Source organism: Trichogramma pretiosum, unplaced genomic scaffold, assembly GCF_000599845.2.
Source record: "Trichogramma pretiosum strain Unisexual culture from Peru unplaced genomic scaffold, Tpre_2.0 scaffold79, whole genome shotgun sequence".
Classification (NCBI taxonomy): domain Eukaryota; kingdom Metazoa; phylum Arthropoda; class Insecta; order Hymenoptera; family Trichogrammatidae; genus Trichogramma; species Trichogramma pretiosum.
In genome coordinates this window covers 460171-582066 of record NW_019641700.1, presented here as the reverse complement: position 1 = coordinate 582066, position 121896 = coordinate 460171, and the positions used below count along the sequence as shown (strand labels likewise).

Genomic DNA, 121896 nt, shown 5'->3' with positions numbered 1-121896 from the left:
GCTTGTGTGAGCTGTACCGGCTGTGATAGTTTAATACATAAATACACACTACGTGTAAAACCGGGCACTCTCTGCTCACAGTGTAAGAAGGGGTCGGCGCCCGAGAATCGATCATCACCAATATCACATTCGTCTGCTCCAGTTTCACGCGCTTCATCGCCATCTCATTTCACCTGCTCTACTGAGCGTTCGGCCTCACTCGAATCTCTCTCGCTTAAACGCCCGCGTGATTCACCTCCGACTGCATTTTGCGTCAAGAGGTCCAACCTTCAACTATCCGAGAGCGTTCCCCCCGTCAGTCCGTGTCTGCCCGAACCTCCGAGCGAGATGTCCGACGACGGCGCGACTCCCCCATGGGTTGAGACTCTGCTCTCTCGATTCGACCGCCTTGAGACCAGAATGGATGGCCGTCTCACCGCCATCGAGGCCGGTCTGCTTGAGCTTTCACGCACACAACATCAGCACACCGCATCCATCGAGCACAACACAAACTGCATTGCCGGCCTCGACGAGCGAGTCACTGCTGAGATCGTTGCTATCAGGTCAGACAATGATCGCGCTTTTGCGGCTATGCGAGCGGAGATTGGGCATGCTTGCGTCCAGTCGCGTGCCGCCGCCGTTGCACCTGTGGCGGATCACGACACCTGCGAGGTTCGCGTGTCGGGCATTCCCCTCTCTGTGGACGTGACCAGCAATGCGACACCCGAGCGCATCGTCTCTGCCTTGGAGCTGGATAGGTTGCTTCCGCACATACTATCAGTACGCGAGTGGGCTCCGCGTCGCCGTATGCCTGTCACTGCACCGAGTGCTGGCAATGCAGCGCTCGATCTCGAGTTGAAGACCATAGTCATTCGCTTTTCATCAGCGAACGCCCGCGAGACCTTTCTCGCTGCCACCCCGAAATTTCAGCGATTATCCATGCGCACCATTTTTGGTATCGCAGACGACGGGCGCTCGAATCATCTCAGAGCTAACGTCATCTTACCACCCGACCGTCACCGCCTGTATCGTAGGTGTGCAGCGGCTGCTGAGACTCATGGCTATCCGCGCCCGTTCGTGCGCAATTTATGCATTTACATACGGCGTGCGCGCGATTCAGCCCCAATACGTATCACCTGTGATGAAGACCTCGCTTCATTGGTATCTCGTCCCAGCGTGACTCCAGACTCAGCCCCATCTAACAGTTTGTGACCAACTGTTGGTCTGCCCAAAAATGCTCCAATTTCATCTTTTTCAAAATTAAAGGTTGGTCTCATAAATATCAATAGATTATCTACAAATTTTTCCCTTCTTGAATACGCCACTTGCATTAATAATTTCCATTTAATAGCCATAACTGAGACATTTTTAAAGCCTACACACAACACCAATCCACTTTCACTACCCGGTTTCAATTTTTATCGACATGACAGACTCAAACGCAAGGGTGGAGGCGTTGGCCTCTACGCCAGCTCTTGTTTTAAAGTATCTGTCATTTTTACCTCTGATCAACGCTATCTCAATAGACCTGAATATGCTGTTTACTCTGTCACGCACCAATCGATCAAGCTGCTCGTTGCCGTTGTCTATCGACGCCCAAAAGCAGCTTATCCATTCACATTTTTTGACCCTATATCTGAGATTCTGCACCAGTTCAAAAATGTACTTATTCTCGGTGATTTCAACGTCGATATGAGTAAATATCGCAATCGTCATGCACGTTACATGCGTAATCTGATCGGAGCCTATAATTTACATCTCGTCAGCAATAGCCCAACACATCAAGTTTCTTACACAGATGGATCTCACCACATATCTTGCTTGGACCTTATAATTACAGACGACCTCACCTCTATCAATAACTTCACTATCTCAGATACACCTTTCGCTGCCGGTCATCACTTCATCTCATTTGCTCTCAACATCACACCTCCAATTATTCAGCCCAAAACCCTTTTACTCCGCAAAATAGCACACATTGATCATACTTCTTTCAACTCCGATTTACAGGCCAAGCTTCGAGATGGCATGGCAGGAGCAGACCTTACATCCCTCAACGCATCGCATATCGACCACATCCAATCAATCATTTCATCCAGCATATTATCAGTTCTCGATTCACACGCGCCTCAGAGAATCTCTGTGCTTAAACCCAAAGCTAAGCCATGGATTACTGCTGAGCTTCGCTCTCTCATGCATGCTCGCGATCGAGCGTATCGCATATACAAAAGGCGTCGTACTACTGAAGCTCTGACGGCCTACAGACTTCATCGGCGCATCCTCAAAAATCGTCTCGACACTGCCAAAAACGACTACATCTCACATGAGCTAGCCTCAGCTGCATCGCCTAACAGATATTGGTCTGTGCTCAAAAGAATTGGCGTCACTGCCAAGAGAAGCCCATCGCCGCTCACATACTTCACACCAGAGACTCTTTGTCAACACTTTGCGCGTGTCTCATCTGCTTCACCTCCACTCACGAGCGAGATCGTTAAAAACCTGCTAAGTGTACCATTGCCTCGCACTACACCATGCTTCTCATTTGAGCGTGTCACTGCGGCAGACGTTTTGTCGGCTATGGCAAAGTGCACTTCCTCTAGCACTGGACCCGATGGCATACCCCTGACGGTTCTCAAGCTCGCCTCTCCCACCCTGGCGGAGCACATTGCCAATCTGGCCAATAGCTCATTTGAGACAGGCACCTTTCCATCTGCCTGGAAGTTTTCATCGGTCGTTGCTCTCTCCAAGTGCTCCACGCCATCGTCCCCGTCTGATACGCGGCCTATATCGCTCTTGACAGAGCTCTCAAAAATCGTGGAGCGACTCGCTCACGCCCAGCTCTCTACCCATCTCTCTCGACACAATTTGCTCGATCCACAGCAGCATGGCTTTCGGCCGGGCCACTCCACGCAGACAGCTCTCCTCGACCTCACTGAGTCGGTTCGAATGGCTGTGGACAAGCGTAAGATCACCGCTTTAGTGTCTTTCGACTTTTCCAAGGCGTTCGACTCGATAGACCATGGCTTGCTCATCTCGAAGCTTCGCCGCCTTGGCTGCGACGCACTCGCCGTGGAATGGTTTTCGAGCTACCTGAGCAATCGTAGTATGTCGGTCAAGAGCGAGAATGGCGCTCTTTCCGAGCCACTGTTCACCACCTCTGGTATACCGCAAGGAAGCAGTCTTGGGCCGCTGCTGTTTGCCGTGTTTATAAATGACCTCCATACTGTACTACGCCACTCTAAGCATATCATCTATGCCGACGACACGGCCATTTTTCAGCACCACTTTCCATCCAAGATTCACGAGCTCATAGCCGATTTGAACTCAGACGCCAACGCCGTCGCAGCTTGGGCTGCCGAGAACAAGCTCCACCTGAACCCGACTAAAACCACGGTCATGATTCTCGGTAGTCTAGCTTATGTCTCTTCCATTGACAAAGCTGCTTTGCCCAAGATCACGCTGAATGGTACAGGCATTGCGTACTCATCAAGCGTCAAATGCCTCGGCGTCACTATCAGCCCCACGCTGCTATGGACGAGCCATATTAACTCACTCAGGTCAAAATGCCACTTTGCTCTGTACTCATTGCGCTTTTACAGGCACGCGCTGAATCGTCAGCTAAGAGCGAGGCTCGCAGTGGCCCTGGTCTTGCCTCATCTTGACTACGCGGCCGCTGTCTACAATGACATATCGGCCACGTCCGATCTCAAATTGCAGCGTCTTCAAAATGCGTGTGTTCGCTTTATTTTTGCCTCCATACCAGCTCGTGAACACGTGACACCTTATCGCTTGGCCCTTGGTTGGCTATCGGTCAAAAGACGTCGCCAATACCTGCTCGTCCTGCTCGCACTCAACATACTGCGGAGCGGTGAACCTAGCCCACTTCGCAATCTCTNATACCTTTGAACAAAGCTAAATGCATTTATGGAGTTACACAGGTGCAGTTTTTAGGACATGAACTGTCATCAAAGGGTATAAAACCAATGGACAAGTACACTACTGCGATAGCCAGTTTTAGATCGCCGTCGACAATCGAAGAGCTTCAAAGTTTTATTGGATTAGCGACATACCTGGGCAAGTGGATACCAAAATTTTCAACACTTACTGATCCGTTGCGTCAACTACTAAAACTAAAATTTGGAAAATCAGCAAGTATAAAACAACACTGGACCACTGACAAGCAGCAGGCTTTTCAGCAGCTGAAAGATGAGTTGACAAATATTCGGACACTTGGATATTACAATCCCGAAGACAAAACTCAAGTCATCGCCGATGCGAGTCCAGTGGGACTCGGAGCTATTCTCATTCAAATTGACAACAACGGGCCGCGTGCTATTGCTTACGGAAGTAAGAGCCTTACAGATTGTGAAAAAAGATACTGTCAGACCGAAAAAGAGGCACTCGCACTGGTGTGGGCGGTCGAACATTTCGATATATACTTACGAGGTAAAGATTCGTTCGACTTGATCAGCGATCATAAGCCACTTGAGGTAATTTTTGGACGGAAATCAAAACCATGCGCAAGAATCGAAAGATGGGTCCTGAGACTGCAATCATATAATTTCAGAATAAAATACAAACCTGGAAAAACCAATATTGCAGATCCGTTGTCTAGGCTGTATTTGAATGCAAATACAGTACCGTTCGAAATGACTAATTACGTTAATCTTATTGTAGGAAGCTCATGCCCAACAGCTTTATCGCTAGCCGAAATCAAGCAAGCTAGTAAAACCGATAAAGAAATGAATTTAGTCAGAGAAGGTCTATACAACAACCATTGGATTCAGGATGTTAACAGCTACAGGATTTTTGAGTCAGAGCTCTGTTTTGAAGATAAAATTCTACTTCGCGGACACAAAATTGTTATCCCAGAGGCATTGCGATCCAGAGTTTTGGAAGCAGCACATGAAGGGCACCCAGGAATTGTGTCAATGAAAGCTCGACTGCGCATCAAAGTATGGTGGCCTAAAATTGACCGAGACGCCGAAAATTTTGTCAAGTGTTGGAAGGGATGCACTTTAGTATCAGCTCCAAATTTACCACACCCAATGAAGAGACGTTCATTACCAACAAAAGCGTGGACTGAAGTAGCAATCGACTATTTGGGACCATTGTCTAGCAAACACTACCTATTCGTGATTGTCGATTATTTCAGTAGATACAAAGAAATCAAAGTGATGACAAGCATCACAGCCAGCGAAACCATTAAGGTATTGAGAGAGATCTTTTCTAGACTAGGAACACCTTGGTCTATAACTGCAGATAATGCAAAGCAGCTCAAAGACTGCAGAGAATTTGATGCATTTTGTCTAGAATATGATATACATCTGGAGCACACAATTCCCTACTGGCCACAAATGAATGGTGAGGTAGAAAGGCAGAATCGTGATTTACTGAAAAGACTAAAAATTAGTCAACTTCAAAAAACTGACTGGAAAGACGACTTGTTTAAATATTTAATGATGTATAATAGTACACCTTACTCTACAACAGGAAAATTGCCGTCCGAGATGTTTTACAACAGGTTATTTCGAGATAAACTACCATCAGCTATGAATATTGAAAATGATCGTGTAATGGTAGATCTAGAAGTACAGGACAAAGATTTTGAAATGAAAATGAAAGGAAAAGAATTCGGAGATAAAAAAAGGCGAGCAAAAGAAAATGATCTGAGAATAGGAGAAAAAGTATACGTAAAAAATATGATCAAACAAGATAAGCTCACTAGCGAATTCAATGAAGTACCGCATACTGTAATTCAGGTAAAAGGAGGAGATGTCAGAGTACAAAATGACGAGACAGGATTGCAGCAAAGAAGGAATGTTGTTCATCTCAAAAGAGTAGAAGGAAAATGGACTGTGTGTGAGAAAGAAAACCAAGAAAATCAAAATTAAAAATAAACAATCATTCAAAAAATCATTACACCTAAATTAAATTAAAATGTTAACATCATGTTTGAGTTGAGTTTCTAAGTTTCATTTATTTAAATTATAATTATCATACTATGGTTATCTTAAATTAAAATTTTGTAACAAGGGAGATGTAGCATGTAGTAACAATAAAGACGTGCGCGCGAGGCAGCGGCGCGAGGGCTGGCGCGAGAGTCAGTCTAGCGACAGCAGTCGAGCCGAAGCCCAAGCCACGAGTAGTCAGTAAAAGTGCATCATTCGTCTCATTAATTGTTTACCCTTTATTACCCCGAAGCTTGGATGCTACACATTATTCAGCTTTTCAGGTTTATCTTATCAATGTAGTAGATATTTTGCAAGAATTTACATATTTATGGACAGAGCATGAAGAAAATGCACACTTAAATGTTGGTGGAGGTATTGAGAGCGTATAGAGTAGGTTTATTATTATTTATTATTTGGTATACTTTGAGCAACAAATCAGAATATGTTTTTTCTAAAATTAAGATGATAAAGGTTCATCAAACATAAATTTTGTAACATAAACTTTTTGTAACATAAATAGTAATGAACTGAAAATATTATTCATCTTTCACTCTCTATTTATAGGCTTTGACATTTTCATAATTAAAATTGTACAAAATCATGAATGAAAGTAACAGTAATTGTATTATAAATGTTTCATACTCAAAAATTGTATAAAATACCTGATTAGATATATATTTATAATAAGCTTTTATGTATTATCAAGATTACACTGATGAATAACAACGGTACGTCACAAACAAACCAATGTTCAATAATTAATAACTTTTCCTTCCTATTGAAATTGTTGCTCATCGCTTTATTTTACCATCTAATCTTTATAACACTAATCCTACCAAATACTTTTGTTTTTTTCATTTTTATATTATTTGTTTTTGTTAATATTCTTTTCAACAAAAAATTAAATCTGGAAACAAAATTAGTAGTGGTTCATTCAGTAATTAAAGTTGCACAAATTATAAATGTAACAAAAAAAATACACGCACAAAGTTATCTTGAAATAACAATTTTTATTAAAATGAGTAAACATTCCATTATATAAAATTAAGATTTTTTTTATGATTTTAATGCAGCAAACCTGAAAAAAATTTACGCACTAAATTAATCTTTCTTACCTACAGATCTCGATATTTCACTAGTTTTTTGTAACCGCGCATCACAAATTGCGCAGGCAACCTCATTACGTTATATTTGCGTTTTTTTTTGGGAAACGAATCGTTTTACACATAGTGTACTATAACGTACCAAAATTTCAGGAAAATTCGTAGACCTCATCCACAGATTTATTTTAAAAATTCTTAATCAGGCCCATATATGCTCGACAGCGCATTTCAGCTCTGCACTACCGCTGGCTTCTCGATGCTTTTCGGTCACAGACTATATGAGCGTGAAGCTCACTAAAACCAACATTTATGATGAGTTTACTTACTCCAAAGCAACTCTTATATGAACAAACGATATCAATGATAAAAATATCCACTTTCAATTGATGAAAAAAAAGGTTTTTATTTTTTCACTAAGTCTGCATCTAGTTATAATTGGTTGTTACATATTTTTTGTTGAAAATAGCTTTTATAAATGAAACTGCATCAAATTACTAAATTATGTGTTCCAAAAATAATTCAACATCATCAAATGATCAAGAATCGAACAAAGAAATTAACTTGACAGTTATTACACACTCTTATCAGAAATACTACTTTTAATGCTACTTCTACTTTCATTTCTTCTTAAATTCGGCTCATTATTCATGTGTGAACCAGCTCGATTTCTTGTTATTCCCTTCAGGCTGTAATTACGTTCCGGCTTACGACCTGTTGCTTCCTTAGGCCCTCGAATGTTTGAATAGATGATATAAACTGCACAGAATCCGAAAGCAAACATAGCAACACCAATACCAGTCACTGTACCTATCTGCAATAAAAAAATAATAGTAACGTATGTGTATATAATTGATAATTCATTTTGTGCGATTAGGCTCAGCTAATTGTTACATTGTTTATGTGTCATTCAATGCTAAAAATCCTAATGCGGGCGCCACGTGGCAGTGTGTACTAATATCGCTTAAATTCTAAGCCCACTGTAAAAGTACCTAATATTTAGCTTTCCATTGGTGAGGTCAGAATTTTTCAGCATTTTGCGTTTTTCCTCGTTGCGATTTGATGGAAAACTTTGAATGCTGATTTTTTATATTTCCACCAGATATATAGAGAGAAAGAAGGAAAATAAGGTTTTTGCGAGCCTGTCTTTCTGTAGTAATTCCAAGTTTTTATGTGCGTATGTGCTCATCAATAATTATTTAATTATCCCTTTGTGTTTAAACATTAACACGACACTGCGAAAAAATTTTTTTTACCTTTTAACATGAAAAATGAAATTTCTGAAAAACTAAGGCCATCATCAGAAAGAACAGACTTAAATTTATCAATTACATTCACTAATAAGTTGATTAGTTAAGAGGTGTCGATCGATGCAAAATACCATCTGTAAAAGTTAGATTGTACGCGGTCATATGTGATCGATGACATTTTTCTTTAACCCAAATCAGAAAAAAGTTTCCCTGCAACACTTATACGATACTAAAAATCCAATTTTACATCAAAACGCTGTCAAAAAGCTGCAGTGGAAGTCATATAATTTGAAACTCATTAATTTACCACTTATTTTGAATTATGCGATCAAATAATTCAAATTTTTGATAAATACTAATCAAGTCCTCGAAATACATTGAATACGGATGTATCGATGATCATTTAGCTAACAGCAGGTGTTTCATTTGTCAAAACATTGTTTTAATCGTAATTTTGAGTGTCTTATACATATTTTTTGAGACAATCAGTCGATTTTACTCTGTCCTGATGAAAAAGTATTTATGCTTCAGTTTGGGAAAAAACAGAAATTATTACTACAGTTAAAAAAAGTGAAAAATAAAAAAATTATTGCAAGTAAATACAGTATTCAAAAATGAATACTGTCAATAATTTTAATTTGAGACAAAGAATGAAGATAATGACATCGATTTCAAAAACGTATGTGGAGAAAGCAATTCTGTCAATTTAAAAGAATCTGAGGATTAGAAAATATTATTAAAGAATATGATTTCACACCACAAAGTAAAAGATATTTTCAACGTCGATAAAGGCGCTTTATTTTACCAATGTGTTCCTAATAATACATTGGCATTCAAAAAAATCTATAATTATTGTGCAATTCAAAAAATTAGAATTATATGGCTGCTAAATAATTCGAATTATCGCATAATTCGAAATCGAGAGGCAGTCCCCAGGACTTCGAATTATGTGATTTCCACTATATTTGGTAACACTAAATTGTGACCTTTTATTTTGTCGTGTATTTTAAATTGAGTTCTACGTCGTTTTCAATAAAAATGTCTCGAAGCATGTATATGAACTATGAAGGTTTTTCGTGGTGTTTCATTTTCTACCATACGTTTCATCAAGTCGTAATAAAACTTTATAGCACTGCGGGGCATAAGTTCACATTTATGACACGCTTTTCGTTGCTTAAATCGCACGTTCTGGCACCGCGTCGCTCCTATTACACTTCAATTGGAATATCGTAAGTGATATACATAACCAATGCGAAATCCAAAAACGATTGACTTCTCCCACTCATTAACAGGAACTTGACTGGGAGCCACGAAGTTAATGTATTTTTGTAAACGAATGAAATATTTTTACGAATATCTGAAAAACGTCTATCTCTTCGTTAAAGTTAAATTAAATGTTATCACTAAATTAAGTTTTTCAACCCTATATCTGACGTTAATTTTGCCTGCTACAGCTCTACCATAACCTCACTTAGCTGTATCTCCCGTCCACCTGATGAGTTATACCGCTCATTGTAAACAAGTACACATACACTTGAGCTGCTATATAAAAAACGGAATCCCGACAAAATCTCCGGGACATAATCTCCGCACGACTAAATCTCCGCGACAAAATCTTCGCCACATTTTTTAAATTTATCTCATGTTTTTACGTATCTATAAATACTACTTTATTACTTTACTGGGTTATTTTGGGTTATTTTGGGTTATTTTGTGATATTTTTTAATATTTTGTCTCCGAAGATTATGTCGGTAACCCGTAAAATAGTGTGACTGAGCGTTTCTGGTCAGTTTCTTTCTAATTAATAACGTAGAAGGAGCTCCACTCCTAAACTACAAGTGATCATACCTGTAAAACTGAGTTTCAAAAAGACTTTAAATAAATATTTTATTTCAAACGATTGCATCGTAATTTTTTTCTACCTTATTATTGATTTCAGTCTGTAACATGGTGGCGCGTTATCGCGATCCGGTGGGTGACTAAAAAGACTTCTTTCCTTTCATTATGCGAAAGTACGCGAGTCAACGCGTAGAACGAGTATACGCGAGAGAGAGATAGATAGATAGATAGATAGATAGATTCTTTATTGGGCTTAGGGCGAACCCCGTGTGCACTTTTGAAATAAAATTGTCATAAAAAAAATTATTTACAAATTTTAGCAACATTTTAGATATAAAAATTGAAATGTCGATGTACAATATTAGAATTAATACTTGAAACGCATTTGATTGACATAACAAGACTTATATTAAACTTAAATTTGGCATTGAAAAAAAAAATGATTGAATGCTGCAGTGATGAATAGATGTTGGCATGAATATATTGCAATGAAGAGTTTGGCGGTGAGGAGAAAGAGTCGTCGAAATATTATGTATTGCAGTTTAATAGGTGGGTGAGAGCTTCTTCTGTTCTAATTGGTAGTAATTTAGAATTTGTGGTTTTGCGCATGAAGACGGTGAGATTACGGACAATTGGTGTGGCAAAATTGATCTGATGGGATATCGAGCGAGCTTTATTAAGAAAAAGATGGATTTCTTTGGGCCATAATGGGCGAAGAGAAAGCTTAGTTGCATCACCGGAATTGAAAAGGGTTTGAAAATTAGTGGTTGAAAGTTTGTGTGCTTGAGATATGATGTGTTCACGGATATTTGGGGATGCGCATTTAAAAACAAGTGATCGAGTTTTAAGAATACTATTGCTGTTTGTGGGGTTTGTCTTTTTGTGTGTCCAGTTTCATGTTGATGCTATGAAATGTGTGTGGTTATTGAGGCCAATGGCAGAGAACATTTTATTGAGTATCTCTCTGTCTGGAATATTGAGGTTTGTTGGCAGACCTGACAATAAAACCTCGCAGTCGTCTCTCAAATGAGAGGTTGTAGGAAGAGTGTTTATCTGCGAAGGCTCAAGTGACTTGATGGAGCTTTTAACCACCTCAATCTCGACAATAATGTCCGATATCGCTCCCGCATTTAGACGAGAAGCCTCTTCTAGTTCCGTCACACGATCTAGAGAGAGAGAGAGAGAGAGAGAGTTGAGTTGAGTTGAGTTGAATAAATTTATTCGGCCACAGGGCAAGCCCCATCTGGCACATTTGTATTTACATTTATGTATAAAGTTGCTGATATTAACAATAACAGCAACATTAATAATAAGTTATGCTTATGTAACGTGGTGTAATAAACAGTAATAGTAGTAGCAATAGTAGTAGTAGCAGTAGTAGTAGTAGCAATACTAGTAGTAGCAGTAGTAGTAGTACATAGTGTCTATGTAGTATATATATAAATATGCACAATAAAATATAGTAGTAATAGTAGTAGTAACATGCAGTAGAGTAGTATCCAGTAGTGGTTGCGTAGATGAGTGTGTCATGGTAGAACGTTGCGTGGATGTCATTAACTCGGTCTCGGTTCAAGTGCCCTGATGTCATGTTCAGTTGAAATGGGGATAGGTTTCGATTCATCGGCTTTGCGCATGAAAACTGTGAGATTTCGCACAATTGGTGGAGCAAAGTTCAGCTTTTGAGCTGCATCGTAGGCTTTCTGGAGCAGACTATAGATCTCGCTTGGCCACAAAGGACGGAGTCTCACTTTGCCATCACCTACGCCGAAAAGTGCATTTGTGTTTACTGAGGCTAGCTTGGTCGCATTCACTATGCAGTGGTCTCGAGTAATTGGAGAGGACAGTTTAAAAACAAAAGCTCTGGTGTTATCAGGTGCGGGCTTGCGTTTATTTTTGGGGTTCCATGCTCGAGTTTGAACCAAGAATTTGCTGTAGTCTTTTAGTCCGATGGTAGTGAAGACTCTGTCGAGCGCCTCTCTGTCAGTCAAATTCGCATCTGCCGGGAGTCCAGTGAGTAGAATCTCACACGGGTCCAACAGATGCGAGCCTGCCAGTGAAGGCAGTAAGCTGGACGAGACAGAAGCAGGGGCAGAGGCAGGAACAGAGTTGGCAGTCTTCTTCATTTTGACGATGTCGGCGCGAATTTCCGCAATTTCGGCGGCCTGTTGCCCTGACTGAGTTTCAAGTGCCCCAATACGGCCCTCAAGTCGAGACACCGACGCTTCGATGGTCAGAACGTGCTTTGTGAGGTTGTCAAGCTTCGTGTCAAGACGTTGAAGAAAGGCAACCAGTTGAGATGAAACCTCGTGTTGCAGTGATGCTCCGGTACTTGCCATGATAGTAAGAATAAGCTGCCGCAATTATGTATCTGTAGGCCTCACAGCAGACGGCACGGTCGGATCAGTTGGTATACTAGATCTCCACACACTTCACGACACAGATTACTATAGATTAAGGTAGATAGCGCGTTGTCCCTCTCTGGCGTACACAAACACAAGAATGCGCGGCTTGCTCCAATTTTGATGCAAAAATCGACGCAGTCGATCAGGGATTATAAGCTAACCTCACTTATGACGTCCAAGGTAGATGCACTAAAATTGCAGATATTTGGTCACGGCGTCCAGTTGGAGAGAATGCAAGCACCGAATTAGAATGCTTGCATTTTTTAGCGTGCAAGATCTGTAATCAAAGACGCCCGAAGGCAGCGCAACAGCAGTAAAAGGCTTAAAACAGGGAGCAGAATTTATGTACGTGTTCACTGTACTCACCAGAGAGAGAGAGAGAGAGAGAGAGAGAGAGAGAGAGAGAGATAAACAGGGCTATGTGATGCATATGGAGCAGCTGAATATCGATCAGGTGATTGATCGCGAGAATGTGGATCAAGTAGACAGCGCCATCGGCTACCGATAGGCATAATTATCAATGAGCGAGGCAGAGTTTGTCACTTTGTACGAGACCACCGACGAATACACGAGGGAAGCTAAAAGTACCATTGAGCTGGGTGTGTGTGAGAAACTAGTGTGGCCGTCCTCTGCCTGCCCAGATCGTCGCCGTGTCTACCCAGGTCCAGCCATTGTCAAACAGCCGATTCTCCGACGAGTAAGTCGAAATTTACAACGATAGAAATCTGTCAAGTGTGCTCTCTTTCGTATCGTGTCGTGATCAACCTCCATCGAACCCATACCTGCACCCACCGTAAAGGGTCATGTAAAGCCGCTTAGTATCAAGTTGAGTTGTAGAATTAAGTATTCTTATTAATTGTATAGTTAATTTAATATTGTATCAATTTGGCTACTGATATGGCGCACCTTTGTTACTGGCGCTTGAATAAATACCTTATTATTATTTTTAATTAATTAAGAATATCTAATACTTATTTCGATACTCCTCGACAACATTGCAACCGATATGGACCATAGCTTGCCCGGAGAGGCACCCGTTACAAGTCATAAATAAAAAATAAATCATTAACTATTCATTTAAACTAGCGGTATACCTCACTCACTAACGCTTTCTTGGTTTGTTAGAGTTTTGTAAGCATTTTAAGGAAGCAAGAAATTCAAAACTAGTTTTTACAAAATGCTATTAAAGCTATAATTTTGGATCGATCCTTAAGTTATTCGTAAAATAATATACCTCTGTTTTATTTAAAAAACAATAAGCCTGATTTTTTAATTGGGAAATAATAAGCCTGCTGTTTGATTTAGGAAATAATAAATTCATTGGGTAATTTGAAAAGTAATAATCGCCTTGCGTTATACATTGAGTAGTAAATACTAAAAGTTTTTGTATATTTCTCGCTGCCAGATTTTTTTGAGTGGCTTTTTCGAAATTTCTTTAACGCGTAATATATAAGATTTGAAAAAAATTTAACTCTAACTTACCATTTTCCACCACTCTGAATTTGAGATCTCCGTGGTAAAATAAGTTTCAACAGCTTTGTTCATGGAGTTTTCTATATCAAATAATTTACCATCACACGAATCGATTGAATCATTCTCCATCACAAATTGTGTCAGGGGCCATTGAGAATTAATGTTCAAATCTGTTAGTTTATTTTTCTTCCAAAATAATTCAATTTTTTCATCATGGATTTTCATTTCACCTACATTTTGGAGTTCATTACGTTTATCAATAACTTTAAAATGTATATTTGCGTCAGTGCTGCTAATCTTCGATTTTATAGTTTCATCAATAAGTTGATTCCATTCATCATAATTTGCATGACAGTTGCTTTTTTGACTGAAAATCAGAAAAAAAAATCATTAGGTGAATAATTATGAGGCAAATGTGAAATATTTATTGACTTTTGGATTTCTAATGACTTGCTATTAAGAAATAGAGATTTAAAAAAATCGCCGCCAATTTATTGACAAGGAGCTTCCTCCAAAGATGGTTTTTACTTTTTGTTAAAAATTAAAAAAAATAAAATTTTTTCATTATGGCTGGAAAGTAAGCCATTACAGCCGCATATTCTGATGCGTAAACTAGTGCACATTGCTCTTTTTCAAGAAATATATTCTTTATGCCGTTTTAAAATAAGAAAGACGGACATATAAATACATGTCATAGTCGCTAATACTCCAGTCTTAGTATCTGTAATGAAATAATAATTTTTTGTTCCTTATGATGACAAGTGATCGCATTGACCGCAGCAAGTGATTTTTGTGAAATAAATGAAAATATAATTGTATATAGAATTTCACAAAATTGTTTGACATGACGGTAAGATGAAGTATTAAAATTTTTACCGATTCTTCTGATACTACAGAGTAAACTTTGTGAATCATAAATAGAAATTAACCTGAGCTAAATATCATAAACTTTTGTTTAAAGTTCTATGGCAGTATACTTTAACAGCGGAGGGTTGTGGCCCCTGGCCCCCCCAGCGGGGGCTTCGCCCCTTGCACCCCCCACCAGAGCTACCGCCTGGACCCGCAACCCTCCCACTACCGCACAGCACACTAAAATTAAACACAACACAACTACTATACCTCTTACAATATGATAAATTCATACGATAGAATGCATTTTGGGTAGTACGCACTTTCGGATATGTCACCGGTAAACGAAGTGGTTATTCAGGGGAAATTAGTGTTTTCTCGGGTTATTTGGAGTTTTGTTTACCAATTTTAAAATTTCGTAGAAGAAAATGAAAAATTTCGTATACGAATTTACCCTAAATAGCCAGACCCACCAGTAACATACCATAAGTTCACATGATAATAGTTTTGGGGGGGGGGCGAACTTTCGGCCGTCTATAATGAAAAATAGTATACGCACCACGGCTGGGAGTGGGACATCATAGCCGTGTGCTTGCTACCCTCGGCTAGCACTCGCGCGCGGATGTAATGACCCACTGCCCAGCGTAGGTACGTAATATACTATTACATACCAGCGACCCGAAAGTAACATTTCCCTGCCGCTACTCTAAACGGGATATTGCTATTTTTTGACCCGGGGTATGTAAAATCGTATACTGGCCTACACCGAGAAAAATAAAAAAGTCCCAGGGCACGTGAAATAAGCGACCGAGGAGAAGCTGAGGTAATATACTACTTTTTCTGCCTTGCAATTGAGTAAGAGCGAAGAAGTAAGAACGAAGAAGGAATTAAGAAACGGCTTGTTTACATATTTTGTTATGGTATCAAGACCGGAAAAAAAAATTTTTTTGGAAAGAAAGTAAAAAAGTGTGTAAAGTACTTTATCAATTTGTCAATGATTTTACGAGAAATTTAGCCAGGGATTCTTGATTCTCCTATGAGCCATTTGGAAATACCACAAAAATATTCATTTTTAGGCCAAGCTTGATGAGAACCTTTCCTTAAGGGGACACACCTGTGCTTATGCCTATAAATGTAAAACATGAAAATTAAGGATTACTATTAAAATTTTTTGTTTCTGATGTTAAAATATGTTTTTATAGGTCCTTTTACAACAAAAAATATGTCTCTAGTTCCTCTTGTTATGAAAAATCATCCATTATTCATGTATATGGGTAAAAACGCCCCAGAGCCACGCACGGGCAGCGAAAACGGCCGGATTGCTCAGTTTTCAACTTGCTCGCAAAGGGTGAAATAAAATTAAAATAAATCAACCAACATAGGTTTACTTACCTCAGCTTTTTCTAGTGAGGTCGAAAATGCAAAAATATGCATCCATAACCTCAGAATGTGGACTTGAAAATAAAACACGTTGTAACTTCCAGAGTTCAACTCCGATCAACTTTCTGAGAAGCTAGATCAAAAGATCTCGCGATTTCATATCAGAAATAACTCTAAAAAAATAGTATATTTTGCACCTGGGGAGTGAAAAACTGGAAAGTCTCTTCTTTGTTCGCTACATAGGTGCAAATACAATTTTTTGTCAATCCCCCAGCCTAAAGTAACATTTTAGTTTTGCTCAGCGGGAGTAAAATGTTACTTTAGGTTGGGGTAGCAAAAAAATGGACTTTTTAGATTTCCTCGAGCGGTGAAAAGGGAAAGAGTGCACGGTCGGCCGTTTTCGAGCGCCGTGGCCTGTTCTTTCGCTACACTTTACGTTTCTTTATCTTTTACGCATTAGGCTTTAGCCATGAAAACAAACAAATACATGGTTTTTGTGAATTTTTTTCTTATCTTTCCAATGGTGCAATTGGTTTTTGGAAAATTTGTTTTGTTTTGCAAATAAAACGAAAATAATGAAACTATTAATCAAAAAAGTTAATTTATCTGTTCAAATAAGCCAATTTTCCAAAAACTAATTGCATCATTGAAAAGATGAGGAAAAAATTCATAAAAAGCATGTATTTGTTAATTTTTATGGTGAAAGCTTTACGCGTGATAAATAAAGAAACGTAGCGAAAAAGAGGCCACGACGCTCGAAAGCGGCCGACCGCTCACTCTTTCCCTCTTCACCCCTCGAGAAAATCGAAAAATCCCTTTATTCTGATATAAAATCGCGAGATCTTTTGATCTAGCTACTCAGAAAGCCGATCGGAGTTGAACTCTGGAAGTTACAACGTGTTTTATCTTCAAGCCCATTTTTGAGGTTATGGAGGCATATTTTTGCACTTTCGACCTCACCAATAGAAAGCTTAGGTAAAAACCTATCGAAAACCTATTTTGGTCTATTTTTCTGAATTTTAGTCAACCCTTTGCAAGCGAGTTGAAAACTGAGCAATTCGGCTGTTTTCTGCCCGTGCGTGGCGCTGGGGCATTACTCGCGTTCTTACCCATATTGACTTGTGATTTCTAAGTCATTGACCGCATGATTTTGAATGCAATTTTTTCCAATCCTGATCCTTGGAGTCTCAAAAGTTTTGAAATTAAGTTATTTTCCACTTAAGTGTAGCAGATTTTTTATTGAGTTATTTTTTTAATCTACTAATCTTCAAATATAGCAATAAGCATTATTAAAATAGCTATTTTCATCCCTTTTTCGTACTTCAGTATGAAAAAAACTTTCCTAGTCTTTTGTTTAAATTTTGTTACACTTAAGTTGAAAAGAATTTTATTACAAAACTTTTGAGACCCCAAGGACCCCAAAGACCTCAAGGTCACTAATCGATTCCTCGTCAAAAAATACATAAAATAGATGGGTTTGTGAATTTTTTCAACAATTTTGATCATTTTTATCGCTAAGAATCAAAGTTTTTCCCATTTTAAAGTACATGTGAACTTCAAGCTGCTTGGGGGCCACCGTAAAATCATTTTTTCTAACTCTATATACCGGCTTTCTCATTGTCCAATCAAATAGAAAACATCTAGTTGGGGGGAGAAGCAATACAAAAAAGTCGGGAAATAACAAATACCCTACACGGAAAAACTTTTGACCATGTTTCACGCTCGAATACATAGAGATACATTCACGCTCTGAGTCGAGCACAATTCATGCTCAGTCCTGAGCGCGAAACGCCCTCGAGTTCTGTCGAGTGCGAATTATGACTGACGCTGAACAGGATATTACCTCAACTCAATCTGGAAAGGTATTGGCGCTCGAAGTCGATCACAGTTCATGCTCAGACCCGAGCACGAAATGCTCTCGGGTTCTGATGCAAGCGAAATAGTCCTGAATCTTGAATTTGAAAGATGAATGTGTCAAGTTTCAAAAACTTGAACAAAAATCTTTCTTTGATCGTTAATTTAGGCATCTGCGTACAATGATCTTATGCCTGGTGTTTAACATCTTTATAAAAATACCTTTATGATGAACAGTAATCAAGACCAACTCTATAACGCTGTATGCGCAAGGCTATATGCGTTACGCAGCACACAGCATTAGCATGACAGAACACAGGGGAAATGTGTTGGATTCTTAATATCTTTTGGAAATGGGTGGCAACGCCCATTTATAATAATATCATTTGAAAGCGAATAAGATTTTCTTTAACATGTATTAATTTCATTAACTTGTAAAGCGATTTGAGCTCACGTAGTACACTAAAAACGGCCACTTCCCATAAGATCTAATGTTAAATGGCCAAAACTTTGAATCTCATTATTTCCCAAGTTTGCATGATAACCCCACATTTTTTTCCAAAAACTTGTAATTTCATAAACTATCATTGGTTAAAATTTCACTTCGATCTAAAGTTTTTTTCATTTTCGCTAGTCACCTTGTTTTGTATTTGCATTGATTTATTTTGAAAAACACTTTGTAAAACCAAAGTGACAGTCATTTCATAGTAATTCAAACGACTATAACTTTTAATTCATTGTAAAATTGACCAAGTATTGCATTGTGGACGGATGTTGCGAGAGTCACCATCCCATATATATTTCTTACATTCAATATTTATTTATTGTTTGTTAAATCTATTCAGTAGTTGTGACTGAGTTACGGAATACACTGAGAAAAATTCGAATGCTATTCACTTTCGAGTCAAGTCGAAATCTGTCTAAGCGCTATGGTATGATATAAGCTCAGAAGGTCTTGAGCGCAAATCGCACTCACCGCAACACTGAAACAAACTCAGCCGAACTCGAGCGTGATTCACGCTCAGCCTCGAGCGTCAATCGCGTTCAGTGCTGATGACGAAACGAGCTCAGCAGAACTTGTGTGAGGTTCATTTTCAGCATTCGAGCGTGAAACATGGTCAAAAGTTTTTCCATGTAGTCGGCAGCTATGAACTCCCGACTCTTGCAGATTTTGCGACCGGGAGCCATGAAGAGAAAATGAATATGAAATAAGGGACTTGTGAAGCGTCTTGCCGATTTTCTGATTGGCAGAAACAACGTCCACAAGAAGGTGATCAAGATTTCTGATTTCGAATTTAAAAAAAAAGGAACTTTAAAAGTACTATTGTAGATATGATATCGTTGTGATAAAAAACGAACAAACAAAAAATAGGAATATAAACTTACAACCATATGGGTAATATGAATCTAAATATTAAATTACGTCGGTTTTTAAAAGAACCACTTTTAGTGCACCTCCATTACGTATAAAAATTACTAGAATATTTCATAAAATTATAACTTACCAAATACCTTGTAAGGATGTTATATAAATATTGAGAGCATCTAATACTTCATTTGAATTTTCTAAATTTTTTATGGCAGATTGTAATTTATTTTCTAGTTGATTCATTTCTGAGCCGCTGTAGAGTTTACTGGAAATTTAAAACCAAAAATTTAATATCAAAGTACATTTAAGTCATTTTAAGTAGGCTTATTGACGAGTAGCGTCATTTAGTCAGATTGAACGTTTTTATTAGTTATTTATGTTATAAGTGCTTAAAAAGTGTTTTTAAGACTGCGTGCGCGAAACACAGGTTTTTTAAACTTGAATCGTCAGAAAACTCTAGTTTCTCGCAAGCACGGTTAAAAATTTTTGTTTGCAACTAGTCCACGAGGATTTTGAATCACCCACGAGTCTTTGCACCCTCGCTGCGCACGGGTGAACAAAAATCCCGAATGAGTCAATATCTTAGCGCACTTGTTACAAAATATACTATTTTACGCTTAGTGTATGCATGAGTCTTGGATACGTCAGAAACGAGTTACGCGCGTTGCATATAAAATTGTATAATATAAGGAGTCAGTAATGCTTAAATAACAAGTATGATGTTTCACACCAATGTGAAAAATTTTACAGTGACAAAAGTCTAAAAGCGTTTTTTATGCTATACTATTGCTTATAAGCTCTCTTGTTAGAAGTAAAAAATAATTTCCGTGTGAGAAATTCTAAAATTTTATAAATAAATTGAGTAAACGAAGACTTAATTTTAAGGTGACTCTTTACTTAAATAGTTTTTCATACGAGGTCATGAAATTATGGGACAAGGTTAATTAGTGATCTAATTATCTCCCTGCAAAATTTCAGACCCTGTTGTCATGCTAATTTTCCAGAAAAGGCCATCAAAAATTGACTTTTTAACACGGCGTATATACGCGCACATTTACTTTTGGACCCTTCTTATTGAATGTCTCACAAAATATATCATACAGCTCTTCCAAAAATTGATAATATAAAGTTGAAAGTTAAAACTTTCGATTGGTATATTAAAAAGTGAATACTTTCATGCTCATTATTGTAATATATGTCCGAAAAAGTGAATTTTTATGGTCCGATTGAAGTTTTGTCGTCTGCTGAAGAGGAGAGCAGACGCTTAGAACACTACAGCATAGGGTCCTCGGGCACCACAAGAGTCAAAACAAACTAACTGCACTCGTATTGACTAGCCGAATAAATAAAGAGTCACCTTAAAAAACGTTAATCGGACAGACTTTTTTCAAGTCAGTCTTTAACACAGGAACACAAAATAATCTTCGGATCCAGAGACCGGACCTAGGGGAATTTTTGTTTTTTCGTTCGCTGAATCCGCACCCGGTGTTGGTTTTTCAAAAACAGATCGATTTAAGGTCATTTGAAGGTCACTTAAAGGTCAAATCATGAAAAAAGGTAAAAAAATCTGAAACATTTCCTATATAGGTTTTCAAGGATGCTGAATTCAAATCTGAAGTCAAATGACCTTTAGTAGAGGTCCTATACGACCTTATTTTCACGGTTATTTGAAGGTCAAACCTAGTGAATTCAATGAAAAACCATAAAAATCACATGTACCTTTTGAGGATCGCAATAGTACTTTATGCAACTTTTATATCGGGGTTTTTTTCGTCCGTCCAATATATTTATTATTGGCTTATTAAAGGCAGGCAGGTCGATTGAAAATAAAAGAACACCAGTGTGTTGCATGAATCATGAACTTTTATTTTTATAATTAGTAATACCTTACGAACTATGGTATAACAGCTTGACTTTACTGGCGTCCGACGAAAGAGTTACAAAGGTGATAAGAACCGCAGGCGACTCCGGCGGAAGCTGATAGTAGACGGTCGAGCTCGCGATGACGTAGTAGGTGAGGCCTTGTTGATTATCCCTGAACTTGGTCGGCAGAGGTCGACGAAACTGCCGGTGACTGCTTGTAGAGGTGGCGGCTAAGTTCACTCGGGCAGCCGACGGCTAAGTCCAACTCAGCGTCCCGAGACTAAGTCCAAGTAGGCTTTCAGAGACTGAGTCCCCTTAAGCTATCAGAGACTAAGTTCGAATAAACCTTCAGAGACTAAGTCCTATTTGTATAAAAATGGCTCGCGAACTGGACAGAGCTTCGCCATATGAACGAGTAGAGAACACTGGTCCCTCGTGGTGTGTTTTCGCCCCGTATTTGTACTGTTCTCCGTGGGAAACGAACTGATACTTTCATAAGCTCTGCGTGCCGCAAGGAACACTCAAGCTATTTTTACCTTTTTGCAGAACATGCAACATACATATATACTCCGTGCAGCGTACAATATACAAATATACTCCGCACAGCTCATACATACTCTTCGTAGAACAGTTGAAGATATGTATACTTTTCGTGGAACGTACAGCATACATATACCTCGCATGTAGCATATTCAGTGTATGCCTATTGCCGTGTTATAAGTTCTTGCGTCGTATGTTTTTGTCGAATGTGCAGAACGTACAATATATAGACTTCACATGCAGCCTACGCTGTGTATAGTGTGCGCTCGGCGCTGTATTATAAGTTCTTGGTTAGTCTCGTGCTTGCATTCGAGCTTATTACTGCGTTCGTTACGTTATATTCTTGGGATATAATACAACGGATGTTGTTATGTAGTCAATAATTACACATACACTGTAGTTTCAAGTATATATTTATTATTAAGGTAAGTAAATAAAGTACGGTGTACATTGTTACTCTGGTCCTCTTTGATGTCCGCTTACGAATGCACTCTGACTACAGAGTCGGGCATCGGCTCGTTATCGGAGCTCCGAAACGCTGCACGCATACCTTTGGCTAATACCAATACATCACAGGTGTGGATATGCATTTTCATAACGCGTGTGAAAAAGTTTATTTACACAAGTTGTATACAATATTTTATATCACAAGATCCTAAAACTAGCGGCAAAGTTGCGTTTTTTTGGTTAGAGTTCTATAAAGTTCATTTGGGTATAATATACCCAGGTGAAAATAGTATGTAAGATCTGACTCCAGATCTGGCTTCAGATATGGTTTAAGATCTGACAAATGTACGCCAGATCTGACAAATGTACGCCAGATCTGCAATCAGATCTGATACCAGATTTTGTATTCGATAATCGACATCAGAACTTATATCAGATCTGACATCAGATCTAATGTCAGATCTGAAGTGACTGTATTGCCTCTAATTAATTAAACAATAAGTTTATTAATAATTAAAATTTTATAATGAATCTTAATAATAAAAGTTGTTGAATCAATTTAAATTCACATTATCAGAAACCTAAATATTGTAGGAATTTTTCTTAAAGATATTATCGATGTGTCTATTAAAATATAACTAAATTTGTTATATTATTTTAATTATTAATAAACTTATTGTTTAATTAATTAGAGTCAATACAGTCACTTCTAATGTCAGATCTGATATAAGTTTTGATGTCGATTATCGAATACAAGATCTGGTATCAAATCTGATGTCAGATCTGGCGTACATTTGTCAGATCTTACATACTATTTTCACCTGGGTAAGATCAATTCAAAGACATCGAAAGGTCATTTTAAGGGTAAATATAGTAAACGCGATAAAATAATGGAAAAATATTGCGTATAGGTTTTTGGAGCCCACGAATTCAGCTTTTTTATTGAGTGACCTGTAGAAAGTCAAGGTTAACCGATTAACGCGAAAAAGTGCAAGTTTTTGCATGAATTTTCCATTGTAAAAAAATCATAGATAAAGCTAAAACCTTTCGCTCAGTGGGAGTAAAACGTTACTTTTGGTTGGGGTAACACAAAAAATTTTTTTCCAAAGTCGATTTTCTACCTATCCCTGCCTTCCTATAACCCCAGCAATCGTCCATTTTTTCTCTAAACCTTCAAGAAACGCGTTGCTGCCATTTATATTTAGCCCTATATTTCTAAAATGGCGGATTTATATCGAGCAGCAATATATAAATTAACTCATTTTTTACTCGGAAACTATTTAACATGCGCTAAATATTAACTAAAAAGTACGATTTTGAGGGCAAAGAGGTATTTGAAATTGTTCAGAGAATACGTGTGAATTTTTTTAGAATTTTTCAGACCTCTTTGAAAATTTTGCAAAATGACCGGAATTGAAAAAATCCAAAATGTTCTAAAAAAATTCTGAAAAAATCCACGCGTATCCTTCAAACGAATTCAAATACTTTTCATTCTATAACTTTTTTTTATAAAGTCAATAATTTCTGAGTAAAAATGAGTGAATTCATATATTGCTGCTCGGTATAAATCCGCTATTTTATAGGGGCTAGATAGAAATAGCAGCAACGCGTTTCTTGAAGGTTACGAGAAAAAGTGCACGATTGCTGGTATTATGGGAATCCTCTAAAGACAGGACAAGGTAAAAAATCGACTCTGAAATAAAATTTCAAGTCAAAAAATCTCTTTTTTTAAGTGCAAAATGAACGATGATAATTTTTATTTATTACAAAAATAACCCCGGATTCTTAAACAGCATCCGGGCTATCGCGCGTTCAAACACCTTTGCCAGATTTGATATCAACGCTATTGGGCGGTAGTTTCCAACATCCGTTTTGGCTCCTTTCTTATGAACTGGACCGATTTCAGCCGTCTCAAATTGATTGGTCACTGTTCCTTGATTGTTAATATCATTCATAATGTGTGTCAGCGGGGCTACAATATGACCAGCAGCAAGTTTCAGCACCGATGCATGAATATTATCATGTCCTCCAGCTTTATCTTTTAGATGCTGTATTATGTCGAGTACTTCCAATTGAATTGTTGGGTACTTATAAATTGTATGATCATAAATCCTTACTTCCGGTGGAGGCTGTGTACTTATCGGAGTGGCAATTGAAACACCCAGATTGCCAGCTGCATTGAAAAAATATTTACTAAAAGTATTCGACGAAGTCATTCTGTGTCAAAACATCATCGACAGTTATTCCTTCAATGTTTTGCTTTTTAGACTTTGACTCAAGTTTCTTGTGTACGTATTGCCAAAGATTTCTGGGGTCAGCTTTTAGCATTTGTTTCTTTTCAAAGTGATTTTTAGCATTGCGCAATAAAGACTTGAGTGCCTTACTGTATTTCATATACTGATCTTTTTTAGCAACATTAAATGGTTCCAATTTCCATTGCTTGTAAAGTTTGTCTTTCTTGTTGACAGAGTTAATTAGTGCCTGTGTAATCCAGTTTTTTCTTGATTTCATTCTTGCGGTAACTGGCAGCGGAGACCTAGTGTATATACTCGGTATTTTGCCAATTAAGGAGGCACACCTGTGTTTATACCTATAAATGAAAAACATGAAAATTAAGGATTACTATCAAGATTTTTTGTTTCTTATGTAAAATTATGTTTTTACAGGTCCTTTACAACAAAAAATATGTCTGCAGTTCCTTTTATTATTAAAATTCATCCAGAATTCATATATATTGACTTGTCATTTTTAAGTCCTTGACCGCATGATTTTGTATGCAACAGTTATTCAATTATATTCCTTTAGGTCTCAAAAGTTTTGTAATTAAATTCTTTTCCATTTAAGTGTTGCAGATTTTTTATTTAGTTATTTATTTAATCTACTTCTCTCCAAATATAGCAATAAGCGTTATTAAAATAGTTATTTTTGTCATTTTCTTTGTACTTTTATATGAAAAAAAATTTCCAAGCCATTTCTTGAAATTCTGCTACACTTAAGTGGAAAAGAATTTAATTATAAAACTTTTGAGACCTAAAGGAATACAATTGAATAACTGTTGCATTCAAAATCATGCGGTCAAGGACTTGAAAATCACAAGTCAATATATATGAATTCTGGATGAATTTTAATAATAAAAGGAACTGCAGACATATTTTTTGTTGTAAAGGACCTGTAAAAACATAATTTTACATAAGAAACAAAAAATCTTGATAGTAATCCTTAATTTTCATGTTTTTCATTTATAGGTATAAACACAGGTGTGTCCCCTTAAGAGGTCCAAGGCTTCCTCAATGTTATTAATATTGTATACATCATGTCATGTCCTAACATTGCATCCATTTAGAAATTTCTTCACAGATAGCTTGGTCGGTCTGCTTCCTCCAACATCATCATTTCTTCGGTCACTTGCGAGCATGATAGGGTAATGATCCGTAAGCATGTTCATGCATTTCGCAGAGAACGTATCTATCTTGCTTTTAACAATTCATATGATCTATACATGTACCTGTCCCTTGTATAGCAGCAGGATGCGTAATGGAGTTTTTTTCGATTGATAGCCATTACTACTTAGAATATCGAAATATTCCTGTGCTCTGGTATCAATTGCTATAAGATCAATGTTCACGTCACCAGATATAATGTGATTTTCCGTGTTTTTATTACCATTCAAGAAGCCGGTTACATCACGAGTGAATTCCATATCATCATAGTCGTGACACCTGTAGAGGCCCGACACAGTAAAAGTACAATCCTTGAGTAGTCGTATAGTAACACTTAAGGTAGTTCCTTCAAAAAAATGACTATACATAAAGGGTCTTAAAATTTTAACCACATATTATTGACAGTACTTTTCATATGTGTGAGAAATTTCAGGAACTTTAACCAAACCATTTCCGAATTATAATTATTCAAAGTTCGGTACTTTAACGTGGGATCCCTATGCTAGCGTGTCGAAAAGACGCTATTTGTGTGATTTTAAAAAAACGCATCGATAAAATCTTTTCAAAAACTAGCAGATGATTATTCAGTATGTCCTGAAACATAACTAAAAAACTGGAAAAACTTGACCATACAGTTCTTGAGAACAATTAATGTAAAAACTTTGCAAAAATAAAAATTCAAACTTTTGGACCTGAAACCCATTCTTAAAGATTTTCAGGGTCATTTTAAACAAAAAAGTAATCTTGCAAATTTTCCCTAAAATCTATCGTTCACGAGCTATAAACGATTCAAATTTAAACAATTTCAAGCAAGCTATTGGGGAGCTATTGGGTTGAGGGTGGGATATTATTTCTCGTAATAATGTCAGCAGCGATTTCTTTAAGATTTTCGTTAGCAATAATATTAGTAATTTTTATGAGAGGGTTATTTTTTTCACACTTGTTTGCATAAATCTCCTTTTTATTCTCATTGTTCAAAACTTCCAAGTTGTCTTGGGAATCCTTATCACTCTGACACTTAACATAGACGTTACCGTTTGAATCTTAATATTTAATCTTAATATTTTAATCTTAATTTTTTCGCGTGTGCTTTACAGGCTACCTGCTGTTGTATAAGCTTCAATGTGTCACCTTTGAAGTTCTTTTTTACTTTAACGATCAATTGTACTGTATAAGTTTCACTGATACATTTGATAGAACATTTGAATACGAACGCTCCTTTTGCTTTGTAATGTTATTATTATCAGCAATCGATCGTAGGTAACTATTGTGTTCTCTGAGCTCCTTGTTTTTGTATAGAAAGTTCTCTATTCAATTCTTGTTTGTGCTCAAGCACACTCATATAGTAAACACAATTTTGACAATCATTACTAGAATCATCCGGCACACGTCTCCTTTTTTTGCTACGCTCACTCAAGGCAGAGCTCCTATCATCATCATATTGAGAGGCTGAATCCATATCTTTATCCACCTCAGCTGCTTTAGCATCATTTGAGACACTGTTAATTTGATTATGTATTAACACAAGCTTCAATTTCAAACTACGCAACTCATTATTGTTTTGATCACATGAAAGGTCGGTGGGATACGTTAGATTTTTGTGCTCTGGGCACACACTAATATGTCTTGTAATGAAGAAAGCCTTGCCATCGTCCTTCGTAAAGTCCGATTCGTCACTTTCTTCGTAAAGTCCGATTTGCAGTAGACTACATCACACAACAAGCACGCCACACTTCGCACTTCCACCGATTTATGACATGCTTGTTTCATACACTTATCCGGCGGAATATCCTGCGGGTCTACACTTATCCAATCCATGTTTATTAACAAGAACAATCACTATACAGAGAACGGCTTTTAGAGATGTTTACACTTTGAACGTCAAACATCGAATACTCTTACCTTTTTTGGATATGCAATTAAAGTAACTGGATGGTGAATTAAAAAATAAATATATCCTTTTTAAAATTTAAGGGGTTGTTCTTCATGACTTCCTTGATATTTACCCGAAATTTCAGCCCCGGTTGTCGAACTAACTTTCGAAAACGATTAATGTAAAAGTCGCGTTTTCAACGTGGGCTCTTATGGGCGTACTGCCAGAAATTACCTTTATTAACTGTATTTTGGTTATCTACGAACAGATATGAATGAAAAATATATAAATATATATTCAATATTGAAGATGAACTTTGTTGTAATTGCGCTACGTAGCGGTGCCTCATCTGTTTATTAATAACAACACAGATGCGCTAAATCTTTACTATTATTATTAAAATCACCCAGCTGCGTTAAATAGTAATAAATTTTTGTAATATTATTCTATTTTTTCCCTTTCCCCTCAAGTAACAGTTTACCCACGTATCAGTATACATTATCAATTTTGTATGTTTTAATTAACTTTATTATAATAGTTATTTATAAATTAATATTTTCAATCAAACAGACTTTTAGAAAATTTTATTATTAATGAAACATACTACTCACCCAATATTATCTACAATTAAAAAAGTATTTTTCAAATTCGAACTTTGGAGTTTTTCATTAGAGATATTTTCAGAAGTTATAACAATTATAAAAGCATTGTTCACTGAATTGAAAAATTCTTCATTCCATTCTCCAAAATAAATGATATGCGATGTTTGCTCTGTCAAGAATACGAACGTTGAATTAAAAGTTATTGTAACTAGTTGATAAAATTAATTAACAAGCTGCTGTACAGAAACTTTAACAATCGAAAATATGTGCATATAGTTTATTTTATATATTATATAATATAACGAATATATTGTTCGTTATTATCTTTCCCGCCTATTGGGCAAGAGCCTTTACTAATGTTATACATTATTTATACTTAATAATGAAATATTTATTAATTAATATTTATCTATTGCTAATTTGATAATGGTCGATTATTGTGTGACGGACTGAAGCGGGACGAGCGAGCACTAGCAGAAGAGAGGTAAAAAGAGAATAACTTTTGACGCTCGTAGTCTAATGACGAAGGCATACGAGCGGATTCCTATTTCGACAACAATCGTGACATATACAGCAGAGTCAATTCAAATTGCTCTCTGTAAGCAATATTTTTACCTCTTCAAAGTCAAATTCATGTTGGTATTTTAACTAGTGAGCTAGAAGAACTAAAACAGGATTTTTATTTTTGATGTGCTCATTCATCCATTTTTGAGAGCTTTGTTAGTTTGACCGATGTACGTCGCATTACAAAATTTACTGTCAAACTTATAAACCGTATTGACACAGTCTACAGTTGCCGTTATATCTTATCCGCATCTGACGATATGGTCAATCTTGCTGTTGATTCAAGGAAAGAATCTTACATTATGTTTTCATTCTATGTGTTTCATTGTCAATATCAAACGCGGATCTATGGAAAATGTAATGCAGTCTTTTGTCGATGTATTTTTGGTAGAAATGGATGGGGTAGGCATTTTGCTGGAGAATCTTATAAACGATTTGGATGGCACGTATATGGTGAATATCGTCCAAAAGTAAAATAGCTCTATCAACTAAGTTGAAGGTGTTATTAAATTTGAATTCCAATAGGTGGTTAGATTTGAAATTGATTGTTATTTGAGAAGCAATCTCTTTTCTATATTTTTTTTATATTTTTTTTATATTTTTTACACATATATTTTTTTCTATACCACTTAGTGATGACGTGAAACTTGTTCCTTGAGAAAGTAACATCCAGGAAATTCAAAGCTCCATTGGTTTCTATTTCATGAGTAAACTTGATGCGGGTGTTGTGACTGTTGAACACATCAAGAATGGTATCGACACGTTCCAAGTTTACACATGCAAAGCTATCATCCACATATCGCTTATTCTTTAACCTACTCCAACAGCTCGATTCCAAATCTGAGAGTACAAGATCTGCAAACATACGCGATATGGAAAAGTCCATAGGACTTCCTGCTATCGGTCTATAAAATTTGCTGTTAAAAGAAAAATAAACGTTGTTGAATAAAAATCTAGTGTATTTAATGATCTCAGCAAAGGGAAAGAATTTGACTTTTAAGGGGTAAAAATATTGCATACAGAGAGCAATTTGCAAAAAAGATTGTTAGCTGAAATGTTTTACATTAAAAAATGCCATAATGCAATTTATTAAACAAGAAGACACAAAAAAACCTCACCTCTGTATATGGAAATGTTTCGAAAAGACTTGAAATTGCAATTATTATTACTTGTTTGTATTGTTGACATTTGTATATGTCTCATATACATGGCATGTATTTTTGTATATATGGCGATCCCTCCTACATGTTGTATTAATTTCACTCACAATTCCAATAAATCAAGGAGTGTATTTGTAGACGACGATATTTGCTATAATTTATTTTATATTGTTTTTGACATAATTATTAATTTTTTGATCCTATTGTCATAATTTTCTGTAAAGCTTGATGAGGTCGAGAAAATCGACGTCACACTTGATAAAGTTTGACTGCAACATGATTGTGTTGCTCAACACGGAGAATGATTTGACTATTATTTCTTCACCTCCTGCTTAAACTGTTCGTTTAGCCGAGGCTAAAAAATCCTGACATAAGTTTTAGTTTAACTTCAAACGATTGGTTCTATATTTCCGCCCGACCTTCCAGCATGCAACTGTGTGGGGTTGTATGATTTTTTTAGTCGTGACTTGCGTGACCTTTCACGAATCCTCGAGAATTCTAGCATTACAATAAATATGTACATTTATTTTTTATTTTCTTTGCCTCTAAACTGATGTATGATATTTGAAAACTCGAGCAGATTTTGAGAAGAGATTGAATTTATGTTTAATGTCTTATATTATCTATGTTCAAATAAAGTAGGCGTACCTCTCGAATAACGCTTTTTCAGAATAATCAGGGTACTTTTCGTGGGTTATTGACTTTCAAAAATCAAGAACGGAGAACTTGGGGAAGTGTAAGATACCACATGGGTACGAATTAAAAATAGCGAAAAATTCAAGATAAAAACAATAGCCACCAATGAAACAAAAATACAGTTGTAGCATTTGCAGTACAGCATCCGAACCAAGTAACGATCAAGGTGCTTATAAAAATAAGAGATGAGTACTAAAAATTTCAAGTAAAGCAAGAAGAACTTTATTATGTAGTAGTTAAAAATTTACACTCGATCAGAAAAACTTGGAAGACAATCATCAGGATCATAAACCTCAAGCAGAAAATTTCACGAGTGACTCTTCCAATTTTTCTCAAAGAATTAATAGCAGCAACATTCGATAAAAAACCACTGCCAATTCATTGGCTAAGAGCTTCCTCATAAAAGAATATTTGTTCATCCTCCAAGAGGAAACTTTGTGATCAAAACGAGGTCTTGAACTGAAGTCATAAGAAAATTTGGTTCTGATAATTGAAAACTTGTAATGTCACAACTCCACAATGTCATCTGCGTGAACGGAAATGCATCGACTACACGGTACATAACAATATGATTATTGAAAATATAATCATTTCGCATTTGTAATAATAAAATAGTTTTATTGAAAATGAACAAGAGGACATAGACCCCTTAAACCAAAAAATAGACATATCAATGAATTTTTTTAATTTTTCGAAGAAACTGTATGAATTTTTTAGAATTTTGAAGAACTCACGCTTGCAATGGAATAACCCATTCATAACAGTAGTATAAGCATCCATTTTGCATAAACATAGCCTTGGGGAGGTTTGGGTTGGATTTACTTACATGTCACCCCTCTTATAGGTAAGAAAGTCATCATGTGTCAAACATATTCCAGGCCAGTTTCACCTTGGCAGTTCAATATTCACTGTTTTTTTGTACCCATTCTTACTGGCTCTCATTTACTACATATGACAATAATAGGTTATCTATTCTTTGACTGCTACTCTTCTCTATTATTGCAGGCCGCGATTGAAAGTACTTGACAATTCATAATTTTTGATACTATGTTCTGAGTACATTTTCATTAACTTAATTCTCATAAAAACTTCTACGAAACGTTATCCCGTTTATTTTGTTGAACGAGTTTGTTCCGCTCATTTGCTCGTGTGAGTAAATCTCTCAGGTGTGTATGAGATGCGCCGAGCGGTCATCAGTCAATCCAAACCGGCTCGCGTAGCTGTGCTGACAAAAGCTCCTTTCGATTTACTCGAGTACTCATTTCAATAGGCTAAGGGCCCAGCCAGTGAAAGTTTTTAAAAAATCGCTTGTTTTTCCCGACATTATGCTCTGTATTCCACAAAGATTGTGAAGTAGTGAAAAGTGTTATTGCTAGAATTTGAGACATCATGTCGGACGAGTTGCACGCAATGAGGATGCGCTGGTTCAATGGAGAAAATTCTAAGTCTGGAAATTTCACATGCGCCAGGTTTTGGTGGCTAACGCCTACCAATCTGAATAGGACCGAGGGTGTAAAGTGGACCAGATAAGATGCAAAAGCAGTCTACTCCCTGCCATCAGCCATGAACGACGAGCTAGTTGAAAATTGTCTGACTTGCGAAAGTGCGAAGGAAGTCTGGAATAGAAAAAAATTGATTCACGAGTAAAATTCTGCAACCAATAAGTCGTCCATGCTTCAAAAATTCTACTCGTGTCGCGTGGAAGCATGTGAGTCAGTAGTACAATACATCACGAGATCGAAAATTTGGCTCGGCAGTTGAGAGACTTCGAAGAAAAAATATCAAGTACTGCCACAATATCGAAAATTCTCGGCAGTCTACCATCAAAATATAACGGCTTCTTAGATGTGATAGCGTTGACCCTGCCAATCAAACGTTGAAAATATTACAAGAAAGGCTTCTCATTGAAGAAAAGCGACTCACAGAGCAAGATAATCAAAACAGTGCTTTCGTCGACTCGTATAATGGAAATCGTGGGGCTAGAAACAAAATAAATAATCATCAACTACAAAAACAGTCTAACAGCAGTGGGAGCCGAGACACAAAGCCTTCATGTTACTATTGTAAAGGCAAAGGCCATTACGCCCGAGATTGCCGTAAGAAGCAGATAAATCAGCAGCGATTTGTTGAAGAAATCAATGACGAAGACAACAACAACAACCACTACGCTCATGGTTTCATAGCCACTTTAAATGTAGATAACTTACTGAGTCTTTGTTGCGCTACGATCTCTGCGATTGATGAAAATATTGAAGCTGTGTTAAAGCTCGGTATTAATGACTGCTGGCTTGCCGACAGTGTAGCGAGCGGATCTTGTGCTTTCAGCGCGAGTGGTTTTTGGACTTCGAGTCAGACGGTAGAATCTGCCTTGGTGATGATTATGTTTTGAGCGTCAGTGGATCGGGCACGATTGTGGTGCAGAAATATATCAACGGTATCTGGATACTTGGAGAGATCAAAAATATGCTTTTTGTGCCAAATTTAAGAAAGAACCTGTTCGCAATCGGAGTATGCACCTCAAAGGGTTTTCGTGCTCTTTTTGAAGATACGAGGTATGATATTTCAAAGTTTAAAAAGGCATTTAATTGCCAGTGTCATCAAGCAGTCCAAAAAAATTTGGAGATTACTTTTTAGAGTCGTTGTGCCATGCGAGGCAACTGTGGCCAGCGTGGACCTACGCTTTCTCCAGAGCGCGCAGAACATGTCAATACGAAGAAATTGACCGAGATCAACAATACAGGAAAACTCAAGGGCATACATGCAAGAAAAGGATCAAACGCATGTTGTGAAGCATGTCAAGCAGTAAAGGCGTGCACTTCCATTCAAGAACAAGCCTCAATGCCTTTGGAAACTGGGCAAATTCTTTTACAGCTGCGGGCCGATGTCACCATGCTCTTATGCCCTCCAGTATGCTTTTATGCACTCTTGTAGATGTTTTGTATAAACTCTTGTTTCTTATGTTTTAATCCTTCTAATTTTATGTATAAGATTGTATGTTTGAAAGGTGTGCTGATGCTACGAAAATTTGCGAATGAGCGAGAGTGCGTCGATTATGTTCCTATGCAAATGCTTGTCAAGCGGGAGTATTGAGCGAGTTTGTTCGTGCATTTATTTATGTGAGTGAGTCTGTCAGGTGCGTATGAGACGCGCTGAGCGGTGACCAGTCAGTCGGAACCGGCCCGCATAGCTGTGATGACAAGTGCTCCTTTCACGTACTTCCACGTAATAATGAATCCATCTCCTATTCAATTCGACTTACTCGAGAACTTATTTCAATATATTCACTTAACGGGACACACAAAGGCAGGTCTATTTTTGATTCCATTTTTTATCAAACGATTATTTTAGATTGTATAGTTACCTTTACTTTTAATGAATAATTGAATAAATGAAAATTTATGAAAGATTACCATTAGAAGAATGTTACCACCGCCCATAGACGATCTTATTGACCAATGAATAAAAAATGTTACTATTTAGTCTTTGAACCAAATTAGACATAAAGAATTTCTATTTTTCGATGTACATAAGTAAAAAAAATTACTATTAAGTAGTTAATTTATTATTACCTGATGTTAAACATATTTTGTTTTTCAGTGAAGCTCTTATAAAATTATCAGCTATTTTCATTATGTTATCATTTCGAGTATTCTTCTTAATAGTTATCGCTTTCCATCGCAAAGTATCAGTAAGTTTAAGAAGAGCCTGAAATAAATGCATTAAAGAATATATTTTACGGGACAAAGAAAAATATCAAATTATTTTTAAAAAATGCAAGGAATCTACGTTCTTCGTGGAAATGAAAAAAGTTGATTTCGATAAATATTTTAAAAGGTATAAGGGTTGGCCTAGGGGAGGCCGCGTTATATATCCAAGTGCAACCTCGGAAAATTAATTTGTACCGTGGAGGCCGCGTAGGTACTTGTTCTTAATATTGTAGGCAAGTATAGTCACCCAGCTGGAGAAGTGACAACGCATTCAAGTAAAATATAGGATAATGTACCTCGAAAGATAATTTAAACTAGAAATTAAAGTGAATGATGATCATAATAATCAATTCAAGGTAATTATCCCGACCGCGAGTAGCGTAGCAGCAACAGAGGGAGAGCGAAAGGGGACCCCACGGAAAGTTACAGCGTGAAAGAAAAATTTGGTACTTACAAGATAGACGAAGGATTGCTGTCCAAGTATATCACCCGGTCGCACCGCTGTACAACAATTCCAACTCATAAGGATAGCGCGTCGTCGAATATCTCCCGAATTGGCCTTATAAAACACGGGTCTCGCAAGTGTACGCTGCACGATGCTAATTCCGCGATAGCCAAAACAGATCTACGCAGTTCTTGAGTTTACAGGGGACAATTTCTCTACAATAAATCCGTACGTGCTGCCATCATACGCATATCGAACGAGTGTTACAATTAAGAGTCTGTTTATTCAGTATCGTTTGCATACGTGAACTGAGGTACGAAAAAATGAATTTTAATTTTTTCTAAATTTTTTTATTTTAAAATTTTATCATTCCGAAATATTGTTCTTCAGAATTTGCACGAGCTGAAGGCAAAATTTTGGCTCGTACAATTTTTAAATATAAAAAAAATTTATACCCGAGAAACCTATAATAACCCAATCGACCCAACTCGTGTATTTAGCACCAGGGTCGCGTAGACTAGACCCAATCTAATTCTGTCCGGTCCACAGAGTGGTGTAACGTGTATAAGATCAATAGCTCAACTCAATGTACAGCAATATTTTGAATTATTCTAACCGTTGAATTTGCGTGATGTGTGTATCCATGTGTGCTTGTCATGTTGTTTGTGTCGCCATGTGGTCGATATACTGTTAACATTACTTGTATGAGTTAGTTTACCTGAAGAGGTCGACGTTGTTCGGCGAAACGTCGCACGAATTGTTAATAAAATATTAATTATTTCGGTTAGATTTACCTTTCTAACCAACGGTGAAGCCTTCATCGCCGATAAAATTCTTAAAATAAAATATAGAAGGCATGACTTTGATAAATTAAAAATAGCTTATTTTTGCTATTTTAGCAGTTTGACACTGTGCGCAAGGTTCAGATCAGAGTTTTTGAGGTTGTCACTTTTGGTATAGTTCAAAATTTTTAGAATAGTATGTAGCGTTAGGTTAGGTGGGGAGGAATAAATAAAAACAGAAAACTGAAATAACTAAATAAGTTCAACTATGATTATTTATCAAAATATTTGATGTTATTGAATAAAAGGCACCACTGCATGATACGGCAATGCAGACCGTCGTACTAATTTCATCTATTCGTTCGCGAGTTCGCATCGACCGGCTCGGCTCGTCGGCGAGATGTGATTCCCGGGTGCGAGTAATTACGTACGCGACGGACGCGGTGACTCGAAGGTAAAGTTACGGCTTAAAGCTACCTTAACGCTAAAATCTTCGGCACGTCGTTGGGTTGTCGTCGTCGTCTCGTCTCGGTGTTGTTGACAATGGCGGCTGATGGTGTCGAGGGTCGATGACCGCGCTCGCTGTCTCTGCGATGCAAAAAAACTTCACTTGGGCTCGTCAGTCCAACTGGAGGTTTGGCAGTTCGTCGAGCACACACACACATACAGTAGATTTAACAGAACGTTGACACTTTCTCTCGAAAATAAACTTCGTGTTCTTCGTTTTTTCTGTTTCACTCGAGGTTAGTAGCCTCATCTCGTTTTCGTGGCACGAGAGATTCTGCGATCTTTTTCGCTGGTTGATAGATCGCAGCATCGCGCGCGCCTCGCTTGGCGCTGCGTACGTAATTCGGAGGCACGTGACGCTGCAGGCTCATCTCGTCGTGTATGTGCGCTCGTGTGTGTCCATTCTGTAACCTACTGTGTACGCGCGAATATCGACTCGCGGGCCTCGTAAGTCGCCACTTGTAGACAGTACATTAGATGTACTGCTACAAGTACCTTTTATGGACTCAGTTTTCTGGAATTTTGATTTAGACCTTCATATCAGTTTTTTTGTTTAATATGTGCTCAAAAACGTTAATAAATTTTCTTATTTTTGGCTTTTTTCCCATCAGCTGGTGCACAAACTTTTGTACAGCTTTAATCACTGCTAAAATAGCAAAAATAAGCTATTTTGTGATGCAAAGGCACATTCTGCCAATTTTTCGACATTTTTTAAGGCTCAAAGATGTTAAGATACCAAAAATAGTATCGTATGTGTGTGCTCTCGTATTTTCGTTATCGCCAACTTACCGACCGGCATGGTATGTCGTGTGCGTGTGGTGGGGAAAAACGACTGCGATTGAGTACAGCACTGCGCCGGAGCCTGTGAGGCTCTCACTTATATTTCTGTACGCTTACGAGTAAGGACCTACGTCCCATATTTATATTTTTTCACATATCATTAATAAATCAGTTTTATATTAAAGTGTCATCGTGTTCATTCACCACTTCACTCGCTACAGGTTATGGGCCCAGCGAGATTCGTATAGAGTAAAACGTGGTGCAGTGTACTGTTTTATTTGTTTCACCTGTGAAATAGTTTTTTGCTATGTTTTTTCTACCTTCCGAATTGGCGGAGCACAGTACGTCTGACTATAAGAACATCCCTAAGTTCAATGGGCAGAATTTCCAGTTATGAAAATTTCAAATTAAAGTCATACTGGTGGCCCAAGATCTCCTGGAAATTGTCGAAGGGACAACAACAAAACCCGAGCCCGGTAACGCGAACGCTAACGCAGCCGCGGTCAAGTCATGGGTGAAGTCCAAGGCGAAAGCCATGTTTGTAATATCATCGGCAGTGGAGTACAGTCAGCTCAACTACCTGGTTAATTGTACAACCGCCTCTGAAATGTGGACCAAGCTATCAAACATCCACGAGCAAAAGAGTACTTCGAACAAGCTCGCTTTGACGACAAGGTTCCACGAGTACAAAAAGTCATCGAGCGACACCGCCTCGCAGTACATAGCAAAAATTGAAAACTTGGCAAGTCAACTCAAGGACATCAGCCAACCGGTACACGAAGTCATGTTTATGGCTAAAATTATCAGCACCTTGCCAGCGAAGTATAACGCCTTCATCTCAGCATGGGACAGCGTACCCGAGGAGGACCAATCCCTCGACAGACTACGTGAAAGGCTACTGCGAGAGGAGACCCGGATGACGAGCGACCACAACGTCGACAGGGCCTTCGCAACGACCACGAATCACGATCGCCCAAGGAGCAACGGAAATCATCATCAAGCCAATGGTAAAGAGAAGAGCGAGAAGAGAAATTCGGTATGCAACTTTTGTAAAAAACCAGGGCACGTTGCTAAATATTGTTTCGCGAAAAAACGCGCTAATAAAGCGAAAAAAGAGAGCTCAAACGACGACTGTTCGCGTACCGCGGCATTTGTAGTTGCGCAACGAGCCGGAAGCTGTAATAAATCCTCCTGCGCGCATTATCCTACGACTGCGATGAGAAAGATGGCTGGTATCTCGATAGCGGAGCGTCGCGTCACATATGCTGCCGGCGCGAGTGGTTTTCAAATTTCTTGCCGACACTCGATGACTCTGTTTATCTCGGCGACGTAGCAGAGCTTAGAGTCGAAGGACAAGGCAATGTTGCCATTAAGCGATGCGCGAATAATGTATGGATGGATGGAATAATATGTAACGCACTGTATGTTCCCGCAATGAACAAAAGTTTGGTCGCTACCGGTGTGTTGACATCAGATGGATTCAAGTGTAAAATGTCGAGAGAAAAATTAAAAGGCGAAAAGTCGTTGGTAAAAAACATATTTTATTGGACCAAAACAAGAACAAATATTATGTGTTCGCTCGTCGAAAGTAATCTAAAGAATTAACTTAAAACTAGAAAAAACCAGATAACAGACAAAACAATTCGTTGCTTAGTAACCTGCATTTGAAGATGCTCCCGTAGCCTATCGAAATACAAACGTCTCTGTAGCCAAGCGAGCGTAATTTGTCATCATACATACCACCCCGCGTGTTCCTTTTGACGCATCAGCGTCGAACACCAGCGCTCACCGACATCGCTCACGACTCGGCAGCGTGGCTGACGAAAAACGTAAAAATCAAATGAATTGGCGATCGGGAACAACAAGGTCGTACTGATGGACGATGACGCGAGCATTTATTCTAAAGATAATGTGCCTCAAGCTTGCGGAACAAAATTGAGCAATAATTTAATCGCAATGCATTTTGTACCAGAAACTCGTTTTAATCGCCACGACGTAAACTATACATCGAACGCGCCGATAGCTTTGTTGCACGAGCGCCTCGGACACGTCAATCACGAAAATATGTGGACTGTCTGTGCAAAATAAAATAGAATTCTTCTGCGAGAAATTCCCGCTCGGAAAGCAACGTAGAGATTCGTTTGTTAAAAATGTGAAAATTGTATGTAAAACGCCCGGCGAAGTAATACACACTGACCTCTGCGGCCCAATGCAGACTCCGTCCGTCGGAGGTGCAAAGTTTTTTCTTCTCTTTAAAGACGAGGCCATAGGGTATCGTACAGTGTACTTCCTGCAGCATAAAAGCGATACATTCGAGGCACTGCAAAATTATATCGAGTTGTTAAAAAATCAATTTGGAAGCCATGCCAAGGTTCTTCGCGCAGATAACGGTACCGAGTACACTAATCGAAATGTCGCGATCTTCCTTGAAAAACGTGGTATTAAACTACTCACATCAGCTCCATATACGCCGGAGCAAAATGGCCATGCTGAGCGCGAGATGCGCACGATTGTCGAATCCGCGCGAACAATGCTCATAGCAAAGAATTTATCGACGCGTCTGTGTGCCGAAGCCGTAAATACGGCTGTTTACATTTTGAACAGAACGCTTGGAGCACGATCTAATACAGCTACGCCGTTCGAGCTGTGGTTCAAGAAAAAGCCCGATGTCGAACACTTTCGAATTTTTGGCTGTGATACATTGGCACACATCCCAGACATTTTCCAGAAATGGGATAAAAAATCCAAAAAACTGATTTTCGTCGGTTACGAAAAAGACTCCAAAAATTATCGCTTATTTGACTCGGAAACCGGGCGTGTTGTAGTGTCAAGACACGTTAAATTCCACGAGCAATCGCGCGACTGCACAGAAACGTCAACAATAGATATTTCTTTCGGTAACGACGATACACGAAACGACGACCCCTATGAACCCGAGAATATCGAGCCGCGTGAAGAGTCAAAACACGAATCCGACCTCGAAGATTTTGTTGACGCGCGCGATGGAGCTTTAATGCGAGATCTGCCGTCTCTGGCAAACGAAGCACAGAAGGCCGCCGATTCGCCTGCCCACAATTTACGTCCGCGAGACACTATGCACGCGCCAGAGCGATATCAGGCAAACATTACAGTTTATCATGAGCCGAAAAACTACCGAGAAGCCCTCACTTGTGCAGACGCCAAACTCTGGAAACACGCGATCGACGAGGAGATGCGCGAGCTTGAAAATAATAACGCATGGGATATTGTGAATGCACCGCTCAATCGAATCTTGGTAGGCTACAAATGGGTTTTTAAAATAAAAAACCAGAACGGCGACAAACCTCCCCTCTACAAAGCTCGTCTTTGCTCACAGGGCTTCACGCAAGAAGCTGGGATCGACTACCAAGAGACCTTCTCACCGGTAGTAAGGTACAAGTCCATACGCGTACTTCTTGCGATAGCGGTCCGCGACGACCTCAAATGTACGCAATTCGATGTAAGTTCCGCCTATTTAAATAGAAAATTCCAGATGGGCTTGCTCCAGTAAAACACAAATCAGCATTAAATCTTAACCAGGCATTATACGGCCTAAAGCAGTCCGGACGCTGCTGGAATCAAAAATTCAACGACTTTGTTTTGAATTTGGGATTTACTCGCAGCAAAGCCGACAAGTGCGTCTACACAGGCGTCTTAGATAATAATAAAGTTTATCTCGCGTTGTACGTCGACGACGGAATTGTTTTCTGTAAAAACGTCAATACATTGACAAAAGTTGTAAAAGCGCTTGAAGATAAGTTTCCTATACTTACTAGTGATCTGAACTACTTTGTCGGTATGGAAATAATTCGTGACAAGGGCAGTATTTTTGTAAAACGGGAACTCTACATCAATAAACTGTTACAGAGGTTTCGAATGGAAGATGCTAACCCCGTCAAAGCCCCTACCGACCCTGGTTCAAAATTAACCAAGCCAACCGGGCCCACCAACCTCCAAGTCCCGTATTGCGAAGCTGTTGGGTCGCTTCTATTCTTAGCCATAGTATCGCGTCCTGATATCGCGTAAGCTGTAGGCGTCGTGAGTAGATACCTTGACTGCCACAGCGACATGCACTGGGCCGCTGTGAAGCGAATTTCTCGCTATCTTAAAGGTACGCGCGATTATGGCATCTTAATCTGCCAGAACGCAGTATCGCTCGAACTCGTTGGTTTCTCGGACGCCGACTATGCTGCCGGTGCTGACACGCGAAGATCGACAAGCGGTTACGTTTGCATGATGAGTGATGGGTGTGTTGCATGGTCATCAAAACGACAATCAATTGTAAGCCTCAGTACCACTGAGGTGGAATTCATAGAGGCAGCAAAAGAAATAATATGGCTACGTAAATTAATGAATGATCTCGGGCATGGTTGTGTTGGGCCGACTACGCTTAATATCGACAATCAAAGTACAATTAAATTAACTAAAGACCAAGAATTTCATCGAAGGTCAAAACCAATTGATGTTCGTTTTCACTTTATCTGCGAAAGTGTTCAAAATAAAATTCTATCGACTAACTATGTAAATACTCACGAACAATACGCAGATATTTTCACAAAAGCATTGTCATACGAACAATTTAGCATTCTCCGCCATAAAATGAAAATTGTAAGTTACGATTCTATCGAAAAAACTCAAGCAGTGGGGGTGTTAAGATACCAAAAATAGTATCGTATGTGTGTGCTCTCGTATTTTCGTTATCGCCAACTTACCGACTGGCATGGTATATCGTGTGCGTGTGGTGGGGAAAAACGACTGCGGCTGAGTACAGCACTGCGCCGGAGCCTGTGAGGCTCTCACTTATATTTCTGTACGCTTACGAGCAAGGACCTACGTCCCATATTTATATTTTTTCACATATCATTAATAAATCAGTTTTATATTAAAGTGCCATCGTGTTCATTCACCGCTCCACTCGCTAAAAAAGATGTCAATTTTATGTTGAAAATGTAGATTAACATTAAACTGTTATTTACATCACAAAATGCCAAGAGGAATGAATTGGTGTGTGACTTCCCTTAATCATTTAGGTTAGATTTGTATTTGTTTCATTGAGTCTAACTACAGGTGTGTCGCCTTATTTATTGCCAAGTAAAATTAATTAAATAAAATACAGAATTTTTGATAAGTTTTTTGTTTTACTGTTCATAACCTTTTAACTTTAATTTTTATCTCAATTCCGATGCCAGATATCTAAAGGAGTATTAAATTTTACCTTTAAAATATGAATTGCATAATTTCTAAATAAATTCTAAAAAATACCTGTTATGTAAAATATTTTTTCATGTTACTCCATCCGAAAGTAACCTTTTTCGTCCCGGCGGTCAAAACTAAAAAGTTAATTTCTGCTGGGGGATTCATGAAAAATAGTATACGCACCTACGAAGCGAAAAAGAAAGCCTCAGAGCACATGTTTATCGGTCTCGGCTTCGCCTCGGACGATAATTACACGTGCTCTGAGGCTTTTCAGTTTTTCGCTCTCTAGGCACGTAATATACTATCTTTATACTTGTGCAGAACGCAATTAATTGATAGAAATTAATTCGTGTAACTCACCTGTGGTATTAAATTTTTTTTTTCTTGAGGCAAAAAATGTGAATAAGTTGAAGATTTAGGGGCAGATAAACTTGAAATATGTGGAAGCTTTAAGGCTGAAGTTACTTTTAAAGCTGTCTCTATTTCTTCAGGCTCATCAGGTCCAATAAATCCTAAAAAATATATTTTTAATATTGATTCATTGCAGTTATCATTATTTAATTTGAACAAAGAATAGTTTTGTAAATAAGAATTGACATTTGTTGCTTCTGTTATGAGAAAACTGTATGCTAAGCTCAAAAATAAGTTTTTCAGTATGCCATGTTGGGTAATTTATTTAACATATTTGTGTAACTTGATTCTTAATAAATGTAAGATCGTATGTAAGCGGGTTTGGAAGTGTGTACATATGTTCCAATCAATAGAGTGATTTTGAGGATGAGTTAGTGGTTTTCAGACTATCTTTTCTGTCGTAGATGTAACTTTGTCCCATTCCGATAATTTTTAAGTAATGTAACAGTTCCCGTGTCCGTCAAAGCAAATAATTGTTTTCAAACATTTTTATTTTTAATGTTACTATCTGTGCAATTTGGACAATAAGTTCATGTTTTCTTTCTTTAAACAATTAACGATAACAGCATGAAGATGTAATAACGACCTACAGTGACAACCCAATGGTTGTACTAGTAGGGGAGATAGTAGGGACACACCGTACAGTTTCGACGATGATTCAAACCTCAATCTGCTTGCTTCTTGACAATCAATATTTTTTCTTGTTTGGAGTCCTCGTGCTAGGTTATTAGGGTGGAATGGTAGTCTAAGATCATAACATTTATAGAATTTTTTATACATCCTAACGCCTTCCGGGTTTATAATAAGGGTTAAAAAATGAAACGGCAGTAAAGGATGTGCCAAGGTAAAATTTTCAATTAAACCAAAAAAATACATGAAAGTGAGTATGGCTCACTTTCCATGCCTGAGTCAACCTTTCGCCGACCACTTTGCCAGATTTTCCGAAATTTTCCGCTTTACCCGGGAAAATCTCTGGGAAAACTTTAAAGTAGATTATCTCAAAAACTTCATTTTTAAGATTTTTTTAAATAGTCTAGATCGAAAGATCAGGAAATTTTCCATCGATATAGACCTTTTCCAAAGAGGCGTTTTTTGATTTTAGCGAGATGCAGCGAGAGAAAGAAGAAAAAACGTGGTTTTTTCGCGAGCGCGGGCGGTCGGACGCCCCCAACCGAACAAAAAACCACGTTTTTTCTTCTTTCTCTCGCTGCATCTCGCTAAAATCAAAAAACGCCTCTCTGGAAAAGGTCTATATCGATGGAAAATTTCCTGATCTTTCGATCTAGACAATTAAAAAAAATCTTAAAAATGAAGTTTTTGAGATAATCTACTTTAAAGTTTTCCCAGAGATTTTCCTGGGTAAAGCGGAAAATTTTGGAAAATCTGACCTCACCATCGGAAAGCTGAGGCGATTTCCCAAATCATCGAAATCATGGGCTCGTTTTTTCTCTAGGTGCATTTTAGTACTTTTACAGAGATTCACAAATTTAGTGATTTGACTTGATTCTGCCGCGCCGCGCGGCACTGGGAGAGTTGACGTGAAATGCCACATATACACCTTTGGATTTGTCATAAAAAATCCTAAATTTTGGCAGTATCAAAAAATTTTCTAAATTTTTTCTGTTCATTTACTGCGCCCTCGAAAATGAACTTTTTGAAGTTTATGAAAAAAAATATCGAAAAAAGGCATTTTTTTCAATGCTATCTCAGTTTTAGGTCAAAACTAACTATGGAATTCGATTCTACGAAAAAAATTACTCAAGAAAACGTTTAGTATGTATAGATTTTACCCTCAGAGCACAGTAGGCAATCTATAATCTTATTTAGCGAAGCTATCCAATTTTTGCACCACGTTTTTTAACTTAAAAATGCTATCGACAGCTAATCAGAACATCTAGCGACATCAGGTAGAAGGCAAACTTCATGTATTTAGTTTAACTAACAGATTCTGCCAGTGCTCATAATATTACAAAAAAATTTTCAAATTGAACCGGTCTAGTGGACATGTGTTTTTACATAGGATAAAGGTGATGTTAGTTGATTTCTCTTCATTAATTTTTATTCTCCATTTTTTAAACTAATACTTGGCCAGATTCATGCAGCTTTTCATCGTTTAAGAGACTGCATAATGATCTTTATTGGAGTGCATGAGGGCTGCTTCATCCGCACGGGTAGCTATGGTGATAATCTGCATCACTGGGAAGTCTGCTGTGTACAGTAAATATAATTTAGGTCTAAGGATACTACGTTGAGGCACCCTAGTCTAGTCTTGATTGGGCAAAACGAAGAGTAGTGACTGTCATATTCCACTCTCAATGTTCTATCTTGTAAATATGTTGTTAAGGGCTCTGTTATATTCCAATGACCCAGCGTTGGGTATAGTAAAATTTAAATATAATAATTAAAACAAGACCGTCAAATCAACACGTATGACGCCTGATCTCGCGGGTAAAGAGGCATGTGTGTAAGATGAACACAGAGACAGGCAAGCGCTGTCGCATGAATGTGTGTGTGTGTAAGCGGCCAACACACATCGGCGCATTAGATCGAACCCGCGCGCATATGTGTATCAGCCGAACACAGAGCAAGGCAAAGGCTGAAGGTATGTACGGACGTGCGCGAGCAACATTACCGACGCATTAGATCAAGTCCCCGCACGCGTATATATTCCGTGTGTGTGTACTCGCGTGTGTGTGTAAGTCGAACACAAAGAAGGCATAACACACACATGCGAGACGAGACTCGTGGAATGATTCGAATTGGTACAAAGGGGCGAAGCAAGTTCGCACGCGCACTCGCAAGTCCCATATCTCCCCCAAGTTTGACCTTTGACCTCAGATAACCATTGGGCACATCCTGGTCTAGCGGAAACTGAGTCAACAAGTGACGAAATAGCTGGTAGATTTGCGACTTGTGGAAAAAACCCAAGACGTACCCCCTCCAAAAGGTCCATGATTTAATTAGTATATAACGTGCATAAAAATTAGGCCTCGGGGCAGATCATTTTATACTGTCGAGCAGGGCGAAGCTCTGGGCAGATCATTTTATACTGTCGAGCAGGGCGAAGCTCTGGGCAGATCATCTTAGAGAGTCGAGTAAGGCGAAGCTCTGTGCGCGCGAATAATCAAATCATTATAATAGCGACTTTGCAATATTTAACGGACTTGTAATACAACGCGAATTGCACATATTGTACTTAGTGAGAACCAAGCGCGAGTCAATAACAGCGACTAACTTGTACTTGTACTTATACGCCGCGACCGTCGAAATTATTAATTGTATTCGCGAACGATAAAGCTCGAGTGAGTGCTTCACCCAGCCTAGCAGCGCAACAGCCCAACAGCAGCCACGACCGTCACTGCAACAGCCACCGCCACCACCGAGGCAGCCGCGACCGGCGGCCAAGCAGCATCAGCGCAGCGCACCAGCAACAGCGACAACCGTAGCGTCCCGACGGCGTTTGCAGCCCTACAGATCGACGAGCATCGGCCACACTTATTTTGTAAGCTTGTTTAATAGTAATTAGTTTCTTGTAATAAAGTCTTGTGTGTAAATCTCACTTGAGCGTTATACACTTTATTTCATGTTCCCTCCCCACTCAGACACAACAGAAAATAATATTTAATATTCAAATAATAAAGTTATTACCCGGTGTCAAAGGGTATATAACAGCTCATAGGGGGCTTGAATAATTTTATATTTCTATTTATAGTATTAAGCTGAAATGGTAGAAAAATTTTTTTTAGAAAACAGGCATAAGAAACTTTTCCAATACTCCATTTGAAAGTACTTTGTCCAGTTAGATACTTATAAACAGTTAAATACACTTGTATGAGTCTATAAACCTTCAGCCATAAGCATTTGCCACCTCTGAGCTGCCTGTCATAGGTTTCCAAGTGTTCAAATGATACAATTGAGTTGTATGTTGTTTCATTTTGTTCAATCGACCATTGTCCATCAACGGAACCTCAAGCTTAGCGTAATATTAACTTTGACAACTTTCACATACAATTTAATAGAATATTTTATTAAAAATGATCATTTCACACGATTCGTGAAATGAAGAACAGGCATCGATTATGCGTTTTCGGAGAAATTCGTAAGCACACACCGGGCCAGCAGCCCGCGCACAAGTCAACTGCGTATTACGCTATTGACTTAGGTGAAGAGCAAGCCATGAGATTCCTGGAAGCTGCAATCAGCGAGGAAATTCCCGATCATCGGCCCCCGCACGAATCAATAGAGGGTAGATAAGAAATTCGGTTATATACGGCCCGAAAAAGGAGGGCATCAGCTAGTTCAGTTCGAGACCTCCAACACGGCGGAGCTACGCCGGGACTAGTCGAGTATAGTTGACCGGTTAAAGTGAAAAGTGAAGTGTATCGTAAGCCACTAACAGCAGTCAGCTAGCAAGCCAGCAACACCGCCAGCAGCCAGCAGCTAGCAGCCAGCAGCAATAATTGTAAGAGTAGATCAATAAAAAAAGTCTTGTGTAATCGAAGTATGTTGCACACATTTATTCCTCTCCTACACCCTGCCCTCTTGTACTCATGACAAGCGAAGATGAATGCAAGAAATAATAGCGATAAATAAACAAATAATTAATAAATGTTGGGCAAACGAGCCATAACATTATGACACGAGGGTAAGTCGTTCCTTGAATGGAAAGGGGAGTTATCAGAATAAAAGAATACAAGAATTTATCAGTTAATTGCAGGAGATCGAAAAAAGGTTAGTCACAAATTCATAGATAAAAAGTAAAAATGAACTACAATAATTTTTTCAACTATATAATCTATAGAATACTTCAATTAGAAAACTTACCCAAAAAATTAGGAATACTCAAACAATTTATATTCACCCATTCTAAAGTATCGAAAACAGCTTTTAAAGTACGATCATTATCACCACAAGAATCGTACAAAATGATTGCTGCAATTGAAAATTTTAAGTTAGTTTAAATCATTACAAATCGTTTATTTCTAAACATCAGTTAAAATTACGTAGGTTATTTAAAGCTAGAAAAATTGTTATTCCCTCTTCCTGAGCCATGAAAAAACTTTTCTCTTAGCCACTATTGTCAGTCGTACCACTATCAATTGAATTTCTAAAAGTTGATTTTATTATGGGTCTTCAATTTTGTTTTTACATAATAAGAGATTGTATTTTTTAAATATTGTTCCTTTTTGTTATAGTTATAACTGCATAATGGCATAACTCTGGCTCTAATTGGTTTGCTTATTTGAATTTGGATAGTGAGCCGATAGAGCTGGTGTGCCGAACTTTTCTACAAGTGTTCAGGACATGGAAAAGTACAAGTCCAAGCGCTTTCAAGGTGCTTGGACTTGATTTAATGAGTATTAAGTCATCAGGTGATGATAAAGGGAGATCATCAAATCAAATCAAATCATCAAAATCAAAATCAAATCAAATCAAATCAAATCAAATCATCAAAATCATCAAATCAAATCAAATCATTACAAATCGTTTATTTCTAAACATCAGTTAAAATTACGTAGGTTATTTAAAGCTAGAAAAATTGTTCTTTCAACACTGGTACGTCGATATATTTTTGGGTCAAAGGTGGTCATAAGTTTTTGGCAACTTCAACATTTTGAATAAATCGAAAATAATTCATTTAAAAGAAAATGCCAGGTAACTTTTTCTCGTAAGAATAATCAAATTAACTTGAATTAAGTGTTACCAGGATAAAACATAAATTTTGACTATTTTGAAAAAATAGTAAGAAGCATTAGTATGGAAAAACAGAAAAAAAATTGAAAAAAGCGAAGAAAATGTGATTTTAAATCAGTTGACACTAAAATGGACTCTAAAACGAACCTGATTCCAGATAACCATATTTTAAACGTTTTCCCATGAGACAAGGGTTTTCATATTCGTGGTTTTCGTATTTACGGTACTTTTTGAGTAAGCATTAGCCCATTAATGCGTAAAAGTGCAATTTTGTGCATGAATTTTCTATTGTAAAAAAATTATAAATAAAGTTAAAATCTTATCTTGAAAATCTATATCTACAGGTTTTTGGGTATGCTCTTTCAGAATCCGGCGTTATTTTTGCGATAAATAAAAATTATCATCGTTAATTTGGCGAATAAGAATAAAAAACGTGATTTTTTGATTTTAATTTTTTTTTTCAAAGTCGATTTTCTACCTTGCCATGCCTTCTGAGGGTTTCCATAACCCCAGCAATCGTCCACTTCTTCTCTGAACCTTCAAGAAACGCGTTGCTGCGATTTCTATCTAGTCCCTATATTTTGAATTGATTTTTTAAGATTGATTTTCTGTAAACAGGTGCGTTTAAAAGTTATAAACAATTTAAATGTTTAAGCCACCATATCTTGCAAACTATTGAAGATAGATTAAAATAATTGTTCATTCTTTTATTTTTCTTTAAAAACAAAGTGATCGACGTATATAACTAAAAAATCCGTTCACTAGAAAAAAGTTAACAGGTAATTAATACAAAATTAATAGGGATACCTCCTATTTTTATCTGTCAACGTCTGTAACTTGGGTCTTATTAGTGCGATCGAGCTCATCGATATCTTTTTTTTTAAGGTTATAATCTAAATAACTTTGTACTATATGAATTTTTATGTCAGTAAAATTGTTTATAGTGCAATTGAGAGCCGTTTTTAAACATGTTTTCATGACTGTGATGTACATTCCATCTGCTGATAAGCGTTTTTCATTAAAATAAAGTATTAAAAGAACTAAACAACACAGTGCACATGAAAGCACATTGCAAGACAAAAATTTCAAAAAAATTTTAAGGTAATTTTTCAAGTAGACGCCAAGTTACAGTCTTCTGGGCTTGGGCATAGAAACGAGCGAGCGTAGAAAATTAGGGCACAAGCCGAGGTAACGTTAACTTCCCGCTCGTATCACCACAAAATTAATATTTAAATTGCTAATATTATGTAAACTTATTATATAAAGATTTTATAGAAAAAAGTATATTTATTTTTAATTTTGACAAGTGTTATTTACGTTGCATGAGCAAAAACTTACGCATTTCAGTCCCGTTTATATGCATTTAATATGGGTTGATGAATAATTTTTAAAAAGTTCACAAACGAAAATATCACGTGATATTTTGGCGTGATTTCTCTTGTGATTTCTCGTGTGATTTTTTCACGTGATGATTTTTAGCAGGGTGTTCCTAGATTCCTATTTTATTTTCAGCATATTGCAACGGGGTAATATTTTTACAGTCTAAAACCTTTAGAAATATCCTAAACTTTCATACGCTTTTTGGGTATCTATTTAAATCTTAAGGAATTCGATATTAGCCTAAGCAATTTCAGCTTTTACCTAATTTCAGATTTTTTCAAAATTAGGCTTTTGCCAGTATCATACATAAGTGGCATTTCACGTCAACTCTCCCACTGCCGCGCGGCGCGGCAGAATTAAGTCAAATCACTAAATTTGTGAATCGCCGTTAAAGTACTAAAATGTACCTAGAGAAAAAACAAACCCATGATTTCGATAGGAAATCGCCTTAGCTTTCCGATGGTGAGGTCAGATTTTCCGGAATTTTCCGCTTTACCCGGGAAAATCGCTGGGAAAACTTTAAAGTCGATTATCTCGAAAACTTCATTTTTAAGATTTTTTTAAATAGTCTAGATCGAAAGATCAGGAAATTTCCCATCGATGTAGACCTTTTCCAGAGAGGCGTTTTTTGATTTTAGCGAGATATAGCGAGAGAAAGAAGAAAAAACGTGGTTTTTTCGCGCGCGCGGGCGGTCGGACGCCACCAACCGAACAAAAAACCACGTTTTTTCTTCTTTCTCTCGCTATATCTCGCTAAAATCAAAAAACGCCTCTTTGGAAAAGGTCTATATCGATGGGAAATTTCCTGATCTTTCGATCTAGACTATTTAAAAAAATCTTAAAAATGAAGTTTTCGAGATAATCGACTTTAAAGTTTTCCCAGCGATTTTCCCGGGTAAAGCGGAAAATTTCGGAAAATCTGACCTCACTATCGGAAAGCTAAGGCGATTTCCCATCGAAACCATGGGTTCGTTTTTTTCTTTAGGTGTATTTTAGTACTTTTACAGCGATTCACAAATTTAGTGATTTGGCTTAATTCTGCCGCGCCGCACGGCACTGGGAGAGTTGACGTGAAATGCCACATAAGCCCTTTTCATGTCCTAATCCTGGGATAAGTTTTGAAATAGGTTTTTAGATAATTTTATTTCTTAGTTTATGTAATCATTTATTACAAACTAGCGACCCCGTCGCGGCTTCGCCCACGTTCAAATTTTTCAACAAATTCGACTGATTAAAAGATCTTAAACAGGCCACGTCAAGTGCGTAGTAGGAAATGTATAAGTCGAGTCCACACACTTGTAGAACTCGAATAGCGTAATAACACATGTACACATCAAATACAATGTATGCCGATTGACCGCATGTAAAAACAACTGCTTACGGTCTTTTTTATAACAATTGACCAGGGAGCGAGCGAGCACGCAAAGTGGTAAAATACGAAAAAAATTCTGAACTCAAAAATAAATAAGCAAATAATGGTTTTAATATGATAGAAACCTGCACAGTGGTACAATGAATACGTGGTAAAAATTTCAAGCCGATTGGACAAATAGTTTTTGAGATCATAAAGGACAAACAGACACCAACTTCGCTTTATATATATAGATTCATAACAAAGGTATAATTTATAAAAAAACGATATAAAAGTAACTGGTATTTTATACTTACAACTCTTTTTATTGTTAATCATAAAAGAATATCTAGCTAGTGAAAAATTTGATAAACTGTTTGGACTAACTCCTTTGTGTAATTGACATGATTCATCATTAAAATTTTTGATCACTGAAATTCCAATTACGTCATGACAATTTTTTTCAGCTTGGCATGTATAAAAACACAAACTTAAACTCAATAATAACCATGAAAAATGTTGCATTGTTATTATATTACGAGTATTATTCTCTAAAAATTGAATCATAAGCAACTGAAAAGAAACATTATCGTATTGAGATTAATAAATCATGTGTTTCCCCCAAAAAAGAGAATATTTATTGTTAAAATCTGATAATGAAATTTGAATTGTATCATTTTTAGCTACCATAATTCATAAGAGGGAAACTGTAAACCAAATAATATAACACAAAAGCAGCCGCACAAAAACACGTGTTATAAGTGCACTAGCTGAACCCATACTTTGATCACTAGATCTTCGAGGGAGTATTAGTAGCTTCGGTATTTGAGCACGTCTTTGCCACACACGAGGTAGAGCATACGCTCGACTGTACAAGGTGTCTTTATACATCCAAAAAAGGGATTTTCTGGCCTTAAAGTTAAAGTTTTCTCAGTTTTGCTTTGCCTCTCAAGGCGCTGTCTTGTTTACCTGTGACTGTTGTGCCTGTGCTAAGAGGATTATTTGTTTAGGTTATTGTGTCTGAACTTTGAAACCATAATCCGATTAAGTGTTGTCGCCTGTGATGTGTCGTTGACTCCGACGGCTCAAATTTTATAACTCTGTCTTCTTTGCGGGATCTCCACCGCATTTTAAAAATTTTTTTTATGTTTTTGAGGTATCTATAAATATTATTCTATTACTTCACTTTACTGGGTTGCAAATACTAGTGCTAATAAGAGGTAGCCACCGCCCACACTTAGACTGGAATAGGTAAAACGACATCGATGATGCACTGCTATGTGCTGATATATTTGTGAAGATCAGAGATTTTTCGGAACAAGTGGACAGAAGACCGGAGATAGCAGCGTACAAAACATCGCATCAGTAAAATTGCACCTATTTACGCTGATAAGAACCCGTGGCTGTTACGCATTTAGCCCAAGCGGACATCACGTGTTTATTCGAGGAAATTGCAATCAGTTACAGGTATTTCCAATCTCTGGCCCACGCCTCGTACGAGGGTCACTCCACAAAGACACCACCCAGTTGAAAAAAAATTGCGTGGATATCCACGTGGATTATCCACGCTGATTCCACGTGGATCATACAGGGATTCCTTGAGGATGGGAAATTGATTCCACGTGGATCGAACATGGATCATATAAAGAGTCCACGTACGTAAACCACGGGGATTTGCACGGAAATCCTCGTTGATTTTCGATCGATCCACGGGGATTTTCGCGGAAATCCTCGTTGATTTTCGATCGATCCACGGGGATTTTCGCGCAAATCCTCATTGATTTTCGATCAGTCCACGGGGATTCTCGATCGATCCACGGGGATTTTCGCCGCAAATCCTCGCGGATATTTCGAGCGCGTGCCCGCGAACAAGTTCCACATCCACAAGGATTGAAAAAAAAATCAGCGTGGATCAGTCGAAAAACCGTGGTGATTCGCCGCAGATCCTCGCGGATGTTTCGAGCGCGTGCTCGCGAACAAGTTCCACATTCACGAGGATTGAAAAAAAATCCGCGTGGATCAGTAGAATATCCGTGGTGATTGCATTTTTTTCAGCCCATGATCGATCCACGAGGAATCCCTGTACGATCCACATGGAATCCCTGTATGGTCCACGAGGATTACTAATCCTCGTGGATTTCCACGTGGATATCCATGCAATTTTTTTCAACTGGGCAGCGATAAGGATTCGACATATATACCGGCCAAAAATTGGACTAGAGGGAGACCGATTTTGAACTTTGAGTATGGCAGAGCTACGTCTTTTTCGTAGAGAGTAGTCGCAGACGAGGACGAATAAAATCCATTATGAGACTTTATGCACGGTGGAGCTACACTGGCTTAGTAGAGTCAGTGTAAAGTAACAAGTTGAAATTGCAGTGAGTCAACGATCATCTAAATTTATCGCCAGCGAGACTTCCAAAATTGACAATGCAGCAGTTCAGCAACAGCATGGCTACATCAAGATTCACGCACCGAGAATAACAAGGTTGAATTTGTTATATTAAGCATCGCAACAAAATTGTAATATTTTGTGATTCTCTGGAATTCATTATTATAGTAAAATTTGTCGTATGTGAAAATGCTGAGTTTAATTCTTTCTCTCTCTTAACCTGCTCTCTTGCACTCGTGCTCGCCTGACAAGCGAAGATGCGCGCAAAAATAAGTAATAGCGATAAATTAAATTAATTAATAAATGTTTGGCTAAAATGTCATAACACAAATAAGGAGAAAGAATAAGTAATACAAAATATACATTTTGGTTTTCACAAAAAAACTTTTGTTTATTGAAAAATATTGAAATAGTTCAAGTATGATCAACTAGTTACATATAAATCTGATTGCATAAAATGATGAGTTAAACTGTTATTTGACAGTTTCGTGTTAAAAGTCATACCTAGGTGTATTGGCCGAATTACCGGAGCGTATCAAATTTAGCAAAAGTATCGGCCATGTCAGGTTACGTAATATGCCTTACGCATCGGACCTTTGAAAAGTTCTACCTGAAGAATCTTTCTTATTCTAAGACTTCTATAAAGATGAGGAAAATTGAACTCATGACAGAATAATTATCTACTCTAATTTAAGTCTCTCTCATTTAAGTCATTTATTCAGAGGCGATATTTGGTTTATCGACGGTACGTTCAAGAGTGCTCTTGCTACGTTTTATTGAAGTAAAACTTCTTTAGTCGTGTTAGGTATGAGGGGTAAAGCAGTGAAAACCGAGCGTTCAGGCGAGCGGAGACTGGCCCGATAATAGTAGGAATATAGATTGTATATAGACAGGGTACTTTTGCGCCGTCCGCGCTAGCAGCTTCTGGCTAACTGCATCGGTTCCCGAGTTTTAGGCGCGCATCTACTACTACGCCCTCAGCGCTCATGTCTACGTAACATCTACGCAGCGACGTGTAACTGTCTTTCTCTGACAGAGTTGTCAATCTGGGCCTGGTGATGACCCCTTCACTCTCATGGGATGCTCACATCAAAGGCATTTCCTCTCGCATTCATGGAGTGCTTCATCGACTGCGAGCCGGGGCTGGCTTTTTGCCCGTCAACATCAAAAAGATGCTTGTTAACGCCTTCATCATACCTCATCTTGACTACGCTTGCCTCGCCTTCATTGACATCTCTGCCTTACTGGACATGAAATTCAGACGACTATTAAACGCGTGTATACGTTACATCTTCCAGCTCCCTAGAAACGCTGCGCTTCGGCCGTACTACGCCAGGCTCGATTAGCTGTTACCATCACAGAGACGCGACTATTTCTTGAACATTCAAATGTTCAAGGCGCTCAATGGATCATGCCCAGAATATATTTCGAACCTTTATCACTGGACGGGCGTTGAGGTCCGCAGATCTGCAAGAATCGCGGGCGGAGCACCGACGATAGTGGTTCCGTTTGCGGATTCCTCCACCTTGGAGTCGGGATTCTTGATAAGAGCGGCCAACTCATGCTGCAGACAAAAGAACCCTGCTGAAAAAAATCATAAGAAAAATCATATAATGTTTTGGCATGATTAATCATATGATTTTCCCAGCAAGGGAAGTAAACCCATATTTTAATATAAAATCTATTGAAGAGGAAGTGCCAAAATATAATTTAAAGTCTGAATTTATTAATGTCATTGAAAATGAAGAAACTACTTTTGAAAATAGCTTAAAAAATGTACATTTAGAGCACAACAATTTTAATAATTTAAAAGAGTTTGAAGTGAATTATAAAAGTAGTAGGCATGAAAATTCAGATAACTAAGCTATCTTATCATCAAGAAAATATCGATGCTAATCTTTTACAAAACGGTACAAATTCAGGCAGTTTGATGATTCAATAGTTCGGCAGTTTTATAATTCACCTCCAATTGTTAAATGATTCAAATTTTTGTGCTCTAAATGTACATTTTTTTAGCTATTTTCAAAAGTAGTTTCTTCATTTTCAATGACATTAATAAATTCAGACTTTAAATTATATTTTGGCACTTACTTTTCAATAGATTTCATATTAAAATAAGGGTTTGCTTCCCTTGCTGGGAAAAATCATATGATAAATCATATAAAAAATCATATGATTAATCATGCCAAAACATCATATGTTTTTCCCATGATTTTTTTCAGCAGGGAATGCTCAATAACTTTTACATGTTTTATGCTTATCAATTACAATTTTTCATACTTATTGCAATTAATTGTATCGATACTTGTATATACTCCTAGTTAATGTGTTTTTAATGTGACACTAAATAACTGCGTCTTAATATTTGTTAATCTGGCTTAATTTTTGCATCTTTTTGTACAACTTAGCCTATTATCTGCTTATTTTATTTGTAAATATGTATGATTGTAACTTTTACTGCTAATTGCAATTCGGTCTTTTGGCCTCGATGAATAAACTGTTCAAATCAAAATCTCGCACACGCTCTTGCCTTCATTCATTAATGAGCTTCATGCGTCATGATGCCCTGAATCGCTCCGTCGATCGTGGCTGGAACTAAAGATTCGATGGGCTGCCACGCGTTTTTTGTGCATACCTACAAGTTATGGAATAATCTGCCGCAGGGCTTGCAGGCTCGGTTTCGCAGCAATGACTTTGGGACGTACCTTTTTACCCACATGCTTGGATGACCTATGTTTGACTACCATCGTAGAGTTTTTTTATCTCCCTTTATATTTATTTTTATTTTATTTTCTTGGCACGAGTTTTTTGTTTACATATATGAGTAAATCTTGTGAAATTTTGATATTTTGCCATTAAAAAAATTGTTTTTTTCAAGGCACACTCGTGAAATTTTTTTTAGGAACTTACAAATGATTCAGAAAATTGGAAAAAAATAGTGTATCAAATTCGGGTGAGGGCCTTCGATGATTTGAAAAAGAACATGTTAAAGCTGAAGCTGATGAACCATATTTTTAAGACAATATTTGCTTCTAAATTTGGTTAAAATTTTGATTATTTGACATTAAAACAAAGCACATAGTGTCATATTTTCAAAAATGTCGAAAACCAAATACGGCAATATGAATTGTGCCATTTAAAGTAAAATTGTTGATGTGCAACGCAAAATTTGATTAAAAGGCCTTCAAAATCAATAATGGGCGCGAGCAAAACTTATGGGTATTTAGAGGAGAATCTGATACCATAAATACACTCTATTACCTAAAAGATGTCTCGTATTTTTTAGTTAAATTAAAAAAATTCATTTGCCGAATAACAAATCTAGATTATTTGGAAGTAAGGAAAGATGGTAATAATTTAAAAGTGAGTATTGATCATTTAATAATTGAAACCACAAACACTTTCAAAACACAGAATAACAACACTTTTTTTTTTTTTTTTTTAATGTGGATATGGCAACCAGGCCAGCCCCTTTAGAAGTCCCTAAGTCGGGCCAACTTTCTTGGCCTATTAGCCCCACAACTGCCTCGCATTCGCCCAGGTCACGGGACCTGAGGGGCAAGGAAAAACCTTGTACCAGTGTACGGTGTACCAGTGGATTCGCACTGGAGGTACACCTGTAGGGAAAAACCCGCCCCGAGACAGCGGAGCCTGTAGGTACTCTTCCCGCCGAATACCTTTTTCGAAAAGGTCCGAAAATGTACTAGCCAGGAATCGAACCTACGACCCCTTGAGCGGTGATGTTTCCGAGACTAGCACGCTACCCACTAACCCATCGACCGCTCAACAACACTTAAGGGGAGGCTCTCATCTAGCGCCTCAAAAATGACGTGTTTTTCGTGATTTTTTTTTTCGTGGAAGGAAGTGAATAATGCAGTCAAGTTTTTTGGTACTTATAAAGTATGTATTTAACTACAATTACAAATTTTTTCAGACCAAAATATCGAATTATTTATCGCCTAGCAGCGTTTGATGGAGGTCGTGTTAAAAGAAGGTACCTCAACGGGCGGCAAGCTAGCACCTTCAGTTTTTGCCCGAAACTAAAAATGCGAAATTCCTCTTAAACTAGATGACATTTGCTGGAGGTTGAACCTAAATAATTGCAAAAAAATTAAAAATTGATAAAATGGCGGACTTCGGAAAAAAAATTTTTTTTTTTGCCCTTTTTTGGCTCTTTTAAGGGCTGTAAAAAGTAATAATAATGAAAAAATTTAAAATTTTATAGGTTCAACCTCCAGACAATTTAATTAGCTTTAATATAAAAAAAAAGTGTACCTTTAAGTGCAGTACTTTTCGAGATATCTTGCCGCCCGATTCTGAAAACATGGTTTCGAGAAAAACGCGTTTAAAGTTTTAGAAAGTGAATGTACATACATACATACATCGTTCCCTCGTAAAAAGACAGTTTCGGTTTTTTGCCTATAACTATTTAACTAAATCGATTTTGGTAAAAAGGGTTTCGGGGGTGTATTCTACGAGACATTTGCTAACTAAGTAAGCAAAAAAAAAAAATCGATTTTTTTATCGAGTCTCATGAGAGCCTCCCCTTAAACTACTAGATATATGGTATCAGATTCTCCTCTAAAAACCCATCTACTCAATTGTATAAACAATTGATTCGGATTAACACAAAAAGTAATTTAAGGGAAGTTATACGTACACATACATGTACTTAATGAAAGCGCTGGTCAGGGTACACCGAGCAGTTCACAGTTTAAAAAGGAATCAGCACGTATATAATTAAAAAGTGCTTAATTTTGAAATTTTCTGAACACGTAGTTGATTGATTAACAGTTTTAATTAAGGTTTACTCAACGTTGTTATAACGTTGATACATCGTTTAGAAGATTTTAGGAAGCGGACATTTAAACGTTTACACGACGTTGCTTCAACAATTATTCAACCCTTCTCTTAAACGTTTAAAGGTTGTGATTAGATTTCCGCCGCTAGGTGGCGTCTGCCTGACCCACCGCAGTACCCGCATGAGAGCAAGTAAGGCCGCGAGATTATAAGCGACCGCGCTCTCGCTGTAGATCATACGATCAACTGATCGAACGGGATAACTCGCTTGCGAGTTGTTCTGCTTGACGAGTGAGTCGTGGTAGCGAAGTGTTCGCACTTCGAGTCGCCGCGCAACTCGGAGTTGGCTTGGTGGGAGAACTCACTGAGTTTTCGGCGCGCCGAGTCATCTCCTTGAGTTGAATGGTGCGCAGGCTTAGCCTGTGGTCGCCGTTACTACAACTCGTCGAGCAGTAGCAGCGCGTGAGCGAGCTTATCACTCGAGAGCTTGAGAGCTTGCAAGCTCAAGACAGTTTCTCAATATATATATATTATAATAATATATATATTAAAATAATATAATAGAATTATATTATTTTAAATATACCGTTATACTTTTGATTTACCGATTCCTACCCACAACACAAGCAGGTTTATTTTTACTTACACAGAGAGGTTTATGTTTTTGACTCTTAATGCAAAAAACAGGTTGTAAATTAAACGTTTAAAAAACGTTTAGACAACGTTGAATGTTAATAGAGACAAAGGTCGCCCCGCATACAAAGGATCGGGTCAGTAAGCAGCTGCAGCCTGGTATTCCCTGTACCGTATTTCCACAGTCCAAGCGACCTGAGGCGATGGGCTGCGTTTACAGCTCCTGCTTGGACCTCGACATGAATTGGTGGTATATGCATGATCATCCCCGCGCTTTTGTTGGAGTGGTCCTCATGACCCCTGTATCCCTCTTAGCATGATGCCCTGACTAGTCTCTAACTAGTCCCTTAGCCCTGTCAGTTTTTAACGCCAAAGTGTTATTCTTGCAGCTTATTTCAGCTTTAAAAATTGCGTCAAATCGAAGTACAAACAGGAGACTAAAATGTGATCTCGAAGAAGAGATATAATACACAATACGAGTTCATATAATAGTTATGCACTAATTTGATGTTGTTGGGGCCCAAAAGAACTATTAGATTATTTTGATTATTTTATTGTTTTATTACTGGGAACAGGGGGTACAGCCTCATGTGGCCCTGAATAAGAGTTTCGACCCAGTCAATTAAAGTAAAGTAGTACGACTGTAGAGTTAGATACTTGAACCTCGAAAATTTGAGATCGATTAGTCACTTCCTTCACTGTTTACAATTGTGACTACAGTTTCACGACGTACATTGCGCTGAGAAGGAAGCAAATAATCGATCTCAATTTTCGAGGTTCAAGTATCTAACTCCGCGGGTGTACGAGTAATTTCAAGTTTTTCTTGAAACCTATGTTATGGAAAGTTGTGTTTTTGCTCAAATTTGCACGTTTATCAAAATATTTTATGAGAACCCATTGACCTACAATAAAAAAAAGGTCAATAGTGTCTGTTTTCTGACTGTTGAGTGTGTAACATTCGTTTGGTGAAATAGGGCCATGATACTGTCAAATTTCCCGTTTCTCTTAAACAAAATGGTCGATATATTTTTATAGAGTTTTTCTACAATAATCTTAAAATTATTAAAAACCTAATTGTATATTTATAAAAATAAGTAACCTTGTCTAGCACACAATGACTTCTTGAAAATTTACATTTTTGTAACATAAAATTATTCAAAAAGATCTAATCGAGACATATATGTCATACACTATAATAGTTTAGATATAAATAATTTTAATTTTTTTAGTAATAATGAAGAAGAGTGATAATAGTAATTGAAATGAAAATGATCGTAGTGGTAAATAAGTAGTGATTATGCATAACAAATTTTTTTAATCAAAATAAAATTATGAAATTTTTTTGGTAAAGATGAGTTTTGATATCAGTTTTTCAAAATTGTTGTCATAATATAATTTGAGTATATTTTAGGTACTAGAAAATATTGTGTTCTCGAAGATTATTAAATCTTTGTTAATACTGAATTAACATTATAGCAAGAATTGTATTAAATATTTCTGTAATTTCAAAATAGAATAGCATCGTTGCTGTAATTTTTTATGTTAATTTCGTAATTTATAGAGAATAAATGATTAAGATTAATATGAGATACGATTCAAAACATTAAACAGATACTTTGCATTTTAAAGATGAATAAAATTATCACTTAATAGTTCTAATTTTAGAAAGTAAGTAAGATTGTATAAAACAAATTGTCCTCAAAATTTCATGGTCGAGTCATCAATTATTATGATATTACTAATACTTGTTATTTTAAGAATCTTTGAATTGAAAATAATAAAAAGTATATGAAAAAATAAACAGATAATAACATTTTTTCGTAATTTTTTTACCTTCAAAATGAAATCATCCTTATTTTTACGCCTTCTTAAAAAATCGTCTCTTATTTTAATAATAAAATATCATATTATCTAAATATAACTTTTGTAAATTGCGGAGAAAAAAATATGAATGAGAAGCAAGAATATCTTATGTTCTTGATGACATAGTTTTAAACTTTGTATTCATGAAGCCAAACAAGAGTAATCCAATAAAAAAGGATTGATTATCTATAATAGAATTTCAAGGGTGAAATGTGTTCACTTTTCAAAAGCTCTTCGATATGAAAAAACATTGATATCTACTTTACCGTTTTTTCTTATATAAATTGATAATTTCAACAAATTTAAAAAATCATAATCTATTTGGAAATGGGCAAATATAAGTATGAAGATGGAACTAAATATGTTGGTGACTGGAATGATAAAGGATTAAAACATGGATCAGGGTCATTATTATTACCAGATGGATCACGATATGATGGATCTTTTCATAATGGATTGTGTTCAGGCATTGGTGTCTTACATTTTTCAGATGGTTCTAAGTAAGCCAATTTACCTTACTTTAAAAATATGAAAACTTTCTAGACTCAAACAATTATGTTATCAACACTTATGAATTATAAACTCACCATCATAAACAGAGTGTTTTGAGGTTGTTAATGAAAATTTATATAATTTTATAATAGAATTCATTATATATTCACAATTTTCACCAAAAAATCATGAATAAATTAAATATTCAGAATGTAAACATAACTAAGTACACATTACCTTTCCAAAATAGTTGCATTGTTGATATAAAATGAATTAAAAATTTGAATATTTTAAATGCTAAACGATGACTGTAAATCAATTGATAATAAATTAGTTTTCAATTAATTTTCCTAAAACACTAAATCGGCAACAAAATTATCGCAACAAAAAAATTGATCGAATTTTTATCGATTTTCAAATGCCTCTATCTTAGGCTAGACTTATCGCATCGACACGGTTTTTTTTTTATTTCTCGAAAATTTTGTCTTCTTTAAATCCATATATATATATAAGATAAGATTCGAGTTAATGTCGAGTTACCAGTAGTATTTGAGCGTGACACTAAACATTACTGAAAAAAATTGACTGTTTGAATGTGTACCAATACCACAGTAATTTTTCTATCGAAATCTAACATACAACATCGCAAAGTACTCTTTTCAACGAGTAATTAAAAAAAAAAGACCTCTCTACGATTTTTCGAACGCCCTGTAGATCGATTTGTGTACGCAAAATACCCAGAAAATTGTCTTGATTTCAGCTAAACGAAGGATTTTACGTACTTTAAATATGGTACCTTCAAAACGACCTAAAGGGTCGTTTAGAAGAAAAATTACTGTGGTACTGGTACACATTCAAACAGTCAATTTTTTTCAGTAATTTTTAGTTTTGGTGATTTTTTAGGGATCTTTTTTAAGAATCTGTTTCATTTGAGTGGAGAAGAACTATTTTACAAACATTTTAAGACCTCATAGATAAAGATTGGTTCGAAAATCCAATCAAAATATGCTTATATTTGTACTTTCATTTATTGAGCAAGTGCGAACTATTCGCAACACCAGTAAATGAAAGTTGAAAAAGAGTGAAATTTTCTAATTAAAACTTGGTTTTTTACTGGAAATGCAATTGTTTAACATATAAATGTCAGTTTTAAAGGTAACTAGTCCGGTATAAAAGGTTTTGAGCTGCTCATTCTTTTACAGTGGATCTTCCAAATTTTAACGATCTTCAGCGATGATGTACAAAATGACTGTATTTTACAGCTCAGCGTACGATGCGTTCGTAAATTAATTCCTATCGTTAAACTATATTGATTTTGGACCTGATAACCATTCGAACAGTTAGCAATAATACCCAATAAAAGCATAAAAATTCATTGTTCATGAATAATGTCGTTATTAATGATTAATTTTTGTTTAAAAAAGTGCTTTCATTCACTGGTATGCTTTCAATCACTGGGTGGATGACATTATATGAATTTAAAAAAATGTCAATTTCAATATGCCTAGCTCTCTAGTACTTGAGCTACGTATATTAAAGGTTTAATTTTAATACTAAATTTAATAAATGCATAAAAAGTTATGAAAAATTCACTCATGAGGTTTTTTAAAATAGGTAAATTATTGAACTATTATTAATAATTTCATTCCTAAAATTTCCGAAAATTTATCCGAATAAAAAAACGTAAATTTTGCAAAAAGAATGTGTGAAACTATTTACTTATTTCTATACATTGCATAAAAAAAGCATTTTCTCGGGTAAGTCGGGGGTTTTGCACAAGATCACAACACTGGGTAGCCTGCCGGATGAACCAGGTCGAAATCTACACTTTTTGAAGTTTAATTAGTGGAAATCGACCTGGTTTATCAAGTTGTCAACCTGATATAGTCAATATATACTCATGTGATCTTTGATTTTCTAAGCAAGATCGTTTTCAAGTTTACAATTTGACTTGCTACCAAAGTTTGTGGCAAAACCTCGATCTTCCCGGAGAAACCATCACTGAGCTGTGGGTTTTTCATTTTTTTCCTTCACTATTTTTTGTTAATTTTACACAAATTTTTTATACACTTATCATGATGTTGTGAATGTATCACCGCTGCTTATGAGTAAAAATTCACCTTAATGAAATACTGCAAAAAAAACTCATTTCATACGGATACCATGAAGAAAAACACACCTCTATGAAAAACCAAGATATTTTTGACGTGACTCGTTAAATCGTGATTCGATGAGATGTGTTTTTCTTCATGGCATTTCGATGAGGTGTATTTTTCTTTTCAGCATTTAAACGAGGTGCGTTTTATTTCACGGAATCCGACAAGGTGTATTTTTTTTCATGGCATTTTATAAAAAGGTTTTTTTCATTGCGTTTTTAACCACATTTTTACTCATAAGCGGTGGTATAATGAATGAATTATGAAATCACGAACTATTCATACTACTACTACTACTACAACTTCTACTACTACTACTACTACTACTACTACTACTACTACTACTACTACTACACAAAGGATTGGGTTTTCATTTTTCGGATGGGAAAGTAATCTTTTCGAACAAGAAACTCAAATAATTACAATCGAACTTCACAAGTTCGTTTGATTGATTAATTATTTTACGTTCCTTGTTCTCAAAATTACCTCGTAGATTATTAGAGTAATGAAAAGTTTACTTTATTATTTTATAACATTTCATATGTTCATTCTATTTTCAAACATTGTTGGGTTTATTATTACAAACTTTGAAGACAAAATTTTCATTAACATTAACAATAGGTCTATTGTAAAATCTCATGAAAACGGTAGAATTATCGGACCACTCGTCATCTACTGCTTTTTTAATAACATTGATGTTCATCCCGTTCGTTTGGAATTTGTACGTAGACGTACGACTCGTTAAATGACTTGTATACTTTGGGTCTATATTACATTCTTTTCAAACTGCTTTTAGCCATCGAATAATTGTCTGTGGTGTGGCTGCCTCATATGGCTTTCTTCTACTAATTAACAGATTATTTGTCTCTGATCGTAAAGTAGCAGTGGTGCTGGTACAACCATAATTCCCGTATGCTCTTCCTTGATTTTTTTAAAACTTTTGAGATTAGAGCAAATGGTGGAAAGGCGTTCCAAAATCAATTATCACACTTTTTGTTTTCTTTTGCTGTGAATAAAGCAATATCATTTTAAGTGGACTTGATCGTTTCATTTGTAATCATGTTAATAATTTCTCTAGATATGAAGGAGAGTTCATGCAAGGTTGGTTTCATGGACACGGAGTTTTTTGGAGATCAGATGGTATGATGTACGAAGGGCAGTTCAAAGGAGGACGCATATGGGGTCAAGGTGTGTATCAGTTTTTAATCATGATATTGTGATGGTAATATCAGCAATCTTGTCGTAATTTTCGTTAATGTTCCTAAAAATGCGACTTTCATTGGCTTTTTTGAATATTTTAGGATTTATATTCATGAAATCTTCATTCTCAGAAAAAGACATTTTGGGTATTCAGGGTTGAAAATTGAACTATTTGATAGGAGAACTATAAAAAAATTTGGTCGTGTATTAGTATGATATTGAATTGTCAATTACTTGAATAAATAATCCGTTCGCAAATACATTTTTTGATCCACAAAATTGTTCTGAAAAAAATAATTGATTCTTCTTTTAATGGGGCTGTTTTTTGTTTTTCAAAGTGCAAAATGAAAAACTGTTCAAAGGCGATGCTACAAAAAAAAAAAATTAAATGCATTGTAACGGATATAATATCCGTTACTCTCTCTCTCCCGTTCATGAGGCAAAGGCCCAAATACAATATAATTACTTAGTACTATACATTATTTATTCATTTATTATATTATAGACTACTTGTTTATTGTGCACGCTCTGCACAACAGTTCACACCTAAAAGACAGGTGGAACCGAGACAGACGCGCCTGACGTCTACGTCGCCTTCGGTGCGACGAGCCGGGCGCGGCCGACGGCCGCTGAGAGGGGGAAAGAGAGAATTCGGAGCGTCTCGCGGGCCGTACGACACGATCGAGAGCTGACTGTTATTTCGGCAATTGGCGCGTACGCACGTAATTGATATTCTAATTACCGCGAGTAAAGTCATTTGATGATTATTGTGCTTCGTCACAAAGAGTGATTCTAGCCTTTGCATAATTCCGGTTAATAGTGCTGTTCCGTTGTGCTGAGAGCCCAAGGAACTTCCGATTGTGGAACGCGGGTCCGACGCCGAAATAAAGTTCAAACTCCAGCCGGTGAGTACCTGTTGATCGATCACGCGGCCATTAAATCTCTCTCTCTCAGCGCCAGCCCGTTCACGCCCGGTTCGGCGGAGGCCCCACTCGTTATTTGTACACCCGGCCTACGGGCCCAATTTCATGTCCACTATACTTTGATTTAACCTAAATACTTTTCAATAAATCTTATATTAATTCTCTCTTAATTTAACCAGTGTACACGAGTGGTCATTTCCGCCCAAACCCACAGCGTGCTTGTGTGTGTGATTGCATGTATTTTTGTAATTAGCTTACGTGGTAATATCACGAACCCCCGCGAAGCCTGGCATTACAGCATCTATAGCAATATTTAATTGACATGAAGTGAAACACGGTAACGACATTTTGCCTAACATTTTCAACCACATTACACCATTTGAAGTTCATAAATATACTCGCTTTTTTGCAGGAAAAATGGTTGCAAATAAAAGCTTTAATTTTTTCCGCTTTGAAAAAAAATTTTTTCAATTTTTTATATTTAAAAACAACCTTTGTAACGAAGTTATATTGTTAGGTCAACATACTTTCTTTTTTTGAAATTGTGGTTGAAATGTTTCAAAATCGGATTATTGAAAACGGAACGTGAAAAATTCGGAAAAACAAAATTTTGAAATAAAAAAATTTCGGAATGAAAAAATTTCGGAAAAATGGAAATTCGGAATGAACAAATTTCGGAAAAATTAAAATTCGGAATCCATAAAATTTTTAGTGGAAAATGTAGACTATAAAATTCCCTACTGAAACTTCTGAGGATTCCGAATTCTAATTTTTCCGAAGTTTTTTCATTCCGAAATTTTGTTTTTCCGAATTTTTCATGTTCCGTTTTCAATATTCCGATTTTCAAACATTCCGAATTTTACACTTGCCGTAAAATGTCTCATATACATTAAAGTGGAACTTAAAACACGTATTTTTGAAAATCGCTTTTTAATAATATAACTGTGAAAGTAATAGAAAATTAAAAGAATACCTTTTTACGCTATTACAAAGCGATTTTCCAAAATAGGTGTTATTCGCTCCACTATAATATGCATGCTAACGACTTTATTTAAAAGAAATGACAAAGTAGAGTTGGTTAATTTAACATGGGCTCCTATAGGAGCATCTTAATTTTAGTAACACCTTAATCCCTCACGATCATAAACCGTAAGAATTTAAAGTAGGATATTTCTGTCCTAGGCCGCGAAAAACAGAAAAATCCGTAGTAAGAGGAATTAGTGGCTGAGGCGAAGCCGAGGCAAATAAACACGTACCATGAAGCTTTTGATTTGCAGCTTATGCCTGCATCATACCCTGTGGCCCGCAAATAGCTTTCCTCGTTTTGCACAGCCGTTGCAAAATAGTCACTTTTGGGCTACTGGTATGAAATAGTACTTTATGATACTAGTGGCATAAGCAACACTTTTTGGCACGGCGTAGTTTACCTAATAGCAGGGCCAAAAAGTGTCCCCTATGTCACGAGTATCGTACACATTTTTTTATGGCCCCTTTTCCGATGCATAAGCGAGTGCGATGCGAACGCAGCGGTGCCAGAATGTGTGACTTATGCCACCGAAAAGCATGCCATAAATGTGAACTTATGCCACGCAGTGCTATAAATTTATTACAACGTTTCGAGCCGAGTTCCGGCTCCTCTTCAGGTAAGTGCTAGTGAGACGTCTCTCAGTTGTTCTTAAACACTCAGTTGGGCAATCTAAGATAGTTATTCATCTATGTAAAGAGTTGAAACTTTGATTTCACAATGTTTGCGTGATGCAGCTGCTGCACGAAAAGTGGCGGACACAACAACCATGGTCATGGATAGATTTTTTTCATTAAATTTATTAAATTATTTATTGGAAAATTGGAAATATAATCAAATATTAACACAAATTGAATAAATATATTATTTTTAATAAGATTGCGTTTTACACCAGGTACGCCACGTGGAGAGTGTGATTGTAGAACAGCTACTCTAACTTGATACTTCTTGAAATTAAAATTAACTTTTTGAAAACGACCAAGAGGGTAGACCCCTTAATTTTTCTCTCAAAACTAGACCTTCAGTATCCCATTAATACACTAGTCACAACTTTTATATTTATTTGTGGGTGCCAAACTTGTTCAATATAGTCAGTGGGCTTATCACGCGCTTGTCTACATGTCTATGCCATAATGCAATATATAATATAATTACAAATATTATTTTCATTTTATATTGTGCGAATTTCAGCATATAATTTTCACATAAGGTGTGATAAAATAGTATTATTTTCACAATAATGAAAATACTTTATTGATTCAGCTTATTCTAGTGATAGCTCTATAACGGGACTATTTACAGATTAGTTTCTAGTATTCTTAGGTCTAGTGGATTTTATTTAATGTCTTTATTTTTCTATTTGATTTTATTTGTAGTCCTAAAAGAGGACTGTTTACAGAATTATGTTTTGTGCTGTAACTCTAGTGAGCCTATTTGCAAATTTTGTTTTGCAAATGTTTTTTGCTGATTCTGTTTTGTGCACGCCAGTTCTGATAGAAACGAATATGTTGTGTGCAAACAAATTTTTTGTTCCAGTTAGCGGTTAGAGCAGCTGGGTTATCCTCGCTTGATAGCTGCGAAGAGAATTGAGAATTGCGAATAGTCGGATTATGCTCGCTTATTTATACCATCAGCCGAGTGACTTACGTTTGCGCATCTCCACTCCTTTCCAAGAGCCAATGAGCGTACAGTTCACTCAGCCAAGATTATTTTGTTAGAGTTAGCAGAGATTATGTCGCTAGAGTTTAGCGAGGATAACATCGCTAAAGTTAGCGGCGATATTGTCACTAACGAAGTCACTGACGAAGTTCATTGTGCTAGCAAAGATTATCTCGCTAGAGTTTAGCAAAGATAATAAAATCAGTAAGCTTTATGTTGTATCCCTTCTTCTCTCTGCAAACCAATGAGCGCATAGCTCACTTAGAAAATATTATATCACTTAAATTGGGGATGATTATGTCGCAATTAATAATGTATGAACGTTAAAATGTTAAAGTTAGCGATGACTATGTCACTAACATTGACGAAGGTCATCGCTTTAGCGAGGATTATGTCGCTAGACTTTAGCGGATATAATATTGCCAAATTACTGAACGTTATAAAGTTGGCGATTGACCTTGACGAAAATCATCGTATAGCGAGGATTATGTCGCTGAATTTGGCAAAGATCATGACGTCGAATTGTCTACATTTAGCCAAATTGAAGTCTGTGTCATTCGTTAGTAAATAAAACTTGCTCAACGTTTTAATCGAGTCATGGCCCTGAAAAGGGCCGATTTTTAAATTTTAGATATTGCCTTCGTCACAAATTTTAAGGAAGTGGAAATTTCCAACCTTCAAAAATAATTGTCTCCTAATTATTAAATATAATAGGTGCAGGAATGAAAAACAGTTTTTCCTTGACTTTTCAAAAATAACAAAAAATCATATTGATTTATTTATCGTACAAAAATATATTCTTAGCTTTCTGAAAATTGATTTTTTCTTCTTACTGCAAGCAATTGATTATTTTATATATTTCAGGGAGAGTCACGTACCGTGATGGTTCTAATGGATTTCCTCGTAATGAAGGTTTTTTTCAAGATTGCCGACTAGTCAAGCGCAGCTATTGTCCAGATGTGATTCAAAAAGCTCAGAAGCTGTCTTTCATGGCAAGATCTGAAAATATTTAAAAACTGTATTTATCTTTTAGAAAAATATAATAGTCATTGCATTAACATAAAACTGTGTTTTTTTCTGAACCAATTGAAGCGATCGGAAATTATATAATATAATTAATAACGTTAATAGATTAATCTCAAGTACTTTAATCTTAAATTTTGTTATTTTTTATTTGATTCACGTTGTCATTGTGTGCCAAAATTTTGAGCGGTTTTATCTGAAGAAAAAAAAATTTAAAGCAGCAATGTGCAAGTAATGCTGCAAGACAATATCAGCCATCCGTCTCATGACTGTCAGGCTTCCATCAACTTTGACTGACTAAACATCTGCAATTTTGGTAAACCTCTGGTTATACCACGTTGTACAACACACAAATGCTAGGATTATACACTCCGCAACAAAATTATCGCAACAACAATTTTCATTGAAATTTCGTCAATTTTCAAATGCTTCTAAAGATCACGCAAATTTTACTCAAGAATTAACAATAAAAAAGGGACTTTTTCGATATTCACCAGCGGTAAAGAAAGAAAGAGCGCGTGATCGGTCGTTTTTGAACGTCGTGGCCTTATTTTTACGTTCCTTTATCTTTCAAGCGTTAGACTTTCGCCCCGACTTTCGTAAAAAATAATTGCATGGATTTCCTCTCGGATCAGCTACGTGGAATTGACGCTAATCAGAGATAGATTGTACGTGGAAATAGCGTGAAAACAGCGTGGAAAATACATCGATTCCATGAGGACAGTGTATACTTTCCACGAGGAAATATCATAGATTCCATGTAGATTTTCGCCAGTTTATCCATGAGGACTTTCTTAGGCGATCCACGAGGATGTTTTGGTCATTAAAAAAATGAAAAACCCAACTAGAAACTAAAAAAACAAAAAACCAACCTAGAAACTAAAAAAATCACGTAACAAGAAAAAAAAACTCAGAAAATCCCAACACAAGCATCGATGTTTCACATCTGGTGCATGATGAATGAGTGCTTACTCTTAAAATCAGAGTAATTTCTAGAGCATAATTGCACCAGATGTGAAACATCGCTAATTATATAATTATAAGACAGCGAGCATCAGACACTGATCATTCTGAGTATACCCAGTTGAAAAAAATTGCATGGATATCCGCGTTGATTATTACACCGATTCCACGTGGATCATACATAGATTCCTCGAGGATCAGGCATTGATACAACGTGGATCGGACATGGATACCACGTGGATTAAATAAATTGCCTATGTAGGTAAGCCGAGTGGATTGACATAATACCTACGCATATTTTCAATCAACCCACGACGATTTTCGCTAAAATCCTCGTAGACTTTTGAACCTCCGCTTTGATTTTTCAACAATCAGCGAGGATTTCCATGAAACCCCTCGTACATTGTCCAGAAATCTACGCAGACTTTTTATCAACTTACGACGATTTTCGCAAAAATTCTTGTGGATTAATCAATTATCAACATGGAGAAATTAAAATCCACGACGATTCACCAACAAAACGTCGCGAACACTCGGAGTGAGCTCGCGAAACATTTCCAAGATCCTCGAAGAGTTGAAAAACTACCAAATTAGAATTATTTCCATCCATGTGTGATCCACGCGGTATCTATGTGTGATCCACGTGGTATCTATGTGTGATCCACGTAGAATCGTTATCTGATCTGCGTGGTATCCATGTCTAATCCTCGTGGATTGCTAATCCATGCGGATATTCATGCAACTTTTTTCAAATGGGATAACATAACATGTATAATAGCTGATAATTCTTTTGAATATGTTTATACCTTTCTGTATCACAATTTATTTCATGAAATAAACATAAGTTCATAAAAAAAAAGATGTGAAACATCGATGCTTGTGTTGGGATTTTCTGAGTTTTTTTCTTGTTTCTTGATTTTTTTAGTTTCTAGTTTGGTTTTTTGTTTTGACTATTGATTCATGTTTTTGGATTTTTTTTAATTTTTTTAATTATTGAATTTTCTTTAATTAATTGACAAAGATGTTTCACATCTTGCAGCTGTTCATAAACAGCTGATTTTTTTTAAATTTTTTCAATTTTTATTTCTTTTTTGTTTAGATTTTTCATTGGAAATCACTTTTGCAAAGTACATTTTTATCCAATTATTTATTGATGAATTATAATATAAAATTAGTGCATTGAGCGGTTGTCGCTCAGTATTGTGTAACGGTTCCCGTGACCGATACTGATTCTGGTGAGGTATCCTAGGCGATGCACGTCCTCGCGCTGGTCGCCGGCTGGCTCAGTACTCGGTGCGACAATTCCATTTGGCGTCGTGGTCCAACCTACGATAAAGAAACTGGAAGGTCTTGCCAAAATAATAAGAGGGGAATTAAATAGGCAAAGTAATATGGTACAGGCATCCCCCGATATCCGCGGTTTTGTTATCCGCGATTCACCGTATCCGCGGTAGGCCGAAATGCGACATCCCTTGTCATCCGCGTATGTATCCCGCGTTATCCGCGGTTAAAATACACGACAGTATGATGATGCAAGCATTCTATTATATTAAATAAGTAAATAAATATACCAAGAAAGTATATTTACATCGACTTATTATTGTCTGCTAATATATGAAATACATGTATTTCACACATGACCACCGTTCAGTTTGAATAAATCAGTGGAGAGGGATTCAACGATATGCAAGATCATGATATTTTTCAAATAATAATGCCTATATCAGATTTATCAATTGAAGAAATTGAAGAGTTATCCACCCATTTACCAGAAAATGAGAATATCCAAGAAGCTGACGTAATTCCGGGAAGTAATAACATAATTAAAGAAATGATGAATTTTTATTATAGAGTTATCTATAACTCACGACCCAATGTTTACGAGAAGTTTAGAGTTTAAGTATACATGCGAAAAAGCGGTGGAAATTTATAATGATATGTATAAAGAAATTTTAAAACACTCAAAACAAACTTCTATAAGTGATTATTTGTGCAAAAAAAGTAATTCTTAAATTTATATTTATAATTTTGGTAAATAAATTGATTTTTATTTTTTTTCAATATTCCTTGTTACATGATTCTGAATCTAATGGAACGTAACCCCCCGTTTTCCATAAGAACAAGGTCTTGTTATCCGCGGTTTTGCTATCCGCGGTACTTTTTCGGAACGTAACCCCTGCGGATAACGAGGGATGCCTGTATTTATTTAATGGAGTTTCCAATAACGCAGCAGCGCAATCGCGGGCACACTCGAATCACTCAATCACATTGAGACGCGATTGCACACGCAGGAGAGGCAGGGTACTCGAGAGGTACTTACAGGTGTTGTATGCCGTCTATGGCCGCTCGCAGTAAGTGCAGCTGGCTTGACCCTCCGCTCGTGTAGGCTGCTGCTGGTTCGCACAGTTTGCGAAGTCGCAATCGTCAAACGATAACGGGACTCTACATTCACAATGCAACACGTCGGAAATACTTCTCGCGATTGCACCGATCCGTGCTCGATCGACCCGCGTCGAATGTACGCCCGCGCAAGTCGTGCGAATCTCGCGTCACGCGCTTGCCACGTTTAATCGTAATTATTCTCTCGCGACGCAGTCAAATTCGGAGCAACGCGCACGATGCTTACTCTCTCGCGATCACCGAGTATCTCTCGCTCTACTCGCGCTTCACGCACTCGCAGGTCGCTCTAATTAGTCACGTGACCAATTTGCGGGCCCTTGCCTCGTAAGAGAGAAAGAGATGGTTGACTCCGCGTGCTCCGACACGCGGATTCTCTCTCGCACACACACACACACACACACACACACACACACACACACACACACACACACACACACACACACACACACACACACACACACACACACACACACACACACACACACACACACACACACACACACACACACACACACACACACACACACACACACACACACACACACACACACACACACACACACACACACACACACACACACACACACACACACACACACACACACACACACACACACACACACACACACACACACACACACACACACACACACACACACACACACACACACACACACACACACACACACACACACACACACACACACACACACACACACACACACACACACACACACACACACACACACACACACACACACACACACACACACACACACACACACACACACACACACACACACACACACACACACACACACACACACACACACACACACACACACACACACACACACACACACACACACACACACACACACACACACACACACACACACACACACACACACACACACACACACACACACACACACACACACACACACACACACACACACACACACACACACACACACACACACACACACACACACACACACACACACACACACACACACACACACACACACACACACACACACACACACACACACACACACACACACACACACACACACACACACACACACACACACACACACACACACACACACACACACACACACACACACACACACACACACACACACACACACACACACACACACACACACACACACACACACACACACACACACACACACACACACACACACACACACACACACACACACACACACACACACACACACACACACACACACACACACACACACACACACACACACACACACACACACACACACACACACACACACACACACACACACACACACACACACACACACACACACACACACACACACACACACACACACACACACACACACACACACACACACACACACACACACACACACACACACACACACACACACACACACACACACACACACACACACACACACACACACACACACACACACACACACACACACACACACACACACACACACACACACACACACACACACACACACACACACACACACACACACACACACACACACACACACACACACACACACACACACACACACACACACACACACACACACACACACACACACACACACACACACACACACACACACACACACACACACACACACACACACACACACACACACACACACACACACACACACACACACACACACACACACACACACACACACACACACACACACACACACACACACACACACACACACACACACACACACACACACACACACACACACACACACACACACACACACACACACACACACACACACACACACACACACACACACACACACACACACACACACACACACACACACACACACACACACACACACACACACACACACACACACACACACACACACACACACACACACACACACACACACACACACACACACACACACACACACACACACACACACACACNCCCCCCCCCCAATATATTATTGTATACTACGCCGTTACAAAAGCAGCGCACACTTTCGTTTATTTTTATAATATGTAAACAAGCCGCTAGGGGGCGAGCTTGCAAAAAGCTCGCAACCCGATAACGAACGGTGGCTGAAAATGCTTATTATCCGAGATTAAATAAAGTTTTTTCATGTTCCGGGTTAAACTCGACTTTGATTTTCTTATTTGAAAAGCATTAATAGCCACTCTAACTGAGTAATAAGTTCATTGCTTAATACTCTAGCTGACGGCTAAGAAGCAAAGTTACTAAGAGAGTTCGTACGATCTACAGAAGGTAGCGATCACAAGCCACTTCTACAGACGGACAAACTCTCTTATGCCGAAGACAGACGCACAGAGAGAACGTCGTCGTGTGCAACAACATCGGTCACGAGAACGTCGACGTAAGCAGCAACAGCAGCAGAGACGACTGATCGACCCACGCCCACCAGTGAAAGAGGTTATTAAGCAAGACTTGGAATTGCCCTTACCTTCTTGGTCGAGACATCAGGATACGCTTTCGTCTATACCCAGCCTTGATTACGACTCAGAGAAAGAGAAGCCCACCGTTCGCTTTGTAGTCGTAATCCCGCAAACAAACCATCACCTCATCTACGATCCACAATTCCCGCAATTCTGATCGTCTAACTCTCTTTTGTACAAAAAAGCTCTTTTCAGGGCTACATTTTCAAAGCAAAAAGCAAATTGACCCTAATATTGTTAACGTACTATTAACGTACTATAACAATATAAATGAGCAGTTTTTTCATATATGTACAACTTTTGTGCGAGGGGTTCTCGGATCTGCCCCAAAATTTAGTATATTATTTGGGTATGTAAAAATAGGCTTCAGGTAAATTTTTATCCCTCTAGGGGCCTTAGGGCCCAATTTTGGGCCCCTCGAAGGTCCAAAAATAGCCGTTTTTACCTATTTTTGCGTATTATTCAAATATTTGTAACTCAGGCACCGGAGTATATTTTTTAACCCAGAGGGTCGCATTTTTTAGGTAAAGGTATGTACTTTTCATAAAAAAATTATGTAGAGCTCGATAACCCACCCCCGGTTATGGGAGGGCAATGAAGGGGGATGAAAAATCGCAAAAATGTCGTTTTTTAGCTTTTTTTAAATTAATGTAGAAGGCAACAGGATTGACGTATTGACTTTTGCAAAATCTCATTTTAAAGGTATTTTTATTAATTACCTTTAAATTGCCGTGCGCAGATTTAAGATTGGTTCATAAGCGACGGAGATAGAGCTGTTTAAAGGTGTCAACATTATAAAAAAGGCGTTTTTTCGAGATATCGATAAGCTGTAACTTTTTTCTAGTAACATGAATCTCTTTGAAATTTTATGTGAAAGTAGTTGATTACTTGTAGTTTGAAGCCATGTAGGTAAGGATCCGTATTTGCCTCTATAACCGAAAACGAGGCCCCGGAAATCCGGCATTTTAGCCCTTCTATAGGCAAAATACATGTTAAAAACTGCTCATATATAAGGGAGCTCATTACATGGTAATTAAAAAACCATAATTCCGCGCTCTTGATCAACTGGGTATCTTATAATATTGTAAGTACTAGTGGATTAGTAAATTAATTCATAACTCACAGTTATAAAACTTTACCTCAATCTTTACTAAAATTTAAGATTTCTGTACTTTGGTATTGACCATTTTTGAGTTAAACCGAAACGTAATACAAGTAAAATTTAAACAAGTAGATTATAACCAAATGATCAGAAAAATACATCGTATACATATTTATGTTTATGATGATCAAGTCATTTATCAATGAATTGACGGTGGTTTTTCCAATTCGCGTTGTCATAATTTTGAATTCGCTTTAGAGGTTATATGTTTTTACTTTTCAAAGATTAGATTATGAATGATTTTTATGTGAGATACAAATGTAAAAAAAAATTATGTTTTTAAATAGTACATTTTTTTAATAAAATTATTTTGTCTTCTAGATATTTTTAAGAATGTAACATCTACTCATTAATTTCTTTTTCACTGAAAATATAACGATTGAAAATGTTGAAAATATGATCAATTAATCTTAATTATTGATCTTATTAATTAATTTTTTTTAGTAAATCAAATATATTTTTGAAGTAAAAAAGAATTTAAGAGGTCACCATCTTCACTTGAATTTCAATAAAATTCTTGAAAACATATTGAGTTTTTATTGAATCTGTCTAGTTTAAAAATATATACTTAAAAAAAGTTTTGAGGATATATCGACAAAAGTTGTCCAAAAACAACAGTAGGTTCATCAGCCGTTTCTCGGTAACTGTACTTTGATAACATACCATACGTAATTTTCATTAAATTCATTTAATTAATAAAAAATTATCCCAAAGAAAAAAGTTTGCGTAAAATATACTCACAAGTTCATCCATGTTGCAGTCAAAAGAAATCTACTTAGTGTTATGCATTATTTGTGTTTTATTGTGATATCATAATTTCTTTGCAAAAATACTTATTTCAAATTCTTTAAAGAAAATTTAATAAGAAAACAAAAATACAGTATATTTGAAATATAAATAAATAATTGTAGGAGTCACTTGTTTTTTGTATTTTTCTTTATTAAACATTTATAATCTCGTGAGTACAAAAATCTTATAAAATTTCATTAATTTGAAATAATATCTCCAACTTTATTTTATTACATATTAAACAATCTTGATTATGTTTTCAAGAGATGGTTAGAAATGTTGTCAATTCTCGTAAATCTGTATAATATGGGCAAAACTGCCAAACGTGGTAACTTTTAGTCATTTTGGAAAGAAATAAAAATATAAATGAACACAATCCTCTGAAACTTTCATACATTATTTAGTACATTTTGAGAGTTGAAAACATAATCTTGCATGATAAAATTAAATAAACATTTGGTTATTTAACACAAAATTTAAACTTCATTATCGTGGGGAATAAAAACAAGTACTTCAATAACAAATCATGATAAATATCATCATCACTTAGGAAAAGTTAATGATATTTTGAATCATTGCGTCAACGCTGCTTACAAAAACTACGACTTTTCGATGTTGATTCAAGTGAAAAAGTATTGATTTTTATAATCAAGTGTCGATTTAATACAATAACAAAATGTTATTACAAGGTATTTTTTATATTATAATTTCATAAAGTATTCTTTGTAAACATCAACTTTAAACTGAAATATTCTTTTATTCTAGTATAGCAACTAATGAGTAATAAGCCAAATTAAAATCAATATAATTATTTATTTAAATTTTGCGTCTCCAGACGGAGGTAATGTATTACGAGCAAAGACTACATATAATTTTGCTTGGACTTCACTAAAGTTCGTTTGATCAATTAATTATGCTAGTCTTTGCTCTACAATATTACCTGATTTAAGAGCTCAAAGGGAGCTTAAATAATTGTATATTTCTATTTATAGTATTAAGCTAAAAAAGTGAAAAAAATTTGTTTTTCAGAAAGCAGGCATAAGAGCCTTTTTCAGTACCCCATTTAAAAGTTCTTTGTCCAGTTAAATACTTACAAACACTTAAATTAACTGGTATACGTCTATAAACCTTTAGCGATGAGCATTTAGGATGTCTAAACTGTTTCCAAGTGTTTGCATGACACGACTAAGTTGTATGTGGTTTCATTTTCTTTGGTGGATCATTATCCATCAACGCAACCTCAAGCTCAGCATAAGATCAACTTTGACTAATTCCAAATACAATTTAATAGAATATTTTATTCATTAACGATTATTATTGATAAATTTTAATAAAATGCCTGTTTTCTCAAAAAAATTTTCTTCACTTTTTCAGCTTAATACTATAATCAGAAATATATAATTATTTAAGCCCCCTTTTGAGCCCTTAACCTACAGTAGTGGTTTTAACGGGCGAATTGAATTTTTTGAACACAGAAAAAACATATGTAAAAAACAAAAATAATATTTATTTATTATTTTCTCAATACATTAATCGCAAAATTAAAGACATTTGGCCTGATTGGCCTTTCATAATGCGTGGCAAACATTTTTGAACGCTCTGACCACCTGGCACAGCGACTTATGGAATCAAAATCTACTCCACGAGACGATCGGCTTTGGAGCTCGCGGAATGATGAGTAGAGTGGCAGAAAAAATAGTATAGAAGTAGTACAGAAAAGATAAAGTTTTTATCCATCTCGAGATGTTTGTACAAACTTCCTTATAAGACTTACTTTAACTAATACAGGCAAACCTCCGTATTCGCGGTTTCCTTATTCGCGATTTTTCGTATTCGCGGTTCGCTCATTTGTTACCTAACTTCAGTATTCGCGGATTTTATTTTCCGTATTCGCGGTTTTGAAGGTTAATTATTTTCGCGTGCGTATTATTTTCGGAATATTTTTTTTAATTCTTTCAAAAAATGGCTCCACAATCGCGAAATGTGCCTGAGAAGAAACGTAATAAAAAAGTGTTCAATTCGGCCGAAAAAATCAAAATCCTGGATGCATTGGCATCTGGCGAAAAGAAATCGAGAGTATAGTGCAAAATTCAGCAGATGAGGAAATGGTTGAAGATGAAGATCCAGAACCCGTACTTACTTCCAAAGTGATCGGGGATATTTTAGCAGACGCAGAACGTCTCATTGAAAAAGCATTAACTTATGATCCTATCATGACTCGGAGCCTTCAGTTTAAACAAGATATTGAAAAATCATTGCAGTGCTATAAGAATTTGTACAAAGATTTATTGCGCAGAGCAAAGCAACAAAGCTTAACTCAATATTTTTCTAAATTATAAATAAATTTACATCATAAATTTGATTTTCAGAGAAAAAAAATTTTTCTAATATGCATACATGAAAATTTTGGCTGAGCAAGGAACCGAACCCCCCTTTTCCCATAAGAGCAATGTTTCCGTATTCGCGGTTTCCGTATTCGCGGTACTTTTTTGGAACCGAACCCCCGCGAATACGGAGGATTGCCTGTAAACAAATTTTCGATGCCCGATCCAATATCTTCCGTTGCGTCAATGTATTTCAAAAGAGTTGAAACGACACAAACGCCAGGTCTTTTGGAAAGAACGGTAGCTGCAAGAGAGGCTGACTTCTCCCTACTGCAGAGGTATTAACCCATGAACCCCCAGACGTACAGAATTTTCTTTTCTTTTGGAGTCTGAAATTAAATCCCTTACAAAAATTTCCAATAGGATCCCGCGAAATTCCTATTGGAATCCTATAGGACTCCTGTAGGAATTTTGCGAGATCCTATAGGAAATTTTTATAAGGGATCATCTTATCGGATCGAGAAAAATTTTTTATAGTACCCAATTTCTATGTAAAATTTAATGTGCTTTTCGAATATGAGTTTATAATTAACTGCTGATAAATATTAAAATAAACTATAAACAATTTACTACGAAAAAACACGATTTTAAATCCTGAAAAAAACTTTGATTCAATTGAAAGAGACTTAAACTGTGGCCAATAATACCAAAAATTTTGGAATAAGAATCTAAAGTTTAAAATACCGTAAGGGGATTTAGAGATTCAAATGGCAAACTCCAAAATATACACTTTTCCAAAAAAATTTACCAAAAAATCTTCCAAAATATGAACTTTTCTGCTCGTATTAATCGTAATTATGAATTAATTATTATCAAATGCGTAATCAATTTTACTGAAATAGAACTAATTGGTATATTGCAACGTATTTTACTCTTACGAGACTGCTCGCGAGTGCTTGTGCATGGTGACACGCTCGTTCCTAGGCGAGAGCTCTTTCTCTCTCTCTACTTCTGGCGAGTAGCTTACCTTTTATATTACGTGACTATGTGTCGTCGCGGGGCACTCCCTTGCGCGTACGTTGCTCGTTTGAGTCGCGTAAGGGTTTTCAGATTAATATTAATTTAGGATATTTTTTGGGACGAGTCACTGGACATGTGAAAGGTGTATTGTCTTTTTAATTATTTGAATAAATATTCAAGTTTTATTGAAATCGCGTCTAGGGGGGAATTTTACATATGCACTATACTTTACAATTTAGTTTTTTCTGCGCTGCCGATGTTGAGACTCTTGTCCGCTCTCCCGTTGGTGATGTCGTCTGCGCCGGTGGTTGAGTCGTGGGTAGAGTTTGGGCACACTTGCACTATAGAAAGGAATAACAAAAACTCACTACTTGCAATAATCAACACTGCACTTAAAAAATCGGACCCTTCACTATTCGTGATAGGGCTACCGATTGAGTCCACCCAGGAGGGGTGACCTCTGCCTGCACGCCTATTTCGTGTGTGGAACACAATAAGGCGACTCGCCTTGGCACGTACTCGTAAATAAAAAGCCGGACTCTTTGCTGGGCGAAAGAGCTTTCGGCTAAGTCTTACCTTTCCAGGTAAGCCTCCGTCAGCACGACTACCACGTGAGTGGCGACGTGCTTTGACGTTGCGGTACGAGTGGCCTGCTAACTTAAAATATAGGCTGATGCCGGGTTAGACCTGGGCCTGGTTTTGTAATTTGTGACAATAAGTCCCGCGTGGTCCTTGCACGTGCCTTTTATAGGTCGCGGTGCGCTCTCCCACCTATCCGGGTCCTGCCCCGCTAATTAGGTCATTTCGCCGCCGTTTTTCTATGTAAATTAGGGGAGAGAGAGAGAGAGAGAGAGAGAGAGAAACTCATCCCACTCAGGCGGACTCTCGGTGCTGCGACGAGCGCCGTCGCACGAGTACAAGCGTATCTTATCCCGTGGGCTTCGGTGGGGCATTACGCGTGCTCAATTGGTCCTCGCTCTCCTTCGCTCGCCGTCAACGACTTGCTCAGACCTCCCCTGTGGTCACGAGTGTGTCGGTAAGGCTGTTCGCGAGTGCTCCGATCGAGTAGTACCGTTGCATAGCTACCCTAAACTTTTATTTAAATTTGATCATCGGTTGGGAAAATTTTAATGAAAGTTTATTTAAATTTGTGAATGTAGAAAATAAAAAAGTTCGTATATTCTTGTAATCATCGGTCGTACTGAGCTACGCTCTCGTACTAAACAAAACATGACAGTTTCTTGTCTCATAACAAAATAAATCCGACCTTTACTCGTCGTCATACATAAAGTATTTGTTTGTTGAAGATATAACAAAATTTAACAAAATATAACAAAATATAACGAAATATAACAAAAATAAATCCGACATTTACTCGTCGTCAATTGTAACATACGTAAAGGAACTGTTTGTTAAAATAAACTAAGTCTGACGTTTCTCTTTATCGTCAATAAGGAACTGAACTTTAAAACAAAAAATAAAACTTATTATCCTTTCGGATCTGTTGTGGTTTCTAAAAAAAATAAAAAAGGAATTTCGCAGTTCTTTGTCGGCTACGAGGTGAGACACGTATAATATCCGTCATCCGTGTCGGTCGTATCCGCGCCGACGTAGAAGCTGACGACACTACTAACGTCGTCGCTGTCGTTGTTGCTTTTTGCTGGGTCGTAGAGTGCGGAGGGTGGCCGGGACGGCATCTTCTCGTCGTCACTGGATGGGTGTATTATCCGACGAACGAGCTCTGCTCTTTCCCGTGCATCCTCCTCAGCCTCCCTATTCTCCCTGTCGACGGACTCAGAGAGCGACACGGAGTTGATGTCGGACATTGCGTGATTGGAGGCAGCAGACGACGATGATGTTGTGTGCTGTGAGGCGGCAGACGACGATGGTGTTGTGTGCTGTGAGGTACTGGTGTTGCTCGTTCGAGACCGACTGCTGGGCGAATGTGGCGCGCTTCCGCGCGCGGCGGCATTTAATTCCTGTGTGTTTTCAGGTCGATTGAGGAGCCCAGCGGCGCGCAGTCCGTTGAACCACCAGTTGAAATGTGCCTGCCTTCGGCGTATCTCACGTACCTCCTCGAGTTGATCAGCCTGGTTGTCGCAATCTTGCCTTCGGGGGCTAGATTGTGCGATCGCCGGCTCAATCTCCTCTCGGGTGAGGTCGATGAAGATGTGGTCGTCATGGTGGCTTGGCCGCGGTCTTATGTGCACCTCCACTACCTCAAGCATGTCGTCGTCTTCTGTCAAGTCTATGACCTGCATGGTGATGCTGTGAACAGAATATAATCCAACTCATAAGCGAAGGTTCATTAAATTTTATGATTGTTAGTCACATCTAGAATTAGGACAAGTTTCACATTAGTATTAGTCTGTCTCAATACTTGACGCGTAAAGCTCCAAAACGTCGTCATCTACTGGCAGCCGCTGCTGTCTTTTGACAGAGTGCTTTGCCTCGATGTGTCTCTCGAGCTTGCGTATCTCTTCTCTTGTTCGTTCAATCTCGAACACAAGTGCAATGATGAGTGGCAGGTAATACGTTGCGTCAGCGCGAACCTTCTCTACTTCATCGGGCCGCAGAGACAGCTCTATGACGTCCCAAATTCTTTGCCTTGTAGTTGCATCCTTTGGTATCACCGCCAGTCCCATTGCCTTGGCCTCTTTTATACTTAGCTTACGACGCTGACGGCGTTCTTTGTTAGTTCGCCTGCCCATTATCTGCGAAATATCGTTTTAAAGATGTTATATGGTATCGACCTCGTATTTTACCCGTATTCGGGTTGGTAAGTTCGTAGGTCCTTGAAGAGAGCCTTTTTAATATTTTATAAGGTCCTTCGTACAAGCTAAGTAGCTTCGCTACTGTTTGGTTCGCCGAGGACGCAATTCGCAAAGCTTTTACCAGAACAAGCTCACCGACTTCGAATTCGGTTATGGTTGCACTTGCATTGTGTCTCTCGGCACGTCTGTTGCCGATTCTCGTTATATTTTCTTTGGCTTCTCGTAGTTTTTCTTCGTTTATGCCATTCTGCTGCACCGCTGCGACGATGTGCGTCCAGATGCGTTCTGGCTTCTGTCCTGTCTGTAGCTCGACTGACGTGTATCCGGTCGTATCGTTGACCGTCGAGTTGATCACCTCCGCTATAAGGTTGCACCATATGGACCATGTTTTATGTTCTCGTCCGACTAGCGTGCGTAAGAACCGACCGATCTCCTTGTTGTACCTTTCAACGAGGTTGGATTGCGGGTGTCGTATGCTAGAAAATACAATTTCTATACCTTGATTCTGCATCGCCTTTCGCCACGTTTTCGAAGTAAACTGCGGTCCTCTGTCGCTCTGGATTCTTTTTATCATCCCATATTTCTTGACGTAGTCATCGATTATGCGGTTGAATACAATGTGTGACGTGGCCTTTACGATCGGGTACAGTTGGACAAACTTCGTGAATACGTCGACTGTAACGAGGATGTAACGATAATCCTTGATTCCTGCTGGAAATGGCCCTATAAAATCAATTGACAGCAGCTCGTTCGGTCCCTCAGGTATGATTGGTTGTGTGGGTCCTTGTATTGCCCGTGTGTTGGTTTTGTTGCGTTGGCACGAATCACATGTTTTGAGTGCCTTGGCGACTTCTCTTACGATGTTTGGCTTATAAAAGTCTTCAGCGATCATCGCGGCGACTTTCCTCGCTCCGACGTGTGCGTATAGTTGATGCACTTCGGATGCTAGTGAACGAAAGAGAACGCGAGGTAAGTAGATTTTATTACCTTGCTTCGTGATTTTTGTGCATATTCCTCGTTCATCCATGATTATATCGGTTCCTCGCTTATCGAGGACTCGTTGTATTTGTTTGTCTTCTGCTTGGTACTTCTTGATGTCCTGTAAATCTCGAAGTATTTTCTCATCGGGTCTTCTCGCCAATTCCACGTAGATGACTGCTTGCTGTGGCACTGACTCATCTGTGTTCGGTATGCGACTTAGCATGTCTGCTAAGATATTCTCTTTACCTGGAATGTAGCTAATCTTTATTTGATAGTCTTGGATTGCGAGGCTCCAACGGAGTAATCTCTGACTCAGGAACTTGCAAGTTCGCAAGTACGTAAGAGCTTGGTGATCCGTCCTTATTTCGATCGGACTTCCGTAGACGTAGCTGCGAAATTTGCTCAATGCCCAGACGATGGACAAGAGTTCCAGCTCGGTGGTGTAGTAATTTTTCTCGGCTCCTTTTAGCGTGCGGCTGGCCAGATACAGTACTCGTACATCGCCTTCTTCTGGCTCTTGGCAAAGGGCTGCACCGAGTGCGGTGTTACTTGCATCGGTGTAAAGGATGAATGGTTTGTCCTTTATCGGGTGGTGTAGTAGTATGGATCGGCAAAAAAGTTCCTTCGTATCGTTGAAGGCTCGCTCCTCTGTGTCTGTCCAACGCCATTGAGTAGACTTCTTTGTCAATTCAATCAGCAGCGCGCTTGTCTCGGCTAGTTTCTCTGTGAACCAGGAGTTAAAATTAATAAGTCCCAGAAACCCTTTTACCTGCGTAGTGGTTGTCGGTGTTGGAAAACGTCGTATAGCGTCGACTTTTCCTTCGTCGATCGAAATTCCCCGCGGCGTCAAGATGTAGCCGACGAATCGTATTTCTTTTCTCGTGAGCTCCAATTTCGAGAAATTTACCGTTACTCCCTCGTTGTTGATCTTAGTAAGTAGTTCGTCCAAATCTCGCACATGTTGGTCAAAATCAGGTGACACTATGAGCCAATCGTCTACGAAATCGATGACTCGTCCCTGCATTCCGTTGAGTACGCCTTCTGCTGCTCGGTTGAGTGCGGCGCTTGCGACCTTCAACCCAAAAGGAACCGCGGTGAACTGGTACATACAGTCTGGTACAATAAGGCGACGCGCCTTGGCACGTACTCGTAAATAAACAGCCGGACTCTTCGCTGGGCGAAAGAGCTTGCGGCTGAGTCTTACCTTTCCAGTTAAGCCTCCGTCAGCACGACTACCACGTGAGTGGCGACGTGCTTTGACGTTGCGGTACGAGTGGCCTGCTAACTTAAAATATAGGCTGATGCCGGGTTAGACCTGGGCCTGGTTTTGTAATTTGTGACAATAAGTCCCGCGTGGTCCTTGCACGCGCCTTTTATAGGTCGCGGTGCGCTCTCCCACCTATCCGGGTCCTGCCCCGCTAATTAGGTCATTTCGCCGCCGTTTTTCTATGTAAATTAGGGGAGAGAGAGAGAGAGAGAAACTCTTCCCACTCAGGCGGACTCTCGGCGCTGCGACGAGCGCCGTCGCACGAGTACAAGCGTATCTTATCCCGTGGGCTTCGGTGGGGCATTACGCGTGCTCACTTGGTCCTCGCTCTCCTTCGCTCGCCGTCACCGACTTGCTCAGACCTCCCCTGTGGTCACGAGTGTGTCGGTAAGGCTGCTCGCGAGTGCTCCGATCGAGTAGTACCGTTGCAATATATTATTACAATTAGACTGCGAAGTATACCAGGAATATAAACATTGAAAAACTAGAAGATATGCTTAATGTTTTGTATGTAAAAAAACTCTTGAGTTTGATCCAGGAAGCCATTGATGTGGCCCTCGAATATGATCCGATCATGGTGCGTAGCATGAAATTTAAGCATGATTGTGAAGTTGCTGTGACTGCTTTCGTTGAATTACACAAAAATATTATGAGACGTGCTAAACAGACACGCGTTACTGATTTTTTTAAGTAACTTTTACATGTATTTTTGAATAAAATGTTTTGAAAATCGAAAATTTGTCACATTTTTGCACGGTACCCCTTTTTTCCCATAAGAGCAATGTTTTTTACGCCATTTTTTGTACGCGGTACTTTTTTGGTACGGAACTACCACGTAAAAACAGGGACGACTGTAAATGGTTTACAATTTTTTTAATATTCATCAGAGATCAATTATGAATTCATATTCGAAAAGTACATTAAATTGTACATAGAAAATGGGTCCTCGAAAATTTCTCTCGCTTCGTTAAGATGATTTAATTTCAGACTACAGAAGAAAAGAAAATTCTGTCCGTTTGAGCGTTAACGGGTTAATAGAGACGGGTATTCGAATTTAAACTCTCTTGTACATTAACTATATTTAAAATATTTATGAATGATAACGTTTGGGTGCGTTGCGCTGTACTTAAAGCAAAAAAAAATTATTGTCGTATATGTTAAAAGCTTAATATCATTACAGTCTAGTGACTCGAAAAAATTCAATACGACAGCAATATCCCAAGCAAAATCGTATTTTTGCCTCGAAGGGCGTAATTTGAAAACTCCTTTCATAAACTGGGAAACGTCCGCATGTTCTCCAATTTTATTTGGTAAAATGAGAGGTAAGGCACCCCTCATTGAGTTTATTGATGGGTAACCAGCAACCCTTTCAAATCTGCTTGATAAGCACTTCACTACGTTCGAGAAACTAGTATCAAAATACTCTTTTTGATTTTCGTCGCGGAACTCGATCCACTGCTTTATCACTGAACTATATTGTTTCACCGTTGATTTGGAGAGAGATGCGAGCACCCTTTCTAGTGCTTCGAATGGAATGCCTCTTGTAGCGAACGCTTCCCGGATACTTTGGTGGCAATCTGTCGCGTGTAGCGAGCTCGCGAGTGGATCTGTGGACTGTAAGGACAAATCAGTAAGTCATCGCTAGGCTCAAAGACGATCATTTTTCCTATAATCATATTTTTAAAAAGCGTAAACCATGGCTGGTTTTTCCAGAACGGCACGACGACGATTCCTGAGGCTTGATCTCGTTTAATTTTTGTAAGCATGTTCAGTTATAAATTAAACGGTAGACAAATGTAAAATAGCTGATTTTTCCAATCAATTGTGAATGCATCTATGATTGACAAGCCCTCAGAGGGTTTCTATAAAACAAAAAATTACGTTTATTGTACTCAGACGCGAACAAATCTACCTTGGGTTGGTCGAAAACGGACATGAGCTTTCTAAAATATTTTAGATTTAGTTCCCATTCAGTCTCGATCTTAAGCATACGTGAAAGCTTATCAGCTACAACGTTTTAATCTGAGGATATATAAGAAGCGAAAAGTGTACGAATATATAAAGAAACAGAGGACCGAAGCAGGTGGTGGGGCGAGGTACTCACGGCTCGAGCGATGTGCGAAATAAAGCATTATAAGCCGCGGTACGTACGTGGATGGGTGACCTCCAGGGAACCCATTCCGTCAAGCGCATAGCGCCCTCACGCATCGCTAGCTGTGTTTGCCAGCGTCATCATATGCTAGCGAGAGGTGCCATAAAGGTACCGACCAACTCCGGTATGGGTTTTTCTCACTGACAAGGAGACCACATGAGATGCGGGTCACCAAATGTCCTGATAATTTTTTTCTGGTCTCCTGGTACCTAATAATAAAGCCCCCTATGCTTAGTTTGATCCAATGGGCCTTAAGGCCCATTTTAAAAATCATTTTCTAGTTTATTGAAAAATCTTTGTGATTTTCTAACTCGTAATAGGACATATTAAATGGAAAATTGCACAATGTACAAGTCTTAGAATTAGTCAAAGAATACATTTGAATTTTTTCAGAATTTTTGAAACCTACTATCACTTATTTTCAAAGGTCTCTGAAATTCTTAAGAAAAAAGTAAAAACGCGTTAAAATTGGGCCTTTGAAAATAGGTGATAGCAGGTTTCAAAAATCCTGAAAAAATTCAAATGTATTCTTTGACTAATTCTAAGACTTGTACATTGTGCAATTTTCCGTTTAATATGTCCTATTACGAGTTAGAAAATTACAAAGATTTTTCAATAAACTAGAAAATGATTTTTAAAATGGGCCTTAAGGCCCATTGGATTAAACTAAGCATAGGGGGCTTTATTATTAGATACCAGGAGACCAGAAAAAAATTTTCAGGACATTTGGTGACCCGCATCTCATGTGGTCTCCTTGTGAGTTTTTCCCCATATCACGGGCATAACCCCGGGCAAATGCGGAGATGGATAAAGGGATGGAAAGAGGATAGGAAAAAGGTTAGGAAAAAAGGACAGGTGAAAATGATTAAATAAAGGTATAAGCCTCCAATTGGAGGGCACTTTCTAGGCCAAATAGGCTGAAGGTGTATAACCCCNATAATATATAAAGAAACAGAGGTATGGAAACGAACTGAAATAAGTTACGTAGACGAATAATGAGTTTATTATGATCAGCTCTCTAGCGTGATACACAAGCGACTAACACTCGCTCAATCGGAGCACTCGCCGCAGACCTGCCTATACAGGTGTCGCTATTATTACATGTATATATGAAATTTATCTCAACAAAAAGTATTAGACTTAACTTAAAATATTAAATAGAGTGAGAGTATAATATATGTTGTGGAGGATTGACATATAAAACAGAGACACAGTGGAGATATATGTCGGAATAATATTAAGTATAAACTTTATTTTTGCTCAACACTATAACTATGCGAGATGCGCACTGTAGCTCTGAGTGAACAGTAATGATCACGTATGCGGCCGTCTCGTGGGGAGATCACACAGAGATGACTAGCGCCCCTATGCCTCCTGGCTCTCTTGCCCGCGGCAACAGTCGATAAGGAGGAGAGCATAGGGAGACAGAGTAACCCGCACTGATTGTGCCTGCGAAAAGGCTCTCTAACAAAAAGAAAAAGAGTTCTCTCTTTTCTGACCATTGCCATTTATCCCTTGCCAGGCGACTTAAATTATCTACCCTGACACCGCTCATCTTATTAATATAAGAAATAGCTGTAGTTTTGTCAACACGATGAGTCTAGCAAAGACAATTTCGTCTATTCAGTACTATGTCACCCTATAATTAGCCTCATTGTTTACAAAACAAAGTCCAGTTTTCGTATAAAAATCTCTGAATGGATTAGGCAATACGGGTTTGGCTTAGGCATTTCGGGGCTAGCCAGCAACATATATATTAATCCCAGAATATATTGTGTGACCTCGCCCAGCTCACGCCCTCTTTGTTACTATTAGTTTACTGTAGTTTATAGAAGCTGATAAATATTTTTTGCAAAAACTATAGAGAAAAAACAAGGCCACCTACCTTAATTTTAATCAAACATATGTGTCACCGCTTACAATTCATGTTAATCAATTTTTTTGTCAATATAATCCATAGTTAATTTAATGAAAGGTACATTTTTTTCAGTTAAACAGCGTATTAAAAATTCAGTTGACATGGTTATAAGAAGGCAATACAATACGCATTTAAGAAGCGTTATGTGGATATCCATTTTTATTTTAATACTCTGTTTTATAATAATAATTTTAACGTGGATGACAAATTATATCGATGGATTAATTACTAGTGAATTGCAGTTAAGAAATGGCTCGTTAACATTTTTATGGTGGAAAACTCCTCTAGTAAAAGCTTTATATCGTATTTATATTTTCAACTATACTAATATCCAATCTAGTGAAATCAATTTTGAAGATAAGCTAAAAGTTCAAGAAGTTGGACCGTTCATATATAAAGAAAATCTTACAAGAGTAAATTTACAAATGAATACTGATGGAACTATAACATATCAAGAAAATCGAGTTTACGATGAGATGAGACATAATAATATATCATATGATTTAATATTGAATGTTCCAAATATTCCTGTTTTGACAGCAATATCCTTAGTACGAGAAATGAGTTTTTTGGTTCAAGTATCATTAACAGCTATACTATCTACTATCCAAGCAAAATCTTACATTTCAATTTCAGCAAAAGAATTTCTTTGGGGTTATGATGATGAATTATTTGATTTTGCCCGTCATTTCATGATGTGGAATCAAAATGCGCCATTGTCCAAAAAATTTGGATTATTAGCTCCGGTGAGTAAGATAAAAAAAGTTAATAGAATAAATGTGCTAGTTACCAGACACTATCCAGTTTTTGGACAATTTTAAATTCAAGATAAAAAATAACCCTAATATTAATTATAATATGCCAAATTTGTTTTGAAACGTTATTAGAGCATGATGTTAATGCATTCAGGCCAAATAACTGTATACGTTACCGGCAAAACCCGATTCGCGAACTGCCTAGGTATTTCGCGAAATGCCTAAAAATTTTAGGAAGTTCCTAAAATGTGTCAGGCAATTCGGACTTTGCCTAAAAATCATAGGCATTTCCCAAAATGCTTAGGCAAAAGCAGTATTGCCTGAAACATTTTAGGCATTTTTGATAAAACAAAATTATCAGTCAATAGTAAATAATTTTTTCATATTAAATTTGTTATGCAATAAAAAAAGCTAATTTTATTACTAGTTCCAACTAGTTTGTCATGAAAAAAAAATATTGCAAATTTCTATTTATTGCAACAAGTCACACTGCTATGGCATTTTGAGTTGCATAATACATTATTCTTTCTGCATATACAAATTTTGGTCTTGCAATAACTTCTACAGCTACATTTGAAATAGCCTTGTCCTCCTGCATGCGATTGCTGAGTCGCTAGTGTTCTTAAGGACAAAGCTGTCATCGGCTCATCCAATTTTTGTAAAAACTTTTGCTGAAAAACGTCAAACTCAGATCTGTAAATAGAAAAATAAAAAAAAAAAACAATTAAAATATGTAAAATAATACGTATATATTTATAATTATATATTTTACCTCGAATATTGCTTATTGATTACGCCATTTTTAGTACCTATTCTGTAGAGGCCGTCGTTTTCTTCCAAAACGACTCCTATAATATTTCGCAAATCACTTTTGGCCCTGTCTACGTCTGGAATAGGTACTATGACGCAATCACCTATCGTCACTGGTTTGTGTAATTTATCCGACCTGGGCTTCATTCTCTTCGCCTGATGTTGTAAAGCCTTAACGGCTCGTTTTCTGGCCACAAAAATGTTTGAGTTCTTTTTGTCGGAGAGTGCACTTTTTTTCTCCGACGACAATTTTGCCCGTAGTACATCTTGTACTATTTCGTCGTATTTACTTTTTACAATCACTTTGTAGTGATCGCCCTTACTTGCTTCTTTAAATAACACTTCTTTCCAGTTTTCAGAAACCGATTCCATATTTACACTACTTTCCGACATCGTTGCTAATTATAACGGTTATATAAGATTATATAATATTAAGCCGAAGTTAGAAAGAGTGTACTTGTTGTGCCGAGTGTACGAAGTGACTGAAAACAAATCCAGTACACGACAGAGTTCTATAAAGTAATATTAGTCTATAGTTAGCATGATTTGTTTACAAATTAAAGTTTTCATAGATTATTCAAAAAAGCCTAAAATGTTTCAGGCAATACTGTTTTTGCCTTGGCAGTTCGCGAAATGCCTCAAAAATTTAGGAAGTTTGTACAATTTAGAAGGCATTTCAGGGTTTGCCTAAAATCATAGGCATTTCGCAAAATGCCTAGGCAGTTCGCGAAATGCCTAAAATCGGGTTTTGCCGGTAACATATATATTTCTGACTATTTGAAACCTAAATTGCATTTTCACTAATTCCTCAAGAAATTTCCTAAAAAGGCGTCATAAAAAGATTATTTTAATTGACGATAGTTTCAGAGACGATAACATAGTCTGACAACTGTCGGTTCGACTGTCAACACGTAAATCGGCAAGCTGCAGCCAGTTGAAGGCTTGTATCCTTAAAATAATGTCAAGTCCGAAGTCGGTTAAATAAGCCACAAGGAGATTTTTATTTAATAAAAAAGCAAATAGAGTTTATTTGCAATACCAGTCCCACAATGGTAACGTCTTATTACAACTAAATAATACAATTACCAAAGAATATGTGTACGCGTATATGTTTACGCTGCAAAAAAGAACATAAATAAAAAATTTTGTCACCCACTGGACTCTGCCGTGATAGATGTGGCCTGGTAACACGCTAAAATGTTACAACTTACATCTAGACTTACTGAACTAACTACAAATAATATGCGTAAGCCCGGTGAACGATTGTTGATGCTGATATAGATGACTCAACTGGCTTGCGCTGCAACTGCAACTCTGCTGGTTTAATGAACTGCAGCGGCTGAATCGATAACGAATTGAACACAAGATTGTAGAATTTGGATTGAAGTTTTTGAAAAATTTGTACACCAACAAATGTGTGTGTGTGAACTCTCCTTAATTAACATCATATTTTTACTACTAACAGTCCAGAAACTAGAATTTTAGTCTGAAAACGGGGAATTTTGTCAATTTTTTTATAAAATCACTTGGCCGCACAAAATTTCGTACTGAAATACTTCGCTTAATTACACTTGGTGACCCTAATCTTTTGAAGAAAAAAAATCCTAAAGTGTCCGGTAACTGGCAATTTTACTCTACTTAAAAAAGTTTGCAGATTATTTTTCTATGCAACGAAGTTCTTGAATAAAATTATTCCTAATAAATATTGTTCTAGAAAGTAGGTTTATCTGGAGATCGCATAACGATTGAAACTGGCATAAATAATTTAGAAAAGCTTGGAAATACAGTAAAAATTAATAGAGGAACATATAAGTCATTGGAAATGAATGATAAATGTAATATAATCGATGGTTCTGATGGTAGCATGTTTCCTCCATTTTTATTGCATAATCGTAATCGAACTTTGAAAGTCTTTGCAAAAGAACTTTGTCGAACAATTCATTTTAGCTATGTCGGTGAAAGCATTTCACGAGGGCTTAAAACTTTTAGGTAAGAAACTGATTAATAATTTTTAAAAAATATTTAAAGTTTTGTACTATTTACAAAAAATAATGTTTCTCTCAACGTTTTACACTTTATATTAGTATAAAGTTAAATGCATAAAAGAGATACAAGAGAAATTATCATTAAATGAAGTATGTATTATCTATTTTTAATTGCAGATATAAAATGAATGAACATTCTTACACTCAACGAAAAAATGTTGACACTCTATGTGCAAAACCAATTTGTTATCATATCCACCAGAAAAATTGTGAATACAAAGGTTTATTTGATGTTTCTTCGTGCCATTACGGAGCACCTATTATTGCATCATTTCCTCACTTCTATCATGGCGATAATTCTTTATTCAAGAATGTTGATGGTCTTGAACCTCAAAGTGATCTCCATCAAACATATATCGATCTACATCCAGTGAGTATTGACTTATTTATATTTACCTATTGCACTCTTTTTTATCGGAAAATTTACATATCAGAATAACGGCCGCATCGAAAGAATGGAAATGTATGCATGATCGTGAATTGACTCGGAGTCCCAAGATTGAATGATGACACGAATAATAAACGATAGAAAATAATCACCTTACGGAAAATTTCAGGTGAAAGTAGGGTACGTTACTAGCATAACTTTTTCAATATGGTGACTTTAATTTTCAGTAAGGTAGTAATTTGAAGAATGTCAATCAAGGAATAAAAAAATTTATTGAAACAAAATTTAATTAATACTTTTAATTTTACGTAAACTATTTCAAAATCGTTCATTTTTCCCGTGGTTGGAAAGTTTTGAAAACACGGTGCATTGATTGAACGGGAACTAGTCTTTTTTTTTAGCTTTTTCCTTTCTTTATTTACAATCTGTCGTTATATAAAGGGACAATAAGTAAATAGAATACAGCGCGTTTTGACAAATAACCGGGAGTCAGGTTGGTGAGCCAATGCACACCGGCCTGTCTTTAACAATTTTTGAGTCTGAGTCTTGTCCTCTTGGGTGGCCGTGCCAGGACTGACGCCTGAGGATTTGAGTTCAGTTCTAACTTACTCTAGTATATATTGATAAGTTTCCCAATCTCTTCACGCAAGGTTGGGATATTTAGGTCATTGCGAAGATGGAAACATACCACAGGGCTTCCACTAAGCAACGGAGCACCTTTGCTTGGTATCTCTCTATGACTTGAATGTTTGAGTTGGCCGCTCTACCCCATAGCTGACATCCTTACGTCCAAATTGGCCTCAGAATTGACCTGTAGATCAGGATCTTATTCTCTAGCGTCAAGGTCGAACCCCGGCCAATCAGCCAGTACAACGAGCGCAGTTTTATTATTTAAATTAGTTCAGGACCAATATTTAATAAATCATGATTCCAAAGGGCCATGTCAGGATTTTAACTTCAATTTTTTATCAATTTTGATCTGAAGACTCTCAAAAGTTTTTGTAACAATGTTTAAGAAATGTCCATCATAAATTGCGAATACAGTAGGCCCTCCGTATTCGCGGTAGTTAGGTTCCTAAAAAACACCGCGAATACGGAATCCGCGAATAATTAAAAAATAATGATAATACATGTAATAATAATAATGTCGAATAACAAAAGTATTGAATAATTGAAAGTATTTATTTTATTGGCATTTTTCAAAATATTCCGTAATGCGGGATTGTTTTATTCGCCGAACCATGTCTGTGTGCAACTCTTTATAAGGATTTAATGTCATCGTTTAAAAAATGTAAACAACAAATACAAAAGTTAACCAAAAAGTTACGTTTGGCATCAGGTAAACACCGCGAATATCGAATTTTGTTTCCGCGGATACGGAGTGAAGGTATCAACAGAAAATTCCGCGAATATAGAATTCGCGTATACTGAATCCGCGAATACGGAGGGCCTGCTGTATTTAAAACGACATTCCGAGATACATTTTTGGCTGGGAAGTCTCAAACCCATAAGTGTCAAGAAATGCAAAACAGAAGCCAAGGATAAAGTGAAAACGCGCGGGAGTATTTCTTCGATTAATTTTGTCTGTGCAAGGCATTAAAATTCTCTATAGACTAGATACAGACAAAAATAGCTGTTGGGCTATGGTCGAAAAATACAGTAGTGCAGCTATGCCGAAAACGTACTTGGACGAGAATGATTTACTGCGAAAAATTACGGAGCTGAAAGGATTGGAACAAGTGAAAAAATATCGAATGGACTCGTGGCAGCGTCAAGCAGAGCAACAGCGCGATGATCGACATAGAGAGAGTTATGGTGGCAAGATGCAACGCAGCAGCAGTGAGGCGCTTGACTCTTCCATGAAATCGAGCAACATCGGACTCAAAGATGACAATAACAGAAAGTCGAACAGCTTATTTAACATAGAATTCTACAAGTGTCACGCAACGGGTCTCATAGCAAAATATTGTAAAAACACTGTTTAATGCTATAGTGTGGTATCACTAGACACATTTCTAATAATTGCGACAAGCGGAAAAATATTCCCGTGGCAGAAACAAAATAAGTAACTACTATTAATTTTGATTCATCTGCGGAAATCTTTAAGAATGTTAAAATTAGCGATGTTGAAAATATTTGCGCGGTAATTGACTCCGGAATTTTAGATTGTATTATAAAAGCATCGCTAGTTCTCGAACATGGATTTAAATTTATTAAAATATCTAATATCATCGAAGGCATTAATAAGCTGGCATGTGAGATTATTTTGAGCGTAATAATGAAAGAGCAGATACAGGTTGATGAATATACAGAGAAAGATGTGATTTTTTGTGTCACGACTGACGAAGTGTTGCCGTATGATGGTCAGAATTTGACTGGTCGAATGTATTTTACTTCAAATTTGACGATAAATTCGAATTTGGAACGACCGATAATCAACTGTTTATAGATTATCTGGAGCCTATGCATAAAACCCATCTGCTTGAGTCAAAGAAAATACCGTCAGCCTCTATGAATTTTATTTGCGTAAAAAATAATGATAATGAATGAAATTTTCCAGTTGAAAATACGAATAAGAATTGGGTAAAAGTGAAAGCAAATGATAAAATCCCGAGCATTATGTGTAATTTGGTACGAGGAAATAAACGATAGTTAAGTCTGTTTTGGCAGTTGATCCGTCAGTAAGCTTCACTATTGAGTTGTTAAACAAGTATCGCGTATGTTGTTTGCCGTGAGATTGAGAGTTAGACTGCACAGATAACATTAAAATGGATATCGTAGATAAGGTAGACGTGACGCCCGTGCATTTAAAACCATGTAAGACTAGCGCCAAGCAGCGAGAATAGATGAAAAGTATTATCAGTGAGTGGAAAGTGGTGCGATGTTCTACACAGCTACGTCTGTATCAAATATTTCAATTAAGCGCTAACGCATTGAAAGTCCCAATCATACCAGCTATGCCTACGCCAGTACCGTTGTTTCACCATTCCTTTCCATACTGCATTACCATAATTTAAGTTACCATAACTACCATCGATTTTACTCTTTTATCAGCAATATTAAAATTAATAATAAATAATTTTTTTTAAATTTCTGTTTATAATAACAAGCTATCATACATGATATTAAGTGAATTTTTACGTATATATTTAGCAAAATAAGAAAAAAATAAAGATAATCTATATGCAAACACTACATTGAGTAGCTTACAAAGTTTTAAAATAGACCAGTTATAGTTTATTATTACGAGGCAGTGAATAGCTTGTTGGTAGATTTAAAGATTAAATTTGTATTTCTTCAACCTGGAGTTGCGGATAATGTATTTTGTGAGTAGTTCTTTGGCAAGTTAATTCCGATGTTTTTCCTATCTTGCTTTATATCTGGTGTGAAAGCGATGAATTTCAGACTTTACGTTGTCAATTTTCAGCTCACGGCTTATTTGTTCGTTGAATATGTACCAGGGGGCTTGAACAAGACTACGCAGAGTTTTTGACTGAAATCTTTCCAAGATTTCGATACTCGAGGTCGAAGTGGTTCCCCATAGCTGGATCCCAAACAACCATATGGGCTTGAGTATCGTTATATATATTGGGCGGGTTTATACACTTTCAGTCTATTTGGCCTGAAAAGTGCCCTCCGTATTGGAGGCTTAACCTTTATTTAATCATTTTTACCTATCCTTTTTCCTATCCTTCCCTCCATCCATCTCCGCATTTGCCCGGGCCGGGGTTATGACCGTGATATGGGAAACAACTCAGTGAGAAAAACCCATACCGGAGTTGGTCGGTGTCTTGCTTGAGTATCGAGGAGCGCGCTCGTGCTCGCTCTGGCAAGTATGGCAGAGAAAGTATGACAAGTATGGCAAAAGACTGAAAAATTTGGTTCTGTAATAAAAAAAATTCAGCTATATTCGAAGAACGGAAAGCTTTCTTTACATTATGATGTAAGGTTCGCATCGATTTTGATTGAGACGGCCGGGCAAGTAGAATCATAAGTAATGTTTTTTTATACAAAATACGTGTTAAAAATCACGTACTGAACTATTTTTCAGACTTTTAGTATAATTGAAGTATGAAAGGAAAATTTCATTTTGCGCATGAATAGTTGTCAGAATATGTTTGATTTCATAACTATCATAGCTCATTTAATAATTGTTCAATACTAGTTTGATATTCAACTATTCCAAAATTAAAAAAATAAAAGATTTGTGAGTTAGATTTCAATTGGGATAAAACTGTCATACTTGCACTCATTTAATCTTTTGAAAAAAGTATTACCACAATTTTAAATTGCTGCATGGTAAACTTTTTAATTTGATATAGTATTTGAAAAATAAAAATTTCAGTTACGCTGAATAACTGTCAGAATATGGTTGATTTCATTCATATCATAGCCATCTAATTGAACAATGGTAGATTGTGTTTAATAATGAGCATTTGGATAATTTGAAGAGTATCAAATTGGATTTGGATCTACGCGATGAATAGTTTTCTTTTTTCAACCAAAAGTACATTTTCTTACCGTACATGTAAAAAATAAATTTTCTGTTTTAAAATTGAAAACCAGACTTTGCAAGCTATTATCATGAAATTTGAGTATGTATTCCAACTAACTATTTTCGTTATATACAGGAGTATTTTATTTCCTAGTGAGAGTTGTGGTCTTGGGCCCATCAGCCAGTACATTTTCCTAAGCTGCGATCCGAGCTGCGATCCGAGCTGCTTATGTTTGACCCAGATATGGTGCCGCCAGGTAAGAAGATTCTGATCTCAACAGTCAATCTATTGACTTGCTCCGTGGTAGCGTGCTTACTCCTGAATCCAAACTAATGTTCTGAAATAAGGGAGTTTGCTGTAATAGCTTGATTTAATCTTAATTGGATTGTTTTTTCAGCAATTTTGGAGAAAACCGGTAACTGACTTATAGGCCTGTAAGAGTTTACCTGTGTAGGGTCCTTTCCAGGCTTAGGAATTACTATCAGCTAGGCTCTTTTCCACGCATTAGGAAAGTAACATACACGATAACAACCATTAATAAGGACTGACAAGTATCTAATTGCTTTGGGCTGTAGCTCCTTGACTAATTTACCACCTATTCCGTCCCATCCAGGGGCTTTCTTCTACTTGAAAGACCCAATGATTGCTACCACCTCTTCATAGCTGACCCTTCTGAGGTTGTCTTGATCACTTCAGTTTTTAGGCTCCAATAATCTCTTCTCGTCCTCATCACGTATAACCGCTTCAAGAGGTTCAAAGTTACCAGCATAGTATTGAGCAAACTGAAGGGCTTTTTCATCATCGGATCTGGCCCAGACACCGTCCTGATTAAGTGTAGGAGAGGAGTGTTGTTTTAGATGCTTTAACTTTTTGGTGTCCTTCCAAAGAGAGTAGTCAGTAAACTTGCCGGGCGAGAGTTCTTTGTAGTTTGATTCCCTAATAGCACGATACGTTTGTACAACGTTATTGAAACGTTAAATTAAAAACCTTGGAACGTTTCAGAAAAAAGTTTAAAAAACTTTTGTAGAACCTTCCAGAAACGTTTAAATGTCCACCCCTAAATGTGTACAACGTAGTAGGAACGTTTAAAAAACATTCTGCCTGGGAAACTAAGTGGGTAATCCGATGTTACATTTTAACGAAAGTAATTGATCAACTTGTTAATTTTTATTGATTTCCGTGTGAAATACTTAGCTTTATTTTCCTTGCATTGCCGCGATGACTGCCGATTACTTATGCTGATTTGCCATACTACGATGCTTGGTTTACTGCCGATGGTCAAAGGTGGAAGATGCCGAATTCAAAATGATGCGGTGCCACAGGTCGACAATGTTACGAACACTGGTTGATGTGTCCGATCAGCAGTAAATTCATTAGATTAATCCACTGACCTGGTAGGTAGTCGCGATGTCACCGATGAACACCGATGTACGTTGCTGTTCAACAGCACGATTTTTTGCATTAAGGGCTGATTGCTCTGCATGAACAGTTAAGCACAAATTTTTTTCCATTTTTCGTATTTACCGAAATTTAAGTCATAAAAGTACTGTTTGAGAGCGACCTATTCGTTCGATCGTCTCATCCGAGGCAGTGACCGTAACCATTGATGTTCTGAAAAAGTGTACGCGACCCTGGTGCTGGAGCTCAATCGATACCCTCTGAAAGTTACGATAGATGACCAAAAAAACTACTCGCCAGAAAACGCAAAAGAAAAAAAATTTAACACGTAAAGTATAGGAAAAGGGTTCACGGAAACAGCTGTATCTCAGGGCAAAATCAAAATTTTGGAATTTCGAAAAAGCAATCGAAAGGGACGGAAAAATCCTACTCAATAAAGCAATAAAAAAATTTTTGAGCTTAAGGTGTATGTGTCCCCTTAAGCTATAATTTAATTTCTCGGCCTTTGCCGGTAATGAGGAGCTGTCTTGAGCTTACATACTCTCAAGTCCTCGCAGGGATAACTACCTGTGCGCTGCTGCTGCTCGACGAGCTGTAGTAACGGCGATCGAAGGCCAGGCCTTCCAGCCATTCAACTCCAGGAAATGTCTCAGTGGGCCAAAAAGAGTGCTACTTATAATCGATAATCGGTATTAGTTTTTAGAGAAATATTGTTTATTTGTAATGCTGGTAGATGGATTTTCAACCGTACTATCATCGACGGTTTGTACTTCGGTATCATTAGCGGTTTTTTCGTTCTCCAGAGGACTACACTTATTGGAAGTTAGATTATAGATTATAGATTATAGTATTGATTATAGATTGGCGTTTTATTGGGAATTTGATTGAATCGGGGCTACCTCTATCTCGTTTTTTACTACTGGTTGCAGAGGCCCAGCCCGACTTGGATTTTCCGTCTGCTTCGGGTAACATCCTTCCTCTCTCCGAGCATCTTGAAACCGGAGAAATCAGTTAAACACAGTTTAAACGTTGTAGTCAACAAACAAAGGGAAACACATCAAAACAGATCGACTGCCAAATGAACACTGGATAATAAATAAATAAAAATACAATAAAACGATGTTAAAGGTAAACGATGTTAAGGGCTAAAAGGGGGCTTAAAATCGAAAAAAAGAATACCATATTAGCAAAATGCTATGGTCTTCCGAAAATACCCAAAAAAGATACCCCCTACGACCTATAATTTCAACTATCAATAGTCTCACTCACTTTCTTTCAAAAACTCTACATGATTGTATCAAAAATGCTATTCCTTTACCCAAATCTCATATCAATAATAATAGTCGCACCTTTGTTAAAACAATGAATAATTTCTCCTTATCAGATAGTTACACACTTATTTCTTTGGATGTCACATCTTTGTTTACGTGCATCCAAAAAAATTATAAATAAATTATCGCCTTGCCACCCAGGATCTCCTTTTGTCTGTTCACGGGTCGCTCCGCACGACAAACACGGCAGTAACTGTAACTCTGCACAGGGACTTTTACGAGGTTCTAACATCTGGGTTAGATATGCTTCGATTTTTTAACGAGGTTGTTACTGCTCCCCGTCACCGTTTCACCGTCTTATTATTTCTGGCTCTCTTAATCCGTCTGGCGCGTATGCTTTTTGCCGCCAAACGCCGCCACATTTGGTTCCCCGACGGAAATTTTTCTCATGAGAAAGTTTTATAAAATCTAAAAAAGTCTTAAAAAGTCTTACAAATGATCGGATTTCGTACACCTGATTAATGATTTTAAAGAGTTAATAAGAGTTTTTAAAAACTCATAAAACCTTGTGAAGACTCAATTTTTTAGCAAAAATGTTAAGTTTTTTTTTTCATTTTTTATATTTTTTCTATATTGTTCATACAGTTGCTTGTATATTTTTTTCACCTTGACTTTTGGCGAACGTGGATATCGATCAAAAAAGTCTTTAAAAATATTGAAAACTTTCATCAACACTATATAACTCTTAATAACTCTTCATAACTCTTTATAAAAATTATTGTAACTTGTATACATTTTTTAAAATTCAATGAGCGATTGCCTTACCCGTCTGAATATTTCTATTTAAATCATTTAAAACTCTTATAAAGTTTTATTAACTCTTAAAAATCATGGTACGAAATCGGAACATTTATAAGATTTTTTAAGACTTATTTAGACTTTTAAAGAGTTTTTAAGAGTTTTTAAGAATTAGAGTAGCGCTGAAATTTCCGTAGGGGTTATTATTTACTAAGCTCGGAGTGGGATCCGTACACGGTTTTGGGCTCGAGCTTGACCTCACCGAACCAAAAATCACTAATGAAATTTCCCTTAGTGGGGATCGAACCCGCGCCCTCACTAACAACGTTGGTTTAGCAGGCCGATGACCCAACGCCCTTACCCACTAGACCAACGAGGTTTGTTATATGTGTATGTGAGCAAAAAATTGTACCTTACCAAACCAAAATGATTGCCATACCTTACCAAAATTATCATTTTCTTTTATTGTTGTTATTCACTGTTGGCTAGATTATTAGGGTAAAATAAATAATCATGATAAATCACTAAACAAACACACGGATATTGAGGCAGTGTTTATTTATATTTTTTTATTGGTATACAAAAATACAGACATTATTTTATTCATATTTCAATTTTTTTCCTAATTTTTCTATTTCAGCGTCTTGGAGTACCAATTGAAGGAAGATCCAGAATGCAAATGAATATTGTAGCCACTAAGGCAGAAAATGTACCTTTCTTAGGTCCTATTATAGATGGAACTTTATTACCTGTTATGTGGGTAGAAATCGGAATAGATGAATTGCCTGATTCAATTATGAAAATGTTATATCATGCATACTATACTGTAAACAGTATTCAAGTTATTATACAGTGCATAAGTTTATCAGGATTTATACTGTCATGCATAGTTTTGTACTCAATTCGTGGATTGAATTATTAAGAGTCTTTTCCAGATTTTTTATAGTTAAATGTGTATGTAATGAGCTGCTTTCAATAATTTTTTTATAATGTTTTCAAAAATAATTTATTTTAAATGCAATAAATCCTTTGCTTAAGTAATATAAGATAATTTTCGGAAAACTTTCCTATTTTATAGGCTCTTCTCAGGTGAATGTGGTATATCAGATCTGACTCCAGATTTGATATCAGATCTGATATAAGTTCAGGTGAATGCACATCAGATCTTAAGCCCTATTTTGTATCAGAATTTGCATACGATTGTAATGAGCCCTTTTCCTGGCCCAATTACTTTTAATAATTAAATGAACTTACCGTTGTCTCCTATTTCATAGCGTAGTGTGTAGGGAGTTTACAATATTATTATAACATTCATATCTTTTTATGCACACTCTGATTTATTTTTTTTTGGTCCGTAATTATTTCTAATTTATAAAAACAGTATTAGCTTACTAATTGTAGTTATACTAAAAGATCTTCTGTGACGTAGTTGCTTGAATGTATGTAGGCCTCTACTTTAAAAAATATAAACCCTTTTGTTTTTACATACGGTCTATTCGTTTTTGAAATTTTATATATTTTTTATAATCAATTTATAATTTTCATGAATGAAATTTCATTTTGACATATGGATTTTATTATCGTGTGCTTTATTTTCAAAACTCCTTATTTTCTAATGTACATTTTTTTTTATTTTCTCATCATATAACTTTCCTCTATTTCTATATTCATTTATAGGATTTTTTTATTCCTTTTACACCATGATAATCAATTTTTTTTCATAATATAAACGTTTACAAAATATAGATATTTTTCTTTCTGTTGCTTTTTTATTACATGTTAATCTCGAGATAGATCGTGACCATTTATTTAGTCGAAATCCGCAAATATATGATCTCCTGTTGTATCTGGGGCCCCGCCACATATGGGACAGCTTGGCGCGTTATTTTCAAGATTCTCCTCCTGACATCGTATATTACGATCAAATACTGCTTTTACCTCACCATTGATTTTGAAAGTTACTTGCCCATCGGCCATGGTTACTGTTATCCAATCATTACGTACTGCATAATGAAAGTTCCTTGTTGTATGTATGTCATTGACATAAATGTACTCGTCCGACCCTGAATCGCTATCACTGCTGCCTTTGTTGTGTTCTACGCCGTTGTCTTCCTTAAGTGGTGCCAGTGTGCCCACATTACAATATAAACGTATTTGTTCAGTTCTCACCGAGCATATACAAAACACATACACATACATGGCAATAGCAACAGCTAGTGAGACGCGCGTATTTTGTTTTCGCGTTATTGAAGTACCTAGCATAAAGATCTACGCATGAAATTCGACACGCCGGCCGGCACGCGCCTTTGTTGCTTTTGACTTGTTTCTCGCGTCGTAACGTGTACTGTACGCGCGCTAACACCTTTCATCTCACGGCCATGTATGTGCGTGATTCCCAGTGTCGTTAAGATACTGTCGTTCGGCGGCTCTGAGCTGCACATCAGTCAGTCTAGCTTTGGCTACCATCACGATCACATCGAATCCATCCATTCAATTTCAATCGATTTTAATAAAGAGAGGTTTTTTATACATTTTTTCCTCTTAAAAACGCGTGTTTTATTTTATCAAACCCCTTACAAGTTGAATTACGAAAATTCAGATTAATTCTGAATTTTCGACGAAACAGTATTTGCTGTGCCACCCTATTGGTTGTATCGGCTCAATCACTTCGGCAGATGCTAAATTTGGTCCGCACGTTTTCGGTAATTTATTACAATTTAATTTGATGATTGACAAGAAAAATCTTTAAATCTACTTTTATCTTCACAGTGAAAACTATAAAAATTTTACTTCACTGGAACAGTTTAGTTAATGTATTGTCTATATATTGTAATGTTTATCTTCCGGGGTTCGGAATATTGCCACGTAAGAGGATTACAAAATAATGCATTCACACACTAGCACGCTAGGGTTGGGCGGAAATAACCAATGGTCTATATAGCTTTTTTGTTAAAAATTGTCCAAACTTTTAGAAAAAATGGGTTCCGAAGTGATCTGAGCACTCTGGAGGCTTCTGCAATAGAAATAATCAAGAAAAAACAAAAAACACTAAATCTAATCAAGTATGATCCGGACTTTCCTTTCCAAAACTATTTAAGAACATTCCTCAACATGTCAACTACTCCTTCGTAAGTTTTTATAAAGATTTGAGCCTTGGTTTGCCTTGAAGACGCTAAAATGTGTCTAAAAACGTGCAAAAAAGGCCCCTAAAACAGAGTATAGCCTTATATTTTTACATGTTACACATGCTAGGTAAATTAAAATCTTAAACATAAGTACATAAACTTAAAGAGCATAAAATAACCGTTAATTTGGTATATGTACAAAATCTCTGAGTCCTCTGAAACTGAAGATAGAGCTATTTGAAGTTTTACTGAACATTCAAGTATCATATCAACTGGTCTATGAAAATGACAGATTTAATGCTTTAATTCTCAGTAAAACTTCAAATAGCTCTATCTTCTGTTTTAGAGGACTCAAATACGTTACATCCCAGGAAAGACAAATGTTGTAGCTGACTGTTTATCACACAACCCAGTAATTGAAGGTATAAATGTAATGACGAGAGCTTGTCAAACCAACACAGCACCCTTAAATTACAGGCTGACAAGAAAATATAGCACTAAGCCGAAAATCAAAATGCCAATAATAGAACAAGAAATTGAAATACACGAGCCCGAGTCCGATCAGTTAATTTCATTGAATCACCATTAAAAGCTCCTGCAAACAAACGTCAGCAAAGAAATACAGGATAAATCAGTGTATCGATGCCTCCTAGCAACAAGATGCCAGTTCACACAGCAGAGCAGCATCATGCCAGTTCAGAATCTATTCGGCAAGATGCTACTTCAGCGCACCGTTCGGCAAGATGCTGCTTCAGCGCTGCGTTCAGCAAGATGCTAGTTCGTGGCCGCGTTCTGCATGATGCTACTTCGAGGCCCATATGATGAAAATAATAAAAATCAAAACTAGACTGTAGATTACACTTTGCGAAGACAATTTAAAACTGAACACGACAAATGTTGTAGCTGACTGTTTATCACACAACCCAGTAATTGAAGGTATAAATGTAATGATGAGAGCTTGTAAATTCAACACAGCACCCTTAAATTACAGGCTGACAAGAAGTGTACAGTTTTAAATTGTCTTCGCAAAGTATAATCTATAGCCGAGCTTTGATTTTTATTATTTTCATCATATGGGCCTCGAAGTAGCATCATGCAGAACGCGGCCACGAACTAGCATCTTGCTGAACGCAGCGCTGAAGCAGCATCTTGCCGAACGGTGCGCTGAAGTAGCATCTTGCCGAATAGATTCTGAACTGGCATGATGCTGCTCTGCTGTGTGAACTGGCATCTTGTTGCTAGGAGGCATCGATACACTGATTTATCCTGTATTTCTTTGCTGACGTTTGTTTGCAGGAGCTTTTAATGGTGATTCAATGAAATTAACTGATCGGACTCGGGCTCGTGTATTTCAATTTCTTGTTCTATTATTGGCATTTTGATTTTCGGCTTAGTGCTATATTTTCTTGTCAGCCTGTAATTTAAGGGTGCTGTGTTGGTTTGACAAGCTCTCGTCATTACATTCATACCTTCAATTACTGGGTTGCGTGATAAACAGTCAGCTACAACATTTGTCTTTCCTGGGATGCAACGTATTTCATAATCGAAAAGAGACATGGAAAATTGATAACGACTAACCCTTGAATTTGGATCGCTCGAATGTCTAAAATAGAGCAGTGGTTGGCAGTCTGTATATATGATAAATTTTCTTCCCAATAAATATGTCTTAAACTTAATTACAGTGAAAACAATAGCTAAAGCCTCTCTTGAGTATGTATCATATTTTGTTCAGCATCTGATAGTGCACGTGATACGTACCCAATTGGCATTTCTTTCTTGTCTTTTATCCGCGCTAGGTAACCTCCTATCGCTATTTTTGATGCAACCGATGTGACTATGTACTGTAAACTCGGGTCGGCTACTTATAGTACCGGACCTTTGCACAATAAGACCTTTAGCGTGTCTAAGGCGTTTTAAATTCTCTGTCCTTCTTTTGTCATTCGGTGAGTGGTTTTGCAATATCTGCAAAATTTCTTATGAATCTTCAGTAATATCCTGCTAGTCCCAATGCCTTATGTGCTTTATATTGCGTGGTGTTGGAAGTTTTCTTACCGCTTCCAATTTTCTAGGGTCGCATCTTACCTCATTTTCACTCAGTACATCCCCAGATATATTACCTCTGTCTTCAAAAAGATGCATTTTTCTGGTTGTAATTTGAGGTTTACCTTCCTTACTCTGCATAGAAATTATATGGCTTAGCGTAATGTTCTTTTTTTGTTTAAAAACAATTACGGCATCATCCAAATAAAGAAAAATATCTTTTTGTTGTAATCCCTTGAATGCTATATCCATACCCCTTTGAAAGGTTGCAAGTGAATTACATAACCCCATTGGCATATTAACAAATTGAAAAAGTCCAAACGTAATAAAAAATGCTGTTTTTTATCGATGTTCTTCTTTTTTTAAACACTGGTAAAATCTACTTGAGAGATAGAGCGTACTGATATATTTTGCATTGACGACGTGGTCAATTATGTCTAATTGTATGTTTGGTAAAGGATATCGATCTGGTTCGGTCATTTAATTGTTTATAATCAACGACTAGCCTGTATTTCTTATTTCCTTTTGTTCAAATCTTGCCAGTTATTTTAATTGTCGAGCAGTAAGTTACCGGAATTGACGCAGGTTACAATGCGCAAAGGACACTCGATATTAGACTCGCAAGTAGAGATCCGTTTTAGTTACGAAAAGATCAGATTAGCCTCGCGAGTCAAGCGATAAACATGTAAAAGCAAGTTCCCATTCTTAGCTTTTTCTGTTTTTTTTTTGCTGCTAGTTCTCGGGAAATAACTAAAATAAATAATATCTTTCGTTATCTTTCAGCTCTTTCAACAAATCGTTTGCAGTGACCATGCGTTTTTTCAAGCGGTCTATTTTTTGGTGAAGCATTCGATATTCTTTTCGAGAATTTTCAATGTAACGTTGAAAATGTGCCCATTTACTTTTTGAAGTAAAATCTGTCGCTGTAAACCATTCTGTTCGATGATCGACGACGAGTTTGATTTTATGAGTACTTTCTGTCGAGTCCCATGTTGAGGCGCTAAAAATGTAATCATTATGATATGGCATTTAATAGAATTCGTATTAGCGCGATAGTTTAAAAATAATAGTAGGTACACTTGTGCAGCAGTGCCCGGTTCAACTTGAAAATCAGAAATCGTCTCTAGTTCAATAACATTTTCATCTTGAACATCAGAAATTAATTCTAGTTCGATGTCATTTTCATCTCGAACATCAGAAATCGATTCTATTTCGCTGTCATATCTCTGGTCGTCTTCTAAATTACCGCATATAGAGGTAACTGAAATATCTATGTTCTCGTCGTGACTTCAAGAAAAACCAATAAGTCATTTATAATTTATTGGACAATAAATTTAAAATTTCGTATTATGAAGTTGAGTTTACCTGCATTGCTCACTCCCATCAATACTTTTCAACGCGACGATGGATGAGTGGTTGGTATCATCTTGAGCGTCTACTTCCATACACAGAGAAAGCGCCTCATTATAATCTCGATTAATGTCCGAGCATTCATTTCCGACCGGCATATGGGACAATAAATCGATGGGTACGGCTGGGATTGGCCAATTTTGCGAAGGAACGGCGTTTGGTTTTATTCGTCGTCGTACAATATTTTTTCGCTTCACATCATATAGATCTTTTGCAGTAAAATGATCGCTGCAAACGACAACATGTTTTTTTGGTTCTTTCTTCAGTCCTAAAATTTTCATCCAATTCTTGGTTTTCTCTTTATCTCCAGGAAACCTAAATTTAATTCTATTTTTATCTTTTGCATATTTCATTTAGCAAAATTACTCTTGAGTACATTTAAAAGATCTCCCCCCACGTCTACGAGCGGGGCTATCGAATTCAGATGCATAATAACGTCGTGATAGAACTCGATCGGAAAACAAAAAAATGAGCGCGCGACTGTAAGAATCGTCGAAGTCCACCCACGGTTCAATCCGAATATTTACTTACAGGATAAGTATATATAATATATCACGACGCTACATTTGGCACGATCCGTGAAAATTTAAAAACTTACTTGTGAAAAGATCTATTTTCATCAAATATCATTTGTGGCACACCACAAATCATGCAGTATCGGTTCGTTTCACTCATATTTTAAAGCAGACAATAAGTACAACAACAATCAAAAAAGAATGTTTTTAATTTTGTGGTAACCAGACAATAAAAAGATCAATAATCACTAACACAATGAACAAACACTGAACTAAGATTTTGCAACTCGCATATAGTCGTATAAGTTACTTGTATAGACAATTTATTGTCGTCTTCTGCATTCGCAATAATCATGAAAGTACGTGCAAAAAAAAACAAAAGACGGTGCAGACTAAGTGAATATCGTTCAATAAAAAAGCGCGACTTATTTTGAAAATTCGGATAGGATTAAAATTATAAAATAAATTTGTTTCATTTTCGATCATAAATTTTATTACAATTTATTTTATACATTCATTTTAATATTATTTAACAATATTAATAATCTTTTTTTAAATAATAGTATACTGTTATATTAAATTTGTTTATTAAAAATCCCTAAGAGTGTAAAAAAAAATAATTTTACCTTATAATATACCTTGTTAGTATACCTGTGAAAGAAAAAAAAAAATTTGATGAAAAAAAGGGAGACCGATCGAGATTCGATCGCGCGTCATCAACAGTCAAAAGCAGGACTCGTAGCCACTGAAATGATTGAACTGTTAGTGACTTAAATGTTTCGGCCTAGGGTTGATGTTTAAACAATTGCTCGCGGGTATCGGTTGCTGCGCGTGCGCGACTTAAGCTCCGCCCATTAGAAAGAGACAAACGATCGCCTTACGTCTTCTATCTCTCTCGCTCCACGCATCACGCCGTTGTATCTCACCCGCAGTCTATACTTTCTATGTCTATGGCTGGATCGTGCAGATGCACTTGCTCGTGTGGTTACAATATTTTTATTCGCACGTCACTCCCGTTGAATACAACAATATTTTATATCTCATTGCCGACTTTCTGCCTGAGCAGAAGTACAGCGTTGGATGGTACTTTTCGTTGAAAGACTATGAACGTTTAATCACATTTTCGAAAGATTCAAAATCTAAGAGTCTACAGCAACGAATGGCGACTGACTGTACGCCGTATAAGAAATCGGAAATGACAGAGCTTTCGCATAATGGCTCGATGCGCGCCTCTCAAAATTGGAGGAACCACAGAGTTCACGATACGCAGTGTGCGATTTCGTAGATAAGAAGAAGCTGCTGAGACTCTTTTTCTCGGAGCTTATATACACCTAAATTTGCCCCCGCCTTAGCGGTTGCAGCGTATGTAGTCGGCTCAATATGTGTCAATAATTCACTCATACATGTATCTTGCATGAGCGTGTACATTTCTTTGTCGTGCGAATTGTATTTTCGCAAGAGTTTCCGCAAGCGTTCAATTAACAGAAACCTCTGAAATAGGTGATGGTTTTAGGCCGCTCAATTCGGCATTGTTCACGCTGGCTGTGCGTGTCCGAAATGATGTTACTTTTTAACTGTCGTGTGTGTCATCGAAATTATGCATATAAGATGCGTGAGATACATTAAATTGTAATACATGTGTAGCTGCTCGCTAGCTGCTTCTCACAGTTTTATTGGTTTTTTTTATAATAATTTTTTATAGTAAAAGGTTGCATCACAGGCTGTAACAGTATCGTCTACAACTAGGAAAGTTATGGGAATTTCGTTATTTTAATTGATGTTTACTTCTCCAATTGATCTTATCATTTTATCTGTAATTCCCCTTAAAATCACTCTTTTATGAAAATAGAGTAAATTGTTTCATTACTTAATTCAGGTTCGTGTTGTTGTTATTGTTGTTGTTGTTGGGGCTCCCATTCATAAATTCAATATAATCTCAACATATTTTTTTCATTATAGTTTGTTTAATTTAAAAAATCCTTGAATAACTATAATCTAATTTTCTAATACACAATTTTTTTCTTATTAAGTAACTTCCCTCTACCTTCATATTTATATCGATTTTTTCCCCCTTTACAACGTGATAATTAATTTTTCGTAATATAAGCCTATACAATTTTTTTTCTCGTGTTTTTTTATCTATTGCTTCCTCATAGAGGAAGCTTTGTGATGGGCCCCATTTTGACTTTCGTATATAATCCTCGTAGGGTATATTCAATGATATTTCTATATACTAGATCGAATTTCTGACATATGTTGGTATGTATGTGTGTGTGTGTGTGTGTGTGTGTGTGTGTGTGTGCGGCTGTATGTCTGTGCAGAGTGATTCCTCGATAACGGTAGCACGTATGGTTTTCGATTATTAGAAAATTAAAAAAAAAAAATTTTTGTGTGTATAGTGATTTCTCGATAAGGATAGAACGTATCGTGACGCGGGAGAACTTATTTTGTTCGTTATGATGTAAGGATGAAGCCTGAAAACTTGATTAAGCGATAAATGAAGAAAAAAAATTGTTTTTTTTGATTTTCAAAAATTAAAAAAAAAATTTTTTTTTTTTTTAGATAAATCTTTACATCAAAATTGCCGTTCAAACCCCAAAAATCAAAGCCATCAAAGTTGCCGAATGATATTAATATTTTCAAATTATTTTTAAGTTAAAAAAAAAGTATGAGGAAGCTACTTGCCAATACATTGGCAGCGGTTTTTATATTTTGTTTCGTGTTAATCTTGAAATCACTCGGTCCCATCTATTCTATCCAATTTATCTATTCTATCTATTCTATCCCATCTATCCGAGGCCCCATCACACACGGAACAGCTTGGTGCGTTCTCCTCCTTGTTTTCCTAGTGGCAGCGAATATTACGATTGAATATCCCTATTACTTCGCCATTAAGGGCTAACAGGGGGCTTAATTATTTTTCATTTTTCAATAACAGTACTAGGCTGTAAAAGTGAAAAAAAAAATGTTTTTTTCAAGAACACACATGATAACCTTTTTCAAAACCCTATTTGAAAGTATTTTGTCCAGTTAGATAGTTAGAAGCAATTGAGTACAATACTAATAAGGGTATTGGTCCTCAACGCAAGCTATACGCATATCTAAGCTACCTGTCGTAGAAATCCAAGAGCAAGCATTAATCGATGGTACCCCAATTGATTTCATTTTGTTTGATAGCTAATTGGCCATGGTCGCAACCAAAAGCTAGCCATAAGATAAACTGTAGCTACTTGTATGTACAAATTTCTAAAATTTTGTATTCATTTTTGATCATTTTCCATAAATTAATTTCACTTTGCTATATGTACAAGTAGCTACAGTTCATCTTATGGCTAACTTTTGGTTGCGACCATGGCCAATTGGCTATCGAAAAAAAATTAAACCAATTGGGGTACCGTCGATTAATGATTGCTCTTGGATTTCTACGACAGGTAGCTTAGATATGCGTATAGCTTGCGTTGAGGATCAATACCCTCATTATTATTGTACTCAATTGTTTCTAACTATCTAACTGGACAAAATACTTTCAAATAGGGTTTTAAAAAGGTTTATCATGTGTGTTCTAGAAAAAAACATTTTTTTTACTTTTACAGCCTAGTACTGTTATTGAAAAATGAAAAATAATTAAGTCCCCTGTTAGCTCTTAATTCTGACGAGCATAGTAAAAGTTCATTGTGTTCTGTATGTCTTTGATGTCTACGTACTCGTCCGATTCGTTATTACTGCTGTTTTCTTCGCCGTTATGTTCCTCCTCTTGTAAAAAAGTCATGAAATTCCTGCAGGAATTTAGCGCTTTTCTGTGGGATTTCTACTGAATTCAGTCCGCACATTTAGGTAGTTTATTAGCGTTGTATATATTGTGACGGGAAATATATCACATATATTCCCCGACACAACGATACCTTCGATACTCGCCTGGCTCGAGAGATCGCGACTAATGTACACACATTCACACACACACACATAGACAAGATCATCAAGAGAGCCTGGCATAGCCAGGACACTTTGGCAGGTCGATACGTCGATACTCCTAATTTATCGATAACTACACATGCGCACTAACGAAATTCGCAAGGAGGAGAACACATTCGAATTCGTGCCTGTGAAGAGTCACCTCGGACTCGGCGCTCTCTCTCACAATCAGGCCTTTGACTAGTCCACATCGCTCACACTGGTAATGTCTCTGGAGAAGATCTCCAATTCAAGGTGTCGCTTGCCATCCTGCCACCATGCCAACCAACATCGGGTGGACCTGGGACCGTCGTCGCCAAAGAGGCTGGCCAGCGATAATTTAAGTACACAAACACACTAACTATCTCTCGAGCCATATCGGTATTCGCGTAGTAAAATCATATCGTAGTTAATCGGATTCTTTTGCCATCGACATGAACTCGCGTCCCCGAGATTATATTCGTTGAGTCTGCATGCTTTACATGCAGTGGCGCCCCGAGCACACTTTGTAAATTTATAATTCAATTTAATTTCTTTATGCAATATATTTTACAATATTATTTAAACGTTAATCCTTTGTCTTATAATTTGTTCACCTCGCCCAATTTATCCTCACAATATATATGGGCTAAGTCATAGTTGGTGTGATGATCAAAAAAATTTTTTTTCTTCAATTATGTACTTTTGAAGAGTACATTGAAAAGTAAAAATCTTGAAAGTTTTAGCCTTCTAGGTCCAACCCTATTGGATTTTCAGGGCCTCAACGTTTAATTTTTTTTTTCTGCTGATATTCTGCTGGCAATTCTGCTTTTCTGGGGTTAATATGAAAAAATTTTTGAAACATGGTTTTGATGTAGAATTTGATGTAGAATTCAAATTTGTACTTAAAAATTATATATAAAACTTCAAAACCCATTAAAATGTTATTTTCAGGCATTAATCTTGTCACTGTGCAAAAATAAATGTGTTCGTCTCCTTCGATTAGGCCAACATTGTAATATATGTTCATTAATTAATACATCAAAATACAACTTCTGATAAATTTTGGTTATTGGCAGACCAACAGAATTCATTATTGAGCTTAATATGAGTCAAGAATCAAGAAAAATTAGAGAAATACCATGTTCAATTGTACAAAAAACTTCTTATAATGAATACAATATTTTCACCACTGCCAGGACGATAAATTGATCAAAATAAAATAGGTCCCGCGTTTTGTTACTTAAACTTAAGGTTACGGCAAACGAAATTTTCGTTTGAAACTCTTCGCTCAAAGATCTAGTTACGAGTACTAATTACGAATATTTTAGCCAACTATGTAATGGCACATTGAAGAATGTGCGTTGACTTGGTCGTTTTTCCTTGGAACGAATGTGTCTACGTGTGCGTGATAAAAGTGTATTAGTCAGTCATGATCCATCGACCCATAAGATGAGGTATCGTTGTGACGAGTTGTCATGTCATAAAACAAACTCGAAAACTACATCTTTTTGGTTCTAAGCTCACGAAAATACTATTAACTCTCTACATAAATCATCAGCGAGCGAATTGAAAATGATATCGTCAATATTTCTCAAACGTCTGTCTCAGGAAATTTTAAACTTCTAGGAGATAAATTTGCATTTCTTAGATATTAGGTTTACAAAAAGTATGTTTGTGTTTGGGTAGGGCTCTTTATAAATGGCAGTATAAAGTAACTACTTATTTATTTAGGTACCATATATATTCATGTAGAAAATAGACGTATCATTACATTGATACAGAGCGTTATTTTTTTTTTCATTTGAGAGAAATACGACATTTTTTTCAACTATCTATTCAAAAATAATTGACGGTAATAATAAAGAATCAAAGTTCGAAATTGAAGGCTTGAATTCGAATTTCTTTTCTAATACATAATAAATACATTTTTGATTATAAATTACTCGGAACAAGTAATAAATTACATGTTCTCAAAATGTCAGGAAAAATGTAGTATGAGATTTAGGTATGAAATTAACATTTCATTTTTACTTATTGTCGGATGCCCGTTAAATATTTGAATGATATATGCATGATTTATCATATTATATATTATATATGATTTATCATATCATATTATAATATTAATTTGAAATAACTGTTAATATTTTTTATCATTTATTCAAATGTACAAAAAATCTTTAAAACTGGAACTCTTGAAAATAAAACTCATGTCATCAAATGTACAGAAATCACGCATCACCCTTTTACACTATTTTTATGATTTCAAAGCAATAATTTGATATGATTTTGAAGATCGTCTAATCACTGGGCGAAATTTCGATTTTATATTTCTAATTTTTTATTAGAAAGAGTGATAATCAATTGTCCATTATTGCATTAAACTGCATTTACTTTTATTTATTCGTTGACTACTGGCAATGAATATTTCTACGAGAATATTATAAAGAATGATATCCTTTTAAACGTTATATTCGAAATAATAGAAAAAAGTTATTCCGATATATTTATCAAGAGTTATTGTTGTATTGATAATATCTAAAAGTTTAATTATATAATGTGTCACTTATGATATTCTGTGACAATTGTTTATATTCGTTGGAGTGGCTTATTGTCACTTTGTACAAACAATTTATTTTCATAGATTTAGGGTGTTTTTCGGGATAAAGATAATATTCAAAATGTATAATTATTTAAGTATTACTAATTTGCTTTTAGATTATACGTATCTTAAAAATGCTAAGCAAAGCTTCTTATTTTTTATAAATAATAAAATATAATTTCAGACCATTTTTAAAGAATAATTAAATCTTTTTTTTTCACATAGAAAACGTATTTGAGAATTGTACAAGCAGCTTCAGTATATAATTAAAAAAACATGAGTTAGAAACGAATCTATAATTTATTTCGACCCTAATATGAATTTTTGATGATCTTCATCGATAATATTAAGATTGTTCTCTTCGATGATCTTAAAATTAATAATTATTGATTAACAGGGTTTAATATTTTCAACCATTTATATGCAAAGCATCTAAAATACTTATCTTTCTAAAAGATTTAATATTAATAATTACTCGATAAAAATCGAAACGTTCATCACGCTTAAATTTACGAAAAAATGATAATGTTAAATATAATTCATATTCATTGGAAATTAATTTAGAGAAAATGTATTTCTTACATTTTGGAATATTAACGCCATTATTAATTTTTTGGTTGCTACAAGCTAGTTTTATAAGGGCATACATGAATATTGAACGTTAGAAAATGATAACTGCGCGCGCAATGTCCATATCTTACGTTCTTTACCTGTTTCGGCAGTTAAACGTTACTGCCTAATGAGAACACTAGTATTTTAAGTTCGTCAAAAGATAAACTGAAAATTCTTTCAAAAGAATGTAAAAAAAGAATATTTGAAACTATTACTTCATTTAAAAATATCACTATTTCACGCAAAATTTCAAAATAGACTAAATCGTTAAAATATTGTTAAAGCTAAAGAAAAGTGATTCAGTATGAAAAGTTCGTTAAAAATATAAAATTTAATCATCATTAATAATCATATCAGAAATTTAATTCTAATATAATATGAAATCAAAGAAGTAGTGAAAAATTCTCTATACCTATATTATGAGAAACATTTTTTATAAAAAATAGTTTATCATTAACGATAATTATTATTTGTGTCAAATAATGATTCGAAATAGTATATACAACTTCTCATGTTAAAAAATATTTACAGTACATTAAAATTTTGAAAGTTACTCATTATTACTTTTGAACCCTAAAAAAATGTTGTTAAACTTATGATTACGTAAATAGCTATTCATCAGAAGTGCTCAGAAAAGTAGTGTATTAATCATTGGCCTCGATTCAAAAGTTCTGAGATTATAAAGAACAGCATGAATATGCATCGTCAATGGAATGTACACATTTTTTCCATCATAATTGTTTTCATAGCAATGATATTCTTTAACTCCGTTATTACTACGAGTCTTCAACCTTTGACAAATCCGACGTCAAAGTTAGTTTCTAATTATGTAGAAAAAACATCAGTAATTAATGGAAGTGATAAAAAAAATGAAGCAATTACCCTTACAGATATTGTGAGAACCTTAAAAGAAAATCACTCAGTGCATTTAAATGATATTAATGGTAGTTTACACCGTCACCACCATAAAAGTGGAAACTTCAACGTCGTTGATGAAAAGACTCCATTGTTTCCCACCGATCTTTTTAGTCTTGAAGAAAGGCGCCAAGGAGCTGTCATTTTACATGTTCTTGGAGTAGTCTACATGTTCGTGGCATTAGCTATTGTATGTGATGAATTTTTTGTACCGTCTTTAGACGTTATTATTGAAAAATTGAATATCGCTGATGATGTTGCTGGCGCAACATTTATGGCAGCTGGAGGCTCTGCTCCGGAATTATTTACATCTATAATTGGAGTATTTGTGTCATTTGATGACGTTGGAATTGGAACTATCGTTGGTTCAGCTGTATTCAATATTTTATTCGTAATTGGCATGTGTGCAATATTTTCAAAAACAGTTTTATCTTTGACTTGGTGGCCTCTTTTCCGTGATTGTACTTTTTACAGTGCCAGTCTCTTAACATTAATTTACTTTTTTAGAGATAATTATATTTATTGGTATGAAGCATTAGTTCTATTTGGATTTTATTTAGCATATGTAAGTTTTATGAAATGGAATAGACCCATGGAAATGTTCGTCAAACGAATCCTTTTTAATAAAAAAGTCACAAGAGTAAGATCCACCGATCAATTGATGCCTACGGTAAGAAATTTTATGAAATATTTTGAAATTCGTCAAGATTTAATTGATGTCATTCATTTTTATCATCCATATAATAATTCAAATATATAAGTTCGTTAATTTGTGCACTCAAACGGTCCAAGTCATTAAAAAAAATTTAAGTAATAATTTAATAATACCTTATAAGGCAAAAGATATACGAAACATTTTGCCAAATGGAAAAACGATAAATAGAGAAAAGCCATATCAACCGTGTAATATTCAAATGGACATTGAAAATATATTAAAAAATATCAATTCCCAAAATTTGGGCTCTCCAGGCCCTGTTTAAAAATATTAGCTTGGTTTCTACATGCAAAACCATAAGCAAATCTCCTATCCAAAAGGAATATTAATTTATTACCACCTTCCCAATAAATAAAAAGGAGTCTAATAATATCAAACAACCACATACATCCCATCAAAGGTGAGAGTTTAAATATATTTATTTGATATCGCTATTTTCCCAATTGTCCGACACAGAGGGCAAGGGTACCAAGAGCTATACCTGATATTTAATCAAAACAGAAGCATAGGCCTGTATGCTATTTTTCATACCCAATGGCCTGAAAATTGCTCTTCCCGCTTTGCGCAGGGTTAGAGAAGTAGTCACTTTCAAGACGCATTTATGAGAACGATTTTTTCTCCTCCTCGACGAAAAGTTGTCCATGCATTGATTATTTAAGGGGACACATACACCTTAAACTCAAAAAATTTTTTATTGAATTGTTAAGTAGGATTTTTCCTTCCCTTTCCATTGCCTTTTTCGAAATTTCAAGATTTTGATTTTGCATTGAGATACAGCTATTTCCGTGAGCCTTTTTCCTATATTTTACGTGTTAAATTTTTTCTTCTTTTGTGTTTTCTGGCAAGTAGTGTTTTTGGTCATCTATCGCAACTTTCAGAGGGTACCGATTAAGCATCGGCGCCACTGCCGCGTACACTTCTTCAGAACATCAATGGTTACGGTCACTACCTCGGATGAGACGATCGACCCAATAGGTCACTCTCAAACAGTACTTTTATGACTTAAATTTTGGTAAAAACGAAAAATGAAAAAAAATGTGTGCTTAACTGTTCATTCAGAGCAACCTGTCTGTTAGATCGTCTCCTCTGAGGTAGTGACCGTAAACATTGATGTACTGAAGAAGTTTACGCGACCCTGGTGCTGAAGATCAATCGGTACCCTTTGAAAGTTACGATAGATGGCCAAAAACACTACTCGCTAGAAAAAACAAAAGAAGAAAAAATTTAACACGTAAAGTATAGGAAAAAGGCTCACGGAAACAGCTGTATCTCAGAGCAAAATCAAAATTTTGGAATTTCGAAAAAGGCAATGGAAAGGGAAGGAAAAATCCAACTCAAAAATTCAATAAAAAATTTGTTGAGTTTGAGGTGTATGTGTCCCCTTAAATCATTTATATAAATCTTTAGAGGGCAGGAAAGCCAATACATTGGCTTACCTCCTGATCGACCCTTTATCCATGATCGGTCAATGATTTAAGATACCTTTTAAGACGATTTTCTATTGATGATATGACTTCTGAAATCCTGGATCTATAAATGTTAAAAGTATACTGATATAATTTATTGTTATTCACCGAAATTGTAGCTAATGTTAAGTTTCTTTTTATTTAGAAAAAGCGGGACCGCAGTGGCATTCCTGATGGAGGTGCAGGAGGCGAAGGCTACAAAAAAATACTATTATAAACTTTAAACAACAAATTTATACTATATCTAACTCAGATCAATTCTTACTTAAGACTCACAAATTTTGACACTGTAGTTAAAATACGTCATCTACTTTTTTACCCTCTTACCATAAGTACTTCGTGTTGATAGTCGATTGAATGTAAAGTTATAGTTCCGTTCTACTGTTGTCATGTATTCGTTCATAAAACAGCATCCAGCTATCAATCAGAAAATATGTACACAGAGAAGAGTCCATTGCAGTAAGCTAAAAAATCCCCGTTTCTGCCAAAAATTAACAGTAGCAAGCGACCTACACCACCTTGTAGAGAGGTCGGTGAGAACATGTGGGTGAGTTTCGTTGCGATTTGGACAATTACTTTTTTTATTAATAAAAAATAAAAAAATTAGTGTAGGGTTTTTGGTTTTTCAAATAAATATTGGAAAATAAAACAGCTACAGCAATACTCTCGTGAGAGAAAATTAAATTACCTTTCTAGCGCGAAAAATTGGGAAATGTTCGAAAAAACGTGATTTCCTTCAATTTTTGAATCTAAGAAGCAATATTTAGCAGAAAGGTAGCTCTTGTTATATAGAAAAACTATGCAAAACTAAATTTCTGTGAGACTTACTGTTTCTGAGATATTCGATTTTTTTCGAAAAATCGCACCTTCATTTTTTTTCATACAAAATCTTTAAAACTTTACTTTTAAAATTTTTGCAATGAATTTGTAAACTAGAATGTTTATTTTATAAAACGAATATTCCATTTTTGACATGGGAAACTATTAAAAAAGACACCAAATATAGCCCATTTTTGCGAAAATTTGCTTGATTATGCCGTCAGGAGTGCTAGTGCAACACTAGTGTGACACAATTGACGCAGGCTCATGTCTCCAGCTTCCCCACCAACGGCATTTCCCTATTTCCCTATTTTTCTCGGAAAATACTTATCCAATCGGAATGCAACAAAATTCGTTAGAAAGATAATAAAATTCCCTACATTTACTTTTGCGAGAGCATGACTGTAGCTGCCTTAGTTTCCAATATATATTTGAAAAACCGAAAACCTAACTATAATTTTTTCGTTTTTTGTTAATCCCAGGTAAAATAGAATATTAGATCTGATATAAGTTCTGGTAAACGCACATCAGATCTTATGCCAGATCTTATATCAAAATTTGCATACGATAATCGACATTAGAACTTACATCAGATCTGAAGTGACTGTGAAGCCTTTAATTATTTAAACAATAAGTTTATGAATAATTAAAATTTAATAACAAATCTTAAACAATAAAAGTTATCGAATTAATTTAAATTCACTTTATCAAAAAGCCAAACATTTTTATCTTTTTTCTTACCTTTTTTTTTTATCTTTTTTTTTTTTTATCTTTTTTGGGAGGGAATATTCTTAAAGATATTATCAATATGATTATTAAAATACGACTAAATTTATTATTAAATTTTAATTATTAATGAATTTATAGTTTTAACAATTAGGAGCGAAATAGTCATTTCAGATCTGACATTAAATCTGGTGTCAGATCTGATTAAGTTCTGATGTTGATTATCGTATGCAAATTCTGATATAAGATCTGGCATAAGATCTTATGTGCGTTCACCAGAACTTTTATCAGATCTGATATCGGATCTACAGTCAGATCTAACATACCATTTTCACCTGGGATAAAAAAAAATCTCTACGAAACTCACCTGCATGTTCCCATGCTTGCTGCTATTAATTTTTGACAGAAAAAATCTATTTGCACTGGAGTATTGGTCGATACCTGTACCATGTCATATACTACTGTTACTATTGCCGCATATTTTGTACTCTTAGGTACCTCCTTATACTTTGTTGCTTTAACATTTTCGAATTAAACGGTCGATAGTGTACATTTAATAATAAATATAGCGTCACGTTCATGTTTGATAGCTACTTCTAGCTTTCTAACCAAAAAATAGTATGCCATTTGAGCATTCTTGTATTGATGGTACGTTTTCAAAACCGTCTTTTGTGAAGTTAAGTTGCTCGTATATGGATGATATCGACTAAAATGGTGTTTTCAAGTCCCAAAATGGTCCTTAAAAAAATAACCGGTTTGGAAGTTAATAAAGGCGGCTTTTTGTTTTTCAACCGACCAAATAAGAAATTGTAAACGGGCAAAGCATATATAGCAGGTTCAATAAAGAGGAAATAACACGGTAATGACATGGAATGGTACTGATATGTGGCCTAAAAACCTTTTGAAAATTGTGAGCTTACTATTGATCTAAACACCAACGAAAACTTCCCTAGATATAGGTATTCTGAAAATATTTGCTGTATTAGAATGTCAAAAAAATCTACTGGCTGCTCTGCAGCAGCTGAAACGGTAATGAACAAAACTCACACTATTGCAACATTTCCTATATAAAAATAGTTCAAAATAAAACTTTAAATTTTCAAACATTTTCAGTTAATAGAGAGTGTTCAAACGAAGGTTAACCACTCTGTCCCGTTTCCATCGAATGTTTTTTACTGGTTCTGTGACCATCTAAGTAAAGAGGTTGCAAAAAGTCACCACTACGAAAGTGGCTTAAAAAAGTCGAAGTGGCACTTTTGGGGTATCGTTTAACCGAAAAAACGTTGGTTCATAGGACATGATGTCCCGTAGTTTATTTTTATCAATGTAGAGTCATAAAACACTTTGAGCAAAATTATACAAATTGACAGGCACAGTAATTACAAAATAGGCCTATTTTGTGGGAAAAAGCATCAAAAAGTTCATTTGATCGGGTAGGAATGGATTCTCAATTAAAGTGGACAAAAAAACAAACATTTTAATATAAATTAATGTACCAAAACATTCAACTATTGCCGTGTAGATTTCACCTGCATACGCTCACACAGTAGCGCTGCATCGACCCAGTCGTGGTCAGCTCCCAATAGTGACCGCTCCGCAGTCGGTAAATTCGATTTTCATGCTTGTTACGTATATATGTAAAGAAAACTTAGTTTCTTTAATGTATAATTGAGGCGCTGTATCAGTTGTGCGCGCCTCATATAAGTTTGTAAATATTATCCGTATGAG

The 121896-nt window shown here is 36.7% G+C and overlaps 4 protein-coding genes across 5 annotated transcripts; 3 read left to right on the top strand and 1 right to left on the bottom strand.

The window, feature by feature from the left end:
- Positions 1-7413: 7413 nt before the first annotated feature.
- On the bottom strand, positions 7414-60672 carry LOC106652767. The gene is made up of 9 exons (XM_014371899.1): positions 60565-60672; positions 51224-51479; positions 47306-47413; positions 42431-42582; positions 34205-34340; positions 28225-28384; positions 19587-19715; positions 14008-14365; positions 7414-7847 (listed from the first exon to the last, which is right to left on the bottom strand). The coding sequence occupies exons 2-9, from the start codon at positions 51471-51473 to the stop codon at positions 7608-7610; spliced, it is 1533 nt and encodes a 510-aa protein (XP_014227385.1). The 5' UTR covers positions 51474-51479; positions 60565-60672; the 3' UTR covers positions 7414-7607.
- Positions 60673-60834: 162 nt separating this feature from the next.
- LOC106652754 (MORN repeat-containing protein 4 homolog) lies at positions 60835-69092 on the top strand. Its single transcript, XM_014371884.2, has 3 exons — positions 60835-61094; positions 64321-64430; positions 68913-69092. The coding sequence occupies exons 1-3, from the start codon at positions 60922-60924 to the stop codon at positions 69059-69061; spliced, it is 432 nt and encodes a 143-aa protein (XP_014227370.1). The 5' UTR covers positions 60835-60921; the 3' UTR covers positions 69062-69092.
- Positions 69093-77023: 7931 nt separating this feature from the next.
- LOC106652779 (lysosome membrane protein 2-like) lies at positions 77024-102331 on the top strand. Of its 2 annotated transcripts, none has more exons than XM_023462615.1 (5): positions 77024-77062; positions 89402-90075; positions 92609-92883; positions 93057-93309; positions 101931-102331. In XM_023462615.1, exons 2-5 carry the CDS (start codon positions 89431-89433, stop codon positions 102210-102212), a joined length of 1455 nt encoding a protein of 484 aa, XP_023318383.1. In that variant the 5' UTR covers positions 77024-77062; positions 89402-89430; the 3' UTR covers positions 102213-102331. The 2 variants fall into 2 exon arrangements, with proteins under 2 accessions (XP_023318383.1, XP_023318382.1); XM_023462614.1 differs by lacking the exon at positions 77024-77062 and adding an exon at positions 77164-77582.
- Positions 102332-115669: 13338 nt separating this feature from the next.
- On the top strand, positions 115670-121440 carry LOC111694432 (sodium/potassium/calcium exchanger Nckx30C-like). The gene is made up of 2 exons (XM_023462622.1): positions 115670-117112; positions 121282-121440. The coding sequence occupies exons 1-2, from the start codon at positions 116219-116221 to the stop codon at positions 121438-121440; spliced, it is 1053 nt and encodes a 350-aa protein (XP_023318390.1). The 5' UTR covers positions 115670-116218.
- The last annotated feature ends 456 nt before the right edge of the window (positions 121441-121896 follow it).

What these genes read in the sequence shown, in the direction of transcription:
- LOC106652767 (XM_014371899.1), bottom strand. Translation starts at nt 51,473, where the DNA reads ATGATTCAATTTTTAGAGAATAATACTCGTAATATAATAACAATGCAA. An exon ending in CAAAATATGTTTAACATCAG is followed by an intron (nt 28,385 to 34,204) that starts GTAATAATAAAT and finishes TATTCTTGACAG; the next exon opens with AGCAAACATCGCATATCATT. An exon ending in ATTCAGAGTGGTGGAAAATG is followed by an intron (nt 7,848 to 14,007) that starts GTAAGTTAGAGT and finishes TTTTTATTGCAG; the next exon opens with ATAGGTACAGTGACTGGTAT.
- LOC106652754 (XM_014371884.2), top strand. Translation starts at nt 60,922, where the DNA reads ATGGGCAAATATAAGTATGAAGATGGAACTAAATATGTTGGTGACTGG. An exon ending in CATTTTTCAGATGGTTCTAA is followed by an intron (nt 61,095 to 64,320) that starts GTAAGCCAATTT and finishes TAATTTCTCTAG; the next exon opens with ATATGAAGGAGAGTTCATGC. An exon ending in AGGACGCATATGGGGTCAAG is followed by an intron (nt 64,431 to 68,912) that starts GTGTGTATCAGT and finishes TATATATTTCAG; the next exon opens with GGAGAGTCACGTACCGTGAT.
- LOC106652779 (XM_023462614.1), top strand. An exon ending in CGAGGGCTTAAAACTTTTAG is followed by an intron (nt 92,884 to 93,056) that starts GTAAGAAACTGA and finishes TTTTAATTGCAG; the next exon opens with ATATAAAATGAATGAACATT. An exon ending in CATATATCGATCTACATCCA is followed by an intron (nt 93,310 to 101,930) that starts GTGAGTATTGAC and finishes TTTCTATTTCAG; the next exon opens with CGTCTTGGAGTACCAATTGA.
- LOC111694432 (XM_023462622.1), top strand. Translation starts at nt 116,219, where the DNA reads ATGAATATGCATCGTCAATGGAATGTACACATTTTTTCCATCATAATT. An exon ending in CCGATCAATTGATGCCTACG is followed by an intron (nt 117,113 to 121,281) that starts GTAAGAAATTTT and finishes AAACATTTTCAG; the next exon opens with TTAATAGAGAGTGTTCAAAC.